General features: G+C 44.2%; 1 protein-coding gene and 4 long non-coding RNA genes across 13 annotated transcripts; 3 read left to right on the forward strand and 2 right to left on the reverse strand.

Annotated features, from left to right (window-relative positions):
* Positions 1–31,969: 31,969 nt before the first annotated feature.
* LOC310768055 lies at positions 31,970–37,185 on the forward strand. The gene is made up of 4 exons (XR_014551177.1): positions 31,970–32,144; positions 32,286–32,396; positions 35,841–35,945; positions 36,233–37,185. It is a non-coding gene; the product is annotated as an uncharacterized lncRNA (long non-coding RNA).
* A 13,623-nt stretch (positions 37,186–50,808) lies between these two features.
* On the forward strand, positions 50,809–76,871 carry LOC310768270. 3 transcript variants are annotated; one of them, XR_014551244.1, is made up of 3 exons: positions 50,809–51,161; positions 73,891–73,979; positions 75,767–76,276. It is a non-coding gene; the product is annotated as an uncharacterized lncRNA (long non-coding RNA). The 3 variants fall into 3 exon arrangements; XR_014551245.1 differs by lacking the exon at positions 50,809–51,161 and adding an exon at positions 62,520–62,831; XR_014551246.1 differs by lacking the exon at positions 50,809–51,161 and having other exon boundaries at positions 73,711–73,979; positions 75,767–76,871.
* Positions 76,872–79,739: 2,868 nt separating this feature from the next.
* Positions 79,740–108,382, reverse strand: IRX5 (iroquois homeobox 5). Of its 7 annotated transcripts, none has more exons than XM_083626055.1 (5): positions 107,735–108,380; positions 105,447–105,852; positions 104,346–105,122; positions 97,975–98,028; positions 95,204–95,319 (listed from the first exon to the last, which is right to left on the reverse strand). In XM_083626055.1, the coding sequence occupies exons 1-4, from the start codon at positions 107,981–107,983 to the stop codon at positions 97,976–97,978; spliced, it is 1,485 nt and encodes a 494-aa protein (XP_083482181.1). In that variant the 5' UTR covers positions 107,984–108,380; the 3' UTR covers positions 95,204–95,319; position 97,975. The 7 variants fall into 7 exon arrangements, 6 of the variants coding, with proteins under 6 accessions (XP_083482182.1, XP_083482184.1, XP_083482183.1 ...); XR_014551225.1 differs by having other exon boundaries at positions 95,222–95,319; positions 97,914–98,028; XM_083626056.1 differs by lacking the exons at positions 95,204–95,319; positions 97,975–98,028 and adding an exon at positions 79,740–80,257.
* An 11,320-nt stretch (positions 108,383–119,702) lies between these two features.
* Positions 119,703–124,599, reverse strand: LOC310768514. The gene is made up of 2 exons (XR_014551347.1): positions 124,465–124,599; positions 119,703–120,031 (listed from the first exon to the last, which is right to left on the reverse strand). It is a non-coding gene; the product is annotated as an uncharacterized lncRNA (long non-coding RNA).
* On the forward strand, positions 120,014–124,861 carry LOC310768515. The gene is made up of 3 exons (XR_014551348.1): positions 120,014–120,103; positions 122,772–122,795; positions 124,562–124,861. It is a non-coding gene; the product is annotated as an uncharacterized lncRNA (long non-coding RNA).
* The last annotated feature ends 19,318 nt before the right edge of the window (positions 124,862–144,179 follow it).

Consider the following 144,179-nt stretch of genomic DNA (forward strand, 5'->3'; position numbering starts at 1 on the left):
CATCCTGATTTCCTTACACAAAGCTTGTGTGGTTAGACTTTGTCTGGTCCTTATTGAACATTCATTCCAATTTGTTTGCGGGCTGGTTATGTGACAATGAGCTTTCATCCTTAGTTGTTGGTGGGATGCCTATTCAGTGGTACCTCGGGTTAAGTACTTAATTCATTCCGGAGGTCCGTTCTTAACCTGTAACTGTTCTTAACCTGAAGCACCACTTTAGCTAATGGGGCCTCCCGCTGCTGCTGCACCATCACCGTGCGATTTCTGTTCTCATCCTGAAGCAAATTTCTTAACCCAAGGTACTATTTATGGGTTAGCGGAGTCTGTAACCTGAAGCGTATGTAACCTGAAGTGTATGTGACCCGAGGTACCACTGTACATCACCCTGTTATGCATTTCAGTGCATTTTTGCATGACTCTCCTAACAGCAAAAACTCTGTTGTAGTTTTTAAAAGCAGATTTGTTATGTTAGGATGACAGAGGGCTTCCACCTTTTCAGTGCACACTTTGCATTACATTTACATTTGTGTACACATTACTTGGCAGGAGAATGACATGGTAAAATTCAGAGAAGTGCAAGTTTTAAAGTATGGCAGTGTTTTTGTTTGTGTTTTGCTTCGTAAACTGAAAGTTAGGTAGGCTTGCTTTTGAATGTGAGCCAAAACTTCTCCCCCATCTCCAGCAGACTCTCATGCTGGATTGGACTTTTGGGTTGAACCACCAGAGCTCCTGCATTTGTAAGTTTATACTTCCAGATGATGGCTTTTCTCCTCAGAAGGTTTGAACTTTTCTGCTGCAAAAATTCACGGGGACCAATTTGCATTCAACTTCAGCTTCATCCATGCAACTGAATGTTTGACTACTGCTTGATTGTAATGACTCTTCTGTGCAGCCCAGTGCTATTAAAGCAAAAGGGGGAATTGGGGCACAAATTTCAGTGGCCATGCCTGCAATTTGTTCCAAGCACCGTACATGCCGTCCAGTTGCCAAATTCATTTTAAACACAGCAGGAGATGTTTGGGAAATTCATTAACAGCTGAGAAACCATTCACAAACTAAGGAAGTAGGGCAATGTCAGTATTTCTTATGACTTCCCCCTTTGGTGCTTTCTGACTGGTGCCTGGTAAACTTTAGCAGTAGCAGGAAGAATGATTAGCATAGATTGCAAAGTGATGCTTTCTTGGAGAATGCCCACATGTCTTTTTCCAATGACAGGAACAATCAGTGCTTTATAATGTACTACATAAACCCAGTGTATGTTAGCAAGTAAGGTGCTTTTGCAAAGAACAACACCCTTGAAATGTTTATTATTGTTCCCCCTTTATTCCCCTTCACTCCCCCCGTCTCCCGGCCCCGTGTACGAGTGATGTTCTGAGAGGTTGGGTTGACTTTTCATCTGGTCTGCATGCTGCCAGGATGGATGAGAAAGATTCAAGTGATGTCAGATCTGAAAACCCAGAAACCTGTAGACAGGTTCTGTGTGAGCATTGATGCCTCTGGCAACTGGTTCCAAGGCAGAGCATATGTTGAGCGCCTGAGGTTTTAATAAGCTGTGTCGATGTCTGAACAGCACGTAAAGAGCATGGAAGATGACAGGCTGACCCAGTCATTTTCATTAATTGGAATCAAGCTATTTTTTCTTTTTTTACATCTGGACGGGATGGGGCTGTAGAAAGCTAAATGGCTTATTTCCATGGTCTTGGTGTAATAATTTTACAGAGTGACAAATGATGCAATCCTTTGAAGACTTACTTGAGAGTAAGCCAAATTGAAATCCGTGTGACTTGCAGCCAAGTAAACAAGCATAAGATTTATTATTCTCTTCACCATTACTTTGCTTAATGCCAAAACCTAAGCAGTTTACAAAGTATAATAACCAATTACACAATGGTTTACATATAAAATCTATAATTAAAATAAACAAAAATCCCATTACATAATTAAAAAACATGCATAATTAAAATAATGAACCCCATAAAAATAACACAGCAATTAAAACATAGGACTTGGGTTATGGGAGCAAGGAATGTGGCGAACTTAACCAGTTTTCATGTATTGATTTCAGTATGTAGGGAAAATCAACTTTTCATATTACCTAATCCAAAATTGTGGGGACAGAGTGTGAAACTCTAAAATGGTCCTCCCCCCTCCACTGCAGCTTTGAACAGTTGAGGAGCGCACCATTAGGCTAGTAGCCAGAAATTGTTACCATGTGATGATGGTAAGAAGGTGGATATATCTCTATCAATCTATCAATCCATCTACAGTGTTTGTGTGTGTGCTACATCACCTCATAAGTCAAAGCAAAGCTTCAGATCCATCATTGTTCCTACTTTGTGCCCAGCCCATGCAGACAGAGATCCTTACACGTAAGTAAGAAAGTAATCTTTATTCAGGCAAGCAACCAGAGGTACAAACTTGAGTAAAATATTGGGGTGTCCCAGGTAAGCCCCACCCCACATAATTGATTATATGATGTGGCACGTGCACACCACTTAAATGGCAATGCCCATCAGCTTTGGGGGGCTGGCCCTCTCAAATATTTTACTGGTGGGGGGGCAAAGGGACCTCAGCCCCTAGGAGTTGGCTCCTATGCAAGCAACAGTACAGGCTTGGCAGTAGTGACATAGTTCCAGGAGTCTTGGTGCAGGTGTTCAGGAATCAGGCAGGACATTAAGCATTGGAGAGAAGCAATGAAGATGTCCCAACAGAAGCAACAAATATGTCCCAACAGTTTTCGCAGTGCAAATTTCAGTGGATGGCTGTGCTTGTATAGTTTTACAAAATTAGGTAGACTTGCCTTTAAATGCAAACTGAGTGGTGCTTGTCTCCCATCCCCAGTCACAGGTTAGTTGCTCTTGTCCTATATGAATTGTTGTTGTTGTTTTGTATCCCAACCTTTCCCCAGACCAAGACTCAGGGCAACTTACAAAAACTTATAGAACAGGGGTCAGCTACCTTTTTCAGCCACAGAGCAGTCCACTGTCCCTCAGAACATGCGGTGGGCTGGACTAAATTTTTTTGGGGGGCGAGGGAATGAACAAATTCCTATGCCCCATAAATAACTCAGAGATCCATTTTAAATAAAAGCACACATTCTACTCATGTAAAATCACCAGGCAGGCCCCACAAATAACCCAGAGATTTTAAATAAAAGGACACATTCTACTCATGGATTCCCGGACCATCCACAGACCAGACTGAGAAGGCAATTGGGCCACATCCAACCCACGGGCCTTAGGTTGCCTACCCCTGTTATAGAATAAAATCATTTAAAAGACCTATGGAAACATCCAGGAAGTTCAAAAACACTAGCCCAATGGGGCATATAGATAAATATGCATTTGGTTTCAGACTAATAGTGCAATCCTAATGAGGTCTACTCAAAAGTAAGTTCCACTGAGAACAACAGAGCTTACTCCCAGGTAAGTAGGGTTAGGATTCCAACCTTACAGAGTGTACACATTGTACACTGAAAACACAGTTGAAGCACATGATTTCCTCCAAAGAATCCTGGGAACTGTAGTTTGCTTGGGGTTCTGGAACTTGTAGCTATGTTGGGACTAAACTACGGTTCCCAGGATTCTTTTGGGAAAGTCATATGCTTCAAGTGTGCTTTCAATGTATGGTGTGTACTCAGTTCCTTCAAGTCAGAATGTGCAGATCAGATGAGTTCCTAGATTGAAGTCTGCCAAGATCCCATTCCTCGAGCATCCATGCAGAATTCTTTGCATCTTACAAAGATCCCATGGAATGTACTCAGGATGACTTGATGTGTAATTTGTTCCCTAGAGGTGCAAAGTTTGAAAGACCCTGAAACTCTCAAGAGAGATCAGTTCTACACATGTCCCAAAAGGGCACATGTGCATGAATTTCACTTTGGAGCCCTTTCAAAACCAACATGAAGAAACGTGACCTCAAACTCTGCCTCCCTCCTTTCTGCATCCTCTTCTTCATTTGCCCTGCACTATTAAAATGACAGTTGTCGCCCATGTGAAGATTAGAAGATCCACGTTGGGCACGGCATATGCTTTGAAGGAATGTTGCCCCAGGCATTCATCATCCAACCTACGGGGATAACAATGTGTAATGGGAGCACACATTGCCCCCACCACCCTAGAACTGTGTTAAGTATACCAATGTTATTAAATTTTACAATTTCCACAGGGGAGTGAATCAAAGCTTCCAATAAGCAAATGAAACGTGTATCATTTGCCCTGTCTCCTTAATTCTTCCTCTGCAGCATCTGATTGCATTTCTCTTATCAGTTAGTTGTTTCTTCCATGTTGTTTGAATTAATTTCGCTTTGTCTCAGTCACTTCCGCAGGAGATAAAATGGGCTATTGCAGGCTAATTATTTCTTTTTCAAAAGAGAGAGAGGCTGGGGGAAGAAAAGAAAAGAAACTCCTCTGCCTCTGATTGTTAAATCAATAGCTTAAACTAACTTCTCTTTATCTGCTGCTATTTATATCTCAAGGCATCCTAGTATTGCAGCGGAAGTTGCAGCCTGATTTCGAGAAGGGAGAGAAAACCTGCACACATCTCTCCCTGCCAACCACACACACCCATTTTAAAAGTTGTACATCACACCAATTGTTTCTGATCAGAAAGTGCTGCACATGATTTCCCCATATGTCATTTATTCAATATTTTCCTTCTATTTATACACCCCATTTTACTTTCATCCTCAAACCAGTGTTCATGTGATTCCCAGGAAGGCACAAATCCAGATGCTGCATTGCTGGGGGTTGGACTAGATGATGCTTGGGATCACTTCCAACAAGTCTAGGATTCTAGGATTCTACCTGCTTAGCTTCAGCAAAGCAGGAACATAGGAAGCAGCTTTATACCATATATAAGTATTGGCTACCTTGATTGGCAACAGCTCTGCAGGGTTTCAGACAGGAGTCTCTTCTAATCTTAGCTTGAAATGCTGGAGATCAAACTTAAGACCTTCTGCATGCATGCAAAGCAAGTGCCCTATCACTGAGCTAGATGCCCCAGTGATCTGACTGGTAGCTTCCTGTGTTTGACATAGTATCGTTCAGCTTCTTCTGTTATAAGACATGGCAAAAAAAAAGAAAAAAATCTGTGGAGGGTCACTTGTGTTGACAAGGTGGGACATATAGGCATCCAATCTGGTTCAACACACATCTGACAGTAACATACGGATAAGATATTCAGTAACATATTCAGTAACACACCAATAATGCATTCAATCACACAGCAATCTTGTTCAGTAACACAAATGCACGCACACACACACACTTCTTTATCTGGCCTGCAGAGATGCTACAGGATTATGAAAAAGTATTTGTTTGAGAGGTGTGCTGGTGAAGCCCTTATCTTTTCAACCAGCAATTTCAAAACGCATGAAGTCCACAAGACACAATTAGATCACTATAGTTCTGATCCATGCCAATTTAAGTCCCTGCTTAAGTCATGCTGCTAACAACAGCTTATTAGCTCATAGGATGCATGCTTTCATGTGCTAATACAGCCATCCTTCCTAATTCCTATTAAAATCACCCTTCTGAAGTATTTGCACAAATCTTCCCACATTTCTAACCTTTAAGCAAAATGAAGCAATACCCCCCCACACACACACCAAAAAACCCCCCAACCTGTCAACTTGGCCAGAGGTCAAACACAGGCCTGATCATCCCTCTCCCCTGTTTGCTTGGAAAGGAACCTTCTCATGATGTGACATGAAAGAAGAAGTGAGACCTTAGGATTATTGGGTCCTGGTTCTTTACAGTTAAGTAACCAGAATGGTGAATTGAGCCTGAAGAGCAATACGGAGCATGTATCTTTCACAGATTTATGATACATAAGAACAGCATGCTGGATCAGGCCAATGGCCCATCTAGTCCAGCATCTGGTTCTCATAGTAGCCAACCAAATGCCTGTGGGAAACCCAGACGCAGGATCCAAGCACAAGAGCACTGCTCACCCCTCTCCTGCGGTTTCCAGCAACTGGTATTTAGAAGCATTGCTGCCTCCAGCTGTGGAGGCAAAGCATAACCAATGTGGCTAGTAGCTTCTCCTCCATGGATTTGTGTGATCTTCTTTTAATGCCATCTAATTGGTGACCATCACTGCCTCCTGTGGTAGCCAGTTCCATTGTTCAATTTTAGGTGTACTTAATTGTATTCACATTTATGTACATGCAGCTACATTAAGAACATAAGAAGAGCTCTGCTGGATCAGACCAAGAGATTAAGTTGTCCAGCAAACTGTTTTCCATATTAGCCAGCCAATCTAATACATCACAGAGCAACTTCTTTGGTTATGTTAAATCATGGCACTTAACTAGCCAGCCAAATCCATCACCTTGACAAATGAAGCTTCCATCCTTTACATTCTACCCTCACAGACGCAGGATCTCAGGTTCTGGAAGGGGACTCAGGGTTTCGTCCAGACTGACCCTCCCAAAAAACCTCATAACTATTCATTTCTTTCCTCTGTTTTCAGTCCCCAACTTTCAGCACAGTTTTTTTTAAAGTAAAAAATGAAGATGCATAAGCAATCAAAAGTGATATTTTCCTTGTGTAAGTAATTATGTCCCTTGTTATTTCTTTGTAAAGTAATGTGTGTTCATTCCTCTCTCCAACTCCTCCTCTCTCACTCCTCCTCTCTCTTTTAGTATGCCCTGGAAGGTATATATTTCTGCTTAATTTTGTTTAGAAATTTGAAAAGCAAGCGAAAAGCGAGGCAATGATTATAGACTTTATTTTAAGAGTTTGATTTTGGTTTCCCTCTGTTCTTATATCAAAGATAAAGTGGAAGCAGTGGTGTCATGTTCAGGTAATGAGATTTTATATTAAAAAGAATAAATTAAGTGTGGGAAGCCGCTGGCGGGGAGGCTGTGGAAAGCCCTTTCTAGCGCACTAAAATGGGGGCGGGGGGAGAGAAAGGACTTTATACATTAATGTAGCAAGCATCAGGAGTTATTAGGTACTGAGAGCCAAAGCTCAAAGGGATGTCAGGTGCTTCAAAAGTGAAGGCACTTTCTGTATTGTTTATATTTAGAAGCGGAGAGGGCTCCCCCTTGGAATATTTCACCCACATAATTTAAAATAACACACATACTGTACAATACACACCCCTATCAAATGTGCTAGAGAAGAGAGAAAGTAGCTGGGGCTAGATGAAAAAACATGCTCCTCTTGCAAACTTAGGGTCTCGTCAGACCAGTGGTTGTTTTTTTGGGCTAGTGTATTCTGTAGCATGTCATTGATACCTATAACAATACAATAGTTGTTACATTAAATCAGGGGTAGCCAACCTTTTTATACCTACCGCCCACTAATGCATCTTTCTTGATGGTAAAATTGCCTTACTGCCCAACAGTGCTCGATGGAAGGAAAATTCAGCTTGTACCATAGAACCCCCTACCGCCCACCAAGAACCCTGAAACGCCCACTAGTGGGTGGTAGGGACCAGGTTGACAACCCCTGCATTAAATGAAGGAGGCATAGAATTGGCCATTGTGAGTGCAGGGGCACAGTATAGCAATTCAATTAAGTGAAAGCACTGCAGATCAAAATGCGAAGGCGCTTGAAGAGAGAGGCAGTATATAGGTGTTTATACTGTAATGCTAGAAGCCTCCAAGCTAAGATGGGCAAAACAGAGTGCTTGGTCTTAAACGAGGGCATTGAGGGTATAATGGAAACCTGGTGGAATAGAGAGAACCCATGGGACACAGTGATCTCCAGATATAAATGTTATAGGAAGGACAGAGAAGGACATGCCAGGGGTGGTGTCACTCTGTACATTAAAGAGGGTCTTGAGCCTAGCAAGCCAGAAATCCCAAAAGGGCATCAAGAATGATTTAGTAGTGGGGACATCTCATCCCTCTCATCAAAACACTTGTGGAGATGTAGAGATGAAGACTGAAATCAAGGAAGCATCCAAAAGAGGAGACGTTGCAGCAATGGGTGACTTCAACTACTCTCACACTGATTGTCTACAACTGTGTTCCAGTCATGAAAAAGAGATAAAATTTCTGGATACACTATACTGTGATTCCACTCCCACCCTCTACCCCACATAGCAAGGCAGCAATCCTATAGCGAGATCCATTGGGATGAGTGTGGTTAGGATCCAGCAGATTTTGGCTGAGCCAAGAGGTTCTGGACCCAGCTGGGCTGCATCCGTGTAATTCCCCAGCCTTGGCTCAGCTGGAGATATCACCCTGTGTATCACTCTCGTCCTTCCTCAGTCAGGATCTAGCTGGCTGAGGTGAGCCTTTTTAATCTCAAACCAGCATAAGTCCTGAAAAGCGGATATTGCTGGAGTAGAGAGAGGTGGCTTAGGCTAGATCCTAAACCTAGTCAGCATGGTCACGTGACCTGGCTACCTGGCTTAATTTACTGGCAAAGCAGTGGTGTGACTGAAATTTCATTTAAAGGTTCGTTTTCCCTCTGCCAGGCTTAGGCGAGCTCAGCCAGCAGTAATGTGCTCTAGAATGGAGTCTGGATCTGGTATACTTTACCCTGTCTTAACTTTACAGCAGCTTTTTGTGTATAGTGCTGCCCTGCTAAATAGTTTTTAAAAAAAAGTCCTCTTCCGTGCACTCTTCAATTGCTTGTCTCAGAAATTTATTTTGCTCTAGAAAACAGCTCTGGCCTTGCTCTTTCTTTTCTGTGTCTATTAAAAACAAAAAACCCTGCCGAACATGGTCATTTTTTTAAAGGAAAAGGAAAAAGAAAAAGTGGGGGAATGTTAAAGAAAACAGTGTGACATTTTTCTTTAATGGCTGATTCTTTTTTAATGTCAGCTACATTTTTTAAAGCACGAGGCCTTGGTTGTAAGTAGCCTCAGCACTGCCACTGTACATCAGCCTGTGCTATTTGATCATTAATTTATCACAGTTCTAGCGGTTTGTTTGACAGGTGATAGCGCTTTCATCTAATGGCTACACAGCAAGCGTGTGGTACACTAAAGCGGCGATGCCACTGACAAGACTTAGCATTCAGCAGACAACAGCCACTTTTGCAGGTCTCTATTGATTTCCTGAAATCATTGTAAAGCTACGGAACTACTCTGGATAATGAGTGCCGATTCAGCTGGTCTTGATGTAGTCTTTTTTTTAACTAGTTTTATCATGGGGTGTATTATCTGGATGTTATTAATAAATGCTGTGTGTGTGTGTGTGTGTGTGTGTGTGCGTGCTGGACACATTTTTAGGGCCTGGACAAACTTTTGAATATTCTAAAGTTCAGCCCCAATTTTATTTTATTTTTATTTGGGGGGGGGGCAGGGATACAAAGCAAAAGTGGGGGTGGCCACCTCCCTTTTGCATTTCATGAAGATGAGGATGGGTTCCTTCAGTGAGCCACCATCTTTAAATAATTAAGAATGCCCTTTGAACCAAGTTGTTACATAACGTTGCACCAGGGCATTACAGGGATTTAAATATGGCAGTGGGAAGCACAGGTGGAGCTGGGAGGAGGAGTTAAATTCCTACTCCACCCTCAATCTTTGCCCTAGCCACTCCCCCAAATATCTAATATGGCCAAATATGGCAAGGGTGTGCAACCTCTCTGTGCCGCAGCTGAGTAATAATGTGAATCAGGGTGATTTTGCTCCTGCCTGAGAAGAGCTATTATGTCAACCTCGCCACACTGAATTGGATCGGGTGGCGCTGTGGGTAAAAGCCTCAGTGTCTAGGACTTGCCGATCAAAAGGTCAGCGGTTCGAATCCCCGCAGCGGGGTGCGCTCCTGTTGCTCGGTCCCAGCGCCTGCCAACCTAGCAGTTCGAAAGCACCCCCGGGTGCAAGTAGATAAATAGGTACCGCTTTATAGCGGGAAGTTAAACGGCATTCCGTGTGCTGCGCTGGCTCACCAGATGCAGCTTTGTCACGCCGGCCACGTGACCCGGAAGTGTCTCCGGACAGCGCTGGCCCCCGGCCTCTTAAGTGAGATGGGCGCACAACCCTAGAGTCGGACACGACTGGCCCATACGGGCAGGGGTACCTTTACCTTTACCTTACCTGCAAAGGTCTGGTTTTCTGTCTCTACTTTTCTCTGTATTTTTCCATATCTCTTTGATTCTCTGCTCTATGTCCATGCGCTTTGCAAGAAGTGAAGTTGTCCAAAATTTGTCTGTTGAGCGCTGAAGACCTCTGGGTGATTTTGTAGTTGTTAAAGTAGAGCAGCAGGGGAACCAGAGAACTAAAAGGGATATCTGCTTTGGGGCTGTCTTGCTTTTCAACAGTTTGAGCTCTGGACAAAAAATCCAAAACTTCACAATCTGATCCAGCTAAAATGTGTTGTGTGTTAAGTTATGTTGAAAGCAAGAGGACTTAGAATAAATAAGTTGGTTTCAATGGGGCTTAATAACTAGCTGGATTGGAGCCTCTCAAGTTCTAGTTTGGATGAGCCTGCCAATTTTTGCTTTTCTCTTTTCCATTTTATGGATATTTCATTCATCCTATTTCCATTTCCAGGAAATCCTTTCCATTTTTGTTTCCGTTTTTTTAAAAAAACAAAAACAGTATTCACAAAAATTGTATTCATTTCTGTGCAAATTTCTCATAATTTCTTCGCAAGAAATTTTTGTGCAAATTTCTCAATTTCTGTGCAAGAAATTTTCCTTAATGTTTTGTTGTTGTTTTTTTACCCATGTATGTGTGTTTGTATCCATTTTCCTACAATATACACATTTGTGTGTACATATCTGTTTAGAGTATACACCCCAAAATGAGTAATAAATAATAAAATGAATAATAGTTCCAGAAGCCATGTCTGTTCCATCACTCATCACTACAAGACTGCTTTGTTCAAATGTAAAGGAAATAAACACACTTATAACATATAGAAATCCTCCATACTGAAAGCTTGTTCTTTAAAGTCTAAAGCTCTGGCAAACTCATTAGCATGCCGGTGACTTCTGCTCACTGAAAGTGAGGAGGGTGAGAATCTAATATTCCTAAGGATAAGAGGGGAGGGGGAGGAACACTTGGCATCTATTCCTTCACTTCCAAGGTTTAAAATTTTCTTCTCTAGAACAATGCCAAAAAAGCTTTTTTCACACATTAGGGGAGTATAATATTGCTACTTACAACCTTCCTTTTTATGATTCTGTCTTTATTCTGGAGTCATCTACTATATATTTTGGAAAGTGGTTTGTCTGTCAGTTTTGTTTTTATAATTGTTAGCTGCCTTGAGGGGGTAATGCACATATGTAGGTAGGTATATGTTACGGCATGCAATAAACAGAAAATTTGATTCAGGCCCTGATTCAGCACTTTAGAAAATAGCCCATCTAAAGCACTTCAGAGTCCAGGAATTGGCGAACAGAAAGAAAGGTTCTGTTTCCCCTATTTAGTATTGCATAATTTAAAAATCTGCTGTAACTCCCTTTTTTGGCAGAAGTAGATTGAATTTGCAGGCACAGTAGCCCTTCCGCAGTGGATAAAGTTGGACAGATTACTGGCAAATATGTCTCAGAGGTCCTGTTCTAGGTGCTCTTAAAGTTTGATTTAAAAAAAAAATAATGAAAAGAGAACAGTCTATAACTTCTCATTTTTTACAGAAGTAGATGGAATTTGCAGACATGTATTTCAGGAGCATAGCTGCAATACTTTTCCCACAAGGATGGCTTGTATAATTTAGGGGAGGGTAAAAAAAAAAAATGAATCCCTTACACTTACCGAATATTTAGTGAGCAATTGGTCTAAAAATGACATACTTTAGAGAGGTGTCCCAAAGTAAGAAACCTGAACAATTATGGAGAATTGTGCTGGAAGTCTTTAAAGATTGGAGAAAGGGGTGTTGAGGGGATGAAAGAGATTTTATATCTTCCCCGTGTTAGCTTTTGTTTTTTGCACTACATACTGATTCAATAGCACTATAAATGTTTGCAAGTTTTATCATACTTAAGTTGATCAAGCCTATTGATTCCAGTGAGTCTCCTCTGAGTAATATTTAGTTGGCTACAACCCACTGAAAACAAGAGAAAACATCTGAATTTGCAGACTTGCCACCTTAGCACCACATGACCTCAGCATGGAGGGTAACACCAGGTATCACTCAGATACAGCAACTGCAACACTTATGACGATTCCATCCTCAGTGGTCTGTTACTCCCACTTTCACTACAGAACCCTTTGACTGACATGAGATCAGCTGAAGAAGGCAGATGCAGAAATGTTTTGCTTTAAAACTTTAATAGCTTTGTTATGTTAGTCACTATATGTTAATCACTGTATGTGTGTATGTTATGCATATAGAATTATAAATGCATAGGATTAGTTGTAGTAGTAGTGTATTCTTTTTTAAATTTTTTTATTGGTTTTACATAAATTTATACACAATAATTATAACCACTCCAAAATACAAAAATAGAAAGGTTATTTCGAACCTTCGGACTTCTTCCCCTCCCTCCATGGGTTCTATTTTTTATCTTTTTCTTTTTTCCTGCATCTTTTACCATTATCAATCTGTTGTATATAATCATAATAACCAAAGTTCATTTCACATTACAAGTGTCGTTGTATCCCTGCCAATGATTTTAACTGTCTAGAGTGGTCTTTTTCAGTATATTAAGAAGTTATTCCAATCTTTTAGGAATACTTGGTCTTCCTGGTTTCTGATCTTTCCCATCAGTCTCACCATTTCTCTGTATTTCATTAGCTTGGTCTGCCATTCCTCTCTGGTCAGTACTTCTCCTTCCTTCCATCTCTGGGATACAAGCATTCTCGCTGCCGTCGTTGCATACATAAACAGTCTTTTTCTTTTCTTTTGGTTGTTTCTCACCTATTATACCTAACAAAAAAGCCTCTGTGGTTTGTTTGTTTTTGACAAAACTTTTCTTTAACTCATTATATATCATTTCCCAGAAAGCTTTAACCGCTCCACAAGACCACAACATATGATGGAAAGTACTCTTTCCCTTTACATTTCCAGCACAAATTTGAGCTGGTTCTGTACATTTTCGCAATTTTACTCGGTGTTGGATACCAACGGTACATCATTTCCATTTAATTTTCCTTCAACGGACAGCAAGCCGTAAACTTTAAATCCTCTTTCCATAACCTTTCCCATGATAAAAGTTGTATGTTATAACCAAAATCTCTTGCCCAGTGTATCATCACTGATTTTACTTCACCTTTTGTAAACCATTCTATAAGTAATGTGTACATTTTTGAAAGTAGTTTCACATTATTTTTCAAAACATTTGGAAAAACATTTTCATAAAACATTGCAACAGTAGTTTAAAAAAAGAAAAACAGCTGACGAACCTCCTGACCTGGTGTCATACATGGCTGACATCTAGGTTTGGGAGGCAGATCTTGTGGAGGCCACTGGGCTTTACTCCTTTCCTCTCCAACTTACTACTATCAAGTCTTAATTATATTCTTTATGGAAGAATCCATTTGCTTATCCTTCACCACCTATAGCTGCAACACCTCTCCACAACAGATTCTGAAAGCATCTAGATAAGCTGAGTGTTAAGGCAAGTCCTGAGTAAATGTTACAAAGACTTTGCATGAATATTATGAAAAGAACCTTATTCACTAAGGAGACATTTCACATCTAGGCTTACAGCTTTCCAGACAGAAGAGAGTGATAAGGAACATGACCTTCTCCAAGTGCCAGAGACACACTTGACAGGGTGAAGAATGGAACGGGTGAAGAGAAGGTAGGGTGTTTGGGGCTTCCTTGTTGCAACGTTAGCTTTGTTTCTGGTTGATGAGTGGCACTGTGATCCACCTCTTTAGCACTTCCACCTCTGTATAAACCTGGGAAGACTGTAGGGTGTTTCAAGTGTGGATCTTAGACTTGTGAGTATAAGCCAGAGGGCCAACGATAACCTTTCAAGTACGTGTCTAGGTGGCACTTCTGAATAGTGAACAATGGCAGGTTAAAGGTCCTTGTATGTATTTACAAAGCCCTGAACAATTTAGATCCAGGGTACTTTAGGGGCCACCCTCACCCTCACATCCCAGCTCAATCACAGAGATCATCTGCAGGAGTAGCATTGGCCATTCCCCAGGTAAAGGGACCCTGACCTTTAGGTCTAGTCATGTCCAACTCTGGGGTTGCGGCGCTCATCTCGCTTTATTGGCCGAGGGAGCCAGCATACAGCTTCCGCGTCATGTGGCCAGCATGACTAAGCCGCTTCTGGAGAACCAGAGCAGCACATGGAAACGCCGTTTACCTTCCCGCCATAGCGGTACCTATTTATCTACTTGCACTTTGATGTGGTTTCGAACTGCTAGGTTGGCAGGAGCAGGAAAGGAGCAACGGGAGCTCACCCCGTCGCAGGGATTCGAACCACCAACCTTCTGACCGGAAAGTCCTAGGCTCTGTGGTTTTACCCACAGCGCCATCCACATCCCTCAGTCCCCAGGTAGGTGAGGCTGATTTGAGATTGATATGAATGTGAGCCTTTAGTGTCACTGGCCCACTCCGGTGGAATGCTCTTCCAATAGAGACTCAGCAGGTGCCTTCTATTTTAGCCTTTATTTTTTCAAGTGCGGATTTGAGCCTTCTGAGTGTAAACCAGGGATGACAGGAGTTTTAGGCCAACCACATCTGGGGACCTAAGTTTGAAGAACACTAGTGTTCTTCAAACACCCTGGAAAGTGTTCCTATTTTCCAGGGATGTCCCTGAGTTAGAGAAGCTATCCTGGTTTCTGATTTGATCCCGAAATGTCCCACTTTTCCTTAGGATGTCCCTATTTCCATTGGAGAAATGTTGGAGGGTATGGAGTTATCCGACCCCTGAGCCGTCTAAAGGCAATCCTGTATAGGGAAGTTTTTTAAATGTTTAATGTTTATTATGTTATTATATTTGGAAGCTGCCCTGAATGGCTGGGGCAACCCAGTAAGATGTGTGGGGTATAAACAGTAAAATTATCATTATGGAATGGGACATCCCTATTTTCATCAGATACATTTTTTAAAAAACATAATTTTGTTTATAGTTCTCATTTGTATACATTTCAATAATTTTACAAAATTTATAACATTTCAAACAATTCAACTTCCTTCCTCCTCTTTAGGCAGTTCCTTAAATTTGTTTTATCATTTCCTGAATAGTCAAAATTAACTTCTGCATTTATTTATTTATTTATTTTAATTCTATATTCTCTTTAAAACTGCAGGTTATTACAATAATCATGCCAATATCTTTATCTGTTTACAATTTGTTTGTAAATATTCAATAAACCATATCCATTATTTTATAAAAAGTTTGTTATCTTGATTTCTTATTCTTCCGGTAAGTTTCGCCATTTCTGCATATTCCAAAAGTTTTTGTATCCATTCTTTTCTCGTTGACACCTCTTCTTCTTTCCATTTCTGGGCAAGTAACATTCTTGCAGCTGTGGTTGCATACATAAATAGGTTTCTATACTGTTTAGGTAGTATCCCGAGCTACAATCCCGAGAGGAAAGCTTCTGGGTTTTTTTTACAAACGTTATCTTAAACATCTTTTAAAATTCATTATGTATCATTTCCCAGTAAGTTTTAACCTTACAACAGGGCCACCACATATGATAAAAAGTACCTTCTTTCTCTTTACATTTCCAGCACTTATTCAGTTTTGATTTATACATTTTTGCTGATCTGCTAGGTGTTAAATACCATCTATATATCATTTTCATATAATTTTCTCTTAAAACATAACATGCTGTAAATTTTATATCCATATTCCATGATCATTCTCACGCTTCTGTCTCTATACAGTGGTACCTTGGGTTACATACGCTTCAGGTTACATACGCTTCAGGTTACAGACTCTGCTTACCCAGAAATATTACCTCAGGTTAAGAACTTTGCTTCAGGATAAGATCAGAAATTGTGCTCCGGCAGCGCGGCGGCAGCAGGAGGCCCCATTAGCTAAAGTGGTGCTTCAGGTTAAGAACAGTTTCAGGTTAAGAATGGACCTCCAGAATGAATTAAGTACTTAACCCGAGGTACCACTGTATTATGACCAATGTCTATTGCCCAATGTATCACTGAAGATCAACAAAGAAATGTTGGAGGGTATGTGGTGTAGACAATATAGAGCTAGATGGACCAATGGTCTGTTTCACTATAAGGAAGCTTCCTAAGTTCCTTTGTTGGAGTGTGTGGTTTGTATTGTTCTGCTTTAATTTGTTACATTTGAGACTAAACATTCTGGATCATCTCTCAGTTCTTCTTTGCTTTGTCCTTTGTTTGCTTTGGCTCAATCCCATTTTAGCAGCATTAATTGAGGGTAACATTCTCTAGTTTGCTTCCCAGCACAGAAGCCTCATCAAAATAGGGTGTTCAGTGGGGCTGTGTTTACACCCTCATTGTCTCTCCATTCTCTTTTCCTTCCCTTCTGCAGACTCCTGTGTCATTATTACACTCTAATTTGGAAACCTTTTGTGGTACCTTTCCAAAGTCTCTTGTGTTGAAGTAACCACCTCTGACTGTTTGTGACTAATTACAAGTTAAGCTCCGGATGGATGTCCTTATAATGAATTTAGAATTTCTGCTGCTCTCCATGAAGAGAGTTGTGTGGGGTTTTTTTGTGTGTGGGGGGGTATGATCTCTCTTCATTTTTTATGGGGATGCTCCAAAAATGAGAAAACATTGCCCAAAGGAGCTTTCTCACTTTTCCTTACACAATGCATAAACAGCAAGTTTTGTTACACTATGTATTCACTACATAAGGCTTTAAAATAATCAGAACACACACACACACACAAAATTCACCAGGAAAGCTTCAGGGGCTAAGTCCCAGTTTCTTCATTATGAAAGCTGGAGAGGGGGAGTTAAACTGTTGCTTTATTTTATATTTGCAGAGGTTGCATCCACAATCCCTTTTGCTTACAAACAGGAATATTGAGTGGCCTGTACTGGTTATTATCGGCAGTAAGCGGCTTTGCTTCCATTCTCTCCTTTCACTTTTCTTACAGTTTTTGGGTCCTGTTGTGCATTCTACTTCGGAAAGTCTTAAATGGCTCAGGACCACAATACCTCAAGGACCACCTCTTTCCATATGAACCAACCAGACCCTAAGATCACCTTCTGAGGCCCATCTCCATGTGCCTCCTCAACAAGAGGTCTGGAGGGTGGCAACTCGAGAGTGGGCCTTTTCTGCAGTGGCTCCCTGTTTGTGGAATACTCTCCCCAGGGAGGTTCACTGGGTGCCTTCATTATACACCTTCAGGTGCTGGGCAAAAATGTTCCTCTTTAACCAGACCTTTGGGGTTGATCATTATCCAGTGCCCTCAGCTAAAATTAACCATCCTTGCCTTTTCAAACTGACAGGCTCTCTAGCTATCTTCGCACAAGACTCAGACGCAGTTAAAGGCATCGCCTTTGGTCCTGGGTGTTCATCATCACATATTGAATGCAGTGTCTGTTAACAGCGGCACTGTTTATATTGGGAAGTCTATGCAGACAGAAACCCCTTTTAAAAAGAGGGCAACAGAGTTTCTGAGCTTCACCTCATCCCTTGCATTTCATTATGTGAGATAATTATGAAAGGCAGACAAGAGCAGTAATTATTGCCTGTTATTTTCCCGCCGATGAAGCACCAATTGATGTGTTTGGATTTTGTTTTCTTTTTATTTGCTCTCTGTTAGTTAAAATTCCTTTGTACGCCGAGTTCCTAAGAGGCTTGCAACGAGACAAATATGTTGGGCTTTGCATTCTTCATTAAAATGTTTTTTTGTTTGTTTTTTTATGATGAGTGTCCAAGTATCCCTAGTGAATGAAAATGACATAATTTGCAAATACTCAACAGGAGCAAGACCTGGTGTCTGCTAGGGATTTAAAGATGTCTTTTTGTATATTTAATGCCTTTGTGACAGAGAAACAATGTTTAAAATGTCAACTTCCGGGGGGGTTGTGTGTATGTGTGTGTGTTCATAATTATGGCTTCTATCGTGCCAAGCAGCAGCTCAGCGGAGTTCAAATTTACATAGTAAAGTTTTGTGTAACCAAACAAACATCCCCTAGTCTGGATGCATCTGGGCGGCCTCCACCCAGCACTTAGCCTGCCTACAGATGAATGTTTTCTGCCTTCTCAAGTTTACATAAATAGCTGTAAATTCCTATAATTAACTGAGGAGGAAAAAAGTCATTCATTGGGATTGAAACAAAGACATGTTTGTTTATCACTCTCATTGGCGTCCCCAACTCATAACATTGGTGTCAGCCAATGTTTTTGGTTTTGTGTTAGACAAAGCAGAAACATCCCAGAGTGCAATGCTGCCAGTGACCCAACAGGCCACCGAAAAGAGGAATGGAACAATCCTGACGTATTATTAAGAATGCTCTTTTCCCTCCCTCCCTCCCTCGCTCTGTATCTCTGCTACTCATGGAGGGATGACCTGTCTTTCCGACAGGCAGGAGTTAGAGCAAAATGATGAAGCTTTCTGCAAGTGTGTGGGGCGGGGGGGGGGGAGCCAATAAATGATGGTTTCCTCAGAGACTTTTCCTTGTCCCATTTTGGTAAATAACTCAGTGGGCAGGGCAGGCTTATTAATCATTTTATTTTCTCTGTTTTATACTCCCCACCCCTCCCTTCAAGAAGGAGCCTGGAGCTATTTCCAATGTAGGAAAAATTAGCAGGGGGAAAGGGGTTCTTAAAACATGTGCAAAGAATTCAGATGCATTGGTTGATTATTACCTTTAAATCCCACCTTGTACAATGTCCTCATAACAACCCTGAGACGGAGGGTAGGCTAACAGGCAGCAACTGGCCTGTGGTCACCTGGTGAGTTTTGTGGGTGAGGAGGAAATTGAACCCTGGTCTTCCAATTCCTATTCCAACATCTAACCACTATACCCCACTGGCTCACAATCAGCTTATTAAATACAGTGGAACCTTGGGTTACAGATGCTTCAGGTTACAGACTCCGCTAACCCAGAAATAGTACCTTGGGTTAAGAACTTTGCTTCAGGATGAGAACAGAAATCGTGCTCCGGCGGTGCAGCAGCAGCAGGAGGCCCCATTAGCTAAAGTGGTACCTCAGGTTAAGAACAGTTTCAGGTTAAGAATGGACCTTCAGAACGAATTAAGTTCTTAACCTGAGGTACCACTGTACCAGCAGTTGATATACATAGGACAGATAACTTTGCATAAACTTTTTAAATATTGCATTTTTAATTGCTATAACCCCCTCACCTGGGACTTGATGGGGAAGGATGGGTAAGAAATTGATGAAACAGCAATAAAATTTCCATCTGCTGCTCCACCCACTTTTAGGGTTGTCATATGTCTGGGTTTTCCAGAAATGATGTCCAGGGGCAATTTGCAAAACACGGGAGTTTGTCCTGGATTTTTGGCAACATACAATTTTAGGAATTTTTTTTTAAAAAAGCTCAACAATGTGTCCGGATTTTCACTTCTTGAAATATGGCAACCCCACCCACTTTTGCCTCTGCTGGCATGTGGGCTCCAGCAGGTTTCCATGTAATGTGGCTCACAGTATGAAAAAGCTTCCTGTCCGGATAGGTGCTATATTTCCACCATTACTAGGAACAATTGAGAATATGAAGATGCATTTTGACTTCATGCTCTTTATAAAATTAAACAAAAATCAATAGGCCAGGAGTTTGCATTGGAGTTACTTTCTCTCAAAACCATGGTTTCCACATTAAAACTTTTGAATTTCCTTAAACTCCATTCATTTCTTGCCATCTGCCTTTGATAGAAGGCCTTTGGCCATGAAGACTTTTTAAAGCTTGCAAGGAACATTTCTCACTGACTGGTATTTAAACGCCTTTGTGACTTTATGTACATTGTCCTTGTGCCATGGACCATTATGGCAGGCTCATTAAAGAAAAAGTACCGCGATTAATTCAGGAAAATTGGACACCAGGGCTTTGATGAAACAGAATTGTATTGCTGGCATCTGAGACTCTTCCGTACAATTTTAGTGTGTGATATTTTTAAACTGACTTCCTTCCTATTCTATATTCTCCTGCTCTGTTTTCATTACTCTTCTGGTGACCTCAGTACTACCTAAATACCCCAAAAGACTAGGTGAACTGTGCTTAAATTTAAAGTGGCTGAAATTAGAAACAGCCACTTAGGAAAAGTGGCATGTTAACAAAGCAACACCAATTACGTCCAAAGCATCTATATTTTATACACAAGTGACACTGCAAATGTCTTGACCCTTTAGTCTGTATAATCAGCAAATCTAACAGCAGCTAAAATGAACTTAAGGGGAAAGAAAACTTCCATCAAATCTCCTCTCTCTCTTGCAACAGAATTCCTGGAATGTGTCTCCATAGTCCTAGGTGCTAAGAAATTTGTCCTAAGGGCAGGACTATGGCTGAGGAGACCTGTCAACAAAGTGTCTTTCTGCGGGCCCTCTCCTATAACGATAGCCCTATAATGTGGACCCTGAAGAACTTACCCTGTTGGGAGACAGTGGCAGGCAGCTCACAGCTGCCATCTTTCTTTCTGACAGTGAGATGTTGAGTGGTTCCATGCATTGTGAGGAGTAATGACCACCACCACAAAAAAACATGGCACCCACCTGTAAAAAAGGCATCATGTTATGAGGAATCAGACACTTCAGCCTACAATGCCTCATAATGACTGGATGTCTGCTGTATTGTCAGAAACAAAGATGGTGGCTGTAATCCACCCTCCCCATAGGAACATTTTGGGTTCTATGGGGCCCTAGCAGCTGCCTGAAAATGCCACCCACTGATGCTGAGACTTTTCCTACCCCAGTGTATTCCAAACTGGTGATAGGTGAGCACAGTTACATTATGATTTAAATTCAGAGACACACTGCTATTCTAATGCCTAAACGGAGTTCCATTTAGAGTGTGTGGCAGTAAGGAAGAATTGCTCAGCTTCAGTAGTCCACCCTCTATGTTTCTGCATGATTCACTGGTAGAAGGTGAGCTCAGAGCAGTAACTTGTACAGAGATACACTTGGAAACATCATCTGATGCTGCCATCTTCCTATAAAATGGAGAGGCATGGAAGAGGCTCATGGCACACCAACACAACCACCTAGAATGAGTGCTCTAAATGAGCAGATGTTCTACAACTGCAGTAGCCCTTGGAATAACTATATTTTCCATAGGTATGGTTGGGGGAGAAATTCAATTCATTTCATATTTAAAGGTGACCTTCCAAAATTTATACTCTCCAAAGCAATATGCATACCAAAACACAGCCATCCTTCCAAATTTGCACTTCAGCCAACCAGTGTGTACGAAGATGCAGATAGTAGGTTGAGATGTGCATAAAAATGCAGGTATATTAATGAAAATGTTGTACAAAAATGCATTATATTGGGGAAATTGCTTTGCAAAAAAAGGTGCATATTAGATGAAAAAATGCATACAAACTTGTATATTAGCAGCATTTTAGTGTGATTATCTTCTGAGCCTTCATAATTTTTCAAAAATAAAATAAATCACAAACCTTTGTGGATATATGAAGAACTGAATTTAAGTGTGAAAAAATGAGAAACTGGGAGAAACCAAAAGAGACAGATTTGCCCATCCCTATGTAAGTGGTCACCACTCAACACCCATCTAAGTTAGGCCTTAAAGATGAGCAGGGTTGCCTCTTGCCCTATCTCATGAGACCAATGAGCTGCAGAGATGAGCAAGAGCAGGACTGAGGAACCTGTTGTCCTCCAAACATTGTCAGACTCTGACTCCCATCATCCCCAACCAGCAAGACCGGAGGCTGGGGATGATGGGAGTTGGAGTTCAGCAAGATCTCGAGAGCCATTCCTGGACTTGAAGATGAAGCAATGATCTAAGTCACTATAAGGCCATTTCATATGTCCCAACAGGAAGAAAATGTCCCTAACAAGCTATTAAGGAAGCAGCAACAGGAGAAATGCAGTTGAATTTGGATAAGAGGGCTTTGACTGTGCTTTGTTGTTTTCACCCAAAATGCAGTTATGCACAATGAAGGGATCAACTGTCACCTCTCTGCCTCTGTTTGGGAATTCGTTTCCCATTTCCTTGCATGCTTGTGCCCTTCTAATTTCATTTCCAGCCATTTGCATCTTAGTAACCGCGTCTGTTTTCTTTGGCACCAAACTCTTCCCAAACCTCTTTTCTATAAAACTAAAAATACCCCACTGTGCCGTAACCACTTCATTACCCCCATGCAACAAAAGCTGTTGCTGTAACACCGGAAAATACACTGAAGTATTCATTACAACTTTGTCTTCTGCCATAATATCATGCAAAACAAAACACACACACACAATTGAGAACCTACAATTAAAATGATGGTAGGTGTACTGGCAGCTGCCTCTGAGCGAGGATTTTAATAATACATTAAAACCTTTATTTTGGAGCTTTGCAAAATATAGAATTACAGCTGTACAAGGCTACTGGTACATCACTCGGAGTCAAGGGAGGAAACCTCGCCTGGCAGCAAAATTGGGAGTGAATTGCGACATCTCTGCAGAGCATCACTTTTGTGATCCCTTTAATCCAGGTAGAAGAAAACAGCATTGAACTGAAAAATGACATCTTAATAAGCTTATATTTACTATTGATTTTTATCGTGCCCTGAAGAATCCTGTTTAACATTGTTGTGCATAACTGAAATTGCTGTTTCACTAATGTGTGAGGGAACTAACTCCATGTCTTGGAAAGAGAGCATGTGTTTTATTATTTCTAATCCAATTGGGTTGTGACAATTCTGTCTCTCCCTGTGTTTCCCCAAAGCAACCACCCTCATTTTCCAGGTGTTAGGAGCACAGGAAGCTGCTAGTCAGAACACTGTTCTATCTAGCTCAGTATTTTTCCCAGGGGGGATTCTCCTGGATTTCAGGGTTTCTCCCAGACTACCTAGAAATGATGGGGACTGGACCTGGGACTTTCTGAGTGCAAAGTCAGGTGCTCTACCCAGGTGCTCTATCACTGCCCCAAAAGAAGCATAGCTTCACTTGAAGGCCCATCCAAAAGGCAACAGATTCTGTGAACTGCCCTGAGACCTCTGGGTATAAGGTGGTATATAAATTCAATAAAAAAAACAACAGGTGGGGAAACTGATGTCTAAACTGAGGTAATCAAGCACACACACCCTTTTTTTTAAGTACGAAGTCCCAAGTTCCTTAATAGTATACTCATGGTCAGAAGGCTGGTTTACCTTCTGGGCCAAAGACGTTTTTGAATAAAATTTATTGGTGAGGAATTAATAAGGGAATCCCTTTTCCCGCTTGGGGGTGTGTGTCTTACTACCGTTGAGAGGATCCAACTGGACAAGGAGGGAGAGAGGCAGGTAAGAGAAGGGGAGTCACGTTCTCCCGGGCTGCCCAGTCCACCAGGGGGACGCAACACTTGCCCTGCCCCGGCAAAGGCAACCCATGTTATGCCACTGCTGCTGTCTATGCAGTGACAGTAAGAGCTGTTCGGCACTGGAATGGATTGGCATAGAAAGTAGTAGACTCTCCTGCATTGAAGATCTTTAAGCAAAGATTGGATAGCCATTTGTCAGGGATTCTTTAGCTGTATTTCCTACATTGCAAGGGGTTGGACCACATGACCCTTGAGGTCTCTTCCAATTCTACGATTCCCGTCAGCTCCATTCAAGATGCCCTTGATCCAGGGTGATGGGAATTGTAACCCAATACCTCTATAGGGTACCAGGTTGGGAAAAGCTGGTCTATACTGACTGGCAGCTTCTCTTTACAATTTCTACCAGATCTTTTTTTCCAGCACTGCCTGAAGATAGCAGAGACTGAGCCTAGGACCTCCTTCCTGAAAGGCATGTGCTACACTACTGAGCTACACCCCTTCTCCATAGTCCTGCCTGGTTGGCTTTCCTCCATTTACTAAACCTTAAGCTGCACTAAGCATATATATGGTTGCTGGGCAGAGAAGACTTTATAGCCCACCTTGATCCCTTGGGTTAGGATGCATTATAAATCTAACTTACTAAATAAATGCGTCACTTAGCCATGCTTTCAATCATATCACAAGTGCTGATTTCTCTCAGTTCATGAAGACTTTCCACTCTCCACTTCTTGACATCATGCTCTGCTCTAGAAAATATTTGTGGGTTTGCCAGGCCAAAACTGGGCCTGACATAAATGGCCACAGTCCCAAGAGATCCCTTTGACTGTGCTTTTTTTTGCGAAGGGAGAAGGGACTGCACTTAAAAGAGCCAAGGAATATTGAGATTGCTCCCCTAGGCATAGGCAAGTTGGTGAGAGCTTCTTTGGAAATTGCAGAAATATTGGATGGGGCGTTTTCGAATGTGGATTATGTCATGTGCTCAGGGACTATTTAAACAAAGCAATATCGACAATCATTCCCTCTCCTGATCTTATAAATAAGCATTCAGGGAATCCTTGTGATGATGAACGCTTGACAGGGGAGGCTTGTAACAGCCTACTTCTTGGCCTACTGCAAATTATCCTTTTAAACCAGAGTTGGCATAAATGAATTGCTAACACATTTGACCCTTCGCGTCTCCTAAAAAGCTTGCCATTAAGGTCTGGAACAAGCAGGCCAGTAGCTGTACGTAATGGCAGATAACTAATTGCTCACTTGAAAAATATACTCTCCTAAAGGGGCTTGAGGTTCCAAAGCAGGTCAGAAGTCAGACGGATGCTACCTCTGTCAAGAACAAAATAATTCTAGCAAAAGCCACCACTCCTTCCACGCACAGCTGCCGCAAGAGCTACTGTAGGCCAAGATACTTTGCCGCCTGAAGCCAAGGAAAGATAGTGCCCACTTCTATTTTATGCACAAAAGTCAACTACCCTAGCAGATGAATCTTATAGCAACTGCTGTGTTGGTGGTGCAGAATCCTACTCTGCAACTAGAGAGTCCCAAATTAGCTTAGATGGTGGAGGGCAGGTCACAAAGCACACTATTCTCTAACAACTTGCCACCATACCTTCATCCCCTGAAGGCAACCTCTTCCCTCTGCTTAATGTTAGAGCTGGCCCTGACTCATGTTATCCTAAAACATGAATACAGGGTGGGAAAGAGCTTATCCTTCACAGTTGCTGCAGAGAGCAATGTCAGTGTTGCAGATCTGGAACTGGGAAGCTCCTGGGCTGAAGGTTGGAAGATAACCTAGTGAGCTAACGTGGCCTGATATTCTTCAGAGATCTCAATCTAGGTATTCCATTAAAAAAATCCATGGATATCAATTATAGCAGAGAAATTTGGTTCCATTCACATTTGAAGGTGCGCCTACCCAATCTGCACTTTCTGAAACAACATGCCAACTGAAACTCATCCATCCTTCAAAATTTGCATTAGTAATTTCTGCAGTAGATTCTGCAGCTCTCCTGCCAAGCAATGTGTACAAAAAATGCATGTAGTAGGGTAAGGTGTGCACCCAAATGCATATATATAATGAAAGTAGCATACACACACACATGCATTATATTAGAGGAAACTCTTTTGCAAAAATGAATGCATTAGGCAAAATTGCATACAAATGTGTATATTAGGAGAAATCCGCACGGAAATGCTGTTGAATTTTCAGGAGGCCTGATGTGGAAATTATATTGCCTTTTTTCATATTATTTCTTTCTTGAAAACTACCCTGGGAATGCATAATGAAAGCTGGTATAGAAATCCCTGGAGCTGGGATGGGAAACCTTTTTCCTTCCCTTTGGGGCAACCTTTAAGGGGCCACATGCCAGTGGAGGGTTGGGCCAGAGGCAAAAGCAGGCAAAGTGGTGAATGCAGATTTGGCCTTTGCAGAGTAGCCTAGTTTCTACATACACTCACACACCCTTCTCAATCCTCCATCCAGGGAAGCAAGAGGCATCGTCAGAGTTGAAGGATGCATTTCAACCAGGCAAAGACACTCAAGGAGGGCACTCAAAGTAGTGAGGAGTATGGTCTGGGGAGAGGGGTGTGTGGTTGAGGAGGGGGTATAGTTTGGGGAAAGGCCCCAGGCCCAAATAGAGAGGCCTGGAGGGTTGAATTCAGTCCCTAAGCTCGATATTCCTCACTATAGACATAGGGCAAAATTATACATAGAGAGAATATATGCTTAGAGTTTTGCAAACCCAGCCAATGAGCACATGGTAGCCAAGAGAGAAGTGCTTGATGACCCTAAACATGCCCACTCATTTCTAAGTTCAATGGGACTTGCTCTTTAATAAGTATGTGCTTAAGATGCAGTCTTGGTGGCGAGGCTGTAGCAGCTCCAAGACCTGAAATTTCTGTTTCTGAAGCAATCAACCTGGCTCTACCCACAAATACTAAATTTAAGGCTACGTGTTTATAAAAGGAAACATTCAAACATGTTCGTTTATGGTGGTCAGCCGTGTCTCTAAATAAATAAGACCTAAACAATGCCGATGACATTTTCAGCATCGTATCCACCCAACAATTTTTCCCTCCCTGGGCTTTAAGATGGTTTTTTGTTTTCCAGGGTGTATTTTCCCCTTTAAAAAAACAAAAAAAAAAACCCTCTATTCTAAACACCTGCCTTGGGACTCCAAAGCCCTCTTAATTCATCTCACATTTCAGAAAGGCCACCGTTATTACAAAGGTCACATAAAGAACAGGTTGGGCCCGTTTTACAGAAATTTGTTGTTTCTTATTGCTGCTTCTGCTTGGTTGAGTTGCAGTTCATAATGTCGGCTGAAGAGCAAAGGGCTGCATGCTGGAAATGATGTGCAGGAAAGGATGTCTTGGGGTGCACCTCAATTGCCTTGTGGTTTAGCATTCTATAGGGCAGGGGTAGGGGAACCCCCAAGCACCTCTATCTGGCTTCAGCCAACCTCCCCACTGCTCTTGCTTAGCACCCAACTTGAGAGTTTTTGCCTCTCTGGAATATGTCCTTGAATTCTGATAATGTCTCTCGTTGTCCTGGGTGGAGGATAGAGAAGTACATCTAGAAACTAGCCTACAGCACAATGGTTAATTTTACATCCATTACTCTGGCATGTGCCCCCATCCCAATGAAGGCTGCCCAGAATGGAATGTGGCCCTAGCTGAAAAAGCTTCCCCACCCCTGCTGTAGAAGTGCATCCTGCAACAATCTTTTGCAGCGTGGATTACTCCTGTTCAGGATTTCAGCCAGCCAGTTATTATCTTTTCCCAAGATGTTCCATTCCATTCCTTCATCACCCTTGTTTTTCCACTCCCAACAGCCAATCAGTTGTTGCGGGCAACTGAGCATGCTCAGAAACTTCCTGGCTGTTTTGTGGACCTGGGTGTGTTTCATTCAGTGCCTTCTTTGTAGGAAAAAATGTGCCAGTACTCACCAGGTTCATAGAGATACATCTTCTTCCACCACCTCTCTTTTCATAGGGGTGTATCGCCAGCCCCTCTGTCAGGGAACTGCCATCAGCTCAGGGGCGAGAGCGGAAAAGCCAGATGGATTACAGAGAACCCCCAAAGATTGTGGGAAGAAGCACCTCCTCAGCAGAGGAGAGTAACCATGCCTCCAGTGCAGAGGAGCTTCAGGGCTCGGAGGAGGCGAGGCGGTGCCAGGACACCTTGCCTGAGCAAAGCGGGGAGGAGAGAGGTCCTCCGTTACCCACGCCCTCCCTGCGCAGTAGGCTTCTGAGCCGAGACGGGAAGCGCAGATTGGGCATCAAGAAACTACTCTGCTGGGGAAGGTTTAAGGCCCGCCCACTCACAGATTCTGCCAGTGAATGAGCGAGCCACAGAATAGTGGCGCTCTGCATGGTGAAGGGTTTTTGGCACCAATAACAAGGCTTTACAGCCGACCAGGGAGGCATTTGCCTGATTGCTCTCGAGTAACCCCCTGATATCCTTACACCCTCCCCCAATGTCTGCCACCTGATGAACCAGACAGACAGCTGCCTGCCCTGCCCTGTCCTCTCACAGAGACCAGGCTGTACTGCACCTGCATGGCCACCCAGCTGTGCATGTGTGGTTTCACAGAGGCTGCACACACATGCCCCTGAAAGCTCCAGGTCCAGCCCAGCCTAAAGGGTGGAAAGTCAGTGCCTGTGTGCAACAGGCAGATGCCTGCACTGTGGGTGCCTCTGAAGCCTTGCCCTGTTGTGGGGCTGGGAAGGGCAAGGGGATAAAACCGCTGATGCTTGCCTTTCCACCTAACCAGTCTTTTCTTAGGAACTGGGTGCAGGGGGTGGGGGAAATGGTGTTGGTACTGCGTACCATTGAGTATCGCCAGAAAAAGAGCACTGCTTTCATTCATAGAGGAACCTTGAAGAGAGATTTCCCACATCCTGGTCTTGCATTCTAAACATATACCCTGAGAAATAGGGAGATTTTGTTTAGAGCTGCCCAACTTGAGGAACGCTGTCTCATGGAACACTCACTCCATTCTCTTGGCCAGATCTTATGAGTGAGACCAGCATCAAAACCTGGGCCTGCTCATATACAGATCAAGCGTTTCCCCATGGCTTGCTCACATTTTGACGGCAGTAAACTGCACCGACTGTTTGTTTGAATAGGCCGGATGCCTTACAGAAATAGCAGGTTGTTCCTGCCTTATGGCAAGCAGACAGGAGCCCATCAGCTGTTGACAGACAGCAGAGGCTAAATGCAGCAGTGACTGCTGAGGGACTCAACTTCCATTGAGCTGTTTAATCAGTGCTATGAATGAGCTCTGTGCTGATCCTTAAAAATGAGAAGCAAATCTTCTCTCGAAAGCTTCCTGGCCCCCTAGTGCTATTGCTGTTTATTTTTTATTTGGACTCAATATTATCTTTAGCGTTGCTTACAAAATTCTGCTCATCCAACTTCCTACCAGGATTTGGGGATTCTAAATTGCCTGGTCTTGCTTGTGAAGCAGCAATGACCAGGTTAGCAGTCTTCTAGTCCTCCAACTTTTGATTTCTGGACACTGATATAGTCAGTTGAATCAACACATTCCACTGTGGATTTCAAGGCAGGTCCCATCTACACCATGCATTTAAAGCAGTATCATTCTATTTTTAAACAGTCATGGCTTCCCTCAAAGAACCCTGGGAACTGTAGTTTGTTGAGGATCCTGTGAGATGTTTGGAGACTCCTATTCCACAGAGCTAAAATCATCAGGGTGGCTTAAGAAACCATTCTTATTCATAGGGAACTCTGGGAATTCCAGCGTTGTGATGGGAATTGTGAAATCCATACTAAAATTATGATTGATTTTCATGAGGACTTATTTTCACATCAGTCTGCATTGAAAATGAATGTGTAAAACTGAGCTTAAGATTGGAAAAATTGAGAAGGGAAAAAGAAACCCAAATAAATTTGCTCATTCCAGTGTCCAGCCTCTGCCTGAAGACCCCAATGAGAGAGTGAGAGATCACCTTTCTTCTAGGCAATTGGTTCCATTGTTGAGCTGCTTGTACCAGAAAAAAGTTTCTTCTCATTCGACCAAAATCTACCCTCCGCCACTTCAACCCATTAGATCTACACAGTAAAAGAAGCCCCAAAAAAGCTTACAAATTTCTACACAAACACACACACCCAAACCCCAAAGCAACTGATCCCTTCATGATCTGACTCAGCTTCCTTTGTTCCTGTGAGTATATAATAATAATAATAATAATAATAATAATAATAATAATAATAATAAATTATTTATACCCCACCCATCTGGCTGGGTCCCCCCAGCCACTCTGGGCGGCTTCCAACAAAACACTAAAATACAATAACCTATGCCAGTGATGACCCCAAGCAGCCAGCAAGATCATTCATTGCAGGTCTCTAGCAAAAGCAGAATTCAAAATAAAAACAGCCCTAATGTGTGCATATGCTACAATGGCAAAAAGCCTTTGGTTTGACCACAGCAGCACCATCTCTGTTTTGTCTAGTTTCTCCAGGTAGCATGTCAGGCATGCACTGTAACATAATTGATGCCTCAAGGTTACCGGCTGCACCTGAGACCCTCCAACCCCCCCCCCACCTCTCTCCTTCTCCCCAGGCTTGCAAGTAAGTGCTATGTTCAGGACCATAAAATGGATCAAAACCACTTTGGGTGCCGCATCGGCAATTGTTTTAAGAAAGCGAGGGGAAAGTTATGAATCTGCCGGCACTAAATCTTGACTCCCAATTGGTTGAGTGTCTGATCGATGCGCAGTAAATCCTCGGCATGCTTAACTGTCTCTTAGAATATAGAACTCATCAAAAGTCATCACCATCAATGTGTCCAGCGATGCTTTAATTCAAAGTTACAACCACCACTGCAACTTCGCAGGCAAAGGGGAGCGGAGGTGCAAGGTCTGCGATCGTGCTTCCTCTGGGAAAGCAGCACTAATGTTCAAAAACTGTGAACTCTGACCTGTGGGGGGGGGGGAGGGAGAGGCTTCCCACCTCCCATCTCTTCTCTTCCTTTGTTAACCAGGTATGTCTTGTTCACCACTTTTTTAAATGTTAACCTGTTTATAACAGAAGTGGCTGGTGGAGGGTGGAATCGTGTTGCCCACCAGGCTTCCCAACAGATTAGATTGTCTTAGGCAAGCTACTCTGGGAGCCTGTAAAGGCTGAAGATCAGGTAAATAAATAAATAAAAATTGAATAAAATGGCAGCTACTGTGATTTCAGCTTGCTTGACTTACACTCATCTCCTCTTAAGTGTCATAAACAAGCAATCCCAGAAGCAGGTTTGAGCAAGTGGAGAAGGAGAAGGTTGAGAGGACTGGAGTGGGGCAGGGATGGAAGTGGTTGCCTAGATCAGTGGTTCCCAATTAGCTAAGCACTGAGGACCCACTATTTTTCAAAAGCCAAGCCACGGACTCCCTACTTTTGAAAATGTTGATAACTCTTATTTTAGTTAACTTTGCAAAGTGATTTTTGGAACAAATTGTGGAGTGGCCCCTAAAAGGCAAAGGATTTCTGGTATACTAAAAAATTGACTGGGGCTGAGCAATATCTGGTTTTCAACATTGTTATATATCAGCAGCTAAGCATTGTGATATTCCGATATGCCACGATATCTGGAATTGGAGATCAGGCTTGGGGGTGAGGGAAGAAGAAGCCACAGAGATCAGGCAGATGGGGGGGGGGAGAAGAGGAAGCGGAGTTACCTCTATGGTTTGAGTGGGAGAGAGGGGCATGGGGGATGCATCAAGCTGCCAACAGTAGGGCAGCCAGCAGTGGCAGCCAGTGAAGATGAACGTCCACTGTGGCTGCTGCTGCTTTCCTGCTGACTGAGAAAAGCTGCTCCGCCTCAGTGCCAGGGGGAGGTAGTTCCACGGTGCCTTGAAGTGAGGGCAATCAGCTGCCCTGGTCTCCCTCAGCTTGAAGGAAGGCAGCTCAGATCAGCAGCGTTATTGGCTGAGATCATCGTGTGATATTGGTAGTGCCTTGAAATCGGTTGCCCTGCTCTCCCTCGCATGAGGAGCAATATATTGCTGCATATTGCTAGGTCAAAATCGTTCTTGCAGTATTATTTCAAAACCAATTTTGACCAATATATTGAAAAAAATCACACAGCACTGAAACAGACCAGAAAATTTGTGATATTACCATGCAAAAATGACACACACACAAAAATAGTTGGGAGGAGGCAAGGGATGGGGCTGTGGACCCCCTGAGTGTGTTCTGTGGACCCCCAGGGATCCTTGGACCCCTAATTGGGAACCACTGGCCTAGATAGGGTTAGACTTCTGGCTTGCTCTAGGTCCCTACGGCACACATGACCACTCCGAGAGTAGGGGAAGGAACATAGCTCAGTGGCAGAGCATCTGCTTTGCATGCACAAGGTCTCCAGTTCAATCTTCAGTGTCTCCAGATAAGGCTGAGGAAGACTCCTGGAGAGCTGCTGCCAGTCGGTGTGAACAGGACTGGGCTAGATGGGTCTGATTCTGCATAAGGCAGCTTCAAGTGTTCCTATGACATCAACCCTGCTTCTGGCTTCAAGGAGATAACTTCAAGGCATGCTTGAGCCTCGGACACATGTACCCCCACTTTCTTCTTCAATAAATAAATGGCTGGACCCCAGTCATCCTATAGATCCCATGACATGATGCCCAACTGATTCCAAGAAAAAGCTTTGAATCTATTCTAGAACTCCCTCCAGTTGATCTTCCATGCAGACAGACACCTTCCCTCTCTATTCAGGCTTTGTGAGAGCAGAATGGAGTATGCCATCCTCTGCAGATCCAAGCCGCCTTCTTATTTTGGCTTCTTTGGCTGACTTTTACCTGCCTTATCCTCGCACTGCAGCCTCTGCGAGTCTCTCGGGATTTCTTTCGTCTCCTTGAGTTGAGCATTCATGTCTGAGTGAGTTATGCTCCTCTCACTGGTAATTTTGCAGCTTTATTGGATTCCTTCAACTTCACTCAGTAAATTCCAGTGGCTATCAGGAATGGAAGGCATGCAGAGCCCCGATTGAGGATTTTATTGACTCATTGAAGTCTAGATAATGCTGTTTATCCTTTTCCAGCGACAGCACAGGCGTGTGAAGTGCAGCAGCTTAGCTGAGAGTCACCGGCAGAAATCATCAAGCAGCCCCTGCCTCCTCTTTCCAAGACCTCACAACTTCTGACGAAAATTGGTATGTAAGCATGTCCTCTCACCATGGATCCCAACAGACGTCCTTTTCATTATGATGACTTGTGCTCATGATGTTATTGCGGAAGTTATATGCAGTCTCACTTTCAATACCAATTGCACTTGCAATACTTTTGGGCTGGACATAACTGCTTCATTTCCAGTGGGCATGTCCTGTAGCTTTTTGCTGAAATCCTGTAGGTTTTTATACTATAAATCTTTATACCACATTTTTTTTATACTAGTTTTCTTTTTCTCCCATTTTTGCTGTGCTACATAGTGCAAGAATGTCCCTCCATACAGAAACAATAAAATAAAGAATTTTCAGTTGCACTGCAGAAAAACTAGCAGGCTGTGTTCAAACCCACATTGGCTGTGAACTCTGTGTTTCCATTGTTACTCCATCTTTTCTCTCCAAAGAGGTGGGGTACATGTCTTTCCCCCTCTTCATGCAATCCCCACAACAACCCTGTAAGGTAGGTTTGGCTGAGAGACAGTGACTGGCCCAAAGTCATCCAGCGAGCTTCACACCCATGGATTTGAAACCTGTTCTCACAGGTCCTATTCCAACACACCTACCTCTGTACTGGCTCACAGTCCATTTTCATACAACAACATTATTATCCAAAATGTGCATGTATTCTGTACTTCTTTTATATAAGAAAGGTGTGTTGCTTCTCAAACCAGCTTCACACTGACTGGAGTCCTTAAGCCATTCCTATACATAGGATAAAGACATCCCTATCTTGTCAGCACTGCCTGGCATCCATACAAACAGAAACTAATGCTGCACTAATGAAGTTGTGCTGATGTGACCAGCTACGGGGGGGGGGGGGAGAGCTGTGAAATGCACTGGGCCAGGGGGGCAGGCAACTTCCCTGTGCTCTAAGGCAGTAAAGTGAACACCCCCATAACATGGCACGATGTGTGGACAGTCCAGTATAAACCCACCACATATTCACTATTATTACATCAATGGCGTGTTGCAGAATGCACCCGCAGAAAAACCACCCATCTGGAAAAGACCATCAATCTGCTGTTTCAAAGAGGATTATACAAATTCCCTGGAGGATAAGGATACTAAAGGCTGCTGGGCATGATGACTATACACCAACTCTAGTATCAGAGATGTCTCTGAATACCATTTTCTGGGGAACTAGAGTAGAGAGAGTACTGTTGTGCCCATCCAAAGTTGTTGCTGAACACTGGAAGATTCGGGGCAGGTAAAAGGAAGGACTTCTTCCCGCAACGTGATGTTTTAACTGTGGAATTCACAGCCTCAGGATGTAGTGGTGACTGCCATCTTGGACTGCCTTAAAAAAGCCCTGCCTGGCAATTATGGGGATTGAACCTGGAACCTTTTTCTGCATGCAAAACGGATGCTGTTGTACTGAGCTTTGGCCTGTCCTGATCAACATGGATACGATAAGCCTGCACATACTTTACAAAAAATGATTTGAGTACAAAAATATTGGAAGACGTGATGTTTCAAAGCAATTAAAATAGATAATGCTCAGAAAAGAAAAAGGAGTTTAGACGAATTCGTGGAGGATGAGGCTTTCAATGGCTGCAAGTCACAACAGCTGCATTCTCTGTCCATTGCCAGAGGCAATATGCCTCTGAATATAAGTTGCTAGGAATCACTGGCAGGGAGAGAGTTGTGGCCCTCACGTCCTGCGTGTGGGCTTCCCGTCGGCATCTGGTTGGCCACTGTGATAATAGGATGATGGGCTAGCTGAGTTTTTGGGCTGATCCACCAGGACTCATAGGCTGCTTTTCTTTTCTTTTTTGCCCAGATACTGTACCTTTTATAACTGAATGAAAGACAATCAACAGGTGCACTGCAGGGTTGTAGTGATGAAGGAAATCTACTTGCTATGCAGCTGTTAGAAACACAAAGCTCCTGTCCGTGAGCACACGGGGACGGGGGGCTGGGGAGATGGCAACCCTAGGTCAGACTTGCTACCTAACTTGAGTGAAAACCTTGAAGAATGGTCTCCGTGTTTCATTCCGTGTCCTCTGAGGCCCACGGCCAGTCAAACTGAGCGGAGGGCTGTGCTAGAAAACCTAGCGAAATCGGGAGTGAGTGTGATTTATCACGTGAGCGGGGAAAAGTATATTGGAAAAGGTGACCGGCCACGTCCCCAGGTTGCCTAAACAGACGGAGAATGAGTGCTGCAGATACGTCTGGGTTTTAAATGCCGATTTGCTGGTCTCATTAATCTGCTAAATTACCCAGCTCAGATTGCTTTATGCGTAAGCATCACATCCAAACAGGCCATTTTGCATTAGCTGCCATCAGAAAGAGGAAACAGCCACAGAGGAACAGAGGGGAAGCCACAAGGAGAGACTTATTGGCTGCAAAAAGAATCCTTAATAAAATCCTTATACACCACTGTTCCCAAGAACCGTTTTGGCGTGTGTGTGCTGGTGTCTAGTAATATCTACTTCGGTCCTCTGGTCAGACAACATTTGTTCTGCGTCAGCCAAAACCCAGTGCCAGCAACAATCTGGGGTGCAGTCTTATAATTAATAAGCAGGTATTCATAGAGCCTGACTGAGTTGAGTATAGCATAGGATCCGTTGATTAGGAGCAGAAGCTAAGGGAGCAGGGAAAATCTGGCATCAGAACAATCTGAACCACATTTCTGAATATCAATCCTGGAATTATTTAGGAAATTGTTTTTCGTTTTCTTTTGGGGGAGTTGCATGTGTATATTTATAATGAATTGTTGCAGACAGCAGAACATTCTTGTCACATCGACACAATTAGCTGGCTAGCCTCAGTGTGCAGTGATTTGCTTTGATTATTTAATCGATTTTCTTTTCGTCTCTGTTTTTTAGTAAATCTACCTAAGCCCTAATGAGACCTCCCTAAATTGATTAGATGCTCTGCAATTTCAGCCTAGTTTACACATTATTTCGGAAAGCTGTCAAGATCCTGTGACTTTCATTTCATTGGATTTAATGATTGCTGGGAAGGAGAGCAAAGGGAGAAAAGGTGTGCATTACAGCCAGATACAATCGTTTTTGTCAGTGTGATCCTTTTAAGTGCAATTCAATTAAAGTGTTATTCCCTAATTTTATTATTGTGCTAGCTTGAGTGCTAATGCTAGCCACCAATAAAGCAACAGGTAGATAATGGTATACAATTTAATTTAACTAATTGGAGTTTAGTGATCTAACATGCTTTTCATATCCTAATTCTTTGAATAATCTTTGATTTTTGCATCTCATACAATTTTTTTAATGGAAGAGGGCAGGCGAAAACATCAGTTACATTTCAGATTCAATTATCGGTTAACATCTGCCTTTAACAGCGAGATCAGTATGCACACAAATTCCCATCTATTACCTGCTCCATGCATCCATTTCCCATTGTCTCCATGTTTGACCTTGAAATTAATTTATCTAACTGTGCTTACATTCCTTATTATGTTATCTCCAGTCTTGTAGGGCCAGAAACATTTTCACTGACTGGATTTTGGCAGAGTGACAATGCAGAGAGAGTCAACCACAGAGAGGAACATGTTCCTCAAGCAAGAGAACAGAAGTATGTGGGTTTCCCCTCTTCTGAATAGAAAATGTGGTGTGTTATTTGCAAGCACACATAGAAGCCCTCAAGTGGAATTTTGCTTTCAATTCCATCTCTTGTCAGATATTTTTTTTTATTTATTTTTTTGAGGGAGGGTATCTCTGTTTATTTTTATTTCATGTGACTTTCTTTGCACGGCCATTGCTGCCTTGTTCACTGCAGCTTGATATCCTGGCTGGTTTTTGTACAAGTATGTTTCTATTGCAGCTGTACTGCATTGTGGGTTAAAGTATTTTCTTCCCAAGCACCTTCTCCAGGAGCCAATCCTAAGTGTCTGACTCACCTCCTTTTGCTCTGATTGGCTCCAGTCAACACAAAAAGTAGGAAGACTTCTGCTCAGTGCCTACAAAGCTCCCTTTCACAGTGATTGAGTGACTTTTGGATTCTGGAGACAGGGACCCTGTCTTCAACCCCCTGTCCTCCTAGGCCACCTCTAGATGAGAATACAAAAATTGCTGGTCATGTATCCTTTCATATTACGGTTACTACTTATACTCCCAGTCACCATTCAAATAGAAGAACTTACCAGGAAAAAAACCTTTGTGTGCATATTTCAGCAGCATTTCATATGCGCTGTGCTCTCAAATGCTTTTGCTGTCTTTCAACTTAAATGTTCACTGACCGCTCTTAATGTGTGCAAAATTCCTTCCTGCCTCCACCACTGTGTCAACACCTGTCCACAATTTCCTCTGGAGCAGCAAGGAAATATAGCAAAGCTGAGCCGAATGTTACAAAGTGATTATAATCCTATTGTCTCTCCTGACCTTGATTGTGGCAGCATGGCATGATCTCTGTTTCTCTCGCTGCCTGCTTTCAAAGCACTGCTCAGATTGTTGGGGGGGGCACAGGGAGCCATAGTAAGATCCACCAGGTGAGAAGTGAGGAAGCTATGACCCTCTAGATGCTGTTGAACTACAACTCCCATCATCCCTGACCATTGGTTGTGCTGCCTGGGGGTGATGGGATCTGGAGTCCAGCATCTGGAGGGCCACCAGTTCCTGCACTAGCCCCCACATCCTGATGCCCACCTGTGTTCTCTCCCAGATGTCCTCTCCCATAATCCATCTAAGAACAATCACCAAAGGGTTGGGGCTCATCTCACCTGCCTCCCTATTGTAATTAAAGCACTGCTTCACTCTGGATCTAGTTCTGAAATGTCTCAGCCAGGGGTTGAGGAAGCTGTTGTCATCAAGATGTTGCCAACTTCAACTCCCATCAACCCTGGCCAGTGTTGCTAGTGGAAGATGGCTTTTAGACTCAACCATTGTAAGAGCTATAATGATTTCCTCCTAGCTTTTAGACTACGTGGGGAATCTTTCTTCTATCTCAGCTTTGAGAAAATAAAAAGAACACTGCAATTTGGGCACGTCTGCAGTGCTTCCATTGAAAACTGGACAAAATGCACCTCTGAGAATTCCTTTAAGCTGGGGTGTCCAAAACCTTAGAACCGTGTGTGTGTGTGTGGTGGGAATGAAAGTAGATTTGTGAGAAGACATCACTGCCTGTTCCACGCTGCATTTGTTGCATGCAACACTGTTTCTGTTCTGCTGCACTCCGTCTTCTACCAAAAAACTACAATATTTGTCTCACTTTCCATGGGTGAAATTATGTAACTTATGTAATTTACATAATTAAATAAATTATATAAATCATGTTATTACATGGCCATTAGTTATTCCACCCCATTCATTTCAATGCAAAAGAAACAGAATGGAAATAGAGCGGAGGGTCACCAATTACATATTATTTGTCAATTGAAAGCAGCAACAGCTAATACCAATCAGGTTTGCCATATTGATTTCCATTCCAGATCCAAACTAAATAAGCAAACATTTGAGATTTCTATTTCCATTTTCATTTGACTACTTCAACATCCCTCTTGTGAATGACAAGGCATGTTGCAAGGCTTTTCCTTCTTTCATCCATGAAACATGGGGTGGAGGGGTATGAATCCTTCATGCTTCTATTTCCCAGATGAACAGATGCTTGGTACTGTTGTAGCTTTTAGAAAATGACACTACATGGACTCTATTGAATTGGAATCACAGTACATTGCAAAGGTTACATTGCTACAAAAAAAAAAAATTAAAATGCAAAATCCCAGAGAATAAGAGTAATACCAATGATGAAAAATTGTAGAATAAAATGCATGATTACCCCCATTATGGCTGAGCTAGTTACTAAGAATGTTAAGAGTCATAGAAGGCAGACAAAGTTGTAATAAATGTGCTGAAAGCCGACAATCTTTATGTCTAGCAAATGGAAAATCAAAAATGCAGCCATTAATTGATGTAAGAGGAAATAAATTTAGACCCAAGCTTGTCCACCATGAATCTGATGGAGCAGTCAGCCCATGCTTCAGAAAAATGGTTAAATGAACATATATAAAGCCTACAGAGTCCCAATATGAGAGGATTAGTTTCACGCAAATTCCCTTCTTTTGTCATTCTTTCCCGCCCTCCTCTATTTTCCAGAAATATTACAGTGCCACTGTCAGTAGCAAGGATACATTAAACTTTAATGAGAAAGTGGCAATGTGGGAGGGGTTGAGAGAGAGAGAGAGAGAGAGAGAGAGAGAGAGAGAGAGAGAGAGAGAGAATGATCTTCACATATTACTTTGCCTCCCTCAATGGCCTTCTGTGCACTCAGTAACCTTTGGCACATAATGGGCAGTATAATTTTGAATACACTTTACGGATGACTCATGGAATGGTGCTTCAAAAAGATAAATCCTCATGATGAGAATGATAGAAAGTCACGGGAACAGCACCAATGACCACAATCTACCATAGTGTTTGAGTGCATTCAAACGTGGGGAATATTTGTATTAGTTTTCCTGATTACAATGCTAGTGCTTCTGTCCTGTTTTCCAGTGCTTCTTTCACAGTGCAGTGCCTGTTGTGTTATGCAACTATGGCTCTTTGACCAAGATGCCAGCATAATGCACTGAATTCCACTCACACCAGTGGGCATGGTATGACACAACAGCCAATAACATTGGACAATGTCACCAGTCCATCTGCGCCACTATCTGGACAAGGATAGCCCAACTTCTGTTGTCTGTGCTTTGGTAACCTCTAGGTTAAATTACTGCAATGCATTATATGTGGGGCTGCCTCTGAAGATGGTTCAGAAACTTCAGCTGATGCAGAATTCGACAGCACTGTGTGTAGTGTATAGAATCATATTGTATCTGGATTGATGCATTTGGATTAATGCATTTTCCACTGGTACATTATATTAGACTGTTACTACTTTCTTGCACCATTGTGAGCCTTTCATGGCACATTTTGATCAACAGTGACCCCTGTCTTAACTGCCATGCAGCCCGGGAACCAAGCACATGCCCTCAGGACTATCTATTTGGACCTCAGGGCTATCCACAGGCCACACACCTAAGGAACATTGACCACACCTTCCCTGAACGCTTTCTTCTGGCTAGTATCTGACCTTCCACTGTCATATTGCCTCTTGTTTGCCTGAAAGTAGGATGGAGGGAGCTGTAGGTGTGTGTGAAATGGTGAGTGTTGTGTAGCTAGAATGTCACCTATCATACAAAGGTAAGAGTTACATCCATTGCTCTGCTCACTATTACATCTTCCCCCCTTACCACTGGCTTGTGTGGCCCCTGGAAAGGAAATGCAGCCCCCAGACAGACAACCCTACTTGTATTCGTGTGTTTCTGTCCTTCATCTACTCCCACCTCCCCAGTTTGACCCTGCCAGGGTTTATTTCATAGACTCTGACCCCATAGACACTTGTCATATTCCAGACAGCCTCTGAAAAGAGGCTCATATCTAGTGTGGCTATAGATTAATGTATGTAGGATCTTGCCTTAAAGTGGTAATTGAATTTGGTGGTTTCTGTGCATGTGTGGTGCCATTTTGACTCCATAAGGGCTGACACTGAGACAATGACTTTACTTATAGGATTCCTGCCCCCTCCCTAGCCAGGCTGACCTGGTCAAGCTGTTTTACCTCTCAGTCTCAGTTTTCCTCACCTCTAGAACATAAGAATATTGTACCTGTCTCCCAGGGATATTATGAGTCGTAATTAGTTTAAGTGCTCTGGGAACGAAGCTTTCTAAACATCATGTATTATTACTGAAATGAGTGTACGACTATTCTGGAAAACCAAAGGCATTTCAAATTACCTAACAGCTACAAACCCCAGTCATTAATGTGAGTACTTAGAAAAGCAGATGCCCATTGTTCAAGCCACTGGGGAGATTATGTGTTTAAAAACGTAATTAAATATAAAAAATGTATAACACAGGAAGCCTGCCGATGACAGCACTAAACAGATGATCCAGCCCAGCAATTGTAACAAAGAAGGTGTTAAGAGCTCCAGTCTGCGCTGGGACTAGTATAGAATTGTGAATGCCACAGAGATGGCATGGAATTTTGTGGGGTTTGTGTTCCATGGAGTTTAATTTATTCCCCCACCCCTGCTTGATCATGGACTGTCCTGTGAAGCTGGCCATGAGGGAAATGCAAGGATCTGTGTCTACTTTTGTTTCTGCATTCATTTTCATCGGGTTGTAGCTATTTAAGTTCTACTCAGAAGAGTCACATTGAAATAATGGAAATGCCGAACGTCTGCATTGGTTTTGTCATTCATTTGTTGTCAGTAGTGGAGTGGCACATTCAAAAGTGCCTTTATGAGCAACACAGCCATGCTCCCTCACAGCCATGCCCCATCTAAGTTTATATAACCTTTTAAGGTTATACAATAATAATAATTGCAAATGCATCACAATGATCAATGCAGATCCCCATGTGTTGCCTTTCATTTAGAACTATTTTCTGTGCATGTACATGGGCAAATAAGGTGTTGGGGAGGGGTAGTATGTCTGGTGGGGACACATTGTTCTCCTTCTGGATACTTTGTCCACCTTTGGACCCCAACCTGCACTCAGCTCTCACCTGCAGCTGTCAGCATGTGACAGCACCCACACCCCAGGACTGGCTTTGACTGGTCAGCTAAACCAGGTGAAAGTAGCCAATGGGTCTCAAGCCCTCAGTAAGTTAGGGTTTGAGGCTCCAGTGGATTGTGGTGGATTGTGTGGACAAGACCAATAGTGAAGAAGGTAGTTTTTCCACATGCTATAGAGGAAAGTGAGGGGCAGATGGGGCTTGTCAACTTGGGAACATAGCCCATCAAAGAGAAGGAAAACTCTGGTCAGGATATCTTTGAGAGAAGAAAAGGCTCAGGAGTAAACCCTACAATAATCTGGAGTGGAGTCCCTAAAATGGTTGGATAACTCCTTGATGCTTCCCTCTGGCAACTCCTGCAGCCAAGCTGGTGCCAAATGTATTGCTCTGCTTTCCTTTAGACCACATCAGTACACCAAAAAGGGGGTCTTGTCGTCTGAGCAAGGGGGTGTGGGTATAGTGATGACTTTGTTGTGGCTATGCTACGCCTTCATGGCTGGAGAGAGTAATGCTTCTGAAAACCAGTTTCTGGAAATCACAGGAGGGATAGTGCTCTTGTACTCAGGTCCTGCTTGTGGGCTTCCTATGGCCATCTAGGTGACCACTGTGAGAACAGGATGTTGAACTATATGGGTCATTGGCCTGATCCAGCAGGGTCTTCTTACATTCTACTCAATGTTATTTGAACTGTAGATCCCATGAACCTGAACCAACATTGCCAATGATATGGGGTGATGGGAGTTGTAGCCCAGCAACACAGAGATGACATCACGGTGGTGGTCTCTGGTGCTGACAATGCTGAGCTAGGTGAGCCAGTGGTCTGATTCTACATAGGGCAGATTTCTACATTGTACATGAAAGAACCTCTCACATACAAGAGAGAGAGAGAGAGAGAGAGAGAGAGAGAGAGAGAGAGAGAGAGAGAGAGAGATTGTACTGAGGTCATCACGGGCAGAAAGCCAATTCCCACCCCAGGCAGGATGAAAAGAACATTCTGCATAATGAAATAGCTAAACTTGGCTCTCCGATAGATATAAAAAATAATCCAATGAATCTTGTGCTTCCATGGGCTACCCCACTTCACAAGAGCTTCTCTTTTGTTCTTGCAACTCTAGCATTTGAGCCATTTCACTTCCTCATGAAGGGGAGATGAGGGGAAGAGGGACCTCCTAGGACTCCACTTTTATGCTTCACATTTCACCAATCAAGAAGCAGGTGTCCCTGGTTTTATGCCTAATTACCCAGGTCAAAGGATGTAATGACAAGGTTTCTCTTAGATGTCTCTTCGGGAGAGTCTGCTGTTCAGATTCCTATCAACAATGAAAACCCGTGTGCAGCAAAATAATTATTTTCCACGAGCCTTTTCAGGTTTTCACCAAACAACGAGGAGAACAGCAGGAGTTTGCAAATGGGAATATCTTTTATTGATGGCAAAGATTTAGTGCCTCTTTGTATGGGAGTTTCAAGGCCATGCAAATCCTTACGCGGGTAAAATATGGTATTGTTCTTAAGAAAAGGTACTTAAAAACTGGAGCAAAGGAAAGACTTTAAAAATGAGTTCTGAAAATTGTCTTTATGATGAATTTTGTAATTTTGCAACTTGTCCTGTGAAGAACTGGTAGGTTTTTTCCCCAAAATTCTAAGATGATTATTTTAAAACAACAACAAAAGATTATTACTACTATTGCTGTTATAATAATTGTTATTCTCTGACAACAACTACAACTGTGACATTTCCAATCATAAAAGGGTATATTCTTGACTGACCAACACACATAACACTTGAAATTAAAATTTTAATGTGGGTCAAATAGTACCCAAAATACTGAATCTGCAACATGGTAGGTAGGGGTGGGTGAATCAGCTTGTTTTGGTTTCTGTCCATCACACAGGACAGCACAGAAAACTAGTTGTGTTGTGGGTTGCTCCACGGTAGTGTGACCTCCTATACATCTCCCCAAAAGATGAAATGGATCACCAAAATATATCTGTACAGCCATTTGCCCAGTATATAACAGCAAGACAGCATCCTGTATAAGGAAGGATGTGATATAAACAAGGACAGGGAGAAGAGTCAGTCTGGGTAATGCATAGTTAAATTATAGAAATTGCTCCCACATGCAGGCTTCTTGTCAAACAGCTGCTTGGCCACTGTGAAAACAGAATTCTGCACTGGAATGGGCCATTGCCCTGATCCAGCACAGCTCTTCTTATGTTCTTAACCTGGGACAGATGGAGGCAATTGTTCAACTCAGTACAGGCGTCTCCTGATATTCTAAGATGCTCAAATGCATATTATAATGAAATCACAGAAAGGTCCAAGATCTAGCCCTTTTCTCATCATCTTTTAAACCAATTCTGCGCCCTGGTCACCAGTGATCTTTCTGACTTCCCATCTGAAACAATGCCAAGCTCCTTGACCTGACTCTTTTTAACCTCCCCTGCCAAAAAGATTCTTAATATAAACAGGACATTCATAATGAGGTCTTGGAAGGCTCTTTGGCGGCACAATGATGTACCAAGTCATATTACCCCCTTTTTGTGCATATATATATATATATATATATATATATATATATATATATCCATCCCTGGATCTTCATTGATCCATCTTGAATCAATGCTTTTAAAAAATCTTAAGACACATTTTAGTTAAGAGCAAAAGCCTGCATTTTATGTTTTGACATGCTATTATTGATTGGGAAGGGAGAGAGAGCAGGGACGCCCCACCTGACTGTCTCTCCAACTTCCACGTCTGGCAGTGTCTGGTAGCACAACGTCCTTAATGGCTTTGCTCCTGTTTTCTCCTTTCTATTTGCTGGCATTCTGCTTTATCCTCCCAGCCCACAGCACGGGGCCTTTCTCAGGGTTTTTTTAAAGTAATCAATACCCCCCCACTGCTGGCCGTCACTCATATTTGGCACACTTCTAAATTATTCAGGGGTCTCTCTTGAGCCATATAAAATTTCTATTGCATTTGTCAATTGCCTGATCAATAGTTCATTTTTCTCATCCTCAAAGACGCACACAGGGTTTTGAACTTGGAAGTCTGACTTCCTCTCTTCTTCTTCTTTGACTATATATATATATATATATATATATATATATATATATATATGAAAGAAAGAAAGAAATTTAACAGGAAGCAGACTGTGTTAGCTACAAGTTTCAAGATCCACCGTTGTATCTTGATATGTCACTAAGGTGAATTCCTGTATCTCGACACGTATTGCATCCAGCTTTTTCCTCTGGTACCATTTGCCGCCTACATAACGTATGGCAGAATGTGCTTTATTTCTCTTTGTGGCTGTGCTTACCTGTGACCCTTTCACCCTCCGCTGCAGAAGATGCTTACACCGGAGGACTGCCTGAACATCCAGCATTAATGACATCTGACATTTAAGTCAACCTGAAATAAATCTCTGCAAAGGCAGTCACTAAAGCTAATACCGTTGACGTCTCTTTAAGGAGTTGTATTGACATTCTTGGTTGAAAATAATACCACTAAGGCACGTTGCGTTGAAGTCTCAATCAATTGGGTGACTATCTTCTGCTTTCTGCCAGCTTTGAAAAAGGGTTGTAGAACAAAAAAGGAACAAAATAATGCCTTTTATATCCAAAGTATAGATTTGAAAAAAGAAAAAGTAGCAGCATTACTGACGGTATGAACTAAGCCACCTACCCCTGCAGCAACTTCAGGTTCAGCGCTAGCTTTTTAAAAAATTGTGCAAAGCAGCATCAACTTAGCCAAGGAAAGGGTCCTGGCAGAGTGAGGCAGCTTGAATTCTTTCTTGCTTTAGGGCAAAAATGGGGGGATGAAAGAGCTGGAAACAAGAAAAGCTTCCCCACCGTCATTCCAACAAGGTAAACATCAAAACTCCAATCATTTGCTGTTGTAGTTTGGTGGCTCCCATAAATGTTTTAGTTTTAAGAAGCTGCTGATCTCAGTGGGTTAAAGGGGAGGTTTTGGTTCTTCCAGAATGATAACAACTCGACTGCCAAAGAGGAGGGACGTGGTTGTGCAAGTCATAACCTTGCTAAATCCCAAGAATGTTGCAGGCTTGATGAGGGTCTCGTCTTTCTGTTCTTCTTTGGGTGAAATCCATTAGTGCTGTGACAAACGCTGTCCTCACATTTCATAAACTCCCCCCCCCCCTTTGCAAACAAAAAACAAACAAACAAAAACTTTTCACTGTTCTACTTTGGATATATTCTTTAAGCTTTTATATTCCACCTTTCCTCCGTCATAAACTGATGTGGAAATATGAAGAACTGAATTTAAGATTAGAAAAGTGAGTAACTGAGTGAAACTGAAATGGACAAATTCATCCATGCCGAGTGGTAGAGCATCTGTCATGCATGCAGAATATTACAGGTACTGTGCCTGACATCCCCAGGTAGGCTTGGGGAGACTCCCTTCTTGAAACCTAGGAACACCACTGCTGAGCTAAATGTTTCAATGGTCTGCCCTGGAATAAGGCAACTTCCTGTCTTCCTATGAATGTGTTGGTTGCTTCAAAACGTTTTCAATTGTTCTTTTATTCCACCCTATCCAGTGTCCTGTCCTTGCAAGTCACTTTGAGCATTGGAAAAGTGGCACTTATAACACCTCCTGTCACTTCTGGAGCACAATAAGTGTTCTGTGGAGCTAGCTGAGAGATCCTCAGAGTTCTTCAAAACAAAATATAATTTTGATAAAGATGGCTTTCTCTCCAAATCTCATAGCCCAATGGATGCCAAGCTGAACTTCAGACACAGATTTAAGTCCCTCTCAGATGAGAGTGTTGGGTTGTCATGGCACTCTCTATCTATCATCTACAGGGGTCCACAAACTTTTTCAGCAGGGGGCTGGTCCACTGTCCCTCAGACCTTGTGGGGGGCCAGACTATATTTTTTTTGGGGGGGGGGGGTGAACGAATTCCTATGTCCCACAAATAACCCAGAGATGCATTTTAAATAAAAGCACACATTCTACTCATGTAAAAACATGCTGATTCCCAGACAGTCTGCAGGCTGGATTTAGAAGGCGATTGGACCAGATCCGGCCCCTGGGCCTTAGTTTGCCTACCCATGATCATCTATCTGTCTATCTATCTATCTATCTATCTATCTATCTATCTATCTATCTATCATCTATATGCCTCAGTTTGCATCTGTAAAATGAGAACATGTGCAACCTTCCTAACACAGTTTGCTAAGCAGGACAGAGGTGGTAATCCACATGAAAACCTTCATTCATTAAAAGTACTATATTAGTGCTTAATAACAATCAAAGCCCATTTTGGCATTGTTATGTGGTCAATATAAGACCATATATATCACACACATTTTATTGACCCAACTATCCCAATACAGTGGTACCTCGGGTTAGTACTTAATTCGTTCCGGAGGTCTGTTCTTAACCTGAAACTGTTCTTAAGCTGAAGCACCACTTTAGCTAATGAGGCCTCCTGCTGCTGCTGCACCGCCAGAGCCTGATTTCTGTTCTTAACCTGAAGCATTATTTCTGGGTTAGTGGAATGTGTAACCTGAAGCGTATGTAACCCGAGGTACCACTGTAGTATGTAACAGGCAGTCAAATATGCATGAATTAATATGCACCAATTAATAGGAGCATCAATCCCCAAACTAGGCAACAGGCTTGCAACTAGGTCTTTGCATTAATTAGTATCTGCTAATAAGTGGTTATGAGGTTGCTATTTCTCTTGGGGGAAGTGGCAACTTTAAACTACTGTTTGCATTTCTCTCTCTCTCCCTCACTAGAGCATGAAACTGTAATTAAGGACCTCACACCACCAAGGATTAAGTACGCAGCTGTTCGGCCAAGTTCTCTCTTCCAGTTTTACCGTACCGATGGCAGTGCAATATAATCAGGGAGTGTGGTAACAGAGGAGTGCCATGGCAGCTGGGGTCCATAAGGCACTCCAGCCCAGAGCTCTACTGGTCCCATGAGTGGCACATGAAAGAGTTTTACTCATGATGTGCTCCCTTTATGGCAGCATGACCACTGAACATCTCAAAGGTCTATTGGCTGCTAAAAGGCTCACATTCCTTCCAATGCACAAGCTGGCAAGGATTAATTTAACCCACCTCTTGGCAGCTCTGGATTTCCATGCAGTGGCCATCCTCAGCCAGTGAAGACTGGCTTCAAGAATTCTACAGAGAGGCAGCTGGAAAGTTTGTTATAAAGCTGTTCAGGAATCCGGGATGCTTGCAGTTTGGCTGCAAGCTGATCTGAGACTCAAGGAAGGAGACTCTGACTCCTCACGTCAGATCTTTCAAATCCCAGTTTCCCTATGAGGAAACATAACAACGTGGGGGGCAGTTTAGGGGGAAGATGAGTGGGGGGCATGGTAGAGGTGTGTGAGATTATGCATGGTGTAGAGAAAGTGAATAGGTAGCTTTTCTCCCTCCCTCCAAATACAAGAATTTAAGGACATCCAGTGGAGTTGAATGCTGGAAGAGTCAGGACTGATGAAGAGAAAATGCTTTCTCACGTGGTACACAGTTAAACTATGAACTCACTCTCACAGGAATCAGTGGTGGCCTCCAACTTGGATTGCTTTTGAAAAGGATTAGAAAAATTCATGAAGGATAAGATTATAGATGATTACTGACTGACCACAATGGCTATGTTCTAACTCCACTTTCAGAGGTAGTAGACCTCTGAAGATCAGTGGCTCCTTGAGCTCTAGAGAGAAGAAAAGTGTCCTTTCCACATTCTCCACACTATGCATACTTTTATGAACTTCTGTCATGTCCACCTTACTCAACTTGTTCGAAACTAAAAAGCTCCAAATGTTCCAAGCTTTCCTTATAAGGAGTTCACTCGGTAGACAGTGTGGATGCCTCAGATTGGCTGAGCCTAATAGGACTTTGGCCTTCTGCCCTTGCTTGGTCAATTGAACAGTGCCAATGGGAGAGCCAGGACCAGAGTCTTGGAGGGCCTGGTGAGCCCTACAGTAGGTGTACTGAAGAACAGCATGATTGGTTTTGGAAAGGACATGTTGTCCCAGAAGCACAGGCAGAACTGCAAGACCAAGGCTGAAGGTCTGCCTCAGCCGAGCTTTAGGCTAATGACTGTTATTCCTGGTTTAAATAGGAGGGCCATGGATGCACATCAAAGGAAGCAATGCCTCTGGCGAGTTCCATTTGTATCCACATTTACAGATCATTATAACTTGGCATAGTTCCATAGGAGTCAAACAGCCAAACTTTCAGCCTCTATAAATCAGCCAAACTACTCTGATTTATACCAACTGAGGTCCACAGCATAGGTCATCTGCACTGAGAGGTGATTAGCCAACTGCTGACCCACCAGCTCTGTGCCTTTTGGCTCTAATTCCTTCCCTTGTTCATTTTTCCCCCTATTTGCACAGCAGCCATTAAATGACTAATTGTAGTGAACTTCTAACCACAGTGCCTCCTTGTGAATTGTGGATAGACAGCTGAAGAAGTGATATGGTGTGGAAATACTGCAAGCATTTCATTCTAGATCCATGTGGGCCCCATGGGTGAAAAAATTGGGAGACCATTCCTGGCTTTTGCATGTTCTATCATATGCCTAGAAATCATCACAGGTTTATTATGCACTGGTCCTATTATAGGATCACAGAGCTAAAACAGAGAGAGAGAGAGTTACATGCAAACTACATTGCCACATTTACACATGGGTGGAAGTGAGGAAGGAAAGAGAACATTGGGGTGTAGGATGCTGTCTTATACAGAGTCAGACCATTGGTCCCTCTAGCTCTTATTGTCTGCACTGGCATGCAGCAGATCTCAAGAGTTTCAGATAGGACATTCCCAGTCCTACCTGGAGGTGTCAGGGATTGATTCACTCGGCCAGTGAACTTCAGCCCTGGAGAAATTACATGTTCTCCTTTAAAATAGTTCTGCAATACAAGATCAATGGTATTACATGGAGGAGGGATACAATTCAATAGTAAGAGATTGGATCCAAGGTCTAATCTCTAGCAATTTCAGTTAGATGTGAAAGAAAGCCTCTGCCTGAGATCCTGGATGGCTACTGGCTATCAAAGTAGACAACACTGGAGTAGTCGGCAAATAGTGTGACTCGGTGAAAGGCAGGGCCAGTCCAAGGCAATTTGATGCTTGAGGTAAAGGAGAAGGTGGCACTCCTGCTTGACAGACAAAAGCCAGTTGGATTGGCAATTGAACCTTGTTTTGACACTGATGGGCTGGTTTTTAACTAAGCAGATTTTGTCAGTTATGGTTAAGCTTTTAAGGATGTGAGAATTTAACAGCATGATCCTAACCATGGCTACATGAAATCCTATTGAATTCCATGGGCTGACTCAGGGGTAGAGGAGAAATTCAATCTTGTTTCCATTTTAATAGGAAATTACCAAATTCACACTTTTCGAACCAATGCATGAACTGGAATGGAGCCATCCTTCGAATTCACACTTCTCTGAATTTTGTGATGCAGTTCTACAACCAAACAATATGTACATAGATGCCTATATTGGGGGGGGGATATGCATAGAAATGCATGTATTAGTGAAAATAACATGTAAAAATGAATTATATTAGGGGAATTGATTTGGACAAATGTGTATATTAGTCAAATCTCCATACAAAAAAATGCGTTTATTAGAAGAAAATTGCAATAAAATGTTCATGAATTTTCATGAGGATTTTATCATGAACTGAATTTAAGACTGGAAAGAAATGAGAAATGAAGAGAAATGAAATTGGGAGATGAATCCATTCCTGCTTCCAGATAAGCAGGGTTAGGATTGCAGCCTTGGTCTAGATTATTCTGAAATTGACAGATTTGTCCAGGTAAGGAGTGTTAAGGTGTGTTAGGTCTGTAGCATTGCTCTGTGTTCTTCAGTGAGCCGGATTGTGCATTTGTGTACACACATTTGCACATGTGTGAGAGTGAGAGAGACAAAGCAAGATGTTTTAAAATATAATTCTCAGGTTTGATAAATGAGAAAATGGAATAACAAATATAGGCATATATACAAATAATTAAAAAACCCTACTTGTATTCCTTAAGATGTATTTACATATTTTGCCTACAGTGCATTATGATATAGGTATTACAACTTTGCACAAATGATGGCAGTTCCCTCCTGGCCCCTCCATTTTTTAAAAATTGTATCCTTCAAACAAAATCTTGAAATATTTATTGGGGTAGCCATATGGAGGAAACAGATTATGAGGGAGGATGAAGCTGTTCCTTTTAAAAGAGAGAATACAGGGAAACCACATTAAGAAGCACTTCACATTCTTCCTCTCCTTCCCCCCGCCTCCAACCCATCCCAACCTCCAACCCACGAGGGACAACTTCCTTTGATCATCTCAGATCCATATTGACATGTCCCAGGCCAACCTCCCCTCTCTAATCTTTCAGTGCTCTGCTTGTGGAGCACATAGCACTACATACATTCATTACTGTTCAGAACAAGGGATTGCACAGACCCTACTTGGAGACCACAAGTAGACTGGAGTTATTGGTTAGAGATCATTTACATGCCTCCTTGACTGCTTTGCCTTCCTCTAGAGGGGGCTCTGATTTGCCAGGAGAATTGAGTTGGAACTTCTCCATTGTTCTCTCCTTCCTTACACATGGCTGGGCCGAAGAGAGTAGAAGTAAGTGAAATGGTTTCACATATAGCTGTTCAGTGTGGGGGTTGTATTTCTTTTTTCTCTCTCAATCTGACCTTCTCTTCTTCTTCTTCTTCTTCCCCCTCCCCTTCTCATCTCCCATGTCAGGTGAAAGAACTTCTGGAAGAGACAGAGTGGCCCAGAGCACATGTCATGAGTCAAAACACAAAAGCCCTTAAAAGAAGTGTGTGAGGGGTACCGTTCTGCCATGGGAGATGGGCAAAATATATCCCTTAGCAAAATCACAGACACTTGTAAAGTCATGCAACTCCACAGCAGGGTGTTTATCTCTTCCCTGCTGCAAGGTGTCAGGGAATCGGTCTGCGTCGACATCTTGAGCTATCAAGTGGGGAATGGCATTGTTTGCTTCCAAATCAAGGAAGTTGAAAAGCAATGTGCAGGGCGTGTAAAGGCTTTGCCATCACTACAAGTGTGTGTTTGTAAGAGTTGTTCAAGAGCAGAGCCGGAAAGTCATGTCTCAATAGATGTCAACCGTTTTGACACTTCCAAAGGACAATTCAAGTTTCTGTTAACAGGGCTTTGACTGTGTTTCCAGAGAGACTGTCTTGCTCTGCTTGCCTTGAAAAGAGAACAGTCGTGGGTGAGTTGGAGCTGAATGCTTTTGTCCCCATACCTCAGCACTGTGATGCTCTAAAGATTTTGTTGTCTACTAGTAGTAATAATAATAATAATAATAATAATAATAATAATAGGATTAGTATATCTTCCTTTCCCTTGAGGACCTGAGGTCATAAGTCAAACAGCTTACTTCAGGCCACAGAGGAAGGAATGTCTAAATATTTGCACCTGGATCCAGAGCCCCATGTGTACTCCCCTGGGCATAAGAGCTCCTGCAGGAATGAGCTGCCCCATTCAGTGACTGGAGCAATTGTGTGCATGTTAAGGGATGTGTGAGAAGAGCTGTGCCCCCTCTCCACTGGTGTGAGGCTGCAGAATATCATATCCCGAGGGACAGCTCTCATGCGCAATGCAGGGCGGTAATAGTGCTGAGTCCTTGCTTCTCACACAGTTCAGTATTGCAATCTTCTTCTCTCTCTTCTCCAATCTCTGCAACTGAGGAAAGGTCACAGGGCCAGATTCTAATAAGCCTCAGCACAAATTAAATCTTGAATTAGGTCCTTCGATGTTGCATTATTGTATTATATCATATTCTTGTTTTTAATTGCTACCCCTCCCTTTAGGCAAGCTCTTACAAGGGATCTTAAAATAAAAATGCTAAAAGCAGGAGGGAAAGACTGCAGCTTAGTGCTGGGGTGGGAAATCGGGTATTGTTGGACTCCAACTCCCATGAATCTCAGCTAGGATGACCAATAGCAAGGCATGATGAGAGTTGTAGTCCAAAAAACATCCAGAGAGCTACCTTTAGCTTAGTGGTAGAGCATCTGCTTTGCATGCAGAAGGTCCTGGGTTTAGTCCCCAGCATCTCCAGGTAGACCAGGAAAGACTCCCTGTCTGAAACCCTGTAGAACCACTGCCATCCAACGTACACATTTCTGAACTAGATGGACCAGTGGTCTGACTTGGTAAAATGCAGCTTCCTGTGTATTAATTAATGTGTAACAAAAACAGAATCAGACACATACAAATGCAATTTAACAAGTAAAAGCAAGGAGAATAAAAAGGCATAAAAGAGTCTGCTTCTCCCATATGAACCTACACAGGTTCTGAGATCTTCAGGGGAGATCCTTTTCTCAGTCCACATTCACAGGCATGCCTGGTGGTGACAAGGGAGAGGGCCTTCTTGGTGGCTGCTCCCTGGGTTTGGAACTCCCTTCTTAAAGAAGCTCGATTGACTCCCTCCTTCTGCCAGCAGGTGGAGACATTTTTATTCCAGCAGAGTTTGGGGAACTGACTTCTTGTAAGGAAAGGGCTCATAATGCTGTGCTGTATTATTATTATTATTATTATTATTATTATTATCAGGAACACTGGTGGTAGTAGTAGTATCTGCAGTTCAGTAGTTCTTTTTTACATTATTTTAATTCCATATATAGTCTACTTTTTAACGACAACCTTTGATAGGTTTTTAGCTATATTTGTTTTATAAGTATTTAATTTTTATGAGCCACCTTGTTTTGGGGGAAAGGCAGGACGTAAATCATCCTCATCCTCACAAGAGAAAGGACTATATCAGAAATCTGGCCTTGTGAACCATGGCTCATAGTTAGATCTGGCATATTGATGCTGCAAATGTGTCAACTGAGGCATCCTATAAGATTGTCACTGTGCTTGTTTTCTAACTCATGAAAATGGGCAGACAGATGGCTTAAAATAAAAGTCCATTAAGGCCAACCAAGGGGTATGTAACAACTAGGCACCATTCCAAAAACTAGCCTTGGTGGCTTGGCATTTGGTGACACACACCAGAGTCACATTGTTTGCATTCCTACCATTCTAACTTATCAACACGTCTCATCAACATCCTCCAAAAGCCCAACAGTTTACAACTGATCTGGCTGGTGCACTGAATAGCAAACTCTCGAAGTATCTGTGGCTGATCCTTCATAATGACATGAGTCCTGTTCAGAGAACTGGTTGAGAAACTGAATTTGTGGAGTTGAGCGCAATCCCCCACACCACAGGTCCACCTACACAAAACCCCTTAACTGTAATTGATCTCTGATTTGCATCATATGTCCTGCATGCAGAACTTTGTCCTTTTTTGCTACAGCCAGTCATGGAAGCATGGAATTCTGGAGTCCTAGCACTGCCTTTTTATCTGCAATTCTTACAACTGGTTTGGTGCTAGATATTTGACTTTTTCATATATATTTACATGGCATCTCCTCTAGTCCCTACAGAGACTAAACCCTCTATTTTTATTTTTAAGGGGAATTCTAAGTGCTGACCTTTAAAGCCCTAAACTGCTTCAATCCTGTATACCTAAATTAGTGTCTTCACTACCCAGCCCAGACACTGAGATCTAATTCTGAGGTCCTTCTGGCAGTTCCCTCATGGTGAGAAATGAAGTTACAGGGAACCAGGCAGAGGGCCTTCTCAGTAGCTGCACCCACCCTGTGGAATGTCATTCCATCAGAGGTCAAGGAAATAAACAACTATTTTACTTTTAGAAGACATCTGAAGGCAGCCCTGTATAGGGAACTTTTTAATGTTTGATGTTTTACTGTGGTTTTATAAATTGTTGGAAGCTGCCCAGAGTGGCTGGGGCAACCCAGTAAGATGGGCAACATATTAATTGTTGTTGTTGTTGTTGTTGTTGTTGTTGTTGTTGTTGTTGTTGTTGTCATGGCTGTAGTTAGGGTCACCACTCCGCAACAGGCCATCTGCTTGCATGCAGAAAGACTCAGGTTCAATCACCAGAATCTCCAAGTAGGGTTGTGGAAGAACACTGCTTGAAATCCTGGAGAACTGTTTCTAGTCACTGTTGACAATACTTTGCTAGACAGACCAATGGCTCAGTATAAGGCAGCTCCCTATGTTCCAAGGTAAACTAGATAGTTAACCATGCTGGAAATGGTGTTGGTTAACCAGTAGGGGGAGACTTCAGACAGTTCAGGATGCTTAAGCTGAAGTTACATCAAATGGATTTATCCTGTTTCAAATAAAACACTGCTTACATTATTAGCTAGTTGTTAAAAGGTGAAAGGTATTCTTAAACAATGTTGTGGTGTGGTAGCTCATTACTCTGCATTCACTGTTCTTGCTGCAGCTCCACAGCTTTCCTCAACAGTCATTCCAATTATGGGCTATTATGCTCCTCTTTGCAGTGTGGGTTGTGATCAGCTGACCTATAAAAATGCAAGAGACTTACAGAAGCATCATGTTGCATGAGGCCAGTGGGCGGGCAGGACTGATAAAAAGGGAGGAAGGGCTATGAAAGCTTTCTAGGGCTAGGAAAGAGTTCAGTTGCTAGTTGTGGGATATGACTTGAAACCCTAATCAGGTGATACAGCAGGGATGGAGACTGTGTGGCCCTCCAGATGTTGTTGCACTTACAAGTCACATCAGACCCATCCAGTATGTGAAACAGTCAGGGAGGGTGGGAGTTGTATTCCAGCAACAACTGGAGAGGCACACCTTCCCCATACAACCATGCAGCCTCAAATGTATGTTGGTACAAGTGTGAGAGATAATGTGGTGGTGAAACCTTGTCTTGCTGATCTTTTTTACCATCCATCAATTAATGAGAAAAGGAATGCATCCAAAAGTTATCAAAGGGGAGAAAAAAGTGGGGGTGTTCTCACAGGTGGGATGCAGAGTTTTGTTGTGCTTATCTTCTGACCTAGGTGGCCATAAAGTGTTTGTGAAGGGTCTTTTCTTTCACTCTGCAAAGCACCTCTCTGGTGATCTGAACTCTAGTGCCTTGCAGGGTTATCTCCCTTTTCAGAAAACACAATGCTATCCTTGGCTGGGCTTTTCTCTAAGCACAGGAAGCTGGGGAGACTGTCTACTGTGCACCTGACAGCTGTTTGTCATTTTCCTTGATGGTCTCCCATGCCTCAGAAGCAAAGCTCATATCCATCAGGAGCTGTGCATTGAGTATTGTGGGCCCAATTTCAGCTGATGTCAGATCAGCAGCCCCTCCCTGTTGAACTTCCAGAAGCTACTAAAAACCGTTTTTTCCCCCATTATTCCAGAAGGAATTTTAACAATTCTGATTTTATAGTTGACCCGTATTTGCATTTTACTGACCTTCACAAACAGAACATAGAGATCAATGTAATTAAGTGTTATGTACATTGCCAAAATAAAGAAATAAAGAAATTTTGAAAACTTTTAAAAAAACAATGTGGGAATCTTTTTTTTTTTTAAAGAAGTGTAATAGGAAGGACTTTCCTGCATACAAAATCAGCAAGTCCATCTTAACCTTAGGCAATGGATAAATAGTCTTCCAGACTTCCTATGCTTTGGTTAAAGTTCAAGGGAAGATCAGATCAGATCAGGAAATTTCATCCCTTGTTGAAAATACATACATACCAACTCCACTTTTCCTGTTCCTGATCATCCCATGTTCAGTTAGGAAGGTTTGGGTGGGGGAGCTATTTACCTGTGTTTGCTTCATAAAGCAAGGTTCCTAACCATGCAGAGGCTTCTACTTGCATTCATGAAATCGTAGGTATTACCCCATTCAATGCAGGAAGGTGGGAAGGCACCATATATATGGCTTGATGCTTCCTTTTCAGGCACGACATGTGAAGAGGGCTACAGTCTCCTTACAAGGCAGACCTCAATGCAATGGTCAAAAAGGTTTCACTCTGTTCAGTGGAAATCTTCCAGGTTTTTTCACATACACACAAATTCACTGATGTTACAGGATTTCTAGACAAACTGTATTGAGCATTCATCCCTGATTTCTTCACACAAAGTTTGTGAGGAGGATAGACAATATCAGCTATTTTTATGAGTGATTCCCTTCTGATTTGTTTGCAGAACGGTTGTATAACATAATAATAATAATAAATTATTATTATTATTATTATTATTATTATTATTATTATTATTATTTATACCCCGCCCATCTGGCTGGGCCTCCCCAGCCACTCTGGGCGGCTTCCATAGAAACCAAAAATACAGTAAAATATCACACGTTAAAAACTTCCCTGAACAGGGCTGCCTTAAGATGTCTTCTGAATGTCAGGTAGTTGTTTATAGCTTTGACATCTGCAGGAAGGGCGTTCCACACAGCGGGTGCCACTACCGAGAAGGCCCTCTGCCTGGTTCCCTGTAGCTTTGCTTCTCGCAATGAGGGAAACGCCAGAAGGCCCTCAGCGCTGGACCTCAGTGTCCGGGCAGAATGATGGGGGTGGAGACGCTCCTTCAGGTATACTGGACCGAGGCCGTTTAGGGCTTTAAAGGTCAGCACCAACACTTTGAATTGTGCTCGGAAACGTACTGGGAGCCAATGTAGGTCTTTCAAGACCAGTGTTATATGGTCTCGGCAGCCGCCCCCAAGTCACCAGTCTAGCTGCCACATTCTGGATTAGTTGTAGTTTCCGAGTCACCTTCAAAGGTAGCCCCACGTAGAGTGTATTGCAGTAGTCCAAGCAGGAGATAACCAGAGCATGCACCACTCTGGCGAGACAGTCCGCAGGCAGATAGGGTCTCAGCCTACGTACCAGATGGAGCTGGTAAACAGCTGCCCTGGACACAGATTTGACCTGTGCCTCCATGGACGGCTGTGAGTCCAAAATGATTCCCAGGCTGTGCACCTGGTCCTTCAGGGGCACAGTTACCCCATTCAGGACCAGGGAATCCTCCACACCTGCCCGCCTCCTGTCCCCCCAAAACAGTACTTCTGTCTTGTCAGGATTCAACCTCAATCTGTTAGCTGCCATCCATCCTCCAACCGCCTCCAGACACTCACACAGGACCTTCACTGCCTTCACTGGTTCTGATTTAAAAGAGAGGTAGAGCTGGGTATCATCCGCATACTGATGAACACCCAACCCAAACCTCCTGATGATCTCTCCCAGCGGCTGCATGTAAATGTTGAAAAGCATGGGGGAGAGGACAGAACCCTGAGGCACCCCAAAAGTGAGAGCCCAGGGGTCTGAACACTCATCCCCCACCACCACTTTCTGAACACGGCCCAGGAGGAAGGAGCGGAACCACTGTATGACAGTGCCCCCAGCTCCCAGCCCCTCAAGATGGTCCAGAAGGATGTTATGGTCGATGGTATCAAATGCCGCTGAGAGATCCAGCAGAACTAGGAAACAGCTCTCACCTTTGTCCCTAGCCCACCGGAGATCATCAACCAGTGCGACCAAGGCAGTTTCAGTCCCATGATGAGGCCTGAATCCCGACTGGAAGGGATCCAAATGGTCCGCTTCTTCCAGGCGTGCCTGGAGTTGTTCAGCAACCGCTCGCTCAATCACCTTGCCCAAGAATGGAAGATTTGAGACTGGGCAATAGTTGGCCATCATGGCCGCATCTAAAGATGGTTTTTTAAGAAGCGGTTTAATAACCGCCTCTTTCAGCGGGTCATTGCAATAAACCAGGTATGGGGAACCTTTGGCCCTTCAGAAATTGCTGAACTACAACTCCCATCATCCCTGGACATTGGCCATGCTTGCCAGGGCTGATGGGGAGCTGTAATTCAGTGACATATGGCAAGCCAAAGGTTCCCTACACCTGTGGGGAAAGGGCTAAAAGTGTTGGATGAGCTGTAAGATTGGGATGAGGAAAATGTGGTCTGCCATATGCTGTTGGACTACAACTCCCATCAGTCCCAGCCAGTATTGTCAATGGACAGGGATGATGGGAGTTGTAGTCCAGCCACACCTGGAGGGCCATGTTTTTGCCATGCCTGCCCTATGCTCTTAGTTCAAGTGGGCTGATAGCCAGACCTTTCAGATATGACATATAAATTTATATAGAATGTTCCTTGAGGATAGGAACCTTGCAAAACACTGTGTTAAATAGATACAATACTAGCTTATCTCAACAGGATTCTTAGAGGATCAATTAACTTTGACATCTTATTCAACATGTGAAACTGTTTCTTATCTCTCATTAACATGGCTGCATTTGTGACTAGCAAGTCTTCCAGCTTTGGCCAAGAACCCAGATATTAGCAGTCTTCCATCACTGTTGCCTCAAAGGATAATGCAAATTATACTTTTCCTAGTGAGTTGCTTCAGGTAGCAAGAGAGATACGGGAACAAGTTTGCACAACATTTTATTTAATTTAAATTTTGGAAGATTGACTCGCACCAGCCGGAGCCAGGAGAAAAGAGTTTAATGAGTGTTGTTTAACTAATTGCCAATTATCTTTGAGCAGAGTGGTAATTTCCAGCAGCTGTTCATAAAGCAAGGTTATAGTCAATTTATACTTTGGTGTTGCCAAATTGGGTAGGTAGCAACATGTGGGAGCAGATTGGCTCCATCTTTATAGGTTTTTTTTAAAAAAAGATCTATATATCATTCCTCAAGAAGGAGGTGAGTGGGGGATGGGAGAGGAAACTTGGCACTGTGTTTTTCCATTTATTTGGAGTTACTGAGTGCAGGGCACATCCCAAAGGCATTTTGGTTTTATTGAATCACCTTAGATGTTAATGCCTGATTCTATTTATGTTTACTTAGAGATAAGTCTGATCGCAGGGGTGGGCAGATTTCATGTTTTGGTGTGTTGTTTTGGGGTTTTTTACTAGAATCATGGGATCCAACAGCCAGGCCCTGAGGCCAAACACTGTTCAAGAGTAACAGATTGGAATGAAGTTCATGGTCCTCCTCCCACACTCCTTGCCTCAAGTGCTTTTAATTTCAGCAGTATAATTTAAGCTCTGGATGTGCTGTACCTTTAAAATGCATTTGAAACATAGCCTTTATCTCAAAGTGTTGTGGGTGCTGTAGTTTGCCCAGCAACTCTTAACAAACTACAGAATTCATTAAGGGGAAAGATTGTGCTTCAAATATGCTTTAAAGGTATAGTGTTTGCACAGCTATAGTTACTGCTACTGTTGACCATTTAGCATCAGAAATACTTGCTAATCTATGGCAAATCATTCTGAAATCTACTGATCAAGTAACTAGCTGTGGGCTGCAGCTAGGTAGGTCATAACGGCACTATCTTACTGGGAAGAAAGCTCCATTCCGTTCAATGGGGCTTACTCCAGTGTAAAGTGTCTACAGAATTGCTGTGTAAGGGCTGCTACAGACTGGGGGATTTTTGCATACATTTTCTGCAACATATCATTGATGCAATGACAGTGCATGAGTGATGGATTTATACTGGACCGTCCACATTATTAGCTGTTCTGAGATGCTTCTCTGATGTTACTGCCTTATTGCCATCTGGAGGAGAGCTATTGAACTATGGCACAGCGAAAGCAGGACACAAAGAAAAACCTGGAACATTTGTTGGTATAAAAAGTGACAGGATTGCAGCAGGATTGCAGCAAGTGGTATGTCCACTGCAAAACTTTTGCAGCCACAAATTGTTTTGAAAGCAGGATTGTGTATAACCACCCCAATACCATCACGAGTGCAAAATATTCCTGAATGCATCATAAAAGGGCCCTAAATCACTCAATAGCAGAATCTTCTGGAAAATCCTTGAAAGCCACATTGCAGGAGCTGAAGTCTTGAAGTGGTTTCCTTATTCAAAGTCCCCCACAAAAAACTTTATTTTTGAAAGGAATGGCAAACACTGGCTATATGCTTCCTTCACTCACCCACCCCTTCCCTCTTTCAGAAACCCTGAGACATTTTCATGCCGTGGGGTGTACCCGTCTAACTTAGGCAAGCCTTAACAGCTCACGTTTCACTGTTTTGTCTGTTAGCATTATAGCCCACGTTTCTCCGCAGCTTGTAGTAGGGGGTTTTAAAAGAAAAGGCCTCAAATATGAGTTTATATACAGTGCCAGATTTTGTTAAGCACATGAGAGGATTCCCATGCCAATTTATAACTAAGTGTCCCTCCTGGCTGTGTCTGTTAGTCTCCCTGGAACAGCCAAACCTACAGATCACTGTAAACGTTAATCTTCTTATACTTTCAGGTATCAGGTTCCCTTTGATGTTACCAAACATGTTGACTCCTATCTTGGTTGAATGTGCAATCCAGACATAGTTAGCATTAATAATGTTTTGTCTACATCGTTCTCACTGAGTGACTAACAATATAGATTTGCTTCCAAAACCACACTTCTCTGGTATTTTCATAAAGTCGTCTCTAGAGCTAATGCAGTTTGTTTCCTATCTTCTGCTTTTGTTGAGGTGCATAGATACATCACACTTTACTGGGGAGGGGATCATTTATGTATTTTACAGGGCAATCCAATCTGTGTCTACTGAGAAGTAAATATAGGATTTAGGGATGGATGAATCTGTCAATCTTAGCTTCTCTGTGTTTCCCCCCTTTTTTTCCAGTCACAGATTCAGTTCTCCACATTCCTGCAGCAATTTAGTGCAAATTTCTCCCATCATGTAGTTTCATATGTAGTTTTGATTAATATACACATTTTTGCAAATGATTGGGGCTCAGTGCTCCCTTAAGTTTGATACGTAAACTTGCTCTCAGGTAAACACTTAGGAGGGAACATCCACTCCCATCCATAAACTTGTCCGGGAAAAGAAGAAAATTCTTTATTCTCAATTACTTGATCATTCATGAGAACTGCTAATTAACAAGCAAATGTAAATAGTGATAAATTATGCTCAATTTTGATGTTTTCCATTTAGCAGAGTATTAAGTTGCAAGTGATATAGTGCACACTTTAAGATCTCGTTAATTTTGATGCCATAATGGATGAGAATTCCTAGAGGAGTTTTTTAAGGCCAGAAATATGAATGGTATTAGCTCAACAGTTATATGATTAAGCAGTAAGACCTGCTGAGGCAGGCAGTACTTGGGCATGATTGACGACTGTAATTGATTGACGTGCAGAGGTAAAGCCAAGGGCACCGATTTACTGGCTGGGTCAATCATCTCATGGCTGTGGCCAGTTTGGGAAGGCTTATTACTCTACTGATATAGTGAGTGTTATTAGAAGCTTTTAATGTGTTTTTAATGCTAAAGTGGTAAATTTTAACTAGGGTGAACCTTAAATAGGTCAGTGTGAGATTGTCGGGATTGGAAAATATTCTGATACTTTGGTAATAAAAGATCCAATTTTTTTTGTTGGGCCTCTTCTGTGGTGGCACCCCAATTCTGGAACACCCTCCCTAAGGCAGTTTGACAGGCACCAACTTTACTATTTTTCAGCACCAGCTCAAAACATATCTCTCTGACCAGGAATCTAAAATAGACTTACTTTACTGTCTCTGCCTGCTTTATAACTTTGTAGCTATGTTGCTTCTCAGTTATCTTACTATGAAGAATGTGTGGTGGTGTTGATGTGATGTTTTATTACATTGTATTTTGTTGTTGTTGCACACCTCCCTCGAATCTGTGAGGATGAACTTGAGATTGTCCTGAATCTTATTTAAGAATGATATCCTCTTTATTCAAATAAGCAACTACTAAACCTAGATAGCATCTTAAAAAGCAGAGACACCACCTTGCCAACAAAGGTCCGTATAGCTAAAGCTGTGGTTTTCCCAGTAGTGATGTATGGAAGTGAGAGCTGGACAATAAAGAAGGCTGATCGCTGAAGAATTGATGCTTTTGAATTATGGTGCTGGATGAGACTCTTGAGATCCCATAGACTGCAAGAAGATCAAACCTGTCCTTTCTTAAGGAAATCAGTTCTGAGTGCTCACTGGAAGGACAGATCGTGAAGCTGAGGCTCCAATACTTTGGCCACCTCATGAGAAGACTCCCTGGAAAAGACCCTGGTGATGGGAAAGATTGAGGGCACAAGGAGAAGGGGACGACAGAGGACGAGATGGTTGGACAGTGTTCTCGAAGCTACCAGCATGAGTTTGACCAAACTGCGGGAAGCAGTGGAAGACAGGAGTGCCTAGCGTGCTCTGGTCCATGGGGTCACGAAGAGTCGGACACGACTAAACGACTAAACAATAACAACCATGATGGCTGTATATACTGCCTCCAGTGTTTGAGAGTATTTGCCTTTGAAGACCATTTCCTGAGGATCGCAAGTGGAAATATTGCTGTTGCACTGATGTCCTTTTTTGTGGGCATCTGTTTGGCCACCATGCATACAGGATACTGGATTAGATGGGTCACTGGTCTAATTTAGCAATGGAGAGAAAAATGAAAGGAGCACGTGGGAAAGTGGCTAAAAGTGCAAATAACATACAAAATGTGTGAAATATAAAGAAAACTGCTTGCAAAAATATGTTTATTAGAGGTGTATATTAAAATAAATGTGCACTAAATTGTTGCTAGACTCTTGTGAGTGTACAGTTCCTTTTTTTAAAAAAAAATGCAAATTTGTGCAGAATTATGCTGGCTGAACTCAAGACTGGAAAAACTGAGAACCAGAGAGAACTGAAATTTGCAATTTTACCCCTCCCTGTTCGTTCTTATGCCAGTTTCATTTTCAAGCTGTCCCCCTTCCTCATTCACAGTACAGCAAGAAGAAAGATCTATATTCTAATTATACGGCTCCAAGGGAGGACACACTTAAAGGAGGTCAAGGTCGAGAGGCTTGTTGGCATCAGAAGCCTAACGCCCTGCTACTGAAGCATCGCTTCACACTCTCCCACTGATGTATCTTATTGCAGCTCCCTGCCCTCCTCATTGTGCAAGATAACAAGGAAACTAAGAGGAGGCAGAGACAATAATAGTATGAAATATTGATGGACTCTTACATGAAACAGTCCATAGATCCAGCTGAGGCTCTTGTTCTTCCTGAATTGAAATCCACCAAACGGACCTCATTCCAAGGTAAAAATAATCATTTTTTTTAAAAAAAAAATCTACAGGGGCAGGTGTTTGTTGCATACCTTCCTCACACTTTCTTTTCTTTAACAAAGTTCTGATCATCACCATATAAAAACCTATATTAATGTAAGAAGTTGTGTGATGTGTCTTAAAAGAGGAAGGGCAAGGAGTTGCAACTCACTAAGTTCTGCTTGGAGTAAACCCATTGAAATGAAGAGATACAAGTTAGTTCCTATCCATAAATTTCAATGGGTCTACTCAGAGTAGAACCCCCACTGGATACAGCCAAATGTGCCCTGAAACCTCATTTATCAAAGTCATGAGGGGGAAACCTAAAATTAAGGGTTCCGTCTCATATTTTAGTGAGGGTGAAGAACCAACATCAACAAGAGAGCCAGTATAGTGATAAAGTGGTTAGAGTTGTGGACTAGAACTTGTGAGACCAGGGTTCAAATGCCCTTGGACCAGACACTTCCTCACAACCTAACCTACCTCACAGGGTTGTTGTGAGGACAGAAATGAGGAGATATATTTATGCCACCTAGAGCTCCTTGGAGGAAAGATAGTAATGTGATAGATGAATAAATGCATCCATTAAGAAAGGTCCTAGAAGACCTGCTCCCTGCCTTGGAGGCCTTTTTCCACCTTCCCTGGGAGGAGAGTGCCCTGTCTGACTCCAGCTGCCCAAAGCTGAGGCTACTGAAGAGGCCATAGACCATCCTGGCTGTCTTTTAGTGCAGACCCAGGTCATTGAGCCTGAGCTTCCACAGCTGCCAACCACCATGAACCACCATTGGCAGGATTGGCAGCAACAGTAGCAGATATGCTCTATGCTTATGATGATGTTTATTCTCTTGTTGATCATGCTGTTATAAAAGTGCACTTTATATTTGACTTCCTTTAGTCATGTTTTCTTTTGAAATGTTTAAGGTATTGCTTTAGCCAACTTTGCTGCATTAAATGTGCATTCTGTAGTTGAGCTCCTTCGTAATGTTCTGTTTTGAGATCTTGAAGGTAATGTTTTTCTTTTATGTTAATTATTTTGCTTTGAATATATACTTTATAGTTGTCTTTCTTCATTCTTTGTTCTTCCTCATTCTTCTTTGTTTCATTTGAACTTTTAATATATTGTAAACTGATTTGAGATTTTTTTTCTTTAAAACTTAAAGTGGTATAGAAATTAAATGAATAATAATAATTGTTCCACCCACTTTTGATATTGCTTCTTTCTCCACCTTCCACTGGCATGTGGCCCCTGGAAGGTTGCCTATGAAGAAATGTGGCCCTTTGTCTGAAACAGACACTCTACCCATTGTGTAGACCAGTGATGTCCAAACTTTTTCCAAAGAGGGCCAGATTTGATGAAGTGGAGGGCCGTGAGGGCCGACCAAAGGACCAACCAAAGTTGTTAGCCTTTTTTTAGGATTGAAGTTGTTGAGGGATTTTTAGGATTTTACCCCAGGAAATGAACTGCCACAGGGGCCAGATTAAACTGACCAGCGGGCCGGATTAGGCCCCTGAAATGGACTTTGGACATGCCTGGTGTAGACAATACTGAACAGATAGACCAATGGTCTGACTAAGTAGAAGACAACTTCCCATGCTCCTGTGTCTGAATAACACAATGTTCTTCTGCAGGAAATGTCTTGAAGGGGATGGGAGTGTTTAAGGGAAACAGTTAAACCTGTGACAAAGGCAAATGGGGAAAATATATGAAATCTGTCTTCTCATTCATTCTCTTCTCTTCCCTCACCCACCACCCCACCACCTTCTTCTTCTTTTGAATTGGATTGAAACCGCTATCATGAAGAACATGTCTGATTGGATTGAGATGTCCCCATCACGGGAAGCAGGCAAGGCCTGATGCCCCAATAACAGAAGCTGCACAAGCAATTTAACATGTGGCTTCAATCCAATTCCCTGAGCGATTCCCCCTCTCTTTGTGTGACAACAAGACAAAGTGTCGCATGTGTAGAATCGCAGGAGGGAATAAGGAGACGCACCAGTCTGAGCAGCTGGAACAACTCGTCTGTAGCTTAGTAGCAGATCATTGGGCTTGGAGTCTGCAGAACCAAATCTAATCCCACCATTTTCCCTCCCATTTAAGAATTCTGTATTTATTGCTTGGTGTTTCCGTTTGGCTAGAGAGGGGTGTTAAATGGCGTTCTGCCAAGTTTTCAGAACATGGAGAGTATTAAAGGGAATCTGTGTTATCCTTAAGCAATGGGAAGGGCCATAGCTCAGCAGCAGCGCAGCAGCTTTGCATTCTGAAGGGTCCAGGTTCAATCCCCAGCATCTCTAGGTAGGGCTTGGAATGCCCCCATCTGAAACCCTGGGGAGCCACTGCTAGTCAGTGTAGACTGCTAATGACATCAGATGTGGGCAGGTAAAAAGATCACTGGGCAAAAAAGGGACTTCTTGAAGCATCAACAACTGGTAGCACTTCAAAGCACAGTGCAGAGCTCTCTGTGAGGGGAGCCCTGCTTTGAAGTCCCAGCAATCAACTGGTTGCGGGGGCTTCAAAATGTCTCATTGGCTGAGGTTATTGTGCCCCACCCACCAGTCAAATTTATCCACAGGGGGGTAAGGGAGATAAGGATCTGACTCAATGGCCAGAATCAGTACCCACATTCATGTTGTAGTCAATCCTGATCTAGGTGAATATAGAAACATAGGAAGGTGTTTTGCATTGAATCAGACCATTGGTCCATCTAGCTCAGGGTTGTCTACATCAGCGGTTCTCAACCTGTGGGTCCCCAGATGTTGTTGGACTACAACTCCCATCATCCCTGAGCTCTGGCCTTGCTAGCTAAGGGTGATGGGTGTTGTAGTTCAACAACATCTGGGGACCCACAGGTTGAGAAAGGCTGGTCTACATTAAGAAGCAGTGGCTCTCCACTGGCCATTGCCCATATCGGCTGGGGCTGAAGTGATCTGTAGTGCAACAACATCTGGAGGGCACCAAAATGGCTACCTCTGATGTACACCAGTGAGCAAATCTGCTGCAGAACATACTATAATGGTATGCCAGAGACGATAAAGAAGAGGAACAGAATGATAGAATGATGCATCCATCATGGGACTTTGGAGGGGAGTGCAAAAGACTTGGAACTTGGGTTCTGGTTGACCCAGCCCCTGCCAAAGCCAAGAAGGAATGCAAGTGGGACCAAGGCCACATCTACACCATACCATTAAAGCACATGGCTTCCCCCAAATAATTCTGGGAACTTTGGTTTAATAAGGGTGCTGGCAACTGTAGCTCTGTGCGGATTAAGCTAAAGTTCATGGGATATTTGAGGAGAGGACATATTTTAATGTATGAGGTAGATGTGACCCAAGTCTCCTTACAAGTCAAGACCAGGAAGCAAATCTGTCATGGAAGCTTTTGCAGAGGCCAAAGTGTATCATCTTACCTGTTGTAACCTACTGGGAAAAAGACAGAGGCTACATTGAGTTCTTTCCCTTCCTTCCTTTGGCCAGAGTCTTTCCTACAGCTCATTCCATTGGTTGGTCAGTTGCTTTGGAGGACAAGGTCAATGGTGGCTATTAGTCATGGATCAGAGGTGGTATACCACTGAATGTCAGGTGCTGGGGGCAAAAAGCAGAAGCTCCTGCATTTGCAGGGGGGTTGCATGCTGTGGCTATAAGGTCCTGCTTGCAGGCTTGGCTACTGTGAGAACAGGATGCTGAACTAGATGGATCTTTGAGCTGATCCAGGAGGGCTCTTCTTGTGTTCATATTCATGTTCTGCTTAGGGCTTTTGATAGGCATCTGATTGCCTATTGTGGAAAACAGAATAGGTCCCGGGACATGGTTTGAAAGCACATGAGGCCACTACCTTCCTAGTGCTGATCAAGTCTGGGTCTGATCAGTGCCAGGGTGGGTGCATCTCTAGGAACCACTTGTATGCAGTCTTGGGTTTTATGATGGAAGAAAGATAGAATACAAATACAAGAAAAGAACTAAGCAAGTACATTAGCGAGGCCTTTTATCTGATCCAGTAGGGTTCTTACAGTACATGAGCTGAATCTGCTGCCTTTTAGGTCAAAATTCAAGAGGTGCTGCAGGTGCAAGTCTTGACATGTGCCGAAAGCAAGTGTGTGGAAGGCCGGAGGAAGCTTTTCCATCGGTGTATTCAAAAGCCCTGAGAAACACCTGTAGCCTCTTTCCATCCTTATCCGCTGCTCAGCTAGCTGAGCTGAAGAAACTCTCTGATCATCTATTAATCTCTTTTGTTGCTCAGAAGGCACCGCAAAGGCTTCAGCCGTGGAAGCTGTCTAATGATTCTCTTAAGATCAAAAGGCAGGTGTCATAAAGGTTATTAATATTTTCCAAGTAAAATAGTGTTTGCTTTTTAAAGCCCCTGCCAAAGCTCTCCTGAAATGTGTTTGCCATTAAAAAGAGGGGAAAAAGAGTACTGGATGCCTTCAGCCAATATCTAGGTAGACAATTTCCAGACCAATTTGTGATGCATGATTAACAGATCAGAGAGGAATTTTTTTTTCTTCAGAAAAAAGAGTGTTATCTGTGAAATGTTCCAGAGTGCCTACTTCACCACTTGAGCATCCCTGTTTATAATAGGCAACAAATGTTGCATTTACACAACAGCCTTATGGAGCAAAAGGTTGCCATGTTCAAGTGCAAAACTATCTTAAAATGGCTCTGGTTGCTTGACAAAAAATGTGCTTTTCTCCCCTAATGAAACTGTTTGGCTCCCTATTGCAAATCCCAATACAAAATAAAGAAATGCCCTGAACATGAAGCAATAGTTTTCAACTGCTTCACTCTGGAGGAACCCTTTATGCATTGCTTTGTTGTCTACAAAACTGCTGTCGACTGTGCATTGCCCTGTGTGTTGCATAATCTAGATCAGGGCTGCAGAAGCTGTAGCTTCCCAATCTTGTTGAACTCCAGCTTCCATCAGCCTCAGCCAGAATGGCCAGCTAGAATGATGGAAGTTGTAGTCCAACAAACCCTACAAGGTTACAAACTTGTTACAAAGGTTACAAAAGGTAACTACCCATCCCAACTCTAGGTGGTGACCAAATAGTTATAATAGACCTGGCTAAATACCACATACAAATTAAGTGTGTGCTCCAGAATACTCTACAACAGGGGTAACTGTAATGGTGCCCTCCATGTATTAGAATTCAACTTCCGTCAGTCTGCATGGTCAGTGGTCAGGGTTGGTGGGAGATGGAATTCAAGAGTATCTGGAGAGTGCATTTATGAGTTATCTCTACAATGTGCAGCAGCAGTTTCTGGGACATGTTCTAAAAGAGCATTTTTCCAGTCCATATGGTGTGCCTGGTCCAAGCCATCACTCTGTGCAATTAAACTATGCCCTTAAAATGCACTTTGGAAGGTCAGTAATGTCCTTCAGCCATATGCAGCCCTCTTGCCGAGGAAACTCTGTTGAGCAGGTTGGAAACCATTCCGCTGTAAAGTATTAAGAGTGTATTGTTTGTGAAATGGGTTCATTGGGATGTCCTTTCATATAAGCAAACATTGTCCCTTGAGAGCTAGAAGCATCATCTCTTTTAAAATGAAACCTGGGGTTCCCTAAGCAAGCTTTCATTAGAATCATGTATGCCTTTGTGAATCACCATAGAGCTTCTAAGAGTCCAGTGGTCATACCAGGATCCAGAAGAATACAGAAAGGCATCAGAGCCCAAAAGATCACTGCTACATAAGCCAAGTCCCAGTCTAAACATGAGGTGTTTTGATAGTGTCTCCTGTCTAGGAGGACCCATTGTATAAGGTAAGTGTACAGGGATAGTAGGGATCTGAGGACAATTTACCGTGCAGGAAGACATTCCAAATGGAAGTTCAGGTGGCTCAGTTCAGTTTGCATGAAGCAGTCATGTACTAAGGGTCCCTTGAGCTATTACAGGCATGGGGAGCCTTTGGCCCTCTAGATGTTGCTGAACTATAACTCCCATCATCTCCAATAAGCATCCCAGCAACATCTGGAGGTCCAAAGGTTCCCCACACCTGCTCTATCCCCAGTAGCTCTTAACATCTGGTCACAATAGTGTCATGATGTGTTCTGCTCATGGGCTTCCAAGAGGCATCTGGGAACAACATGGTGGACTAGACAGACCTACTGGTCTAGTCCAGCAGGGCTTTTCTTATGCTCTTATTAATTGCATCTGTGTGACTGAACCATTACAGATCTACCACTGCAACTAGGGCTTTTCTGTCATCTGATGTCACCACAAAGGCAATACTTTCCAAGATAAAGTATTCAGTAGGCAGCCATCATATAAAGTACAATAGGCAAATATAAACTGGAGCTTGGTCCATAAAGGCAAATGGAGCTCTGTATCCCCAGCAACCACAGTCTGCTCCCAGCCAGCCCCCACCTGACTTTTTTCTTACTTACATCCAGTTCAGGCAATGGCACTGGCTGTTAGCTTCCTCCTCAATTTCAATGTTGCTCTTGTAGACCTCAGCAAGGAGAAGGATAGGGACAAAGCTAAAATTAGTTGGCTCTACCCATGAATGGCTCAGGCTGCATATACTGTGGACTTCTTTGCCTTCCTTTCCACCAGTCCCAATGGACACTAGCCACCACTGTGAGTGAACATCACATTTGGGAACCAGCTTAATCAGGTAGTCCTACAAGTGTTTACTCAGAAGTAAGCCCCTTTGAGTTTAATGACACTTACTCTCAACTAAGTAGGGATTAGGATTGCAGTCTTGGTTACCAATTACTCTTCAATATTTCAGGCACTGTAGAAGAGGAAGGTGGGAAAGATCTTTTTCATATACCATGGAAGACCTTTTTAAAAAAAATGTTTTAGAAAAGTAGATGAGATTTATTTATGTTCCAAGACAAGTATTTCTGACATAAAGGGCAGCTTCTGAATGCAGTGGAGTAATGAAGTTTCTTGCAAAGCACAACACGGAACCAGCCTTATTTCCTGCAAATTATAGATTAGAACCTTCCCCGGCCTTTGTAGAAGTCACCATTCCATTTTGGACAGGTTAAGTATAGCGTTAACAAGCTTTTATTTCAGGAACATGAAAGAAGTTTTGCATGGAGTTTTCCCAAAAGGGAAGTAAATAACACCTAAGAATATAGCATGTAATTTCAACGTCAGTGCTGATGTCTATGTATACAGGTCTTAAAACCACCTTTCTTTGGATCTTCTTCTGTTCTCAAAACAGTAGTTAGAGTTCAACGATGTCCAAATATAAGCATACAGAGCTGACAAGGTATCCAACAGAGATGCAGAGAGAAAAGATGCAAGAGTTTAACTGAAGCAACTAGACACTGCAGCACCATACATATGCTCCAAACTCTTAAACTGGTTTTACATATTCTCCTGGTTAAACTGGAATTCAGGAGGAGTAGTACATAGCTCATAATGAACCAGAGGAAGAACAGAATAATAAAATGAAAGAAATCCTCTTATCACTACTTCATAATTGAGGCTGAATGTGCAATCAGCCTGGACACTAGGCCTTGTTCACACAAATGTTGCAGGGGGATGATGACACTGGTGGTTGCATAGTACCGTCACGACTTGTAGTCCTCAGTTGGCTTTCATGAATTTAACTGTCTTCCTTAAAGTCATTTAAGCCAGGGTTGTTGAACTACAATTCCCATCACCCACATGGTAGCTGTGGCTGATAGTCCAGATACCTCTGGAGAAGTACAGGTTCCCCAACCCTGGTCTGAACTAAAGGCTATCACATGTTGTGGAAATAAGTTCCACAGATCAGTTAAATGATGTGAGAGGAAGTGCTTCTCTGTCCTGAATCTCCTGTCAAACAGTTTCATTGCTGGAGGTAGGGGAGCCCTACTAAAGTAATCACTGATTTTATGCCAACCCAAGCACACACTACTTTTCAAATGTGTACTGGAGACTTATCAAGGATCAGTTAACAAGCACAACTGGATCACTTGATTTCACAAACCTTGATGACTGGTACTTGAGGTGATATGAGAAGATACAAGAGTGTTCCCTATGATGTTTTGATCTATGATGAATCACCTTCAAGTTCCCCCCCACACTGCAGTCATTACTTGCATACATTCTAAAACTGGTCCTAAGGTTCTCAGTTATTAAGGCTGCATTCCTATACACCAAGGAATTCTGGGAGCTGTAGTTGTTGAAGATTCTTAGGAGACCCCATATTTCCCTTCTAGAGCTACAGTTCTTAGGAGTAGTTTGACATTCAATCCCACTTCCCAGGGAACTATAGCTCTGGGAGGGAAATAGGGGTGCCCTACCTTTACCTTTTAACAGCTATCAACACCCTTAACAAACCACAGCTCCCAGAATTCTTTGGGGAAAGCCATGATTGTTCGAAGTGATATCATAGTGCTTTAATAAAAGGTAAAGGGACCCCTGACAGTTAAGCTCAGTCGCGTACAACTCTGGGGTTGTGGCGCTCATCTCACTTTACTGGCCGAGGGAGCTGACGTTTGTCTGCAGACAGTTTTTCTGGATCATGTGGCCAGCATGACTAAGCCGCTTCTGGTGAAACCAGAGCAGCACACAGAAATGCCATTTACCTTCCCACCACAGTGTTACCTATTTATCTACTTGCACTGGTCTGCTTTCAAACTGCTAGATTGGCAGGAGCTGGGACCGAGCAATGGGAGCTCACCCCATCACGGGGATTTGAACCACCGACCTTCTGATCGGCAAGCCCCAGGCTCAGTGGTTTAGACCACTGCATAACCTTTTAATTATATGGTGTGAATTCAGCTATTGAGCTGAGCCTTAAGTTTAATGGAAATAGAACAAAGCAGCATTTGAATGTCAATATATTTATTGATTTTTTTTTTACCAGTTGCATTGCTGGGGAAAATAGGTTTTCCTTTTAGAAGCGTTCCTTCAGATTACAGATCCAGCCCCAGAGTTTGTGTATAGAGCTCTTGCCTTCAAAGCACTATCAGACCAGTACCCAATAAATCTTCAAAGCACTCTCAAGAGGCAAGAAAGTTGTTATCAGGACAACTGTGATAAAGAAGGATTAAGGAGATGTCTCAAAGCCAAACAGGAAGCTAGTGTCAGAGATTGGAAAATTATTAGCTGTCATGATGACCTTGCAACTGCCATTCATGCTAGTGCTGTACCAAAAAAAAAAAATCATCCTGCATTTTATTTTATTTTTTAACCATTCTCCATCAGTTAATGAGAAAAGAAACTGATTTAAACATTGGGAAATAAGAGAGAAAATGTTGATGAAGATTCACTTGGGTGAGGTGCAGCATTTCTGTTGAGCTTACCTTACTTTTGCAGTGACCAAGGGACACACAGCACTAATTTGTGCTTTCTCTGCCTCATGCTGACTTGTTGCAATGCATGCTACACATGGTCACCTTTCAAGACCATTTGGAATCTTCTAAGGACACAATTCTTCTCCTTACAGGTGTGAATCTCCAGGAGCGCATTACACCAATGTATCTGAGCCTGTGCTGATTCCCTGTTGCCTTTTTAGCCCAATTTATTGCATATATTTTTACTAATAAAGCCTTCATTGTGTCAGTGGGGATGGCTACATGATCATGCATGTAACTGCAGACCCTTCAAGTGTCCCTATTTTCCAAGGACGTCCCCAATTCAGAGAAGCCGTCCCGGTTTCTGATTTGATCCTGGAATGTCTCAGTTTTCCTTAGGATATCCCCATTTTCATTGGAGAAATGTTGGAGGGCATGGTGACTGGTCCTAACATAAAAGACCTTATGCAGCTCAGGCCCTGGCTACATATATACCAGGTAGGCCATTGTGGTCTGTGGGAGCACTTCTCCATCAAGTTCCAAATACATCAGAAACAGACTCCACAGGAACTCAGAGCAGGGCTTTTTGGTGACTGCCCCTGATCTGTAGAATTGCATTTCTATTGAGATATAACAGTTGTCTACTATCTTTACCTTCCGGAAACAACCGAAAGCATTTTGTTTTGTTTCCATGCTGGATGGATAGATCTCTAACATGGGTGTCTCTTTTGTATTTTTTAAATTTTTTATCTGATGATGTGGGTGCGATGGGTGGGTGGGTTGTTTTTAACTGGGGGGGCTAGCCACTTTTATTGGATTTTGTACATCACCTTGATACATGTCTGTGGAAGGTGGTAGACAGATAAATAACTGTTCCATAACTTCTTGTTATTGAGCCCTTTTATCATGAGAACTGTGGATTTTTCTGTGGACTGGCCCAACGTTGCTTAGTGAGCATCATGGCTGAGCAGGAATTTGAACCTGGATCACTCTATGTCCAACACTGTAGTCACTACTGGCTCTTTTGAATGTGTGGAGATGCCCTGGGCATTCTTCTGGAGTGGATCTTGTAGGTTTCCAAACACAGCTTTGCCAAAAGACCTGAGTCTGAACTAGAATGGCATTGGGCAGAAGTTTCATTTTTCAGTGATCATGGATTTTAGGGCTGAGCTGGATGAGCACAGATTTCTTTGCTTGATATTGTGGGGGAAAGTGCTTTGGCACTTAGGCCTGGAAGCCCTTCCTCCTAATCCTAGCTTTGTGGTGGCTGGTATCAATTATTCTCTATATCCAATAATTTTTTATTATTTTTTTTTGGATATGCAAAATATCCAAAAAAATAGGAAAAAAATAAGTGAAATTCTCATGTGTGGGATGTAGGAGTTTTCTTCCACTTGTCTTACCTTTGAGATAACTGAGGGATGTTTGTGATATAAAGGATATAAAGGGATATAAAGCTCTTTTGTGGGGGAAGGAAACTGCTGAGAAATAGGAGAACAAGTTTTGGTGTGGCATTATTTTACACACGTTCAGAAGCAATCCCTTCTGTAGCACTCACTCCTGGGCTAATCGACCACTATGGCAATACTGAAACTCTTGCATCCAAGAATAACTTCTGCTGCAGTAAAAAAAAAAATGGCACAGCCTATCCCCTGATTAAAAGATAAATCAAAATTTGTTAAGAGAGCGGAAGAGTTGGAGGGCTGATTGCTAACACCAGTGGGGAGGGGAAGGGGAGAGAGAAAGATGAAAGGGAAGCCTAATTGGAGACTTTCTTTAAGCTCTGTTGATTACTGAGAAGCTTTTGACATGGCTCTGTTGCAGGCAAACAGGAGTGGCGACCCTCTCTGATATTCTCCAGCTCACCCGGACGACTCCACTGACACGAACAGCTCAGCCCTGCAGAAATAGTGGTGAGTTAGTGCATGTTCCAAGGGAGATAATGGCAAAGTTATTTTGCCTTTGGGCTCAAAGTCTGTATGTGGGGAGTGAGCAGGGGGAGAAAGAGAGTGGGGGAATCCCTTGCAAAATATTATAGAAGGGTTTTCTTTTAAGTCCCTTTTAGCCCTCAGGAGCAGGCAATGTTCAGCCAGGTCTTGTTTCACCAACATAATATCTCTTTATGAATAGCTGGAGGGTTGCTAGCAAGTGTACTCATTTAGCTGTGGAAGGGATGTTTAATAGCCATCAAAACGGCGAACAACTTGACAACTGTTTGATCAACTGAGATGTCACCCGCAGAGATGAAATGACATATCTTCGGGTGATATGTGTCGGTCATTATTGAGTTGACTGTTAGCAGGAGAAGCAAGCTTTTTAAAAAATCAGTTGTGTCAGACCAGAGCTTGACATTATGGGGGTCTCATGGCTACTGCTGGAAGCAGCAGACCCACATCCCTTTCTCCTCCTCACTTCCCCAGACTCATGATGATGTCACATCTCAAGTTTCCCTGCCCTCAGTCAACTTCATTGGCTGCCCTTTGCATGGGCAAAGAGTGTTGCCAAGCAGTGATGTCACTGCATGGATAGCACACACTGCAGGGAACAGGAGAGGAGGAGACAGTGTATGGCTGCCATTTTGGGTGGCAGCTGTGTATCCTTCACAACATCAAGTCTTGCTGCAGCAGCAAGAGCGGCAACAGCAAACACAAAATAGGCATGTGTGAAAACCCAACAGATTTATTGTGGCAAGACTTGTTATCGGCATGAGTCTCCTTCAGATGCATGAGCAGTGATCACCCCCACATACACATAGGCCTTATCTGCACTATACGTTTAAAGAAGTATCATGCTACTTTAAGCACTCTTGGCTTCCCCCAAAGAATCCTGAGAGTTGTAGTTTGTTAAGAGTGCTAAGAGTTGTTAGGAGACTTCCATTCCCCTTGCAGAGCTACAATTCTCAGAATGGCTTAGCAATCACTTCCCATGGAACTCTGAGAATTGTAGCTCTGTGAATGGGAGAGCGGGTCTCCAAACAACTCTCACCTCTCTCAACCGACTTCATTTCTCAGGAATCTTTGGGGAAGCCCTGACAGTTTCAAATGTATAGTGCAGTTGGTGCCAAGCGCTAGTGTAGTTCAATGTCGGTTTTAAAAGGACTGCATCATTCTCAGGGCATAGTCTGAAGGTACAGAATGTGTCAGTCTTGCTAGGCAGATAGGGGTCTCATCAGTGCTGGAATGGAGGCTGGGTTATTGGCAGAAAGAAAGAGTCAACCTGAATTAAATTGGGCGAGGTGGAATATGGGTTAGCGTTTTTATGACTGAGTCATGTGGATCCTGAAAACACAGCTGCATGGCTGAGGGATAGGAATAGGTGAACCTGTTGACTTTGGTTTTGCTCAGTTTCTATTTTTTTCCCCTATCTTAAATTCAGTTCTCTACATCACAACATCAGTTTGGGGTGGCTATTTCAAAGTCTTCATGAAAATTCATCAGCATTTTAGGGCAGATTTCTCACAATATGCACATTTTTACAAGCTCTTTTCCCTAAAATAATGCATTTTGTATCTTATGTTCACTAGTATATGCATTTTTCTGCATACTTTACCCTAGTACAGGCATTTTTGTACACTTTACATTACTGTACTTCAAAATTCGGAGTTGTCCAAACTTCGAAGAAGTGTTTCAATTGGTGCAAATTAGCCAGGTTTCCCTTTGAATGCAAACTGAATTTCTCCCCAATCCCACTTGACTTGCAGAAGTATGTTGCAGAGGGTTGGACTAGATGACCCTTGGAGCCTCTTCTGATTCTATGATTCTATGAAATTACATCACTGCCACAGGATTTGACTCCTCCCACTGCAAGCCTGGGAGACAACAGGGGAGCATCAAAGACTTGAAGGGCATGCAAAAAAAGAGTCTTGAACCTATGCCAAGCAATTTGTTCTGGCTTTAATCAAGATGTCGTCTTTTAACTCCAAATGTCATTCTTATTATTATTATTAATCCTGTATCAAAACTTTGAGCAGCATACTGCAGCATGAATAAATGCTACCCGTCATTTAAACTTTCAGCAATGTTTCAAAGCCTTGCAAATGAGTGATAGCCATTTATATTTGTATTCATGCATGTGTATATTCATCAAAGTGATGCAGTTAACAAGCTGGTAAAAGACAAAGTGAATAGCAACAAAGAAACTGGTGAATTATAAGTTTTTAACTTTGTAAAAGCTAATGCAGAACAACTTGATTGTTAATTTTGTAGTCTCTTTTTGCCCAAAGAGAACACTCTTTTCTTTCCATCTCTCTCTTTACTCACTGTCATCAGCATCCTGCCATTTTGGAATCTTAAATTATTCCCCCTCTAAGAAAAGTGTCATAAGTGATGACACAGAGAATACTCAAATAATCGGCTGAATTGCTCAAGCATTAAATATTAGAGCAGGGATGTCCAACCAGTAGACTGCGATCTACCAGTAGATCCCTGGCTGATCCTGGTAGATTGCGGGATCCTTATCGTGTACAAAAAGTTACAGGGTGGGGGGAACTAAAAAAAAACTCTGTTCAATCCTTCCCCCCCCAAAAAAAAAAGCTCAACAACTCCAGGCACTTCCCTCCTAAAAAAAGCTCAACCACCCTGGGCAATCCACCCATCCACCCCATGCATGCTCCTCTTCCCTCCAATAACAATAGGTAGATCACTGCCAGTTTTTTAATACTGGGAGTAGATCACAGTCTCTTGGGAGTTGGACATGCCTGTATTAGAGGATAAGAAATCCATGATGTCACCTAATTTCATATTTCCTGTTTTGGAAATGCAAATATCAGCAGCTGGTAATTATTAGAGATGGATGGACAACTTGAAGCCTGGTCTGTGTCCATTTCTTATTTTGGGTGCAAAGGGATCCATTCTGTCCCATTTCAACAGTTAATGTACTGATGGTTTCTCCAACAAGCCACAGATATAATGAAAAATAGGCACTTAAGAGGTAGCCTGAGGATTTAAAACCTTTCTTCCCCTTTCCTTAACAGGGACTAGCTCCTTGGAGTGGCTAAGAAGCATGGTTGTTGCCACTTGGGGTGTAAACAGGACTGCAAATGTCCCTGGAAATGGCAAGATGTGATGACGTCCTGTCTCTTTCAAGGACATTGTATGAAAAAAATGTTTTTTCTTATGGAACCATGGCAGCAGCCATATTTTCTTAACTTCCATGGGTTTTCCCCCCTGATGATATCACCAGGAGCTCTAAAGGGGAGACTTGACTCAGAAATGAGTTCACTATAAACCAAGCTATTTTCCTATTTTTTAGGGTGGTGGGAGGTAAATAGCTTGGTTTTCCAAGCCCAGTCATGAGCTTGGCTTTGAGAAGCTTTATATATAAGGAAGCCTTCTGCAAGATAGTGTTCTCTAGATGTTTTAGACTATGAGCCCCAGAAGCCCCAGCCATCACAGCTGCGCTGACAATGGCTGATGGGACATGTAGTCCAAAACAAGCTGTGGGAAGGTTGCTGTACAGGGGATAGGTGTTGACAGCAAGAAATTTCCATGAAGTATTGCCTTTCTGATGCATTCATCAGATGTAGAATTGAGCATAAATGAGATGAGCAAACCATGTTTTATTGAATGCAAAGAAGAAAAATGAGGCGTACAAGTTCAAACTGAGTGTTGCTGCATCAAATGGCCAGCCACCAACATCGAAAAGGTTAATGGACTGGCAGCAGAACCACCACACATAAGCTGTGTGCATATTACCATTCGCTCGGACTCCAGGCCACTCCCACCACTGCTGTTTGAAGCCCGCTACACATGAAGTTAGCCGTAATTGACATGTATCCTGTAGTTTCTTGAGAAATGCTGCTGCTTGATGTGTTTCCCCTCAAACCAGCTTCCATCCGATTTGAAAAGGTAAGCTGTGGTTAAGATGAGGTGTGTACATTTGAGACGGCCATAGCGCATGCACAGTAGACAGCACATTTGCAGATTGCAGTTTCATTGAACACGGTTTTTTGCTGGGGATTTCAGGCACAGGAGGACAAATGAAGTGAAGACACCCTGTCGTTAGGTGTACACAACAAGTGCAAATGCAACTTAAAACATGATGGGGCGGGGAATGACCTCACTGTGTTTTAAGCCACTAATGTCTCTACAGCCATAGATCTACTTTCAGGCAAAAGGCAAAAAAGTTTCTCGCATGCATACATGCTGCTCTCCCTGTCCTGGTCCTATGAGCCATTACCCCTCACCTCTGAACGGAGAAAGACTTTACGCAGCGTCATAATTTAGCAAATTACTTCCTCAGAGGAAGGTCAAACATTTTACCATTCGATCAATAGGAAGCGACTTACAAATCATGTGTATCGATCATTGCAATCATTCAGAGGAATGTAGGGCAGACAGTAAAACCGCATGCACTTAGTCTTAATTGCCCACATTAAAGCAATTATACCCCAAAACTGTCATTGTCTAATGCTGTGCACACCACACACTTTAATACATCTTGCTAACTTCTTAGCGATGCAGATAGAATTGTAAGTCAGCCCACCAAGGTTGTAGCACTAAATGCCTAAAACATTGCTGGGGCTATGCAAATTGGACCGTGACTTATTTCACATGGAAAGTGAGCATTTAAAAACACTGATCACGGGGAGGGAGGAGGCACGAAAAAGCAGGTAGGAACATAGATACATTGGGGACGTGAATACACCCTGAAACAAATACCTCATTTGGTAGTTCAGATCAGGTCTAGAATATTGCCACTCCCAACATATTCAGAATAACTGGGTAGTCTGGGCTTTTCTTCATTAGCGGAAGCTAATTTTGGTGGGGGAGAGAGGTAAGTAGCTTGTAGCCTAAGTTCTTCTTTTATTTCATCAGTTGCTTCAGTTAGTCTGCAGATCTTATTCAGATTGTATGTAATGTTTGTGGCTGGAAAATGCATGTTTGATGCATGTACACAATGCAGATGAATATACAGCCTATAAACAATCTTTGCCTGTTTGTTCTGAGCATAACACATGTAGACGTGATGTGGAACAATGTCCTGGTGAAATTGAGGAAATCTCCTGGAACCAAATAAAGGGTGGGCTGAAACAGATGTGAGGGACCTTCGGCCCTCCAGGTGTTGCTGCACTATAACACCCATCAGCCTCAACAAGCATCGCCAATAACCACAGGTGATGGGAGTTGTAGTTCAGCAACATCTGGAGGGCCAAACGTTTTGCCACACTTGATCTGAAACATTCTCTGGTTTTCTATGTGGATAATATTGTTGCAGTCTGAAGTGGTAGGCCCCATGGATTGACAACCTCATGAGAAGCAGGGCAAATTCTTAAGGAACATATGTAACTAACTCAAGGATTTGGCCACTAAATGTGGGCTGAAGGAAATGTGTTGGTTAAGGCAGCCCCAAACAAGAGTGATTTATGATTACCACAAATTGATAAGGACTCATATCAATGTGTCGGTAAAACACATTACGTTGTTTTAGCCCCAGGATGGGGAGTCTGTGGTCCTCCAGATCTTGCTGGACTATCACCCATCATCCATGAATGCTGGCCATGCTGGCTGAGGCTGATAGGAGCTGGAGTACAACAACATCTGGAGGGTTCCTCATCATTGTTTCAGCCAGTACTGCAAATGCAAAAAAGCCTCTTGTCTACTGATGCAGGCAATTTAATTTTAATAGTATGTATGTAATATTCCAAAACCAAAGAGAAAGCACAGACCAACTCAAAAGGTTATATATTTTATTGTACTTTTAAAGCATATGGTTTATGGTGAGCGTCTCTGTTCGGCTATACACTCCTGAATTCACCACCGATTCTTGCCAGAGGTTTCTGGAGGTTTCCTAGTCTTCAGCATAAGGTGGGCGGCTGATTCATCTAGTCAAAGGAGGAGGGTGGTGTGTGTGTGTGTTTTCTTGCTTTTGTTTTGCAAGCATCACCTTGGAGTTTATTGTCAGCATTTTTTGCTGTACTGGAATGAAGGCCTTTCAAAACTTTCAGACATGCCAACTTGACAGACCAAGCTCTTCCTCCAAGTTTTGCAATGGTTCAATGCCAGGATTAAAATACTTACAACCACAGAAGGGCTCACTTCTTCTTCTCCAGATCAGTGTATGAGAGGAGTGTATGAGAAGAGAGGAGACTGACTCTGTCACACTACCTTTAAAAAGTTGACTTGGGAGTGAGGGATTCCGGCCAACCACTTGCTGGTTCAGTGCTCAGTGCCTTGTGCAGCTGGGTGTCCACCTAAAAAAGGGACATTCTCTGACAAATTAATGAAGCAAAGTTTCCTGGAGACAATGGAAAGGGCATCCCATGACAGTATCGCCTGAGGTGTTATGACAATGGACCTCAGAAAGATTGGATCTACCAATCATCTCTAGCCATTCTCCCATGTCCTTAGAGACTTCCTCCCCCTGGGGAGTAGGCTTCCAAACCCATTGTTCTCCTTTATGTCAGGGTCAATATCAGGGGTCAATGTTGCCAGGTAGCTGCCAAACCCTAAAGGGAGCACCGTGCCCAACCTCACCCCACCTGAGTTGCAACTCTTCTTCCCTTCTGTCATTCCTGATTCCTTCTTCCTCAACAAGAGAATAAACAGTTTCAGGAAAAAGAAGAATGGAGCAGTGATTTCTGCTCACCGTCCCAGGGAAGGCTGGTTCCCTAGAAGGGATGGGACACTGCTCTGCAGTAATCTCAGTCTGCCCTCATCCAGCCCTCACCTGTCTCTCTTCTTATATACAACCAGTCCAGAGGGTGGCTCTGGTTGTCAGCTTCCTGCTCCTCAGTCTCTGTGTTGTCCTTGCAGAACTCCACAGAGAGGAGAACAAGGACAAAATTAGAATTAGTTGGCTCTGCTGGTCTTGACTCTGGCTCCACCTACTGTTGGCCTCCTGCCTTATGCCCTTCCAGTTCCAACAGACATCCGGCACCACTGCACTGCTCCCTCTACTTCCAGGCAATGGTGTGAATTGGGTATGTGACTGGGTGCAGTGTGGTGTGGCTAAGTGAATAGGTAGCACACGAAAAGCAAGAGTTGGGGCTGCAGCCTAGTGTAGCCTTGTTGGCTGATATGAAATACTCATTGGGAAAACAGGACTTTGGTCACATACTCCTATCCCTTGGTGCTTTGTTACATCTGCCTTCAGGCCTGCGTCAAAGAGTGAAGGAGGAAAAGGGAGGGAGGGAGGGGCACTGATCCATGCCAGGGGGGGTGAACCCAGAGGGGAGGCATGCAGCCAGGGCCTCATCCAAGGGCGCCTTCCCGTCTAGGGCCCAGCCCTCATCAACCCAATATTTAGGGCAGAGGTGCCCAGGATTTTGTGACATCTAAGAAGACTGCTTTGTGAAAATGGCGGTCTTGCCAAAAGAATTCCATTTCTACCTTTGCCTCTTTCATTATAGCAACAATTGAGCACTTTGGCCGGTTCCTTTATGAAAGTTTAAAATTGGTTTGTCCATTCCTCTCTCTTTTTCTCCACCCACCCCCCCCTTTCCCCTCTTGCTTCTCACACCTTATCTGGTTTCTGCATTCTTCGCTTCTTCAGTAGTCAAAGTGATTGAAAACTGAGCAGACCACCCTTCCCCACAGCCACTTGTCTTCACATTTCTCATTTACCACCCAATCAAACGGGCCTTTTGTGGACTGCCATTCCCTGTCGTTGCCTCTGTTACATGCAAGGTATTCTTCAGGTCAGGCAGGTTAAAAGGGGGGGGGGAGAGAGAGAGAGACTCCAGGAAAGGAGATCCACTTTGGCCTAGCTCTCTGCAGCCACATCGCTGCTGGAACCAACCGCCCAATAGAGGAAAGATATACTACCCCTATTTGATGAGCAACGGGCCAATAAATTCATTAATCATCATTTTATGCCTCATCAAACACTTCCCAAGTTCCTCCATGGGAGTTATACAAATTAGCGGGTGAAAAGGCAGTAATTTTAGTTTTGCTAGGTAAGTGCTTTCTGATTGCCTTCCTCAACAATGCTCCCCTTGACAAGCTAATAAATCAGGCCTTTTGGAACCTTCCTGCAAACAATGACTTCACATAGTTTTTGCCGCTGGTTTTTGGCTGGAAAGAGCCAAAGAGGATGATCTGAAGACCAGAGACATTGGGCTTTATTGCCAAGCGAAAGCTTTATTTGTGAAGAAAAGAGGTAAAAATGAAAAGGGAGGCTGAGGGTTAAGGAGGGATGGGAGAATTCATTTTTATTTTTTTATTGAGCGTCACTGATGGAAGAGAGAGACATTTCAAGTGGTAATGATGACACTGGACCATATATAATAAGGACCAGTTCCAGGAACAGAAACACAGAGAGCTACCTTATTCCAGATCAGGCTGCCATTAGTCCATCCAGCTTAGTAAAGAACAGTAGCTCTCTAGAGTCTCAGATCTTTTTCTGTGTCTAGGTAAGCACCATACATTTAAAGCACCCCCCCAAAAAAAAAAAATCATGGGAACTGAAGTTTACCCCTCACAGAGCTACAATTATCAGCACCCTTAACAAACTACAGTTCCCAGGATTCTTTAGTGGGCGATATGCTTTAAATGTGTTTCAGATGTGCTGTGGGTACACAAACTCAGACAGAGATCTTTCTTACTGCCTCCTATCTGATTCTCCTAACTGGAGATTGCAGGTTATAAAAAGCTTGAACATGTAAAGCCTGTGTGGATGTACCTTAGCATGTAGTCTGCGACCGGGTTCATTTGCAGTGTGCATGGCACACCTCAGTTTTATCCTATGTGTTTGCAGGGCTGCTCCAGTGCACTCCTGCTGCTGATATCTGAAGCTGCCAACACTAACCACAATCCATAGGTATCCTGCAGTTTCTTGAGAAAGCTTACTTTTGGATGTGCGTCCCCTCAAAGCAGTTACCACTCAGTTTGAAAATGCAAGTTGAGGTGTGCATGTCTGAAACATCCATTGAGCATGTGCAGATGAGAGCTGCATTGAAATGGAGTTTGGAGGGAATGTTGCAGGGATGGGAGAACAGCCATGTAAAAATGTGACTTGAAAACAGACGGGTGGGAGGGGGGAGAGAGAGACCTCACAACGTTTCAAGCTGCCAATGTGTACCTAACCACAGTTTGTTTCTAGGTTGCATAAGGTTGATCTGTATTAGCCTAGTATTAAATTGCCCCAAAGCAGTGTCTTTTAAGAACGTTCATTGCAATTAATTTTACATGCCGCATAATGACTGTTGGGAGGGATAGGTCACATGTAACCAGAAATACAGGAGGATGAGCTTTTCCTACGTCCTCTTTAAAAAGATGCTCTGTCTGTGAAAAAAGCACCTTTTCTCTACCAGCTGGTCAATGCCAGGAATCCATAGGCCAGTGTTCTGTCCCAGGATGGCTCTGCTGATGTTCTGCCCTTCCACTCTGGCTCTTTGCTAGGCCTACACACTTAGGCTTGTGCCACTTCCTTGCCTCCCCCCATCCCCCCACCACCACTTGAAATCACTGGGAACTACTCATCAGTGATCTGTGCTTTCTGAATTGCAGCCTTCATCTCATTCCAGGGGCTCAGCAGCAAAGGAGGAAGGGATGGCAATGCAACCAATCTCTCTTTGCCGCAGCACTTTGAAATATACACACTGTTAGCCAGGTGGACAGGTGAGGGGCAGTTACATAAATCTAGAGGCTGCTATTGTCAGAAGTAACGGATTGCCAGGGAAAGTCGTAATAGAGACTGTATTTAATCTGTGACCAATTGATTGCTCCAGTGTTTCAGGTATTTGTAGTGTAGGTTTAGATTTGTTGGGTGGTTTTACAGAAAGCCTCTGGGGTGTGCTGTCTTATCTTTTTTCCCCTAAATTGCTGCCTTTGACAGTATCATCCCTTTTGGGGGGGGTGGGGGGTGGAATAGAAGAAACTTGGCCGTAAATCACTGTACTAATCAGCTGTCACCAGCCAACATGCATACATTGGCATTCAGCCGGCAAAATTTGTTTTGGAGAGGCCTTTAGCAACAGAAACCATGTTTGTATCAATAACCATCTGTTAGCTTTTCCTGCATAAGTATGTACAACACAGAAAGGAACAAGGCAAAAAGACGGAAAGGGAGAGAAGTGGGAAGGGGGAGAAAAGAGAGAGAGAGTATTAATTACCTGTTTTAGGGGGGGGGTGGAAACCTCTAAAAAGGTATACATTAAGTGCCCAGAGCTTGAATTCTCTACGAAATAAAGCTGCAGTGTGCTCATTTTCGCTTCCTAGACAGTCCCACCGGCTGATGTCAAAGGGGATTTATGAGAAAATGTATTTAGGTAGGGAGCTAGCCAATGCATGCTTCAAGAGCTTCTGCGATTTCTCTCCCCCCCCCCCCCCGCGCGCCTCCAATGGGGCATTCAAGGAAGATTAACCCAAGAATTTGGATCGGATGGAACGCTCCGCAGAACGTCTAAGTGGAACGTTCGGGGAGAGAAAGTAAAATCGCTCTACGTGCAGGTTTACTGGGAAGAAAGGCCCGCTGTGCTCAGCCAGACGAACTCCCTTACTCTGTTTAGGATGGCAGCCTTAGAAATGGGGTTCCCCGGTTCTCTGTCTCTGAAATCCGCTTGTTCTAATAAACAGGGACGGGGGAGAGAGATTAAAATAGGCTAGGGGACTGCTTTCTCTGCAGCAGTCTAGACCCGAGGTGTAACTTAAGTACGGTGCGCCTCCTCTTCTCTCGGTTAATTTTCCTTCCTCGCATGACTGCGTGCTTCTGGAAATAACTTGGCAAACGGGGAGCCGTTTATCTATTTTATCACGGGACCTGATCCAATTAAATAAGTGCACATTTAAATTTGTATCCATCAAGACCAGAGCGAAGAGGGGGAAAGGCGGCGGCGGCGGCGCTAGGGTGTTTGTACAAACAAATGTCCCTTGCCAAAAAGAGGGGGGGGAATAGCCCCATAACTGCTAATAACCCTGCTTGGTTCTGCTTCTCTTTTACTCGGTGGATCCACCAAGAAAGTCAGGGCGGTTGGGGGACAAAAGAGCTACCCAAAAAAGTTTTTGGTTTGCAAAATATATTTATAAATGGGTGTGTTTTCTTTTTTGGGGGAAGAGGTGTTATGGGGCACGAAATATGAAAACTCTTTGCAAGCGAATAAATCAACAGCCGAGAATGCCTTCCTTAGCAGCCCACGTCTGAGTCCCGGATCCCAGCTTCTGAATACAAGCTGGAACACGAAACTAATTATAACAGTTGAGTAAGTGGGTGGCTGGAATGGGGAGGCGTTTCTGTTACAAGTACCACTTTTATTAGAGGAGGGCTGCGCTTTAGCATCGGGGTTAGTCACAGTTCAAGAACAGCTTTGCAAACAGCAGAAAAAGACATGCATCGTTCTTTTGGGGTGTTCGAGGAGGGCACTGCTCGGCTCCCCCTTCCTTAACTTGAGTTTAATCATTGTTCAGGTTCTTCAGATCCCTTGCTCAGAACCATTGTGGTCCCATAGACTGTAAAAAGAGGTTTCGACCATCGTCCCAGAACCAGAAAGTCGCCACATTCCATACTGTAGGTGAGCACACAGGAACGACAACTGCGGGCCTTTATTCAACCCACATTGAATAAAGTTAGGGTTTGAGTATATTGAGTGGCATGTGGGGGGCGGGGTTGGGGGAGGCGTTAGAACCATGCGTGAAACGATCTACCGGGTGTATATCCCTTTTTCTTCCGTGGATTCAGGCTGGATCTCAGCAGTAAAGAAGAAGAGCGCAGCAGCGCGATCCTGTTCTTAAATACTGTAATAGTTGGCGTGATAAACCCGCATAGCCAGGGCGCCCAGGCACTTCAGACTCGGCTTCAAGTTCCATGGAGGTGAGAGAGGCTTACTTTCACGAAAGTGGGCATTGGATTCAGGGCCGGGCTGACGCGGAACAACAAATGACCCCTCTCCAAGCATGCGTGCGTGCGCGCGCGCGCACACATGCACCACGCACCAAGGTGCTGAGCATTATATCCAACAAAATTATACTCAGCGCGTACCCATTGAAAATAATGGTCACGACCAACTTAGGTCCATTCATTTCAGTGAGCTTAGCTTATAATTCATCCTGCTTAATACTAGCGAGGGGGGGTGGGGATCCTACGTTTCATTGGCAATGAAAATGAAGCAATACTAACTTAAATAAGGCCTGCAGAAAACCATACAGGGCTTTCGACGTTTCCTTGGGAGTTAAAAAAAAGATATTTTTAATGAAACAACAATAATAAATTAAAGAATGAACTAACTGCTTGCCCTTTCATGACACTCAATATCAGCTGCCGGAGGCAGACGCCTCACTCTGCCTAATATTAGACCTGGAATTGAAATATTGTAGTTTTGATATAAATAAATAAAAGTGTTTTTTTATCATAATAAAAAGCCGAAGCTGAAATAAGCAACAGGTGTACAATCAGGAAGCCACCATATTCTTCCATCCATTTCCCCTTCCTCAGTATTTATGGAGGGCTGCCAGGAGCGCCGAGACTGATACTTAACCTCCTCAAAATGCACTTGCTTTGAAGCGAGGTCGACTGATGTCGTCGGAGCTGGTGCCTGGGTGTATGTAAGAAGCCTGCGGTTTCTAGTTGGGTGGGGCTTGTCTTCACAGAAACCGAGAGGATATTATGACATCCTCGCTTATTTTTGTGATTTTATTTTAGGGATGCGTACGACGCCCTTCACTATTAAACAAGTTCCTGGGGTGGCTTACGATAAAGTGATTTAATCATATGGAATACTGTATGTTTTCTGTTGATATGGCGTGCGTGAGTGGCACCCGGGAGCCCGTCCTATTGAGCTAGGTGAGACCTACTTCCGAATAAACATTCGTAGGGAGGTGTGATGTCACTGTGAGGGGGGGGTGCTTTCACAATCCGTCCTATATAAACCAGGGGAAATGGCAGTACTTCGATGTTTAACAGGGGCTTTTAAATCAGACAGAGGCGTCTGGTTGTCTAAACTGTGGGTTCATGCTGGGGGAGAGGACTTTTCACCAATCCTCAGTGCATGGGCGTGGCCAGGATTTATGTTGTGGGGGGCAGGTTTCATGTTAGGGGGAAAAGCTTTCTTTTAGGGGGGCAGAACCTCAGTAGGTTAAGCATTTTTATTTATTTACCTGGTATGGGAGGGGAGCGGCCCCCTGCCCCCCTCCCTTGGCTATGCGCATGCTTCAATGATAATTGTGTTGCAGTGATGCAATGCTGGACATGTTAGACATGGAATGAGTTAATTCGTCGAATTAAATTGTTTTAAAAAGCCAAAATAATAGAGGATCTTTAAAGTATTTAATCAAAGTGTACAGCCCTCCTTATTGCCACAATGTAGACTTTGCATTGAAGGTAAACCTCTCAGAAATTGAAGTAAATTGGGGGTCCTCTGCTTAGGTCTAGCTCTTGACTTCTTAGACACACACACACACAAATAATAATAATAATCACCAACATTGTTTGTCTGCTCTTGAATTAGTTAGCTTGTCTAATTTGCCAGTTCTGTGCCGAGGCAAGGGAATGCATTCACGGAAAGAAAGAAATAGCAAAAAAAAAAAAAAAGACCATTGAGAAAGTGGGCTCTCCGCCGTTTCACTTCATGATGCCTTGTTCTGCGCTCTCCTCTTTTCAATCAGCTTTAGCGGGCGGAGTGGGTGGGTATTTCTGTGGTATCTCTGCAGGGCCTGGGGTCGGGGTGTTCAGTGTCCCTGGTTGCAGAGAAGCATGGGGAGGATCTGCCCTCAAGGCGCGCGTTCCTGTTGCTTCTCTGCATGAACAACAAAGAGACAATCTTGGGGCGCTCGAAAGCACAAGGATGAGTCAAATGCTGCTTGTTATTTTACAGGAGTCTTAAAGGAAACCTTGTCGATTGTAAATACTTTTAAATCACGGAGTTGGGGTGGAGGGAGAACCGTGTGTCGCCTCTTTCAGAACCCTGTGTTAGACTGTCAAATGCAAAACTTATTAATAGACGGTGTCTGGCTGGAGGTGAAGATTGTATCACCACGGTGCGGTGTGTGTCTCCCCCCTCAAACCTCTCTGCCCCGCCTCCAGTTGCCCAACAGCTGCAGGAATCATATGCCGATTCTTCTGTCCCAAGAGTTTGCCCTGAGGGGCATGTGGGTTTCTTGGTTTATTTAAAAGCTTAGCTACTGGAGTTATTTAAGGAAAGGCTATAATTGACCACCTATTTTACTCTGCTGGCTATCTGTGGCGCTGTCAAAAGAGAGGAGGGGGCATTTTTGATGCCGTGCCCTTGGACACGTGGGTAAGTTTGTCTTAGGAGCGCAACCCTGTGATCTGAACTATGGGGGGGGGGCTAGCCTTATTTACTCAGACGTACGCCCCAGTGTGTTTAACGGGACTTAATTCCAGGAAAGTTTGCACAGGATCTCAGCCTTAGGTTTGTTCTCCACTATAAGGCTGCAATCAAGAGGGTCTTATTTAATAGGGAAACGTGGCCTCTGGTTTCCAGAGGAATGACTTCGGCTCACTTCCCAGTAAACCAAACTTGGATTTCTCAAACTGCCCTCGCTGCACTTTTCACGACAGCTGCTTATAGATTGCAAGCTCCGTGCGGACAGGGACCTGCTGCTTATTTGTCACGAAGCATCCCGTGCACTGATATGTTACCAGGGAGAGGAGTTGCTCGACAGAAGGAGAAGGAGCCCTAATTTGGCATCCCGGTGGCTATCGCCTTTCTAGGGTTCCTTCTCTCTTTTAGCTATCAGTATATTGCCAGAGACACATCAGGCTTATATCGGAAAACAGAAGTGCCATCTAGGCAAGTTTATAATTTTCTCAGTCTCGCCTCTGCTTTACAGTGATCGGACTTCCTTGCAGGGTTGTCGCAAGGGCTGCGGAGAACACCTATGCAGAATGTTTTGAAGCACCCCATAGCTACAATCCTCTATATACATAACACACATCTACTTGGGAGGGAGGCCCATTGAATACAGCGGCATTTACTCCCGAGACCTATACAGGATTCATTTGCAAGTCGCTATAAATAGAGAGAGCTAAAGGAAAGTTCTCCCTGCGCTGTTCGCAGAAGGAAGACATTTAAATCAGCATGCGCTGAATTAATCAATGGGACTTAAAACTGCTTTACAAACTTTGGCTGGATCGTGTCCTAAATATTATTTTTCTCATCAAAATGCACGCTTAGGCTCAGTAAATCGCTGTAACTGCTTTGTGGATAGCAGCTCTCTTTCAGCTATGTCCACCAACCCAGAGCGCCTACTAGAGCAAGCATATAGATACCGTATAGATCCGTAGCAAAAGAAATCTCCCAAATCCACGGTTGGCCAAAACCTTATTAAGACCAATAAAAAGTCACAAAATTGTGGCAAGCTTCCGCGTTCTCCAAGTATCTTCGCTAGGCAAGATGTTACACAAAATGTCTCAAAAGAGTAACCTCCTGCAGATGGCGGGAACTTGCGACTTCTTTTGTGTCCATGCCTTAGCTTAGAAAGAAAGTTGTTCCACAACTCAAGGTTTTGAACTCTTTTGCTGTAGGTTCCCGCTAAGGAGTGCGTTTAAGATTGCAGCCTTAAGAGCTCAATGGCAATTCTTGGTAATCTACGACCCCTATAGATGGTTGTTTTGCAAATGACAACCCAGCTCTTTCCCGGCCAGCTCCCATTCTTTCTCTCTGAGTAAGGCCACGGCTTTCTCTTAAGAGCAGCTATGCACTAAAAGTCCGTTTCTTTCCCATCAGAAAGACTGGCTTTCTTGTCAGGGACCCGATCCAGTTCAATCTCTTTCATTTTCCCGAGGGGCGTGGGGAGATGATTAAGTACCACTCTGCAACTGAAATACCTGTGTTTTATCAACCTGTGATAGCACTTCACTTACTTGATATGCACGGTGCCCAGAATTATTAAGGCCAGGAGAGGAGTGGAAATTCTATCTGGTTAATGTGACTTATTTTAACATCCCATATATGCGCGCGCGCGCACACACACACACACACACACACAGAGAGAGAGAGAGAGAGAGAGAGAGAGAGAGAGAGAGACGCGCGGGGGGAGGCATGTTAAAATAAATCATATTAATCATATATATGTCTCTGTATGAAAATGCATGTGTGGTTAACATACGAAGTCTCCCTACACTGCTACAAGCTTTCTTTCTTTCCTTCTTTCCTTCTTTCCTTCTTTCCTTCTTTCTTTCTTTCCTTCCTTCCTTCCTTCCAAACCGATCGTTCTTTGGTTTTCACCAATCTCCCCCTCCCCGCATCTTGTAGAGGTAAGGAGGCTGCAGGAATGCGAGTCTACAATCAGCCATCTGTCAGTTACAAGTGGCTTTTTCTTTTTTTGGTCGTGAGGAGAGGGCCGAACGCTAGGATACGCTTTCGTGGCGCTGGGGGGCGGGGTGGGGGGAGAGAATGGAGGAGGGGGGAGCAGCAGCCTGCCCGCAGACTTTCCCTTCTTCCTGCGGGTCTGTCTCCGAACAACTCCACTCCAAAGGAAACAGCTGGGCTGCATTGCTCGCACCCAAAATTAATTAAGAGCTCCGTTCGTGGGGATTTGATGATTCAATAAAAACCCAGACTCTCATATTCTCCTCTGTGGCTGCAATGATCCACTTCACTTTCTCTCTCTCTCTCTCTCTCTCTCTCTCTCTCTCTCTCTCTCTCTCTCTCTCTCTCTTTAACTGGGGGGAGATATATGTCCCTAGATAGGACGGACCGGCCTCTTCCCCTCCCCACGAGCGAAGAGGGGAGGGTGTTTCCAGATTGTCTCTAATGCTCACACTAATTCAAAATTGCCACTTGTTTGCAATGTTCGGGGAGGGAGGGGCGCTCCCTCTCCCTTTTCAAAATGATCGTGATGAGGAACTAGAAAGTGGCGGTGGGGGGATTGCCAGTGCTGTCAAGAATTAACGTATTGGTCGTTTGGAAAAGCAGCTGGTTTGGGGGGTTTTTTGGGGGGGCGGAGGGGTCTGTGTGTGAGACGGTCTAGCGCCTTGCCAAGTCCAGATGGCCTAATACTCTAAGCAGGTCACGTAAAAAAAAAGGAGCGGGGAGGATGGGGAGAAAAGTGGTTGGTTAGGGGAGGTCATGGCTATCGCTTTACACGTCGTGAGCCGAATTCGATTCGGCTCTAGGGACCCCAGGTTTTGACGGGCGAGAGTGAGGCTGCGCGGGGGGTGGGGGAGTTTCTCTCGCGGTTAGTTAATTCGAAGCAAAAGAATGTCTGGCGGCAGCCTGTGCAACAAAAACCACAATTAACAACAACGCCCACTTGTTTTGTTAATTTCTTTAAAAGCAAACAAAACTTTGCTCCCTCCCCAGCGATTTCAGTTTGCAGCCCCCGTCTCAAGCGAGAAGAGGACTTTCCCGAGTTTTTGAAGCGTCTCACAGCCTAGAAGGCTCAGGGTGGAATAGAAACTCTACCTCGTTAACCCAAGGAGGACTTTTTTTAAGGGGGGCAGGGGACTCACTTTAGTTGCCCAGTGACTTCCGAGAATGGAAAGCTGCGCGCCAGATTATTTAATTTCTCCTTCCTCACCCCCAGGAACGTTCGACTTCAGTGCAAATAAAGACAGCGTCAGAACCCCTTTCAGTGAATCCGAACCTACCTCAGCTCAGTCTAGAAGCAAGAGTATTTAACGCGCGTTCACGCTACAGATATCTTAACGCATGTTAAACTCGCTGATTGCAAGGATAATCCACTAATAAAGACCAGAGCATTTTATTCCGGATATGTTCACCTGGAATGACCACCACTAACAAGAGAGGCATTAGGACAGTCCTTTCACCCAGAGTCATGCAATGGGGAAACGGATCCTTTTGCCAAACACGGGGATTTGAAGAAAGAAAACGCCTTTAAAAATAGGTGCGGTTCATTTGTCCAGTGGAAATCGCCTGAGCCATATTTCATATGCATAGACTCAAGTCTTTGGGTTGCCTGTTGAGGGGGGGGCGTTTCTGGGTGGCTGTCTTCATGGGTGTAGCCAAGAGGGGCAGGGAGAGACAGCTGCCCCCCCATCAATAAAAATACATAGCAAACTGAGGTTCTGCCCCCTACCAAAAAAAACCTGGCTACGCCCATGGCTGTCTTACCACAAGTTCTTAAACTCATCTCCCTCTTTTGAAGCAATTGGATATTTAATATCTCTTTCAATCATCTAGAACATGCTTCCTCAACCTCGGCCCTCCAGATGTTTTTGGCCTGCAACTCCCAAGATCCGTAGCTAGCAGGACCAGTGGTCAGGGATGATTTGAATTGTAGTCTCAAAACATCTGGAGGGCCAAGGTTGAGGAAGCCTGATCTAGAAGACGTTTTGTATTAGTATGTCACATCCACACCATACACTCAAAGAATAATTATATACCACTTTAAGAGATATGCTGCCCCCACAAAGAATCTTGGGAACTGTGGTCTGCTAAGAGTCGTCTATCTACTCTCTGAGAAACTACAATGTTCCCGGGATTCTCTGGGAAGTGGCGAGTGGGGAATCCGGTTTGAGTCCAAATACCTGGGCTTTGGATTAGTCGAGTTGTCTGTGGATCGGGTTCAAAGTAGACGCTTTTAATTTCAGCACCTTCCAATCAATGAGCCCAGGCCGGTTCATCGGATGAAACAGATTTCGGGGTCCTCTCAACTCCAAGCAGCTAATGCTCTCCTTAATTCTCTCTGCACCAGGTCTGTCTATCTCTATCTATCTATCTATCTATCGGTTCCTCCTTTAGGATCTCTCAGGCCAAGTAATGGATCTGAAAACTGTTCCAACTGGAGTCGAGGTTGGACTGGCACCCTTCCTTGGGAGCAAGCCCGTTGAACCCAGACGGACTTACTTCTGAATAAACCTGCATAAGATTACCTGGCACGTTCCCCACCTCCCCCCTTCTCTCAGATCTCTGCTGGCTCCCACTGAAAGGGTTGTTCAACCCACTCACCTGGTAGGAGTGGTAAACTCCAAAGTGTTAGTTTACAATCCTTAGGTTAGTTCTGAGTAAACATACATCGGATCTAGGCTACAAAAAGGGTTCCAGGCTGGCTGGATCGTGCTCTTTTACATTGTTGATTCCTAGGCGGGGTGCGTGTGACTTTATTCGAGTTCGCTGCTTTCTTGTGATCAAGATGATTATTATTAATAATAATAATAAGTGAACAAAAATCGTCCTCCTTTTTGGAGGCTGGAAGAGAGAAGTTTCCCCCGTAAACTTGATTAGTTTAATTTATTATATGAGTATTATATATCCTTAGTACATGTGGTATTCCACCTCTTCCTTTTCCACCCAGGAGAGGACCAAGTCGGAGGAGTGTTTGAGCATAAGATGTGCCAAAGAGGGCAAGAGATAATTGGTGGCAAGGGCTTGCCCATCAGAAGGTCAGCGGTTCGAATCCCTGCGAAGGGGTGAACTCCAGTTGTTCGGGCACTGCTCCTGCCCACCCAGCAGTTCGAAAGCACACCAATGCAAGTAGATAATTAGGTACCGCTCCGGGGGAAGGTAAAAGGCGTTTCTGTGCGCTGCTCTGGTTCGCCAGAAGTGGCTTATCATGCTAGCCACATGACGTGGAAGCTGTACACCGCTACCTCGGCCAGTAAAGTGAGATGAGCGCCACAACCCCAGAGCCGTCTGCGACTGGACCTAACGGTCAGGGGTCCCGTTACCTTTTTAGCTACCAAGAAAAGCTACCAACAGCACAGGACCGGAACTAGCAGGACGGACATCTGTCTGCTGCTGCGCGAGAAGCGAGTGCGCACTGGTTTCTTTAAATTGGGAGAAATCAATAAACGCCATTAGAACCAAACAGTTGAAATAATTTCCCTGCCCAATGGACATCCTGGCTTTCCATAAAATCCATGCAGCGCTGCGTTGCATTTTATTCCTGCCTTCCTGCTCCCCGCGCCCCAAACCAGCGTTTCTAGTCCTCATGACCGCAAGAGACCAAAGTTTTCTACTTTGATAAATGTAGACAACCGTTGCAGGATGGAGAAGATACACGAATCTATGCAGCCCTTCTTCACTCCTGCATAGACTACCCAATCCTTGAGGCAGTTTCTACTAACGGAACAGTAGTTACACCGCAGCTCACTTGGAGCCTATAGGCCTACTTTATTTGCTAGGCATCTGCCACTCTCAAAAGATGTTCACCTCGCAAAGGACTTTGCTGTCTTTATTGTGCTTGTCCTCACAACAGCCCTGTGAGGTAGGCCACTCATGAAGATTATGAATGTGAGAGCACAACACACTGGCCAAGGCCACAGGATGTCGCTCCCAGAGCTAAGTCCAGAAACCCTCATTCCTGTTGCCTGTTTGGAAGAAACAGGCAAGACCAAGGTCACCACAGCCCAACTTAGGTGTAAAGATTCCTCTTTGCCTTTGACGCTTAAGCCTTGCAGTTTATTAGCGAGAAATCTCTTGGGTTTTTTGCTTTGGAGATGCCCAGTTTTTTTCCCTACCGCAGCCGTCTTCCTCCGAAACCAGTTCGGATTAGTCTAATCGAACTTCAGGGGAGCTAAACCGAAATAAATATCCACTAACTCCTGTATGGTGCCTGGCTCCTTGCTGGATTAAAACCGGTGTCAGTCCGTGGGAGGGAATCAGAAAGTCTCCTGAGCTTCACTCAGAAGAAATCCCGTTGCAATCCGTGTGATTTAAATGCAAACGAAACCGATTTGAGTTTAGTTACCCAAGCCCCCTAGAATATCTCCCTCCATCCTCCCCCCCCCCAATTCAGTCTTTGTGGATATCTTTGGCATTGGGGAAACAGCTGTTTTGGGAGCTGGTTGCACAAAAGCTAATATATACTCTCTTTTTTGGAGCAGGGATTTCTCTCCTCTTTCCCCCTTTCTTGCTAGAGCATGACAAACTCTCCCTGTTTTCCCCTCAACCCTGAAAGCAGCGTGTGAGTAAAACAATTTGGAGGCTACGGAACCATCTTTTATTCATACTGCCTTTAAACAAGAGTGGAAAATATATTCCCACCGGCCCTCAGGCCACTGGAGCCAGAGAGCGGATGATCTTCGAAGCCAGCAGCATCCTTTGTCCTCATTGGGAAAGTGTGCCTAGAAACTGGCGTGAAATCGGTTTCAATCCGAATCCTCCGAACCCGAATGACCCTTCGTTTTCACCATAGCGTTTCAAGGACTGCACGCAAAGGAAAACTAGATCCCATATTCGTCACCACACACACTCCACAGTAAAGCGAAGTAGAATTCGAATCAATGTAGTCACAATAAAACATCGGGGGAAGCCTCCGGAATGACAGTAACACACGATCACTAAAAGCGGGGAACGCTCTCTGGTGATCATTTTAAATCCGAGTCCAGCTCTGGAACCAGGTGTGCGTGGGAACTCGGATGTTAACCTTTCGGAACTCAAGCCGGAGTCAACATCTGAGTGGAGAAGATTTAAGGGGTAAAGGGGGACCCTCCTCCCCTGACACCTGTGTGCATGTGTGTATGCCCAAGCTCCCTTTCCCCTTCCCCAAATCTCTTTTATAATACCACTTCAGTCAGAACATCCAATTCCCCATATTCGCAGACCATTCGAAGCAAATCAATGGGTTTAGGCAAGGTTTGAAAGCCTAAGGGCTTGGAGGAGAGAGCTCTCTGTCACCGCAGATCTGTGGAGATGGTTCCTGTGGGTGTTTACTCGTAAAAAAAAAGTCTTACTGAGAGCAGTTGGACTTGTGCCTATCTCGGGTGTGGCGAAGTGGACAAAGAAAGTTTGGGATGTGGAAGGGGACTTAGGTAAGGGTCAATTCTCGGCTCATACCTGTGAAGCTGACTTGAGACTGCTTCGAGTCTCCTTCTCTAACTTACCTTGCAGGGCTGTAGTGAAGATAAAATGCGGAATGGGAGGGAGACGGACTCTGTGGGATTCTTTTATTAATTATTATTATTATTATTATTAAATAATAAATACTGCCTAGAATTGCATCTTTACGCAACTCTATCCTGTCCAGGTTTTCCTACCGCTTTAAAGGAGGTATCTTCCTGAATAAGTGTACACAGGATCGCAGCCTTTAAAAAATAGTAACATTCGCGTTATTTACGGTACTTATTTTTTATATATAATAATAAGTATTCGAGGGCCCTAAAAAAAAATCGGCCCAATCCTATCTGCATTTTACTCGGAAATATATCCCACTGAGTCCAATAGGGTTTACTCCAGGGTAAAGTACACAAAGGACTGAAGGTCTGGACTGCAATCCCGGGCACACTTCCCTAGGCACGGGTCCATTTGAACTTGGTGGGACTTACTTCTGTGCAGACACGCATAGGATTGCATTGTTAAGGGCGTTTTGCAAAGCGCAAACTGAATCTGACATCAAGAGGAGTTTAAAAATCCCTTTGGATTAGTTTTCCTTGTTACGGATCTGTTCGTTGCAGGTGGTTTAAATGATCATAAACTCCGAGGAAATGTCAGACAATAGAGCCCTATTCTTGGTGGGGAAGTTTCTTCCTCCCTTTAAAAGATGGGGCGCGGCAGGTGGGAGAGAGAACCACTTTCCTATTTTTACCTTTTCATCACCAATTAAGCCTCCACTCCCTTTGAATCCGGAGGGTTAGGTTAGCCTTTACAGAGTAAATCTGTTCTTCTTGGGCAGCACCTCTTTAAACGAGCCCCTCAGGAGTCCCAGAGAGGGTCACCTAAACCAGAGCAGTTGCGTTTACATGGTAGTGTGCTCCTCTGCCTTCTGCGCGTTTCCTTGAAATAGTTGTTTTATTTTTTATTTTTAACAGTTTGGAAACCGCTTCCGAATACGTTCCTAGGGCCAACCCGCCTCCCGTTTCCTCCATTCAGGAAGGAAGCACTCGTTAATCTGCTATTGCCGTCCATGCAAACATAGGCGGGGTCAGACACACGTAGAAATATTTCGGTTAAACTGGTTTGCTGGGAGTATGACCCTCTAGATATTGTTAGACTACAGTTCCGGTCATCCCTGACCTTTGGACCGGTTGGCTGAGGCTGATGGGAATTGGAGGAGGGAGGATATGAGGAAGAGGCACAGGGGTCTACCACCCCTTGTTCCAAGCTCATCTTTGTGGAAGTTTATGCAGACACTGAAATCAAGTCCTGGTGGGAACCTTCCTTTCAGTACTGACTCGGTCCTGGGAGGCATGATGTCTCTGAGCATGTGCAAAGGGTTCTTTCCTTCTGCTGGGGGGGGAAAGCCCGCATCTGGGATGGAGAGGGGGGTTGGAAACAGGCTTTTGATGGTGAGTTTCATCGCTCTCTCTTTGGAAATGATCAACCCCTGTTTTGAAGGCCTCAGTCAAATAGCAGCCAGGAGCCTTTTGACCGGAATACCAAGCGAGTAGAGGTGAAAAGGGAAATGGTTTTTGCAACACTGGTGATTTCTCTCCCTGTCTCAACTTGAATTGAATCTAGTCATTTCCATGCTTTTTATGGGACTTCCCTCCACACACGCACACTTCGCCTATGAAGCTTACAGCTCGGCGTTCACTACGATCCTAAACACGCAGACTAAGGAATAAGCCCTGTGGAAGAGAATGGGATTTACTCCCGTGTAAACATTTAGAGAATTGCACTCCCAAACCTACGTGTCTCCCCCGCAACTATTACCGTCTCAACAGAAGTGTGAGACCCACTGAACAAAACTTATATCCGAGTATGCATGCATGGGCTCGAGTATTTCAGCCACCCTAAGAGATGTTCACATTTCGAAACGATTTTTTTCCCATGTTGCTGTTTTCCCAGTTGAGACAGATCCTTTGGGCTCTTACTCGGGAGAAAACCCCACTTAACGCGGTGGGGCGACGCCGACCTGCCTAGAGAATCCACCTGCAAGCTCCTTTCAGTGACTGCTCTTCGCAGATCAACCGGTTTGAGGATCAACCGGACCTTCGCGCTAGACAAAACGCCTGCACTCAGTTTACAGGTCCCTGGAAGCCCTGCGCTCCAAGCAGGAAACCTGACTTGTAAACGGAGTGCCTTTGACTTCGATTTATATGCAACCCACTTGCTAGGAAGCGCTTCCCAACTCAGGCAAAAGTGGAGTGTGAACTTTCTGGGACTTGTACCTCAGGACGACTTCCCGGCTCCCATCACTTTGATTTGCAGGTAAAGCTGCGCCCCTGAAAGGGAAAGGAGGGGTGAATAATCGGCTTTTAATCGGCATGCGTCTGAAACCCAAACGAGCCGATCATTAGTTAATTACCACCGAGTTTGTAGCAGCCTCTGATGACTGCTCTTTGAAGTGCTGTTTACTCCAACCGTAACCTAAGAGAGATTTTCTTTTTCTGTTTTTAGGAGGTTAAGGCCGCGGGAGCGGGGTTGCCTCGTTTTCTCCCCACCCCCTGAAAGTGAGATCTACAAGTTATAAGTCTGCAGCGTTGAGGAATGAAGCAATATTTGGAGAGGGATCAGAGACAGAAGGATTCTGGGTTTGAAATTACTGCTTCATTATGTTTTCATTAAAAAAAAAATCAGAGAAACTACTTTCCCCCAGACCATTCCGGGGCGCTGGCAAACGGTTTGCAGGCGTTTGTGTGTGTGGACGGAGGGGACGGTTGACCTCACCTCGCTGCGGTTTGGTCTGCGCGTCGCGGTTTTCGATTTGCAGAACAGAGATCTGGCTGGAACACAAGGCCAATCAGTCCTCGCAGCCCCTATCTAAACCTGCAACATGCACAGCCCTGAGCTTTAGAAGGAAACCTCGATCTCCAAACGAGAGTCAACTCGGAGCCTTTCAAACGCTATCCAGGGCATGTGTGCTTTGCAGAGGAAGAAGTTTCGCATTCTTAAGCGGGCATCAGGATTGTGATCCTACGCGAAGGGACTCTGAAAGCAGTGAAGGCTTTTTTACCAGGAACGCGTTTGCATGCTTACTTAATCCGAAGCAGGTTTGCTTGAAAGCCCCATCGTCCTCAGCAGGATTCCCTTCGGATGGGGAACGTAGCTTAACGCCACACCGAGGGCTTCAGAAATGTTATGACCTGGAAGTCAGTCTACTTTGTGGCATTGACGCATTTGGGCGCCCCCAGCCTGTTGCCCTATCTAAATTCACGGATTTCTACGCCACTTGTCTCCATGACCAGTACCTTTTCCATCCCCCTCCACACACACTTCCAGTACCACCCCGCTTTCAAAATCCTGGATCCCAAGCCCCAGCCATTAATTCGGATTTGCCCCCCCCCATTTGCGAGAATACTTCTATTACCCCAAACTTTGTTTTCAAGTCCAGCTGTTTTCTCCCTTTGTGTGAATGAGGAAGATAGCTGCCCGGCTGCCCCCCCCCCGCAAAAAAAACCACACTGCAACCCAGGATGGATTCACACTCGCTGCAGGTTTAATAAATTAGTCAGAGATCCACACGTTACACCCTTACACGAGTTTTCTCTCTCTTCCCCACCGAACGCTCGAAACGTCTCAGAAAGCTGGAACCCTGGACTGAAACTGACAAACCTTGTTCTCCCACGTCCCCACATCCATAAACTTGACGGGGGGTGAGTTGGCTAGCGCACACCTACCCATTATGAACCGCCTTATGTTTTGCAAGACCACTTGCTATATTTACAGGACGAAAAGCGGTTCCTTTCACTAACGCAAGTGGATCGAAACTGGTTTGACTCCAGCTACTTTGCACGTTGCGATTCCGAAGTAAATTTAACTGAAATCAATGGGAATGACTTTCCTTTCGATATCTAATACGCCTGATTACTCCTAATACGAAGAAAATTCCACTGGAACGCACAGATCTTCTTTTCAAGTATTGGTGTGTGTTGAGGGGGGGGGGCGTTCTATTTAGCACCACGACATATCAGCCTCCTACCAGATTCACGTGGTGTCCCATTTTGGATGCTCAGGAAATTTGTCCCCCCCCCCGAAAACAGCATACATAAACACTATTTGGGAAGAAATGACTGTTTTGTATGTAATTTCCTTCCAAAAATCCAGTTGGTGGGAAATATATTCAACGGTTGCACCCAGCAAAGTTTTACTTAGAGGAGACACGTTCATATCAATGGACTTAAGTTTCTCTTGTCCATGAATTTCAGTGCGTCTACTCTGAGTAGAACAAACATTGGACACAACTCTAAGCTCCAGATTTTTTTAGCTCTTTAGACATAAAAACAAAAACCACCCCGTTTAAAATAAAAATGTAAATTTGTTTCGGATGTCATTGTAAACGCTAATTACCATAACATTATTTTTGCTGCTATAAAAACAACAACCCGAAGACATGTTTTGCTAAGGGTATACCAGACAAATGCATGTTAGTTACACATGTATTTAAAATTTCACCAGGAGAGGAGAGTACATTTAAGTTTTATTGGATTTATTATCTATTCATAATCCTAGTTCAGCCTTAACTAGAATCAAGAAGGACAGCAGGCCGGTTAGTTGTATCTTAAAGGAAATTGATTAATTCCCTTAGGAATTTAATACATCAAAAGAAAACCTTATGGAGACTGCTGGCGCGCCTATTCAATATGATCATTATTATATAGAAGGAACCAAGGTTGACAATATTTATGTTTAAGTTACTAACCTTATATTCTGAGTTTGTGTGGTGTCCCCCCCCCCAATTCAAAGACTGAAAGAATCGTGGTTATTAAAATTATAAATAACATCAGCAACAGTCTCGAGGCTGTCATATACGTGCGTGCTGAAAATGGTCGTAATTATTTTTTTAAAAAAACATACCAAGTATAACACGACCTTCTTTATTTTATTTTAGAATGTCGGGAAGCTAAACATTATATTTATATTTAAAAGGCGCTTTTCAGAATTGAAAGATCGGATGGCCATTTCTAACAGGCCAACAGTTTCTCCTGAACTCAACTGAGGTCAACGAATCATTCGCAACTTTCTTTTCCCTTAAATGATGGAAGTAAGTTCAACAGGTTGATTTGTGGAGTGTTCCCCCCCCTCCCCGCCATCACTCCCCCTCCCCGCATCACAATTCAGATGAACGATTTGACCCGGGTATTGAATCGGTGCTTTCTTTTAAATCATTATTTACAGTATTCTTATGGCCCTAATATGTGATTGTTTACACGTTTAAACAGCTTTGACTTCTTTATTTAGATTTATCGGCCAGGCTAAAAGAGTATTTGTATATACCCCGTGGTTTCTTGGGGGAAATCAAATCACATCTCGGTCGCTGTGAGGGTGAAAGGAAAAAGATTACCCCCACCCGCAAATCGTTTAACAGTATGTAGCTAAACCAATTAGCAGCTAATTAATTATGCGGGTCCAGTCGAAGTTCCGAAAAGCTCGCAAAACATTTATACAAATATAAGGAGGCAATTTTTCCTATTTTCCGAGGCAGTGACGAAAGTCATGGATAAGTGGCTAGGAACTGACATCCGTAGAAAATCCAAAGTAATTGGGGGGGGGAATATTCTCTCTCTCTTTTTGCAGGGAGGTATTTAATAATTTTTAAATGCTGGAAGTGGACTCCGAGTTGAAAGATTAAGCAAACGAATACAAGTTGTCGCTTTTCTAAAATCGACGAAAATTCATTGCCATCCCGTTGAAATCAATGGCGTTTATTCCCGAGAAAATATTTTTAGGCTCCCCGTGTTAAGGAAACAATCAAGGCAAGCGGGTAAGAACCAACTTAATTTCCTTTCGATAACGTGGGTTCAAGGCTGGGATGCCAATCAATTTCCAAGCAGGGGTGAAAAATAGAAAAAGAAAGCTATCTTATTTTACTTCTGAGTTGTGGGTTTTCTTTTGTTTTTAATTCTTTTTATATTTTAAGGGCAGAGTTTTCCTAAATATTCAATGCGCCTTTCCCATTAATGGAAGAGATATTGGGGGGGGGTACTTTTAATTTTCCTTTCTCCTCTATTTAAAAGACCATAACCCTAAGACCTGGAAATAAATCTGAGTCCCTCAAAGAACCGGCAGTATGTGTAGGAGTGAGACCCTCACATCAAATCGCGACCCTAGGTGGTTAAGTTTCCTGAGCTCAAAATGATTTAGCAAATCGGAAATCCATCTTTCTTCGGAGCCTTCCTTTCACCCCACTCAAGTTTCCCGTGGATGTGCTAGATTTTTTTTTAAGCGCTTCTTGTCGCTCCCTCTTTAAACTCGCTCAACTTTCAAAAGATGAGCGCTATGTTTGAAATTCGGTACAAGTGTGACACCTACCTGTGAATTTGGGAAGCAATCCAAAGGCGACCCTCCTCAACCTTCCATTTGTATGTGCTAATCTCCGTACAGGCAGCACGCACACCCCGCCAAACCATCAAGTGCTTTTGCAGAATGGAGCCGCCAATAGGGGGAATAATTTTAATGCTAAACTTGAGGCTAGCAATGCAGGGAGATATTTCTCTCTCTCTCTCTCTCTCTCTCTCTCTCTCTCTCTCTCTCTCTGTGTGTGTGTGTGTGTGTGTGTATTATACACGCAAAACTGAAATGTCTGTCCGCATACACACACACACAGAGAGATGCACACAGTATATGCACAAACAGAGCTATTTATCCATCTGTTTCCCCAGTGTATTCTTTTTTAATATGTATTCCCCCTATCCCTCTCCGTAAAAACTCTGCAGACCTTTGAAATAGTAATAAGGGATAAATCTGGCATAAAATCGAACTCATTAGCAAAGTTCACGAGCTGACTGCTTTGCATAAAGCCCGACACTGATTAAAAGTAATTAGGTTAAGAGACGGTCCGCTGTTGCCATCCTGCGCTTTTGAGTGCACTTCCACAGGAAATCTCCATCCTCTCCTCCTGTATCCATCCATCCATCCATCCATCCACCCCGCTCGACAAGCAGCAAGCTACAAGCGATAGACGTTCAGAGTCGCCCGCTAGCATCCACGGGACTGGGTCCCTAGGGGGGCGGTGGGGCAAGGGAAACCGGGGGGAGCCTTAAGACAGCAAGCTGACATATTCGGCTGCGGTTTTTGGGGGGGGGGCGTTGCTGCTTTTACTGAATCAGTTCATGGGTCCCAGCTAGCTCAGGGAGAGTCCAAGGTCTCTCTGGCAGAGATCTTACCCAGCTTTTCTGCCCGAAACCCTTAAAAAAAGGGGGGGGGGAGAGATGCAAAGAGACCGAACCCTGGGACCTTCTGCGCGCTTAACGAGGCAGAATTAGAAGGCCACTCATCCTACGCGGGGATCAAACCCACAGATTTTCAGACTGAATTAACTCCCCTGACAGGCCCTCATTAGATCTGGAACGTCACCGGCGCTTCCTTTCACAAGTCAATCACCTGTACATATTTCACTGCATCCTCCCTCCCCCGCTCACCCCTGTATACTTTCGCCTTTCTTCCCGGTCCCACCTGTCACCAAATCCATCAGGTGGAACTTATGCCAAATGTAGAGGCTTTGCCCAAATCGCCTGCGTTCAGGAAACATCCGTCCCTCACTTGGAAAAGTTACTTTCAGTTAAATTCTTAGAGTGCAGATTTCCGCTTCCCCTCCCCCCTTTCCCCTTTTAAGAGTGGTGGTGGAAGGAATGTACTCTAAATATGTCTTTTGTTATGGGTCTCCGCCCCAACCCACATTTCCTTCTGTCGGCTCCACTTTGCCATCAAAATGAATAAATAAAATGATTTGTATTTTTTTAAAAAACAACTCTATGCTTTGATTAAATACCGACATTTGACAAAGGGGCACCTGCATTTTTATACTTAATCCCGTGGGTTGACCGGCTTCTCCCGCTTCCCCTAATTTAAAAAAAAAAGTTCTTCGCATTGAGTAATAATATAATACTACTAATCGTAATTCAATAGGCATAAAAATTTAATTTAAACTTGTATATATATATATAGATAGATTTTAAAACTATGAAACAATTTGGGAAAAGACACAGAAATGTATATATATATATTTATATATATATATTTATATTTTATATTACCAAAAAAACCAACATTGATGGCTGTACAGGCGGTTGGATTTCATAATTTACTTCAAAGATAGTGTTACCGATTTAAATACAAAAAAGCTACATTAAATATACAGAATAACATTTCATACAAATTGTTTCTGCCTTCCCCCGCCCTCCCCATGTGGGTATTTCTTCCCTCTTCCCGCACTTCCTGCACTTTTTACCTTAAGACATTATTATTATTATTATAATTATTTCTCCTCCCAAGAGCTGCTTACTTTCTGCTTTCTCAAATAAATTATACCACTGATTTTGGAAATTGGAGTGGTCTGGGTTTCTCCCCCCCTTTTTTCTTGCTTTCCTCCTTCCGCACTTAGTTCTCTCTCTTTTTTTAATTAAAAAAGAAACCTCTGCCAAAATCAAGTCTGAATTGGTTGTAAATAAATTAAAACCAACAACAATAAAAAAGCAGAAAGAAATAGACAACATAAAAAATTAAAAAGAAAAGAAAAATCAAGGGAGAGGGGATAGTCCGGTCGTGGATGACGAAGAGGGTTTAATCTGGGAAGAAACTCAAGATTAAATATGCGACATACCTTTCTTCAGTTCGTAAGGCGAGTCTTTACTAAGATCAAACTGGGACTGGCTTCTGAGTATTTTAGTTTCTTTAGCCAAGGCTTCCGCTCTGTTCAAAATAGTCTGGTTTAATCCGTTAAAATGGGGGCTGGGGTTCCCCGCCGTCGCCGCGTTGCCGGAGAGGTGTCCGAAAGAGCTGTAGTTCGTGTAACCCGGGTAAAAGGGGCTGGTGGTGTAATAGAGGGGCCGCGAGAGGACCGAGGCGCCATTGGGGAAAGGGCAGTGCGTGGAGGAAGGCGACCGCGCCGTCGGGGATTGCGCCGAGCCGGCTCCGGTTAAACTCGGAGCCTGCGGGGCCGCCTCGCCGCTGCCCTCCTTCGATTTGTCCGCTGAGGTGGCGATCTCCGCCAAAGACCACAGTTTAGGCTTGGAAAGGGCCCCGGCTCCCGCCGCCGCTGCCGCCTGCGGAGCCGCCTGGGGCGAGTGGATCACCGACGTCCCGTTGCTGGAAGGCAGGAGGGGGTGCAGGTCCGTCGAAGGGGGTCTGTACTGGGCGGGCAGCGGGTGGGCCGGCTGCGGGTCCTCTCCTCCGGCCGGGTGCAGCTGCTGGTGCGCTTGGAGAAGGAGGCGGCCCGCTGCAGCAGCAGCCGCTGCCGCCGGCAGACAATGGGCCAAAGGCGGCGAGGCCGCGGGGCCTCCTTTAGACAGCGCCTCGTCGGGGGCTTCTTTACAATCCGAGTCGCTCAACGCGCCGTCGGCTTCTTTGCCTACCGCGCCTCCCTTCGGGTCTCCAGCACCTGAGGACAAGGGCAGAGGGAGGGCGACACACAGTCCTTGAGGCCTCTCTGGAGCCCGATCCTCGGCCTTCCCACCCACCCCGTCGAGTCCCAGGAAGAAGAAAAAACACCTTCCCAAAGCGGGCCTTGTAAACTACTCTGGAACCAAGGTTTTCTGGGGACGAATCCAGACAGTTCCTATTTCCCCCCCATGGCCGTTTCAACCCCATTAAGTCTAGCGATCCCCCACTCCTCCCTCGCCCCAGACAGACCCCCTTGCCAAAAAGCGTACAACCCAGTTCACCTCCCCAAATCCCTCTCCTCTCATCTCCATCGGCCGCTTACCTATCTCGATCGCCTCCAGATCGCCCTTCTCCTCCAGCTTCTGTGGCTCCTCCTCGTCGTTCTTCTCTAAGTCGATGTTCTCCTCTTCCTCCTCGTCTTCGCTCCGGTTCCGGGGAGTCCAGGTCATTTTATTCTCCTTTTTGAGGCGCCGCCGGGCGTTGGCGAACCAGGTGGAGACCTGCGTGAGGGTCATCTTGGTGATGATGGCCAGCATGATCTTCTCGCCTTTGGTGGGGTAAGGGTTTTTCCGGTGCTCGTTCAGCCAGGCCTTGAGGGTGGCCGTGGCGTCCCGGGTGGCGTTTTTCCGGTAGGCCGGGTCGCCGTAGGGGTAGGATCCCAAGGGAGCCGCGTAAGGGTGGTACCCCAAAGAGCCGGCCATGCCGGGGGTGTGGTCGTAGGGCGAGCCCTGGAGGAAGGAGAAGGAGAGGCAGAAGCGTCGCCTGAGGTGAGAAGGAGACCTCCTAAAAAATCATTCTTGAAATCCATATCTCTGAGAAATCAAACCATCTCTCTCCCGTTTGAAAGGGTCCTCTCCACAATACGTGGTTGTACCCCCATCTCCATAACAGACTCGGCCTAAAAGTTGGAGTGTCACCATACCTGGGGGTGGGAGTCAAAATAAGTCTTTCCTAAGCTAAACACGAGTTGCCCACCGGTGTCTGAATGCGACCAGAAAGTGTATCTCACCCACCCACTTCCATCTCTGCCAAATTACCAAGCTATAAACAGTAACAAATTACACCTCAGCCTCCTCCCCTTCTAATTGAACGCAACCTTTTACACAAACCCACACACACCCTTCCCCCCCTTCACTTGGAAGCATGACAGTGTCTAGACAGATAGCAAGCTCTGCCTCCATGACCCACCCCCCACTCCCGAGGGGCAATTTTCCCGACAATAAGCCTTAAACCGAAATATTCGGATTCAACTCTATTCCAGTCCCAGTGTTTCCAAGAGGCCTAACTCGCATTCTTTTTTAAGAAGCTGCGTTATTTAGATTGGAAATGTAACTCGAAGAAGTAGTTCAAGCATGGAAGAGGAAGCCCTTTAGTTTTGGCTTTGTTTAGTTTCAGGAGGGAATAACCACTTTATTCGCGTTCTCTTTGTAGATTTATTGAGCTACTGAAAGCGTTTCTTTCACATAACTTCTGGACAGATGTTTCCAGATGTATTCCATACTGCGTGAGATTATTGTGGAAGGGGTAGGTACATTTTTTTTAAAAAAAAGAGAGATACTGAAACTTCAAAAAAAATATCTTTTTGTACCTTTTTGTATCATCATCATCATCATCATCAGACTGTCAGTCGGCATCCTGAGATGAAATTATAGCTCTGCAATATTTGGGGAGCCCGATTAAGACGGCAGGGAAATGGCAAGGGGCAGAAGGGTCACCCCCTTATCCAGCTTTTCTTTTGGGCATCTAAACTGCCGGATTTGACTTGAATTAAAACATCTGAAAATCGTACTGGAGAGTGTATATGTATGTATAGACACGCACCTTCACTGAGACTCTAACTCTCACACGCTTTTCTAAATTAAAATGAAAAGGCACAAACGGAAAGCCTCGCTCTTCTTAGCCCCTTCAAGATCAAAGCTGCGCCCCTAATCACAAACTGACCCGGAGTCACTTTGCGGGGTTGACTTCCGAGCAAACACGCTTAGGATCGCCGTGTTCTGCTGCTGCGTGGCGACCTGGCGTGCTTTTACTCGCGCGTAAAACAGCAGCCGAGGATCGTGGCGCTGCCCGGCTTCCTTGGGAGCAAAAGTGGAGCTTACTACGGAGTAAAACCAGATCGCGCTGCAGCTCCCGTTCAACTCTGTATTGGGGGGGGGGCAGGGGGTGCTGATAGTCCAGAGTTAAACCAGCGAGGAGAAAGACGCTGGCCGGCTGCAGGCTTTCTTGCGAGAGAAATGTCCCATTGATCTCCGCGCAGGAATCCTTCGTCCTGCAACCGATTTCTTTTTAAGAAAATGCGGTAGGCTAACCATGCACTGAGGAGCTGCGGCCATGGAAGGTGCCAAAATCCACGGGCAGCTTTTCTTTCCTGCACCCCTCCCTCTGCACTTCATCTTTCCCCACTTTACCTGCCGCTTTCGTCTATGGTTACAGCCTGCAAACCCTCCAAGCTCCAGCCCCCTGGGTTATCTCCTCAACTCCCCAATAACACCCGCCCCGCCAAGTCTTCGTCCCTGAGCTCTGGTTCCATCCCTCTCTCGGTCTCCTCCTTTTCCCACAAGCGGCCGGCGTGGAGGAGGAGGAAGAGGGCGACCCGAGCGCTTCCCTTACCACGTAAGAGGAGAAAGCGGCTGCGGCCGCGGCCGCCGGATCAGCGCCGTACTGGAGGTGTGAGTTGTAACCCGGCGAGGGCGCGCTGAAGGCGGTGGAGCCGGCGTAAGGAGAGAAAGCCGAGCCGGACGACGATCTGCCCAGCTCATCCGTCCTGGGGCCGGAGATCACGCTGGTGCTGTACGCCGGGCAGGAGTAGAGCGCCAAGGAAGCCGACGGCTGGTACAAATAACCCTGAGGATACGACATGGCCAGAGGCAGGCATATACCCGCCAGGCAGCGAGCGCACAGCCACCACCGCCGTCGCCAGGAACTGCGTCCGTCCTCCCTCCCTGCCTCCCTCTCTCCCGGGCGCCCTGTGCGTTTCTCTCTACGGCGAGCGTCGTCGAGGTCTGCCTGCGAGGGTGCTTCTACAAGCCGGGGCTAGCGGGCTCGACGCGCGCGCCCTCCTTCGCCGCCTCTCCAGTGCAGCCGAGCTGAGCTTGGACGCACTCCGGCGAATGGCTCCCTTCTTCTTTTCTCCCCTCCTCTTCCTCCTCCCCCTCTTCTCCTACTCCTTCGCCTTATCTCTCTGCCTCCCTCCTTTGGACGGAGAAGGGCGCTTTCTCTCTCTCTCTCTCTCTCTCTCTCTCTCTCTCTCTCTCTCTCTCTCCTCTCCCACCCCACTTTCCTTTGCGCGCTCCGCCAAAAGGTCCGGCCAAGACGCGAAGTTGGAAATCGAGGATTCTGACGCCTGCGACGCAGCGCGGCCGAAGCTCCACCTTCCGCGGGTGTTGGCAAAGCAAAAAGGAAAAAAAAAAGTGGGGGGGGGGAGAGAGAAAAGAAGAGGGGGAGGGAAACGAGAGAGAGGAGGAGGAGGTTGGCTCCTGCTGGGCTTGCCACAACCAAAGCCAACCAGCCAGAAAACCTCTCTTTTTCCCAGCCCCTCTCCCTCTCCCTCTCTCTCTCTCAAGCTCAACTGCGCCGGCCTCTGGTTGGCAATCAACAGCCAAGCTGTTTAGCGAAGATCACCTCCAACTTTCTTCATTTGCTAAATACACCATCAGCGCAATTTCTCTTTTGATTTATAGCGAGGAGCTTTTGCGCTCTCTCTCTCGCTCTCTCTCTCTCTGGCTCCCTGCGCTGGAATGCAAAAGGCACTCAGTTGATGAAATAGATTTCATAACAAGATTTAGTAGCCATTAAAACACACACACACGGGGGAAATAAAATCATGAATCGATGCTTCCCGAGTAAACATTTGAAAAAAGAGCAGTTAATGTGAGGGTTTTGTTTTTGTTTCTTAAACTATCTGCAGAGAAGAGATGCAAGAAGATAACTTCTGTTCCACACAATTGCTTCGCGATCCTGCTTCTCTTGTCGCTCTTATTATTGTTGTTGTTGTAGCACATATTACTATTGGATGTTGGTGAGCCACATGGCCCTTTACTCACGAGGAATCCAGCTGTGGATTTCCTGTCCTTCCACCGCTCACTCAGCACCACCCCCTCCCCTTTCGAGAGCAGCAACTGCGGGTTAAACGGATTGGGCCAGCCGCTTGACACTTAGCGAGGGGGCTTAACGAGTCCTCCGCAGCCTGCTTAAAGCAGCGTGCTGGAGCTTGAAACGTTTTGGGGATGGCTGGGGGTTGGGAAGCCTGCGTGGGTGCCGCGCGGATCGCACCGTTCGGCCTGCTTGGCTCAGGACGGCGCCAAACGCCTGGAGGCGCGCGGACTGGCAGGCCAGCTCACACGCTTTGGGATCGCGGCGACATACACGAGCGAGCCATATTTTGCCAATTAGTTTTGCGTTTTGGCAGCCCGAAGTCGAGTTTGGGAGCAGGCTTTTGGATTGAACTGGGGACGGGAGGCGGGATGAAAACTCAACTAAATATTTCTTTTCGGTGGAGTGGGGTGGCGGAAGGACACGTCCTAGTCTTTTCTCCCAACCTACCTCGCCGGGTTGCTGTGAGGAATACCGCACTCTCCCTGTGTGTCCCAACTGGTTTACTGTGGATAAGTATCACGGATTCATTCCGCTCGACATTAATAAGAGAAGTATAGGCAGCGAACGCACAGCCGCGAGCTCGTGCGTAAAGGTCGATGAAGGCCAATGGAACAACTCAAAGGTGCCCAAACCAGGGGATCGACGTCGCGTCGCTCCATTCCCTCCCTGGTCATCTTAGCGGGCTGTTATTTGGTGGAATTGTAGCATACCTGTTGTTACATGCGGAACCAAAGGGCACAGGGCAAACGCCCCCTCAGATGCTGGGGAGATGTTTGTAAATGTGTATGTTTATTTAATACGCACAAAGAATCCAAGGTGGGCGTTTTAAAACTGTTGTGATAATAGGGGCAATTTCTTACCTCCCGCCTTGGGATGGAGAAAAATGCGCGCGGGGGGGTGGTTGATAAGGAGAAAAGTGGGGTGGGGTGTCATGGGAGAGACCTGCCTGCTGAAAGAGGTTTGTGCAGAACATCTAAAAGAATAAGCCAGGTATCTTTACTACACGCCCCATTTAAAACTCATAAAAGGATAGAAGAGAAAGCAGATTAAAACCATATGGGCCAGGGGGAAATCCACAGCGATCGTAGGATGTAATCGCCTTTGATTCCAGCAGATATATAGCCCAGCAGGAAGATACCTTCGCTTGTAGGAAGATACCCTCTCTCCACCTCTTTTTTGGCGGGGGGGGGGAGGCGGAGATGGGGCTTCGCTTCTGTGAGGTGCCTCCGCATCACCTTGTGGGTGTTTTCTGTCTTCCAAATGCACTCTGTATCCATCTCGACGCCGGCTGATGAGCTTTCGAAGTTTCCTCTCGGGATCCACAGACAATGACACACACACAGAGCCAGCCACAATACAAACACGTTAGCATGCTTGCATCTATCAATACAGCACATAATCTCAGCCCCCCTCTTGGCGAAATTCCTGCCCGGCTTGCTGATTTATTTATTTTTAAGGGTGCACGGGGGGGCTGGAATGGGGTTTCTTTCCTATAGCTCTGGTCTAGTGCCCATTGCGTGTGTCCTCCTTTCCGCGGAGGTCGTTCTTGCCAGATTGTGGCCGCTCTTTCAGCCACTTACTTAGATGAAATACACAAGCAGAGTGTCAGTTTCAAAGCCACGGCAGCAGCCGCCGCCGCCGCCAGAGGAGCGATGATCGCCCTCCGCTTTTGGTCTTGAAAACTCCGAAGCGGGGAGAACTTTGGTAAAAGCAGCGGAGAAGCGTAAGGCTGAATTCGGCGCCTCTTTTAGCTGGCTTGCTTCTTTTACACACTGGAGACGCGGGAGACATTGGGTTTAAAGAAAAAAATGGCAAAACCCAGAGAGGGGATAGATTGGAGCGGATCGGGGAGGCGGCTAAGCTGAGAAAAGCAAATTTCTCCAGACTGGCTCTGAACAGTGGGTACCCATCTGTCAACTAACCGGGTGTTTCCTTCTGAAACTGAAGGATCTAGGAATGTTCTAAATTTCTGACCCCCAGATTCACTCGCGAGCAAGTTCCATTGAAATCTGCCAGAACCATCTTCTTCTCAAGTACTGTATGTGTCTTTTCGGGAGGGTTTTTAGAAAGAAAGAAAGAAGTGTAAGTTAATGCGCTTGCTGATTATTTAAACTCACCCGGGAAAGAGTTGCCCTGCAGTCCACAGACCAGTGATTTTTATTTTATTTTAACTGTGTAATTACGGAGAGGAAAGGGGGGCGACTCCCAGGCTGCAAGCCCATGCTCTTGGGACCTAAGACCCATGGAGCAAAATGAGGCTTGCTTCAGGCCAACGTGCGTAGGTTTGAGGTGCTGCTCCCCAGGAATGATATCCGGCTCCGCGCACACGTTGCAGGCAAGGCCCTAAGCGTGTCTTACTCCGGAGTAAGTCCTGTTGAATTCAATGGGGTCTCTCCAGGATTACCACGCCGCGGTTTTCTTGCACCCCATCTACTTCCCCCTCTCCTCGCCTCATTTCCACCCCCGCCCCTCCACTGCCTGCATGTAATGGTCAAATGATGCCCATGAGGGGGCAACGCGCAACCCAGTTGAACCGAATGTCTTCCAACCATTGACTTCTCTGGCACCCAGTTATCTGCACATGTTGTTTTGCCGTGGAAGACAAAGCAATGCCAAAACTTCAGGGGGCGGGAGGATCCCCCCCCCATTGTGTTGAAATCTCTCGGAGAAAGAGGTGGTGGACTTCTTTCTCTCAGTGCCTTGACTTGTAGTTGTTAACTCTTCGGGACAAAGGGAGGGGGACGAGGAAGAAGGCGGGGAGCGGGGGAAGATCCTGTCATGCAAATCCGGATTCAGAGCAAGCAAGTCTCCTGGGGTTTCTCTCCCTGCATATTTATCGATTTCTCTCTCTGATCGCTGCTGCTAATTCTTTTTATGCGTTTGAAGGGTGAATTCTTGACTGGAGGAAACGCCTGCTTTAAATAACAATAAGAGGAATCATATAATAAAAGAGCGCCGCGTCTTTTGGTGTGTGTTTATATGTTGTATGATTACGCCGTAATTAGACGGTCTTCAATATAAATTCGTGCTAAAATTTTCTTTCCTTTATTTTCTTATAATTGGAATGAGGATTTCTAGGGGACACACGAAAATCCGCCTGAGAAGGTTGGGACTCGTTCATTTTATTTATAGCCACGATGTAGAACAGCTAGTCTACTCGGGAGTAAGCTACGTTAAATTCAATGGAAGCTCATATAGGGTGGCAATTCAAGCTTACGGAAGTAAATTTCCGGCTGCTAAGCTTGCTCACACGTCCCATGGGAGCAAATCCTATTGGACACGGTGGGACATACTCCTGAGTAAACAGGTGTATAGGTTATGCTTTGTATTTTACTTTATTCCTCTCGTGACTCACCTCTTTGGAGATTCCTTGAAGCCCTTCCAGGAAATGGAACATGGGGGCTAGATTCTGTGCTTCAGCCACCGGATCGCACAGGGTTCTTGTGTACCTTTGAAAACTGCACTATGCTGGTGGCGTTTTGTATGTGTGTGTTTGTAAAAAGTACCCCCCCACACACACTATAAAGCATTTCATTGGGGCAGGGGCGGTATGCTTTATATGCAAAAGGTCCCAGGTTCGGTTCCCGACCTCTCTAAGCAGGGCTGGGAGAAAATCTTTGCTTGGAATTCTCAAGAGTTACTGCCAGTCAGTGTCGACAATTTTAGGTTGGATGCACCAGTATTCCTGGTATAAGGCAGCTTTTCGTATGTTTTCAGTTTTCCTATCAGAGAATACATAACTGTCAAATTCGGAGTTCTATTTATTTTTCAGCCAGACCACCTGCAAAGTTTCGATCATTCCCAGATATTAACAGATAAATTGGGGTTGGGAGGAACCTGACTGAGAGACTCTACCCACAAGAATTGTGTTAAACAATTGGCCGAAAGAAGGAAGATTTCTACTGCCCTCATATCTCTCTCTCTATTTTTGCTGCCTCCTACCCCAATGAGAATTGAGTGCATCTGTCAGTTCGCTTTTATGCACAGTGTAAATCCCAGACACGTAGTCTCCACAAATGCAAACCCCATTGAGCTCAACGGGGCACCTCTGACCCTCCAGATGTAGCTGGACTCCAACACCCATCAGCCCCCCTCCAGTAAGGCCAATGATTAGGGAAGACGGGAGTTGTAGTCTAGCAAATACCTGGGTGGGCAAATTACTCCGTCCCTGGATTGTATAGCCTTAGTGCACTGCAAACTCCTGTGGTCTGCGGTGCTTTTCCTCCGCCTTGGGAATCTGGGTCTTGATAAGCGCCGCAGCAGAGGCGAAACCGATTTTTAAACTGGGTTATTGTGCCGTGACATCCCCTACCCCTTTAATCAGGGATCCTGGGGGTGTAGTAAGAAGCAGCGAGACTGAAATATCAGGAAATGAAGAAGGAAATGGTGAAGAGCAGAGGAGCTGGCGGCGGGCAAATCAAGCTGGCTGGGGGAAAAAATCCTCGCCAAAGCAGCGTTCATTTTCCGCTAAGAGCACAGGTAACGTTTGGGACTACATTACCCAAGCGCCTTTCTTCCAGCAAGCCCCGCCTATATATATCTCTCTCCCCGCTTATTGGTGTTGGGCTTTGGCGTTCTGCCGGACGCGTCGTTCTGATTGGCGGAAAGAGCCTGCCACTCGGCGTTGCTACAGAGACGCCAGTCAAACCTGGGCGAAGGCGCTATGGCCCCAGTGGACAGCTGCAGCCTCGCGCCCTGCTCGGGTTCTTTGCTGGCGTTTGCAAAGGAGGGATCCGGAGTGGAAAGGTGAGCAGGGGCTGGGCGGGTGGACTGGAAGGCAGGCAGGCAGACATCCTCTAGGGGGAGGAGCAGAGCTGCGCATCCCCCCGTTGCAATGCTGCGGCTCGGGATACACCCCCCCTTCTCTCTGCTGATTAAGGTTTGGGGGAGGATAGCTCTACCTGCCTTAGCTCTTATTCCTTGCTAAATTCCTCCTGGTTTTGCAGCACGCTGCAGGATGGGCTTAGCTTGCTTTTGATGTAACAAACCCATTCATTCATTTTTTATTTTTATTTTTTTGCATGGGGGCGGCGGCATTGAAAGAATGAAACCGTGGTGCTCAACGTTTTAAATAAAACAGATGATTATCATTATTAACCCAGTGTTCAAAGCGAGGTCGTCATATTTTCTCTTCTAAGATTCCCGGAGCAGGTATTTGGGATACCCGTCTCTCTCTCTCTCTCTCTCTCTCTCTCTCTCTCTCTCTCTCTCTCTCTGCCCCTGCTCTCTCCTGCTCAGCAAATTTGTGCATCGAGGTGGGTGGGGGAGAAGCAGAGCAACCCTACTGCACATAACAGAGGTATCTTAATACGGGTTAATTACCATCCCAGGCACCTGAGCATATTTCGTGGTGGGTTTTCCTTTCGTGGCTGGTGGTTTCTGAAAGTTCTTAGTGATTGATTAAAATGGAATAGAAGTGTGTTCTCAAGTACAGTAAGGGGGTGTGTTTTGTAGGCTGGTGAGCAAAGAGTCTCATTTGGAGTAGTTGTGAGTTGAGAACTCATGTGCCTGTGTGTTTCTTAACATTTCTTCTTAAGGGGTTAATTTTGCATATATCCTGGTGTGTGTGTGTGTGTCCTTATGGAGATGCTCCCCCAAAGTACCTGAAGAGGTGGGGCGGCTCCCACTTATCACTTCTCCAGGCAGTAACTTATCTTTCTCCATTTCCACAGTCACAGTGGAGTGAGATGGAGTGGGGTGGGGGAACAAAACCAAACCAAACAAACAAAATTGAAAAGCAGTTTATTGAACCATGATACTAAAATGATCAATGAAAGCAAGACAGATAAGGTTGTCTGCAGGCTGAGTTGTGTAAGGTTCTGTTTACATGTCTTTTCTTGAAGGACCTCATTCCTCCTTCTCATATTCTCCAGATGGCTACAGTTTTACCTTCTTCAAGGTTTTGGTTGGTCCTCATCAAATGTATTCTCTGTGAGGTTTTGCAACTTGAGGCTTACCTGCAAAAAAGTCCCATGAATTGAAAAGGGGATTTCTTCTCAAGTATGTGTGTACTGGATTGCAGTCTTCACCTGCAATCCTCCACACTATATACTTGAGAGTAAATGCTGTGAAATCAATGGGACTTTCTTCCACTTTAGCATGGTTAGGATCTGGGTGCACATCTGTAGCATCTGTAGTCTGCTTCCTCAATATTAGTCATATTAAAGTGAATTGAATTGCTACAAACCCAGAACATGGTCCCTAGCTTTTCTTGGTTCAGAGTAATGCCAGCGCACAAATTGTGAATGACAGTTGCAAGTAATATTGCTGTAGTCTCCTTAGTGAAAAGTTTAGCGTTGCAAATTAATATGCAACTATCAGTGCACAGTTATTGTGTTAAAATAACAGTGACGCAGAACTGTTGCATTCCTGTTGTTAGCGATATAAATGTAAATACTTGGTATCTGAAAACTGCAAAACGTTAAAATAAACCCAATGCTTTTCTAATTCCCAGAGTAGCAGTTTGATTTCCTTGGCTAAATATGTATGATCACGTGTGGCTTATTGAGGTTTTTTTTAGTTCTATGCTGTCTTTCATATAGCTCAGGACTTTATGAAAATAGCTATTTAAATTCTGGTCAAAATAAGTAGACCGGCTAGAACCTCCCAGGCATCTTACTAAGGAGGCATTATTTCTCTGTGTGAGTTTGAATATTTTCTAAGGAGATTTTTCTTTTTACATTTCATTTGTCCTAAAGAATCAAGAATCAGATTCTACATTTTTTTTTTAAGAGTGCATGGTGTTTTGCCTTTTGGAAACATACTGGCTTTCTGTAAAATGAATTCCTTGGCATTCTTACATGCTGAATCCACACAGGTGTGCACTTTGATCAGTTTTCAGCGTGTCTGTGGCACAGCTATTTGTCCCCAAGTTAATTTTTCGTCCTTCAAATCTCTCTCTTCCCTATACCTCTCTCAAGACTGTCTGTCATAATCTCCCAACAATTGCACTCAGCAAGTAAGAGATCATCTTGCAAAGTTTTGAGTGTATTTAATGTTCGTATGGTCTGTGCATATGTGTGTGTGTAGTCAAATGAGTAACCCAATTTGTTTCTCGCTCAATTGCTGCAGAGCTGTTTAAAGAAGCTTTCCACTCCAGCCTGTGACTCAGAGGCAGAAGGTAAGGTGGCTGCTGTGTAATAATAACCTTTTCTCGGTGATTGACATTCTGCTAAAAATGATAAAGCTATTATTATTATTATTATTTATTATTAATGTGCAAGCTTTGGACTCTGTTTGGTGAACGAAATGCCGACCAGGAACGTGCTGCTCCACTGCAGATGTAAATGCCTTTCATGAGCTGTCCTTGCCGTAGCTTTCCTCTTGCTTAGCCACTGCAGTTTTAAGAGGACTGTAGATAATTTTTCAAGGTATTGAAACATTTAGCCGTGGCTTCCTCTGCCGTGGTTGTCACCTCTGCTTTGTGTCAATTGTAGATTCATTTCGTAAGGATGTCTCTATTTTCTGCTTTATCTGCACATTGATAGATCCTGCATGACCAGGCTGAGGGAGGCTTTGCTAGGAGATGACTGTGTTTGGAAACACACACACACACACACACACACACACACACGAAGGAGCTGAAATCTAATCTGCTTTTTAGGGGGTCTGTTGGACTCCTTTTGATTAAAGGAAAATATGAGCTCGATCTGGAGATTTCTCCCCACTTCCCTGCATTCTGCTGTGCGTCGCTTTAGCAAATAGTTTTGCAAACGCAGAAGGAACCGTAACATCCTGCTTGATAAGTTTGGCTTCCCTTTGCATGGATCAGTTTGGAACGGCTTTATTTGGAATTCATGCATCTCTTCGCACAGGGGGCACCTCATGCCTGCCAAATACTTCCACTGCAGTAGGAGCTGCATCTTTGCAAGCAGGGGCAGAACATTATCAAGTGCCTAAAAATGGGAGAGGATGACCCAGCTCCACTGTGAGGAGAGCAGAACTGGGATGAGATTTCCAGCCCCCCCTCAGCACACTTCAGCCTGAGCACACATACCCCCGTCCCCCATCGTCCACACATGTGCATGGCTCTTGACTTGCCCCCTCTCCATATTATCACAACAACTCTGTAAGGGACATTAGGGTGAGGGAGAGAGTGTGACTGGCCTCAGGTCACTAAGGGAGCTTCATGGGTGAGTTGGGACTTGATCCCTGGTCTCTCCCAGGTCCTAGTTAAATACATTGACCGCAACACCTTTCTGGCTCTTTCTGAATACCTCCATCACTCCCAACTGGGGGTGGGGGCAGAATAAGAAGGTTCTTACAAGCCCTCTAGTAACCCCACACTTTCAGTTAGACTGGATAACCTCTTAAGGTTGTGATATTTCCCCTCTCCTATGCATATGGTTGACTCGGAAACCTAGAGATTTGAAATATTTTTGTTTTCCATCTTGGAAGAGTTCATAGTCCCTGCACAGGCACACACTTCTAGAGCTGTATGCTTCGCGTTATTAATAAAAATATTGGCGTGTGCAAATGTCTGTGCAGTGACTTAGTATAACTCTCTCTAATTACAGATTTAATATACCCATCAAAAAAACAACAAAGAGTCTGGTGGCACCTTAAAGGCCGACAGACTTATTACAGCCGAAGCGTTTGCATTTCTTAGCCTTTTAGGTGCCATAAGACTCTTTGTAAGTTTTGCTGTGACAGACTAACACGGCTAACCCCTCTTGAACTTAAGCTTCCCATTTTACCCATGGGGAAACCGAGGCGAAGAGGGAGTAATTTTCTTTCTTTTTCTTCTCATTCCAAAGGCCACCCAGGGAGTTAATGGCTGTTATGAAGTTGAACCCACATCTTCTGGACCAGGACCAATCCCTCCAGTTATCTCCTTCTGCCATCTATTTGTGTTAGCCATTTTGGCGTGCTGTTTTAATTTTGCAGATGTGAAGAAGAGGGGTTTTCCCTTCCTTTATTTTCTGAAGGTTCACACACACACACAAGTATGTACTGTACTGTATATATGTGTGTATTATTATATACATATACACATATATACATTTCAGCCTTTTAAATAGAATATTTCAGATAGGTATGGAGACCTACAAGTGCTGAAGTTGCATTATGGGAAGTGGTGGTCTGTTTGCCCTAGCATAGACTTCCCCCAACATCTAGGCTCCCCCCCCCCACCCGGGGTGCCAAGTGTGTGTCTAGACAGTGCGGCTGCACGCGGAGGCTCGTTTGATTGGAATGCTCCCCAGGCTGAAAATATTCCTTACACATAGAGTATTAGATGTTGGGGGAAGTCTATGCTAGGGCTCTTCCATGATATTAACCTTGCAGTCCTGTACTCGTCTCTTGGAAGTAACTGCCATTGAATTAAATGGGACTTACTCCTGAATGTATATGGCAGGTGTAGCAAACCTTTTGGCCTTCTAGATGTTCCTGAACTACAAAACTCATCAGCTCCAGGAAGCTTGGTCAATGGTCATGGATGATGGGAGTTGTAGTTCATCAACATCTGGAAGGCCAAAGGTTCCCTACATGCTATAATAGGGATGGGTGAACCTGTCAGTTTTGTTTTTTCTTAGTTCCTCAATTTACTTCCACTCTCCACAGTTCCACATCTGTTGCAAAACTTTTTTTCAAGAGTCCTCGTGAAAATTTGTTAGCATCCTACTGAGAATGTGTCCCATTACATGCCTTTTAATATGCAGTGTCCCTTAAAATGCACATTTTTGCAAAGCAATTTCCCCTAACATTATGCTTTCTTTTGGTATGTTATTTTCACAATCATATACATTTCATGGACACTTTGCCCTTGTGCACTGCAAAATTAGAAGGATGGATTTCACAGGATTGCCAATGTTTCTGTTCACTATTTGTTTCAAAAATGCAAACCTAGGTAGTTTGCTCTTGAAGTGCGAATTGAATCGCATTTCTCCCCCATCTCTAAGTGCTGCTAACCCTAATAATTTTGTACAAAAATTATTTTATTTATTCATTTTGGTGTCCATGTACTGCTTCCTCTCAGTGATTTCAAGGTAGATTAAAAAAAGAAATAGAAACCAGGTCAGGTGAGCATAGACAATGTAAAGCAATGCAGATAAAGTAAGTGTTAATAATCAGAGAGTTTGAAGTATTTAAAATTAATTTTAAGAGACTGTGGTCTTTGCCTAGCGTTGGATAAAGGACTATGAAGTTGGCAATGGGGTGTTCTAGAATTCCTGGGCAGGATGTTCTGCAGCTGGGCCATAACTATCCAAAAAGTTGCCTCCCTTGTTGATGTTGCCTGTGATGAAAGTGCTACTTGTGGAAGAACATGGTCCAAAGACCTTAGCGTTTGAGTGTAAATGCATGCTCCACTTTTTAACCCAGAGATGCCTCAGGTGGCAAACCATAAGGTATAAAAGCAATCTCATTATAAGAAAATTAAAGAACAGTCAAAAACAGCCAATTGGAAAATAGTTTTGAGACAGACAGTGCCTATTGCAATATTAAGGAAATCAGCCAGCCAGACAAAACTAACAAACGCCTCCTGGAATATACAAGTCTTTAATCAGTAGCAAAGAACAAAGCCATTTGAGAGAGTTCCAGACAAATTTCCTTGGGTGTAACTGGTGTAACTCTTGTTCCATCAGCTGTATTTCTGAGGAAGGTGGGATCCTCAAAAGAGCTGCTTCAGCTGATCTGTAAGGACAAGCAGGCTCTTCTGGGAATTCCAAACTGTTTAGGATAGCCTTCCCCAATCTCACGCTGTCCAGATGTTCTTGGACTCCAGCTCCCATCAACTACAGGTCAGGGAAGATGTGAATCAGAGCTGAAGATGTCTGGAGGACAGCGGCTTATCAGCATCACGTTGAAATGAGCCTGGAAACAAAATGGCGGCCAGGATGACCAAACGACAAAGTAGCTATATATTCCATTGAACTGATACTGAGGGTAGGTATGGGCAAATCTCAGTTAGTTTCAGTTTCTGTCAGTTTCTCATTTGTCCAATCATAAATTTAGTTATCCACATTCCTACATCAGTTTGTGGCTATTAATTTAAAATGTCCTTATGAAAATTTACCAGCCTTTTTGGTGCAAATTTATTTCAATACACACATTTATGTTTGTGATTTCACCCCCTAATATCCATATCTTTGTAAAGCAGTTTCTCCTAACATAATGCAATTTTGCATGTTGTTTTGACTCATACATATATACATTTAATGCATATTTTACCTCAATATATGCATTTTTGTACACATTACTTGACTGGAGAACTGCATTGCAAGATTCAGAGATGCCTGTGTTTTAGTTTGAGTATTGTAGTAATTAGCAAAGTACCAGTCTCAGCTTCTTGGTGTCAACATGTGCTCAGAGGTACCCAGTTCTGTAACTCTCAGACTGCATCTGCCTGGCTGAGTCATTGTTTTGTACCTAGATGGCCTAGGTTAAGCCAGTGTAAAGTACACCAGATCCAAACTCTGTTCAGGAATGGAACCGCTGCTGGCTGAGCTGGCCTAAGCCTGGCAAAGGAATGAGCAGGTCAGGATGGAGTGGATCTCTGACTCAGACACCTGATTCCAGGCTCAGGTGGCATTAAGTCCCCAGCCCTGGCTCAGCTAAAGATACACCGACATAACTTGCTCATCATGGCTCACCTGGCTGAGCCAAAGCTAGCTGAGCCGAGGCCAGAGTAAAAGGGGTGTTTTGGAGGTATGGCACCAGTGAGACCCAGGGTGGGTGGTGGGTAGGGCTTAAGCGAGATCCTTAACTTGGTCATGTGACCTGGCAACCAGGCATAGGCCACCATTTTAAAGGCAGCGTCCCTGCTGCTGAATAAAGGTTGGAGCTGGTGTAACAGTACACCAGCTGAACTTAAACCAGTTTGCTTTACGCCAGTTTCTTGTGCATAGGACACTTCCCTTGAAATAGCGTTTGAGTTATACCACCCTTTTTGGAAGCTTATCTAGTGGCTGTTTCAAAGCAAGTGGGAGCTGCGACAAAAGGCTGTAGTGTGGAGTCTAGCCACACTGTTTAATTTCCCATTTTCTATGTTTGAAAGAGGTGGAAGGGCTATAGCTCAGTGGAAGAGAGTCTGCTTTGCATGCAGAACATCCCAGGTTCAATTCCTGGCACTTCCTGAAACTTGGAGAGCTGCTACCAGTCAGGGCAGACAATAGTGAGCTGGATGGAATGAAGGTCCTACTCAGTATAGGCAGCTTTCTATGTTTCCATCTTTCCGCAGACACAGTCAGCATGCCATGGGCACTGAGCATGCTCAGCCCTCATTGGGCTGTCCCCCCCATTTTTTAAAAAAAAACTTTTGCAAACTTCTCTGAAGTCTGCCTCTCTCTTGTACATGAGTAGTGCTGTTTTGCTATGTGAGTGACAGCACTCATTGCCCAAATGTTGGAACCAGAGGGAAGGATATAATCCTTTTCTCTCTGTGTGTTTTTTTAATCCCCTAACAAAATCAGTAAAATCCCAAAACAAACTGAATTACAGTACAGGGTGTCCTAACAAAATGGATTGTTTTTGTCTCTTTGGGTTTTGATGGGACTTGTAGTCCAGCAACATCTGGAGGGTACCATATTTACCGTACTTCAAGTATTTGCCTCTTTATATTTTTCTGTCTGAATTTCCCACTTCTGTCTGAATTTCCCCCACTTCTTTTTGGCAGTCCTTATGTGAATTATATACAACTTATTTTGGAGTCTCATAATTATTTGTTCTTTCTTTCATTACAAAAGAAAGAAAGAGAATAATGTTAAGACATTTACTTAGAAGCAGGTTGGACAAGAGAAGAGAGACAGTTTTCCCTTGCTTGGAAAGCAGCACAGAATTTTTTTTAAGCTGGGTGAAAAGCAAAAACTGGCTGTCCTGCTTTGAATTAAATCAATATGCCGGTTGCTGAGTGATTGGTGTATCAGGCATGTTACCCTGAGAAGCAGGTGTAACAGCTCAGAACACTTTTTTCGTCCTCTGCAGCTTTCTCTACGCTTGGGAGTGTTTTCGTTGGCCTTTGATAAGTGCTTAAGCTTTGTCCTGGAGGTTGGAACGGTTCCACCAGTTTGTTCCGACAGGCAGAAAGTCCTTGCCCAAGACTGCCTCCCTTCGTTTCAATTGACGCCCTTGTTTGCTAAGGGCTGTCTCCGGTGCTTGTTACCCTCCGAGTAGACCCACTGAAATGGGTGATGTAGGCCTGTAAATTCTGATTGGCCTACTCTGCAAAAACTTAGTTGGCTGCAACCCAGAAGCTCCGTTGTACAGGTTAGATTCTGAGAAGCTGGCGTTTCATGGGAAATGCCCCTTGGTGTCTCCTTTACCTTTGCAACTCTGCATGAATTTTGCACACCCATAGCGCCGCCTAGGAGAATTTGAAAAAAATTGAACTGAGAAGAGTGAAGGATTACGGAAAGTGTTTATGTTGGCGTGTGTGTGAGTGTGAAGGGGGTAAATGCAACACTAGGGAGCTTCCTTTTCAGCTGCTGTTCTGTTAGCATTATTTTATGGGATGTAATTCTTTTATAATTGTTCTACTGATGATTTGCGAATGGTGTTATTTATTAATTATATTCATTTATATCCCACCTTTTCACCTGACTGGGACTCGAGGCAGCTCATGGAAATTAAGACAACATAGGTAAAAGCTAAAAACACAGGGGGGGGGGAATCATTAATCTCAGATAGAATTAAAAACAACCCCCCCCCAAATCTACTAAAATACAGATGATAAAAACAAGAAAAACAGACAGCATTATTAAAGCTATTTCCTTTAAAGCAGTTAGCTCCCAAGGCCTGTCAGAATAAAAAGTTATTCACCTGCTGGTAGCAGGAGAACAAGGTGGGCATCAGTCTACCTTCTCTAAGAAGGGAGCTCCAAACTCTGAGAGCAGCCATTTGTGCTGCAACTATCATATTCTGTTGCTGTTTGTAAACTGCTTTGGGATTCCCTTGGATACAGAGTGGCATAGAAATACAATCTATCAAATCTAAAGTTCTTGTTGGTTACCTTGTCTTCTCCATGCAAGGTAAGATCGGTCATGATAAGAGGTGCTCTGGTTCATTGAAAAATACTCTTACCTTGCCAATCTCTAGGGCCCAGGTGTCCTTGATATTATTATTATTATGAAAGGATTTTTTTAAAAATAAAAAATTACATTAATATTAATCTCATGTGTCTTGCTCTTCCTGCAAGAACCTCAGGGTGGTGTGTGTGTGATTCTGTTTTGACAAACTTGTAAGGTAGGTTAAGTGGAGAAGCAGGGACTGTCCCGAGATTGCGTCATGGCTGAGTGGGGATTTGAACCCAGTTCTCCCTGCTCTTGACATTCCAACCACTATCACACCTGGGTGCTGATGGAAAAAATAATAGTTATTAGTTCTCACGTATTTTTATCCCATGTCTGTTTTGATCCACTACATAATGCTGTGCTCCACTACTCACATTTTCATCAGCCTGACCTACCTTAGATGGTTCTGAGGATAAATGTGGTAGTTGCAGGGGGGACGGGGACAGGACGGGACACCCCTACCCTTTCAGGAAAGGTCAGGTATAGATGCAGTAAATAATAAGCACAATAACCCCACGATGAATTTATTTCTCATTGTTCTCACAGTTTTGGGAATGACTGCCCTGTTCCACATGCGAATTTTGTGCCGTCTTCATATTCAGTATTGATTATCTTGCTTTTCTATGAGCATGAACCCTCTCTAGCAGAGGCGGAGAACCTTTGACCCTCCAGATGTTGCTGAACCACAGCTCCCTTCATCCCTGAGCAGTGGCCATGTGTGCTGGGCCTGATGGGAGTTGGAGTTCAACAGCATCTGGAGGACCATAGCTTCCCTGCCCTTGGCTCTAGGATGCCTTTGATTAACAGCCTGGTATGTTTTGTGAGCAAAAAAAAAAAAAAAATCCTCTCCAAACATATGATTAGCCACTGTGCTAATGGGCGTGGCAGGGGAATAGAGGGCAGGCTAGCTGGTTCATGGCAGGCTTGGGAGTCTAATAGAAGGTTTTGAATATTTCCTGCAGATACCCCCCCCCCCGATTCAGTTCATGAACTCTTAATGTTGCAGGGGAATAAAGTGGCTTTGGTTATATCTCACACCTGTGTTTTGCCTCTTTATTTCAGGTCTCCTGATGCAAAGGTGCAAATCATGTGAAATTTGTGTTAAAATGTGAGCGAGTTTTCAAGAGGGCTTTAAAAATAAAAATAAATAAATAGTTGTCAAATGTGGCAAACTGAATTTAAGATTAGAAACAGGTGAATTGGAAAGGAAGTGAGATTGACAGATTCACCCATCCCTACCTTCGGCCCTTTCCACCATTTTGTAAAATGTCTGCTTGTGTCCACTCATTTGGCCTATAAATGTAGCTTTCTTTTCTTTCCTTCTTCTGTTTTTCAGGTGTGGTTTGCACGGCTTTCCTAAGGCACACATGGAAGTTGCTCACCAAATGAATGGAAGTGAATGGAGGCATGGCACCACCATCATTTTTTTATATATATTTCTTTAAGAAAGCTGAATCCTTGGCCACCCCATCTAGGGAATTCCTAGGTTGCTATAGTGAAGAGAATGCGAAAGCATCTTGCTTCTGACAGTAGCCCAACCTCCACCATTGGGAAGCCCGCAATCAGGACATTAAGGGAATTGTCCTGTCTGGTTGATGTCTGTAGCATCTAATACTGAGATATACTGCCTCTGAAACTGGAGGTTCCTTTTTCTTTATATATTTTTAACCTGCCCTTCCTCCCAAAGTAGCCCAGAGCTGTAAACACAAAAGTGATTAAACAAAAAGAAAAAACATATTAAAAAAACCTCAGAAGCATTAAAAAAAATAATCTAAAATGATCCATGTCACTATTGATTGATCTATCTCCTATGCCATGGAATAATGCTTAGGACAGCTTTTCTTCTGCAACCTGGTGATGTCCTTACATTTTGGACTACAACTCCCATCAGCCCTGGCCAACATAATAATTAGGGATGTTGGCTTTTGTTGATTGCTATATATTGTCTGGTTTGGCATTTGTTTTGTTATGTTTTTAAAACTAATAAAGCATTAAAAATAATAATAATTAGGATGTTGGGAATTGTAGTCCAAATCATCTGGTGGATGCCAGGTTGGGGAACGGTGGCACAGGAGAAAAACACTATATGAAGAATGATTATCAGATTTTGTCATTAAATAAGCTAGCTTAGTGTTGTTTTGTTTTGCTGTTTCTAGAAATGTCCTATAGGTGACAGAACAGAGTAAAATAGCTTCTTCGCTGTATCCAGAATAATAATTATTTATTATATCTGATATAATATAAGTTTCCCCACAGGGATCTGGGTGGCCACAGTGAGAATTAAGGGGGCCAGAAGCCTGATCTCTCCATAGGAGGCTTTAATTATGGTTTTGATTCTGTCTTTAATGTATTAGTTATAATGATACCTCACCATTCCCCTGAGGAGCTTGAGGTGGTGTGCATGATTCTCTTCCTCCCCATCTTGTGCCCCACAACAACCATGGGAGATAGGTTAGGCCCAGAGACCTTGGCCCAATGAATCTTCATGGCCGAGTGGGGAATAAAACCCTGGTCTCTCAGGTCGTAGTCTAGCACTCTAGCTATTACAGCACCACACTGGATCTCGTTAGAGAAAAAAAAAAGGCTTAGATTTTTCTGCCCAGGTTTGTTTGGGGAACTTCCAAATGAAAGCAGAACACAGAAGCCGCTGTTTTCCCTATCTGCGTCTACATCTAAAGTGCCGCCTTGATTACACTTTAGAGCACAATCCATCTTCAGAGGTGAATTTATAGAGAATCTTTATGAGGAAGAACAGCCATTGATTTGTTCTGAGCTTGCGGACGAAGCCAAGAGCCGACTCTTCGATTGGCTAAAATTTACTTAACTCCGTTAGCATTTTTAAGACGGGAGGCTTGTTTTACGTGGGACAGACTTCCTGCACAACTAGGAGCGGTGAGTGATGTTGACAGCAGAGGCAGAAGCGCCTGCTAAGTGTTTAAATGATGACACCATTATGTGAAGTGATTTTTGAAATGAGAAGATTTCGGCCCAGAATTACCGCGGCTCTCTCATCTCCTTTTCAAATCTTTACTTTGCCGGCTACGCGGATGATGATTGATTTGTTTGTGACAGATTGCAGGAAACAGCCATTGATTTTTCAATATTTTTACCTTAAAATTATTTACAGTTGTAACCATGGGGATGTATTTCCATGGGCTGTTGGCTTCTGAAAGACGAGGGATAATATTCCCTGGTCCCTGACAAGACAAATTACCTGTAATGAGTTCAGTAGCTGAAGGGTATGCTTTTATTTTAAAATATGTCAATAACCTCAGTGACTAAACGAATATTGATTCAGCATAATGAAGCCTGAGTAATGTGAAAATGAGCTCTTCAGGGGTAGGCAAAGGGGGAAAGCTACCCCCCTCCCTTTTCTTTCCCTTGCTTACAGCAATGACGCTTTTCATTCTTTATGGCTAGCTGTCGAAAAATATGCAGCGTTATAAACAAGTCACTGGCTGTTAAACAATAGAGGGAATAAACGGAGGCTCTCGACCCCAAAGGCTGGTATGCGCAATGCATTTCTAAGATAGCAAGAACAGTCTCGGAAGTCGGTTCTCTGTCTTAGAGCAACGCTCTGCATATGGAAGTTTCAACCAACATTGCATTCGCCACACAAAGCCTGAAATGCTAGGGACTCATTAAGATCTGTTCTTCAGGGTGAATATTTGGGCAAAATTTAGTCTGTGTGTCCAGGAAAGAGAGGGAAGTGTAGAAGTCCAAAAACAGCTTCTCCAAGTTGCCGTTTTCTCCTCCTGCCATCCTGTTTTGTGGTTAAAGTGTTGGACTAGGACCTGGGAGACCAAGTTTGAATCCCTACTTGGCCAAGAAGCTTGGGCCAGTCACTGCCTCTCAGTCTAGCTTACCTCACAGGGTGGTTGTGGGGATTAAAATGAGGAAGGGGGAGAACCATGCACGTCACCTTTTACTCCTTGGAGAAAAAGGCTGGAGAGAAATGCAATTAATAAATCAATAAACTAGTCTCAGCAGGTGCTGGCAAGTAGCTGTAGTACTTTCTCCTGCCCTGCCCATCGGAACCCTGCATATGCCATGCGGATGTTGCTGGACTCCAGCCCTCCCTCATCCTCAGCCAGCATGGCCAAAGGCCAAATGTGATGGAAATAGTACAATCCACCAACATCTGGAGGGCTACGAATCCTCCATCCCTGCCCAACAACAACAACAACCACCCTGTGAAGAAGGTCATTATTGCTATCTCCATTATACAGGTGAAAGCTGGAGCTTGGCACATGGCGGTTTACCAAGGCAACCTTCCTCAATTTGCAGGAAGTCTCAGCTTCAGTCACCTGCACCTTCAGGTCAGGTTGGGCATGTCCTTTGTCTGAATCCCTGTTGGAGCCACTGACAGTCCATGCAGACAATGTCAGTCAAGATGCACCAATGGCCTGACGTAGCATAAGGCATCCTCCTCCATTGCTAAAGATACTGCATCAAGTGCCATGGATTTCTGCTTTGTATTGTACGCTCAGGTGCTTATTAAACACTGGTCCATAAAAATAATCTGTCAGCTGCTCATTTAAGATGTCCCCCCTTTTTCATCACCTGTCCAATCCAGTTTTGCTTCCATAACATTGGCATTTTATTTTTCAAAAATCAACCTTTGATGGTTGTATTCCCCTTCCTGCCCAGCAGTTATTAGAAAGAAAAAGATTCCTTAATAATATAAGCTGCCTCTAGTTTCTTCTCTCTCTCCTTCCAAAATGAATTCTTTTTTTATTTGCCATGTAGGAAAGGCTCCTATATCTATGGGTTGGTGACAACAGCTGGTGCCACAGACTTCGTACATAATTCAAAAATAGTGGAAGCATTTTCCCCTCTCCTCTGCTTTATTTTCTGTGTGCACACATTTCATTTCCAGTGTGGTTCAGTTTGCCTTCATTTGATCTGATCGCTGCTTTGACCTGTCATATTTTATCTTGGTGTCCTTTAGAAGGACCATATGCCACTTCCCTTAGTTACCTTGTGTGGTAGAAAAGGGGAAGTAAATTATTCCTGAGAAATTGCTGCCAGGCTTCCCTCTTCAGTGTGTGGAGCTCTAAAAGGCTACGGGCACCCATTCACCCGGGTTCAACCCTTGCGCATTAAATGGTTGTGCATAGGTGTTGTGGGACTGCTGGAGATGCACCCAACGGATTTGCATTGTTCCCTCCCAGACTCATCTGCCATAAGCCCAAGCATTCAAGACGGGAAAGTCCCAAGGGAATAAATGGGGATACAGCTTAAGGAAGAATTATGGTTTGCACTGGTCTCAGTATTTGAAAGGAGCTCTGTTAGATCCATTTTGCACTGCACCATAGGCACTAGGGTATTTGCAGTTGAAAAACCTGTAAAGTAAGAAGGAGCAGAACAAACTCTTAAAATCCTGATGGATGTGCAGAAGGAAGTTATGATATCTGGAGATATCCCCACTTTCTACAGATACCTTTCTCCCCTTTGAACTTGATCTCCTTTCTTCTAAAAGCACCAGTCAGATGTTGTAAAGGAAATCCAGTGTTTTACAAGAACCTAATAACATCAGTGGCCCACCTAGTACAGCATCCTGTTCTTATAGTGGCCAACCACATCCCTGTGGGAAACTCTCAAGCAGGATTTGACCACAAGAGCACTCTCACCTCCTGTGGTTTCCAGCAACTCATATGCAGATGCATTGCTGCCTTCCAACTATGGAGTCAGAGCATAGACATCATGGTTAGTACCTATCAATAGCCCTTTCCTTCATGAATTTGTCTAATCCTCTCTTAAAACCACCTAGGTTGATGGCCTCCTGTGGGGGTGAGGTCCACTGTTTTATTTGCTGCATAAAGAAGGACATTTTCTGTCCTAGGTCTTCTAACACTCAGCTTCATAGGCTGTTTCTGAGTTCTGGTGTTATGAGAGAGGATGAAAACCTTTTCTCTGTCCGCTTTCTCTCTGCCATAGGAGCCAACTCCTAGGGGCCGAGGACCCTTCACCCTCCCCTAAAATATTTGAGGGGGCTGTCCTGCCAAAGTTGATGGGCATTGCCATTCAAATGGTGTGTGTGTGCCACTTCTTGTGATCGATTATAATGGGGCGGGGTTTACCTACCTGCCCCTCCCCCAATATTTTATTCAGGTTGACATCCCTGCATAATTTTATAAACATCTGTCTGTCGTACCATTTATCTGAACTAAAATGTCCCAAAGTGATATGAGACAGTAAGTGAACCAGAACTCAGATGTTCTTAAAAATGTGCACTTCTCTGGAATTTGCAATGCAGTTCTCCAGCCACGTGTTGCGTACAAAAATTCCCATACTAAGGTAAAGCATGCATAAAATGGCACATATCGGTGAAAATAAAGTGCAAAATGCATTATATTCGAGAAAATTGCTTTGCAAAAAACGTATATTGGGCAAAATTGTGTACACAAATGTGTGAATTAGGGGAAACTTGCCCTAAAATCTGAAGTTTTTAATGAGGACTTTTAAAAAACTGAAAATGTGGATAATTGAATATAAGATTGGGGTGGGGGTGGGGAACAAGAAACTTAGAGAAGCTTAAATTGACCCATTTGTCCATCCCTAAATCTTGTGTGGGCAGGTAGCAACATGGGTGGGAAGGAAATTTTTGAGAAACTGGAGGACCCGTTTCAGCACAGCAGTAAATCAGTTTTGCCCCATGAAAAATGGTGAAATTCAATGAGTTATCCTTAGCCACTTCTTAACTGGTAGCCATGGGAAGAAGGTACTGGTAAGTGTTAGCACTTCCTTGTTCCAAATCTGAATCCTGCAATGCCGGGAGTTAATAGCAGATGCAGCCTTGGGATTCATGACTGATCATCTCTTTCCATCAACCTAAGATTTGAGCTTTGCCTGAAGTCTAGAGTCTTCAATTGCCACACACGGTCTATTTTTAATCCCCTTCCAGAAAACAACTTTGAAATGGGTTTGCTCCTGCTGCTGCTTAATCTTCCATGTGTGGTTCAATGGACGTACCATGTAGTTATCCCTAATTAAACCTGCGTAACACTAGACTTGTGTGTTTCATATATAGCATAGGAAAGGGCTGCATTAGGTCAGAGACTCAAAATCGTACCTCTGAGTGCACATAATGACCCGGCATTAGCGTTTAGGTTTGCAATGCTGTTTATTTAGCAACTCAAGATAGAAAACAAAATGTAATCTTGGAGCAGACAGAATCCATTTTATATATATATATAAATACTCCAAATAATAGGTTGGTTTCTCCCAGACTTCCTGGCTCTACAATGATTGCTGTATTCTGTGTGAATATTTCTAGATCTCAAACATTTTTGACTTGCTTGCTTTACTGTCTATTTTTGCTACACACACACACACATTGTGTGTGTGTGTGTGTGTGTGTGTGTGTGTGTGTGTTTCGACAGGACCCACAAAGTACCTTTTTAAAACCAGGAACTATAAATTTAACTTCAGCACTCTTCTAATTCAGGTTGGAGTGAACAAAGTGTAATGCACTTGTGAATGTTGATGTGGCCGTTCTTCTTTGTTAAGCCTTAAGACGGGTGGGGACCTTTGGGCCTCCAGATGGTATTGGACTCCTGTTCCCATCAGCCTTTGCCAGCATGTCCAATGGTTAGGGATAAAGAGAGTTTGCTCTCATTCATTGTGTTTATATTTAGCTGATCAGCCAGAGTGGCTTGCAAGCCAGTAGAAAGGGCACCACCCATGCCCTCAGGTGTGCAACATAAACAGAACATGACACAAAAGGGAAAAGGGATGAGGAGGGAAGAGAAAAGCAAGCAAATTCAGGCACCACATTATTAAAGTTAGAAAGTTCCAATAATAACCAGCTGTTAAGGAAACAGGTTGCTCACAGTTCAGAAAATAGGCCTTGCCAGGCTCATGAGAAACAATCTGCCTAACCAACCTTCCTGGAGGTGGCTATAATGTAGCTAGAAACTGCTGACCTTACAGCAGGGGAGTCATTTGCAGTGAACCCTCCTCACTTTTCCCAGCTTTAAAAATGTCTTTATTTTGATTATGGGGATGGCTGGGCCACCTACCACCATAATTTTCTCAAAGCATCTAGGCATATTAAATTCACACCCACAAATCTGATGCAAATGTTTGTGTCATGACCTGATGCTGTGAGTCCTTTAAGTATCCAGCATCACCCCTCCCTTTCAGAGTAGGGCAGGGGTGGGGAACCTCAGGCTTGTGGGTGGGTCAAATGTGTCTCCCACCCTGGTTCTCTCTATCCAGCCCCAACAAGGAACGTCACTCACTGAGTGATCTTGCCTGTCTGTAATGTCTTCTTCATATTGTCCTTCATATTAATTATTTTACATTGATACATTTCTCCCAAAGATCTCAACGCATGATGCATGGTGCTCCCCCAGGTCCTTGTTTTATCCCCACAACATTTTTTTTTAAAAAAATGCACAATACACTGTTTTAATTGATACAGCTCTATTTATGTACACGACACACTGCAGTGTAAGCATAAGAAGAAGGCAGCTCCCTGTCCCAAGGTGTCTGCAATTCAAATAAATTTAAAGATAATTCTGCTCTCACTGAACAGAAAAACAGTACAGTATATGTTAGGAACCTACAGGATGCCATAGTGAAGCAAAACTGAGAAAATACCAATGCACACAATTTCCAAAAGTGCCACGCGCACAGAACTTCAACAATCGGCTTTCATAGACCTCAGAGTATGAGAAGAAGTAACCCATGACCTTCACCAGGGATGGGGGACCATTGGATGCCACTGAATTCCCAACAGTTTTAAACTGATTTTAATACTGTAACTCAGCCTGTGACCTTGGGCTAAGGAATGGAACTAACTCTCTTATTGGCAACAACGGCAACCCTGTGAAGTAGACGATACAGAGACACAGTGGTCTGCATCCATGTTCTACTCAAAGTCAACCAATTGTAATGAATGGACCTAAGTTAGTCATGCCCATTCATTTCAATGAGACGACTTGGCACAGAATGAGAAGGGTTTATTCTCACACATCATCTGAATATACCTTGACCTGGGAGAGACCAGGGTTCAAATCCTCACTAAGTGACCAGTCACTATCTCTCAGCCTAACCTGAGAGGCAGTAACTAACCTAACAGGCAGAAGCAGCCTGTCTCATTTCAACACCCGAGGCAAAATGGGAATGTGCCGCCTCTCCCCGCCCCCCACTGCCACACCCAATTCCCATCATTTCCACTGCTGGTGGAATGCCTCCCCCCTCGCCAAACTTGACGAGACCTGGGGTGTTCCGCAAGGCACTGCCATTCTTTGGAATGCCTCCCTCTTGCCAGTGAGAGACTGGGCATTCTGGCAGCGGTGGGGTGGTGGAGTGGGTAGGGCACTGCCTCTTGTACTTCTGCCACTTGAGGTGGGTTGGCTCTGCTCAGCAAGTAGTTGTAGGGATGAAATGAGGGGAAAGAACTGTGTACGCCACCTTGAGCTCCTTGGAGAAAGAGGAGGGGTTGAAATGCAAGAAATGCAATATATAAATAGGCTGCTAATCCTTGCATGTTTTGTTCCCAATTCAGCTAAAATGCAGACTCTCTTGCTGATTCATCCCGAACATTAGCCAGTGCCCTCAGGCGTACTCAGTAAGAAAGATGCAGCAAAGCTCTGGCCTACACAGTTAATTAAACTCTCTTGCAGTCTTTTTGGGTAGCTGAAAGATTGTCACAGATCCAGAGGCCGGGGTGGATTTTCTCTGGGGCTAGATGTCAGCAGTGGGACATAATGAAAATGTTCAAAAGATGTTTAATGCTTTGCCGATCCTAGCGTGTAAGTAGGTTCATACGGGGAAAGACAGTCCTCAAAGTATTGGGGTCCTGAGCCAAACAAAGCTTTATAAGTCAAAATTAGCACTTTGAACAAGAAACAAGACCAGTCTGAAGTCATCTATGAATGGAGACTGCAGGATGGTAATTCCAGCTTTAGTCAAGATTGCCATGCAGGAATGTCCTTAACATTTCAGACAGCCTCTGATCCTGCTATGTTTAGAGTTCTGCTATATAACAGGGCAGAACCTGGAATGAACGCTTGCTCTCTGAGACCAGTTTTAGCCACATTCAGTCTTTTTCAGTTCCGGCTGTCAAAAAAGTATTCTGCTCATATCCACAGACTCACATCCACTGTGTTCTAGCGTCAATAAATGTGATGCAATCCTTTAATTACTCACTTTGCCTGGGAACTAATTTAGAAAGCATTGTGTCTTAAAGTTCAAAAACAAAGAGGCCAACAATGAAAACATACACCCAAACACTGAATTTTGGAAGGTTCAGGACAGATAAAAGAAAGCACTTCACACAGTGCAGAGTTAAATTGTGGGACTTGCTCCCACAAGAAGCAGGAACAGTCACCAACTTGAATGGGTTTAAAAGAGGATTGGACAAATTCACAGAGGATAAGGCTATCAGCGCCTACTAGCCATGATGCCTGTGTACTACCTCCACCGACAGGAAGAATTAACCTGCACCTCCACGGACAGCTGTGAGTCCAAAATGACCCCAAGGCTGTGCACCTGATCCTTTATGGGCACAGTTACCCCATTCAGGACCAGGGAGTCCCTCCCCCACCTGTCTGCCCCATGTCTTGTTGGGATTCAACCATAGTCTGTTGACCACCATCCATCCTCCAACCACCTCCAGACACTCACACAGGACATTCACTGCCTTCACTGGTTCTGATTTAAATGAGAAGTAGAGCTGGGTATCATCTGCATATTGGTGAGCACCCAGCCCAACTCCCCTGATGATCTTTCCCAGTGGCTTCATTTATATGTTAAAAAGCATGGGAGAGAGGATGGAGCCCCGAGGGACCCCACAACTGAGCACCCAGGGGTCTGAACACACATCCCCCAACACTCCTTTCCAGATATGGCCCATGAGAAAGGAGTGGAACCACTGCATCACAGTGCCCTCAGTGCCAGTACTGTGTACCCTTGAGTACCTCCAGAAAAAAGTACCTGTGCTCCCAACTCCCAACCCTCCTAGACGATCAAGGAGGATACCGTAGTCGATGGTATCAAAAGCTGCTGAGAGTTCCTGCAGAACCAGGAAACAGCTTTCTGATTTTGCTGGATCTCTAGTAAGTTTAAATGCTTTACTTACACAACTTCCAAAGGTCAGATTCATGTGTTATTCCTTTCAGCAGCTAGAAGCACACAGGTAGAAATACAAAATATAGTAAAATGGATCTAAGCACTGGTTTGAGCTTGTAGTGATCAAGATCTGGTGTGTCCTATCTCATTGAGATGACATGGTGAAACAGAATGAACAAAGAAAAAAACTTCCTTCCAGGTGAGGGGTGTGACGTAGCTAAGTCTAGGAATACAGATCTATGACCGCAACCCCTTCATGAACTTCATACTGCTATGCAAGCTGCTTATATTTAACTGTAATTTCCCATCGGCATCTAGTTGGCCACTGGACTAGATAGGCTATTGGCCTGATCCAGGAGGCTCTTCTTATGTCCTTACAGCTTACTCCTTCTTTGCAGACTGGTCAACACCAGTCCCTCAATTGCCACAATAAATTGTGTGAATGGACAGGGAAGCAACCAGCGTGGGATGCCATTGGTTTGAGCTTGCATGGATGGTGAATTGATAGAGGACGGTCCACTTCCATTTGCTTCCAAAACCATAATTGGATGTGCCTTATAAATGGCCCCCCTTTAGCCATTAGGTATCTCCGATTCAGACTAAGCAGAACATCTAAAGCACAGGTGGCAAATGATTACTGCATTTGCACTCTGCCACAAAGTCTTTATTGAATGTGGACTTCTAATCTGCAAGATGCTGTCTTTGAGAGCATTCTAGCATGTCACCTTGGGCTGGTGCTTGCTTTGAGCATGCTCTCCCTTTGCCTCTCTTCTCTGCTAATTAGGTTCTCGTAAACATTTGTGGTGTCTGAACGCCACTTGTCGAACTTCTCCGCTTTCCCAGCTATAGCCGAGTGTACAGCGCCTGTAACTATTAGGTGATCATGTTGATTCGACAGCCCTTTTAATTTAATAGAATAACAGGGAGGCAGACTAGCATATCCGTTAATTTTTCAAAACATTTTTATTCCACACAAATTAGCGCAGGTCCTGGAGGGCAAAATGACAAGAGGTTACTGGTAGACTATGTATTTAATTAATTGAAAAAAAAATGCTCAAATTGCTTTTACAGTTGTTATTAAAAAGTAGAATCAGTGTTGCCACTGCTCGACCATAATTAGCACCCCAGGGAATTAAATATTTAGCATTAGTAATGTTACAGCACTAAGGACACAAATTTCTATTTTTGTAATGAAAGCAAAACAGTGTAAGTGTAAATCGGGGAGTTGACAGTTCTGGCATGTGAAACGGTCTGGGATATTTCAATAAGACACCTCATTGGACAGCGAGTCTTTCCACATTATTGTTTGGAAAAGATCTGCGAGCTGAAATCCCAATAGATGCCCATTACCCTGAGTATTTAGACTTCTAATTGCATGCCGTGAGAACAGTTGGGCAAATGTCGCACCAGGAGCGCTTGAAACGTTTTCCCAAACGAGCCTTTTAAAAAGTTCGTTTCTTTTCTTTTCCAAGGAGAAGGGTGTGGGCAAATGGATGAAGCCATGGAAGAAGAAGAGGTCTTGTTTCTTTTCTAAAAAGTTTAATTGCATTTTAAACGTAAGGAATTTTGGTGAAACAACATGAACAGTTGGATGGGGGGGGGGGCTCTTAATGAGCTGTAGTTGGTGATGGTTAGAAAGACCCGAAGGGATTCATTCATGAAATTAATGGGATAAAATGACTTGGTTAAAGCACACTGTGATGGCTGAGCTGGGTTTGAAAGCCCAGTTTCAGAGCCGTGTCTCGTTTTCATTCCTAACAGGCCATGTAGAGACTTTAAACAACCATCTGTTACGACTGTTCAGCTTGTCAAAGGGTATTATATTACCCTCTTCCAGTTGATTCAACTTTTGGGAGTAAAGGGAAGAGGGGGAGAATATCCAATGGAATCCACTTCCATGTCCGATTTTTATTTTTCAACACAAAGTATTTAGATAAGAACTCATCAAAGCCGTCAGTGCTCTTTTCTGAAATGCCAATGAGGGGAAATGAAAGCTGAAAAGATTTGTAACTAAGAGGAGATGCTCCACTCTAGCTCTGAAAAGAGATTTTCTCTAAATATTGATTGAATAAGTCTGTGCATCCAGAAACATACTGGGTTCAAAGGTGCCCTTCTGTTTTTAGAAGGTGTGCTCAAAGGCACTCCTCTCCAGCTTAATACTATTCAGATGTTTTGTGTTAAAGCTCCACATCATCCCAGACGATGGCTATGCTGACTGGGCCTGATGGGAGTTGTAGTCCACAACATCTGGAAGATACCATGTTGGCTAACATAGTTTATTGCTGTCTTACATTGATTCCTTTAGACACCTTTAGACAATCTAGCAGTTCGAAAGCACATCAAAGTGCAAGTAGATAAATAGGTACCACTCCGGCGGGAAGGTAAACGGCATTTCCGTGCATTGCTCTGGTTCGCCAGAAGTGGTTTAGTCATGCTGGCCACATGACCCGGAAGCTGTCTGCAGACAAACGCCGGCTCCTCGGCCTATAGAGCAAGATGAGCGCCGCAACCCCAGAGTTGTCCGTGACTGGACCTAATGGTCAGGTGTACCTTTACCTTTACCTTACATCCACATGGTGAAGAAGACTCAAGGTCATAGGTGGCTAACCTGTTACTCTCCAGATGTTGTTGGCTCCCAACTCTGATCAGCATGGCTAAGGGACTGGGATGATGGTAGGTGTAGTCCAGCAACATCTGGAGGGCCATAGGTTCACCCTGTTCAAAGCCTACAAAACCTCTGGCCACCATGAACTCTGGTGCCATTGGATTCTGGGTCCTACCAAACATAATGAATCTACATGGCTTCTTGTTTGGAAACCAATCTTATTCCAGAGAAGGCCTTTAGCTCAGTGGTAGAGCACATGCTCTGCAAACAGAGGGTCCCAGGTTTTATTGCCAGCATTTCCAAGTGGGTCTGGGAGAGTCACCCGCACTGTCTTAATTCCTTGTAGGCTACTGCCAGTCAGTGTAGACAATACTGAGCTAACTCAGGAATGGGGAACCTGCAATCCTCCAGAGGTTGTTGGACTGTATATTCCCACTAGCTCCTGCAACTCTCCATATGTTCTTAGATTCAAACTCATGTCAGGCTCAGCTAGCATGGCTAGTCATCCGGGATGAAGTTAGTTGCAGTCCAATGACATCAGGAGGGCCACAGGTTCTCCATCCCTGAGCTAGATAAACCAATGGTCTGTCCACAGGGCAGTTTCTTTTGTTCCATAATCCCTAAGCACTTTGCACTGGAATAGTTTAATTGATCTACAGTGCTTTCAGTTTGTACTTCTGAAAATTGTGCCGTGTCCTTGGTGCTGCTGGCAGCCACTGCACAAACCTGATAGTGGAGCTGCTGAAATTTATCATGTTGACAATTGATCTAGAAAAGTACTTCTTTGTGTGGACTTGGACAACTTATTTAGATTAGACTCCATTTCAACAAATGTTTTTCCCCCCTGAAAGGTTGTTAGTGCTTGCCTCTCATCTGTCAAGGATGGGATCAAGTCCTTTGAACCTTGCTTTAATTCCTTTCTCTTTAGATTTTTATATATGGGGGTGGGAGGGATGTTTGGGTGGGCTTGGGAATTCGTTAGATTTTGATGAATTTGTAATTTTGTAGCTTTTATTTGTATTGTTTTATTGTTTTCTGGGTTGTTTTGTTTTTTGTTTTTATTGTTTTAAGGTTTTATTGTCTTAGGCTGCGAAAGAATAACATTAATTGCCATCAATGGAGGCTACTATGAGGCTTGGGATTGCTACCGTGGAGGGGCGAGGGAGGTATGGCGGTGGGGGCAGATGTTATAGGCGAAGGGGATCGAGATATGGATATGCTCGTACCCCTTCCAATCTGCGCCTCATCCCGAGGGACGAGGGTAGGGCGAGCAAGGACTACTCACCTCCGTCACTGGTGCTGTGCAATGCCAGGTCTATAGGCAACAAAACCGCCACCCTGCGAGATTTCTTTATCTCGCAGGGGGTTGACCTGGCTTGTGTGACGGAGACCTGGGTGCGCGAAGGGGCAACAGTTACCTTAAGAGAGATGGCGCCCCCGGGTTTCTCCGTCCTCCACCAGTCACGGACTGTGGGCCGGGGGGGAGGGGTGGCATTATTAATCCGGGAAGATTGTTCTTTCAGGGCTCTACCATCACCATCGATCCCCGGCATTGAATGTGTTGGCCTAGTGTGGGGCTCCGAGGAGAGCTTGGCTGTCTGGCTGGTGTACCGGCCACCTAGCGCACCAGCAGCCACCCTGTCAGGCCTATTGGAGGCGGTGGCCGGCTGGGCCTTGGAGTTCCCTAACCTATTGGTATTGGGGGACTTCAACATCCATGCTGATGCCACTCCCTCCTCACAGGCTCTGGACCTGGTGTCTTCCATGGCGACACTAGGGCTCTCCCAGTTTGTTTCGGGCCCCACACATCAAGCAGGCCACACGCTGGATTTGATCTTTGGTGCAGGTATAGATGTGATCATGTCTCCTTCGATGAAGGTGCCATGGTCTGATCACTACGCTCTGAAAGCCAGGATTGACTTTCCACCCCCACCCTGCTTAGGTGCCGAGCCGATTTGGGCTCGCCCGCAGAGGCTGATGGACCCTGATAGATTCCGCCAAGCCTTGCGGGACCTTGCTCCCCCTGGCGACTCATTGACTGAGCTTGTTGAGGGCTGGAATATCCAGCTCCTGGCAGCCATCGATGAGATCGCACCGAAGCGCCCTCTGCGACCCCGCAGAAACCGGGCTCCCTGGTTTACCGAGGAGCTCCGGAAAATGAAGCGGGACCTCAGACGGCTAGAGCGAGTATGGCGGGGTGCCCGTGACGGAGCCTCAAGAACATCTTATAGGGCTTTTATGAAAACCTATGAGATGGCGGTGAAGGCTGCTAAGAAGTCTTACTTCTCGGCCTCCATTGCATCCGCTAGCTCTCGCCCGGCGCAATTATTTAGTATAATCAGGTCTTTAACGTCCCTTGAAGGACAGCCAAATTTAAATAACAATTTGACACACGGCTGTGAGGCATTTGCGAGCTTTTTTGCGGAGAAGGTCTTGTTGCTCCGCCATGACCTCCCTGCCAATTTGGATACAATAAATGAACTGGAGGCCCCTCGACTGTCCTCGGGTCCAGTATTGGACCACTTTGACCGGATATCCCCAGCCGATGTAGACAGACTCCTCCGAGCTGGAAAGCCCACCACCTGTCCTCTCGACCCGTGCCCGTCTTGGCTGATTAGAGCGTGTCCAGACGAGGTGCGGGCCCTCCTGGGGGATATCATCAATTTGTCCCTTGGCACGGGGACATTCCCAGGGGAACTGAAGGAGGCAGTGGTGCGCCCGCTCTTAAAGAAAACATCATTAGATCCTTTAGATCTATCCAATTACCGCCCGGTTTCGAATCTTCCGTTCCTGGGTAAGGTGATTGAGAGAGCGGTTGCTGAACAGCTTGGTGGGTTTCTGGATGAAACATCGGCTCTGGATCCATTCCAGTCTGGCTTCCGCGCTGGTCATGGGACCGAGACAGCTCTGGTTGCCCTAACAGATGATCTTCGTAGACAGCTGGATCGAGGCGGGTCGGGGCTGCTGATTCTTCTAGATCTGTCAGCAGCTTTCGACATGGTCGATCATGAACTTCTGGACCACCGCCTTGCCGACGTGGGGATCCAGGGCACAGTCCTTCAATGGCTGCGCTCGTTTCTCTCTGGTCGGGGACAGAGGGTGGCGCTTGGGGGGGAATTGTCATCGCGCCACTCCTTGGTGTGTGGAGTACCTCAGGGTGCGATACTCTCCCCAATGCTTTTCAACATCTTTATGCGCCCCCTCGCCCAGCTTGTCCGGAGTTTTGGGCTGGGTTGCCATCAGTATGCCGATGACACCCAACTCTATCTGTTGATGGATGGCCATCCTGACTCGGCCCCAGACACACTGACCAGATGTCTGGAAGCTGTGGCTGGATGGTTACGTGGGAGCCGGTTGAAGCTAAATCCTTCGAAGACAGAGGTCCTGTGGCTGGGACGGGACGATATGGGATTGGGGGGGCAACTCCCATCTCTTGCGGGGGCGCAGTTAGTGCCAGCACCGTCCGTTAAGAGTTTGGGTGTAATCTTCGACACCTCCCTTTCCATGGAGGCGCAGATTGCAGCTATAACAAAGGCGGCATTTTTCCATCTCCGCCAAGCTAAGCAGTTGGCTCCTTACCTCTCTCGCCCTGACCTAGCCACTGTGATCCACGCGACGGTCACCTCCAGACTGGATTATTGTAACTCGCTCTACGTGGGGCTGCCCTTAAGACTGACCCAGAAACTCCAGCGGGTGCAGAATGCTGCAGCGAGACTCCTTACGGGGTCTTCGCTGCGAGATCACATTCATCCGGTGCTATATCAACTGCACTGGCTCCCGGTGGAGTACAGGATCAGGTTTAGGGTGCTGGTTTTAACCTTTAAAGCCCTATACGGCCTTGGACCCTCGTACCTACGGGACCGCCTCTCCTGGTATGCCCCACAGAGAAACTTACGGTCTTCAAATAAAAATATCTTGAAGGTCCCAGGCCACAGAGAAGTTAGGCTGGCCTCAACTAGAGCCAGGGCTTTTTCGGCTGTGGCTCCGACCTGGTGGAACACTCTGTCACAAGAGACTAGGGCCCTGCAGGACTTGACATCTTTCCGCAGGGCCTGCAAGACAGAGCTGTTCCGCCAGGCCTTTGGCCAGGGCACAGCCTGACTCCCTCCCTCGGCAATCTTCGCGGAGCTCTGGCCCAATAGTGGCCAGTGGCTTGAACTTAATTAATTTTATAATGAATGATTTTAGAGCGTTGTTTGTGTTGTACTTTTGTATTGTTTTATTGTTGTTAGCCGCCCTGAGCCCAGCTTCGGCTGGGGAGGGCGGGATATAAATAAAATTTATTATTATTATTATTATTTATGGGCAGCTGGTGTGTAGAAGAAGGAAATCAGCTTGCCATTGCTCAGTGACAGAGCATCTGCTTTGCATGCGGAAGGTCCCTGGTTCAATGCCTGGCATTACCAGGTAGGGCTGTAAAAGACCCCTGTTTGAAACCCTGGAGAGCCACTGCTAGTCACTATAGCACTATACTGATCTCTGATCTGACTCAGTACATATAAGGCAACTCACTATTTTGCTATTTCCTGCTTTAGAATACAGTCAAGAAGCAGTCATCCTAATGAAAGTTTTCTTTGCAAAAATTTAATAAGAATACGGTAACAACAATCATATACACAAACACAATTTTTATGAGATAATAATGCATTAAAAGCATCATATGGTTATACATTTTCTTGGTTCTTTATTTTTGCCAAACGTAACAAACATGGCCCATTTTTGGATACATCTGTTTGGCTAATTTATACATGATAGAAGAATAGATGAATGGAAATGCTAGGGACTCATAGTCCATCTGGGTCAGCATCTGCTGAATTAAAGAAAACCCATTTTAAAATCAATGGCACCAATGGCATCTTACACTATATAAGATAAATCTGAAATACAAAACAGGACAGGATGACTGTTTGAGATGCGGGGCAAGAAGAGCCAAGTTTATGCATAAATTTTGAGCGTACTCTGTCCTTCAATATTTCCCCCCCAAAATCCAGTGCGTAATACCATAACTGGTAACTTATACCTCAACAGCCCAAGCTAGTACTTTTAGGGTTTTTAATTGATACAACCATAGAAAATGATTCAGAGGTGGTACTTAATTTATTAACAGCTGCAAAAATACTTGTTGTAGAAAAGAATTGGGGGGAAATAGAGGAATGCACCATTGGATTGAGAAAATAGGATCTGTTGTACCAATGATAAAATTAACTTTCTTGTATGATGGCTTTCTTTTCTATTGCTCATTAGTAGGCCGTTTCCCTAGTATTAACATCACAAGAACATAACCAGAGAAACCTACAGGTCCACCCAGCCCACCACCTGCTTCCCCACCATGGCTAACCAGGGGCATTCAGGAAGCCCACAAGCATAAAGGGCATCAAGATTTCCCTCCCTTAGAAATCCAGCAGGCACTTGGAACTAGGGATGGTTGAGGAATCTGTTTCAAGCAGATTTGTACATGGAATATAGTGCTTCTGCAGTGGCGTAGCGTGGGGGGTGCAGGGGGGGCGGGCCGCACCGGGCGCAACATCTGGGGTTAGGGCAAATCCATGGGTTAGGGGGCGCAAATCCACGGGTTAGGGGGCGCAAATCCACGGGTTAGGGGGCGCAAATTACTTGCCTTGCCCCGGGTGCTGACAACCCACGCTACGCCACTGTGCTTCTGACCCAGTTTGGCTTTGCCCTCAACAGACAAGCCTCCTGAATTGAGTGCCCAGTGCACAGTTTAGCCACTCATACATTGCCATAAGGAAAGAAGAATCATGTGCAAAACTATGCACAAAAATAATACACAATAATATGCATGTTATTTGTATAAGAGGGAAGATCCATGTGGTACCATATTTCTGCAGCATTGTTATATAAGTGTTCACATACAATTTTATACAGTGATATGGATTGTTGTATGTGTTGGTTGCTTTAGGAAACCTGAAGTGTATAGACGTATAACATGCACGTAATATTATACATATAATAATGTGCACAATAATGCACATACCTACAGTCTCTCTGCTGCAGCAATACTTGCCAGGTAGCAGCTCCTCCTTTTAAGGGTCTCAGGCAAGGTGGTAGGGTAAGGCAGGTGGAATAGCTTGCCCACCCTCGATTCCCAGCAACCGGTATTGAGAGGGACACTTCCACCTACAGCAGAGGTAGAACATAGCCATCGTGCTCAGTAGCTTTTGGAGCTGATGAGAAGCCATCAGCACGTACCAAAAGTTTGGCACATTAAGCATCTCCAAAAGTAACTGAACATGAGGGGGAATTCAGCGTGTGTGCATTTTTACAGTTCTGGATATTTCTCAACTGCTTAAGCAATTTTAGAGAGTCAGATCAGTGTAGCTTTTAAGTGTTATCGCAGTCGTTTCATTGCATCGTGTCTCTTTCCATTGGAATCATGTAGTAGGCCGGTGTAAGATGTCAAAAGCATTCTCGCACAATGAGTTCATCGCAGCAATGAGACATGACAGGTTGCAAATCAAATACACTGTACCTGCTTTTTAAATATAGTGGAGGCAGCAACAGGAATGAGGTGGCCATAAGGGTTACAGTGCAGTAGCGGAAGATGCGGCAATGCCTTTTGCATCAAAACAAATAGTATATAAAATGCATTTATTTGAGTGTCTTTGCAGGCGAGGGTGCAAGCTGGCATTCATAGCTGCACATTCCCGCAGCAAAGCCACCAAATTGTTTTGGAACAAGTGTCAGTTCTGGTTCAGATGTGGCCAAGATTGTTTGACAGCCACCTTACAGGTTTGAACAAGGCCGAGCAAGGTTGGCGAAACGAGCAAGAGGCTCTCCATTTGGCTTGTGACTTTGTTAGACATTTTTCATCTCTGGGAGCATAAAAGAACAATAAAACCTACAATGCTGTCTTAATCCCAGCTATCATCTCCTAACAAAGCCACCTTCCAGTCAACCATGCTTGAAAAGTCATATGGAACCTTAAACCTCCTGAACTGAAATTCAGAAGCTATCTGGCAAAAGGGAGGTACAGAGTGTGCTCATTTTAAAGTACTGTGATATCACTTTAAACACGCACAGCTTCGCACACCCACCCAACCCTGAGAACTCAAGTGTTTAAAGGGTGCAGAGAGTTGTTAGAACACCTCATTTTTCTTCCAGAGCTACAGTTCTACATAGTTCTTTGTGAAGAGGACTTGATTGTTAAACCACTCTGGAATTGTAGCTCTGGGAGAGGAATAGGATCTCCTTACAACTCTCAGCACCCTTAATAAACTGCAGCTCCCAGAATTCTCTTGTTGAAAGT

Source organism: Podarcis filfolensis (assembly GCF_964270895.1).
Source record: "Podarcis filfolensis genome assembly, chromosome: 8".
Classification (NCBI taxonomy): Eukaryota; Metazoa; Chordata; class Lepidosauria; order Squamata; family Lacertidae; genus Podarcis; species Podarcis filfolensis.

What these genes read in the sequence shown, in the direction of transcription:
- IRX5 (XM_083626054.1), bottom strand. Translation starts at nt 107,883, where the DNA reads ATGAGCTGGGCAGATCGTCGTCCGGCTCGGCTTTCTCTCCTTACGCCG. An exon ending in CCGCTTTCTCCTCTTACGTG is followed by an intron (nt 105,887 to 107,734) that starts GTAAGGGAAGCG and finishes TTCTCACCTCAG; the next exon opens with GCGACGCTTCTGCCTCTCCT. An exon ending in GCCTTACGAACTGAAGAAAG is followed by an intron (nt 95,320 to 104,345) that starts GTATGTCGCATA and finishes TTCTCCACTCAG; the next exon opens with ATGTTGACTCCGGCTTGAGT.